Source organism: Saccoglossus kowalevskii, chromosome 20, assembly GCF_978046115.1.
Source record: "Saccoglossus kowalevskii chromosome 20, keSacKowa6.1, whole genome shotgun sequence".
Taxonomy (NCBI): Eukaryota; Metazoa; Hemichordata; class Enteropneusta; family Harrimaniidae; genus Saccoglossus; species Saccoglossus kowalevskii.
This window is the reverse complement of record NC_140660.1, coordinates 24,811,822-24,956,000: the sequence shown is the minus strand read 5'-3', so window position 1 is coordinate 24,956,000 and position 144,179 is coordinate 24,811,822. Positions and strand designations below refer to the sequence as shown.

The 144,179-nt window shown below is 37.0% G+C and overlaps 1 protein-coding gene, 1 long non-coding RNA gene and 1 pseudogene across 5 annotated transcripts; 1 reads left to right on the top strand and 2 right to left on the bottom strand.

Moving 5' to 3' along the window:
- Positions 1-42,926: 42,926 nt before the first annotated feature.
- Positions 42,927-54,241, bottom strand: LOC146730167 (uncharacterized). Its single transcript, XR_014927949.1, has 2 exons — positions 54,028-54,241; positions 42,927-43,332 (listed from the first exon to the last, which is right to left on the bottom strand). It is a non-coding gene; the product is annotated as an uncharacterized LOC146730167 (long non-coding RNA).
- Positions 54,242-61,236: 6,995 nt separating this feature from the next.
- LOC102804390 (bifunctional purine biosynthesis protein ATIC-like) lies at positions 61,237-118,506 on the top strand. Of its 3 annotated transcripts, XM_085494584.1 has the most exons (17): positions 61,237-61,284; positions 62,559-62,685; positions 64,297-64,373; positions 67,697-67,763; positions 68,021-68,109; positions 75,100-75,178; positions 75,762-75,834; positions 76,208-76,490; positions 77,886-77,993; positions 78,257-78,342; positions 78,506-78,595; positions 90,733-90,861; positions 92,005-92,171; positions 92,306-92,414; positions 94,056-94,115; positions 94,551-94,646; positions 117,234-118,506. In XM_085494584.1, the coding sequence occupies exons 1-17, from the start codon at positions 61,266-61,268 to the stop codon at positions 117,351-117,353; spliced, it is 1,779 nt and encodes a 592-aa protein (XP_085350710.1). In that variant the 5' UTR covers positions 61,237-61,265; the 3' UTR covers positions 117,354-118,506. The 3 variants fall into 3 exon arrangements, with proteins under 3 accessions (XP_085350710.1, XP_085350712.1, XP_085350711.1); XM_085494586.1 differs by lacking the exon at positions 94,551-94,646; XM_085494585.1 differs by lacking the exons at positions 94,056-94,115; positions 94,551-94,646; positions 117,234-118,506 and adding an exon at positions 93,423-93,683.
- Positions 118,507-120,517: 2,011 nt separating this feature from the next.
- LOC146730166 (fas apoptotic inhibitory molecule 1-like) lies at positions 120,518-133,049 on the bottom strand (annotated as a pseudogene). The gene is made up of 5 exons (XR_014927947.1): positions 132,684-133,049; positions 128,928-129,050; positions 127,955-128,183; positions 127,204-127,253; positions 120,518-122,931 (listed from the first exon to the last, which is right to left on the bottom strand). The product of XR_014927947.1 is annotated as a fas apoptotic inhibitory molecule 1-like (transcript).
- Positions 133,050-144,179: the final 11,130 nt, after the last annotated feature.

The window sequence follows — 144,179 nt, the reverse complement described above, 5'->3', positions numbered from 1 at the left end:
CATACAATGAAAATTCATAAAAGAATAAATATATTGTACACAAAAGTTCCATAAAAGTAGAAATTTCAAATAAAGTTTGAAAACAACATGTCCTATCTTAATGTAAGCATGGAAGTAAACTGAAGAAAACGAGGAATGACACATGGGTAATTAGTGTTTCAAATGTCACCCATAAAAATAAGAGCACATTATTTCAAACTGAATGAAGCACAAGGGTCTTCCAAAGGAAAGGTTTTATGAATTTCCATTAATGCCTTTATGAAGTTCACTGTATAATCTCATGGAAACTATTTACTTTTTTAAAGTAAATTTACCTTTGTGATCTTGTCTATCTTTGTTCCTGCAATAACAATACTTGGTTTGAATTTATATTGTGAGTCTGTCTTTGTAGATACACGGGTGTGAATTGAATTAATCCAACTGCAAATACTTTCTGAAATAAAAAATGAATACATGCTAAGATTGTGTATTTTCAAAAACAATTTGTTTTATTTTCCTTGTATTTCAGACTTGCATTTTTTAGTAGTCAAAATTAGATAAGAATTAGTAAGCAGTCAACATTGTCTAAACTTATACACTTGTTTATTACATTGTTAACAATATTGTTGAAAACTTGACAAACAATACCTCTTGATGTCTTGCCTTCCATTGTCGGTCTTCCTTCTTCATCAACACATACATCATCAAGATCTTTTGATAAATCAGTCACATAAATGTAGACCCCATTACTTGGCATAAATATCTAGAAAATAAAATAGATTCAACAGAAAATATAGTTGCAATCATGTAGGGGAATAGTTGTGATATTTAAAGTATGGTCCATTATAAGAATTATAACCTCAACAAAATCAGTATGCTGGAATTTTTGACATTGTATAATTGTAACTATTAAAATAAAATGAACAATCCAATCTAAAAACATGATCTGAATCAAGGACTTACAAAGTTTGAATAAAATATGTCCATTTTTGACTGACATTGCATGATTTTAATGAATATCTAGCTCTAAATAACACTTGGCCATCTTGAATTGAAATATGAAACAAAACATGTGCATATGTATGATATGATGTGTGTGTGCATATTTTGAATGTAATCAGCCCAAGCATGTCTAAAATATGGGTGTGAATGGTTGGACACACTGACATATTGAGGTTTAATTATAAGTCCAACAAAATAAGAAAATCACATATAACTAATAAAAACTACTTCCAGTTTGGGAAGAATCAGAGAGCTTCACAAATTTTATTGAGCATTATGCAAAGTCCAGATAAATGTGTTCAGTGGTTACAGAGAATATTTTCAAACGAGTTTTGTTATTTCAGGAAAAAACATGACAGAAAGAGTCATGTGATCAATAATGCTTTTATTCATGAAATATGCAACCCATATATCAACAAGCGATCTGACAGTCGAAATAGCATGCTGGAACAAGAATTAGTAAAGTGGTATTGTGGTTGTAATATTCATAGTCAGTCATTTAGAGAACATTGCACTTGAGTTACAGTTGCTTGCAGTTGCAATTATGAACTTTTATAGTGTTCATAAGGATAGTGCATTTCATTGGACAAACATTATTCATATGCAAATTATGACATTATATCACATTCTTGGGCATATCGGAAGATAATATAGATATTGTTAGGCAACTGTTTGTAAACATAATGACCGTCCAAATTATTATGTGTACAATTTAAGGGACCTGATATAAGCAGAATAATCATCGCATTTGCCATCAAAATACCAGTTACTTAACTCACTTGTGCTATTACATATTCAAAGTATACTTTAAAGTTGTATTATGTTTTATATTTAGTTGAAAGCCCTCTGTAAATAGAGCTTACGTTTTCGGACTAGTTGTCAAAAAAACATTTTTTACCAAAAATGGCAAAAATATTCACTAAAAATCCAAATTTGCATATTTTGAGACGAATTTAACATATCTGACAGAGGACCACCCCAAATACCATTGCTGGAAATATCAAAGCATTTGGATTTACGGTTTCGGACTAGTTGTCAAAAATAACATTTTTTACCAAAAATGACAAAAATATTCACTAAAAATCCAAATTTGCATATTTTGACACAAATTTAAGAAATCTGACAGAGGACCACCCCAAGTACCATTGCTGCAAATATGAAAGCAATTGGACTGACGGTTTAGGACTAGTTGTCAAAAATAAAATATTTTACCAAAAATGACAAAAATATTCACTAAAAATCCAAATTTGCATATTTTAAGACGGATTTAATAAATCTGACAGAGGACCACCCCACGTATCCTTGCTGCAAATATGAAAGCAATTTGACTTACAGTTTAGGACTAGTTGTCAAAAATAACATTTTTTACCCAAAATGACAAAAATATTCACTAAAAATCTAAATTTCCATATTTTGACACGAATTTAACAAATCTGACAGAGGACCACCCCAAGTACCATTGCTGGAAATATCAAAGCATTTGGACTTACGGTTTCAGACTAGTTGTCAAAAATAAAAAAAATTAACAAAAATATTCACTAAAAATCCAAATTTGCATATTTTAAGACGGATTTAACAAATCTGACAGAGGACCACCCCACGTATCCTTGCTGCAAATATGAAAGCAATTTGACTTACAGTTTAGGACTAGTTGTCAAAAATAACATTTTTTACCCAAAATGACAAAAATAATCACTAAAAATCCAAATTTCCATATTTTGACACGAATTTAACAAATCTGACAGAGGACCACCCCAAGTACCATTGCTGGAAATATCAAAGCATTTGGACTTACGGTTTCAGACTAGTTGTCAAAAATAAAAAAAATTAACAAAAATATTCACTAAAAATCCAAATTTGCATATTTTAAGACGGATTTAACAAATCTGACAGAGGACCACCCCACGTATCCTTGCTGCAAATATGAAAGCAATTTGACTTACAGTTTAGGACTAGTTGTCAAAAATAACATTTTTTACCCAAAATGACAAAAATATTCACTAAAAATAAAAATTTGCATATTTTGACACAAATTTAACAACGCGAGATGGACAACGCTGGAGAGACCCCCATACGAACAGCTCCGCTGGGTCATCTGTGATGACAGCGGAGCTAATGATAATAAAAATTGTTAATAACAACAAGCAGCCTGTCGGCTGAGAAAGCTCCGCTTTTAGCAATGCACATTTCAATTAAAGAACTGAAGACATCATTAGAAAATGAACAACCAAAACAATCAGACTTGCTGTTTTTAACAAGAAGTCAAAAATATCACATTTACCAAAAATGACAAAAATATTCATCAAAATTAGAGAATTGAAGATATCATTATGAAATGAACAAATCCAAGAGAGGTCTACCCAAGGTACATATACACCAAGTATCAAAGCATTCAGACTTGTAGTTTCCAAGAAGACAAAAAAGTAAACAAGCAGCCTATCGGCTGAGATAGCTTCGCTGTAAGCAATACACATTTCAATTAAAGCAAGAAGTCGAAAATATCACTTTTTACCAAAAATGACAAAAATATTCACCAAAATTAGAGAATTGAAGACATCATCGGGAAATGAACAAATCTGAGAGAGGTCCACATGTAGTACCTATATAAGTAATATCAAAACAATCAGACTTGCGGTTTTTAACAAGAAGTCGAATATATCACTTTTTACCGAAAATGACAAAAATATTCACCAAAATTAGAGAATTAAGATATCATTACAAAATGAGCAAATCTGAGAGAGGTCCACATGTAGTACCTATATATGTAATATCAAAGCAATTGGACTTGCGGTTTTCAACAAAAAGTCGGAAATATCATTTTTTACCAAAGATGACAAAAATATTCATGAAAATTAGAGAATTAAGATATCATTACAAAATGCACAAATCTGAGAGAGGTCCACATGTAGTACCTATACATGTAATATCAAAGCAATTGGACTTGCGGTTTTTAACAAGAAGTTGAAAATATCAATTTTTACCAAAAATTACAAAAATATTCACCAAAATTAGAGAATTAACGATATCATTACAAAATGAACAAATCTGAGAGAGGTCTACCCAAGGTACATATACACCAAGTATCAAAGCATTCCGGCTTGTAATTTTCAAAGAGAAGTCGAAAAAGTAAAACATTGACATGGACGACGGACAATCATTCATATAATAAGCTCTGCTCAAAAAAGTCTACAGAGGAGCTAAAAAGTTAACACGGACGACGGACACCGGGCGACGGAGGACAATCACTCATATGATAAGCTCTGCTTGACCAAGTCAACAGTGGAGCTACAAAATCAGAATAACTATACCCTAAAGAATGGGTTCAAAATGGACACTTGCGGTTTAACTTAAATCCAAGATATCTGCCAAACCATTCAACCAATCAACATTTCAGAATGATTCCAGAAAATCACCTTATTTAAGGGATAGCATTGAGGTGAATTTCAAGCACGTTATTTACAAGATTTGGCACACTTTTTATCAGTATATGTTCAGAGCTAAACAATATGTGGCATCTCATTATATTAGTCTGCTATCCAAGTAGGACAAGCTAACCAGTTGCCAGATTCATCTAGATGGGCAGGCAGCTGTGGTGATGTAAACACAGAACTGTTCGACTAGATATAGAAAGCCTAAACATGTCTGTGTTATTCATCTTATTAATTACGTGTAAAGAAAGTAAACAAACCTGGTTAGTCATATTATATACTTGTTGACCTGCAAGGTCATAGAAAGTGAGCTCATGGTCAGTTATACCAACATCTTCTGCTCGTTTTAATCGTTCTTCCAAACGTTGCAGCTCATCTTCTTTGGATGTTTTCTCAGGTTGTTGATGTGCGGTTTCTGCATCACTGGCCGATGGGATGTCACCAAGTTTTTCATCACTTCTTGACTCATCTGTGAGAGATAGTTCCTTTTGTCTTGCCTTCAGTTCCTCACGAACTATTTTGAAAATATATAAACCATGTTACACAAAAATATACAGTGATATCAACATTTTATCCTGCCTTTGTGTTTTTTTTTTTCCTGCAAAATAATCTTACAAATACTATTGTTTGAAAACTTTAATACAAATTCAAATTTGTGATTATTAATTGAGAAAAACATTATAATTAGTAATTATTATCAGTTTTGAGTGTAACAACCCGATGTTAGTTGATTACATTGTAAATCGTACAAATTATTTTCGATATCAAATTCAGTTTCAGTACTAACATTTTCCACCATTTTTTTTCTCAGCAAATGATGTTAGATACATGTATAATGTTGATGAACTTCTGTACAGTTGACGTTATCATTCACAGAGAAGTGATACTATGAGTATATTTGTGGAAAACTTGGTGAAGCTAATTATATTCTGAACAAAACTTCAAATCGTTCACAAATGTAACTCGAACAGTGAACTATTGTTGCATGATTTGGATACTTAGATGCTTCTTCTGATTTTAGTTAATAAAACGTAATATTATATTTATTTTATTTAATGGAAATGAAATGGGAGTGTGACTGTGGACAATGTGAGCGAAAAAAACAATTTCATGGAAACATGCATCTATGTGAATTTAGCATGCATTTGTAATGTGTATTATTCCACAAATGCAGACGAAGGGACTATGTTTGAATTGTATTTAGGGTCTCTCCTTTCAATAATGATGATTGAAACAGTCACATGAAAGGAGTTACTTTTTGACAGTGAGAAACAGGGACAATATTTATATGGTCTGGTAAAGTTTGACTTCAAAATAATTAAGTACCGGTAACGATCAGTGGCAAGCGGGTGAGTGGCATGCAGCACTTGTGGGTTTGCGCAGTTAGAAGTAATACAATTATCCAGTTAATTTTCAAAAGTGGTCGCAAAAAGCCAGTGGAAAATAAAGTGACTGAAAAGCAAAGGAATGCAGAAGGATGGGCAGAGTGAGAACTGTAGAGAGGTGACACAGTGAAAACACAATGATTAGAACTGCAGGATAGAGAAGCCAGATAATAAGCAACTCAAATTATTTACTAAGACTCTTCATACATTGAAGTGTACCCTGTGTGACCACAGACACAAATTTAAGTGATTGTCAAGGTCTTTGTCAAAAATAAAAGATGTAGAAAGATAGATACGACTAAGTATGTTGATAAAGGTAACAAATGGTTTGAATAAAAATGCATTTCTATATAAAATTAGCAATTGAGATTTACCAGTATTTGGGCAGAGGCTGAGAAATTTGTATTTTACCAATTAAGTGGTGAGAGTTTGTAATCCCATCAATTAAGTTGTAGAAATAACAAGAATTCTCGCCTGAAACTGACACTTTGTTGGATCGTGAGTTAAATAAATAATAAAAGGAAATCACCATTTATGTATGTTTGTTGAAGTAGTGCGAGTAGCACTAATCTAAAATAGTAGTAGATCTGTTATCGTTACCCTTTTCATATGCACACTACACACATGCGAAACGAGCATGGAGTAAATTTATATCGTCCTTAGTATTTTGGGGGCACATGGCATATTTTATTTTCGACTTGAAAAGACCAATCGATATATATATCTGATAAAAAATGCACATTTCTATGTTTGAATAGACTGGGACTGCTTTTTAGTTTTGTCTGATACAACTACCATACTTCCCGAGCATAAGCCCCTCCTCGAGTATAAGCCCAGCCCTCTATTTTCAAACAATTAACGAGTTAAGGGCATCCCCCAGGGTGTTTTTACCAGGCGTCGATGACATTTAATTGTTAAAATATGCATTTAAAAAGTGTATTTCATTGCATAAAAATCATGATTGGCATAGTAGTTTGCTTCCTTCTTTTACAAGAAAACTTTCATTAATTTCAGAGTGTATCACGACGAACATACAGAACATGGTTCGCACCTTTTCTATTCTGTTATTTCTACTCAGGATGAATCTTGATGTTGCAAAATTAGGCAGAGGGTTCTCCGAACCCGCCTATTCACATAGTTCATACCCACCATAGACTCCGGTCAGTCAAAATGACTATTTCGAACTGTAGGCATTAATCAGCGATTCAGCCAATGACTGAAAGATAAAATATAGGTCAGGGGAAGCCGCACGACCCCCATGGTTGGGGGGGGGGGGACCGGAGTCTATGGTGGGTATGAACTATGTGAATAGGCGGGTCAGAGAACCCTCTGCCTAAATTCACTACGTTCAATTACCCACCATAGAGTTCGCTCAGTCAAAATGACTATTTTGAACTGAGTCAGACGCCAATAGGTGGCGGACTTATCTGAGCAAACAGAAAATTATGAAAAGTCTTTCTTTCCCAGTCCCCGGACACTCTACAAATACCACTCATCACCTAGTTAAGAAAAAAAGAAAAAAAGGCCCTCCTCAATGGATTGGGTGTCTCTTAGGTAGTAGTTGATAAAGACGTTTTGCATTCTCCAGAAGCCTGCCCACAGAATATGTTCGAGGGGGGCGCCTGATGCTAGCGCTGGTGAGTTAGCAATCGCATGGACCTCGTGCGCTCGTACTTTTTGTCTCTGCAAGTTCTGTGTCGAGGAAGTTAAAGTATTATAAACCCCTTAATACAGTCACAGTAATCCACCTGACAATAGAAGTCGAGGAAGCTGGCCAATCCTGCCTGCCTGGGCCGCTACACAAAGACATGTGCTTGGCACCCTGTCTTGAATCCCTAGTACAGTTCTCGTAGCAACTCAGTGCTCAAACCGGGCAGAGAAGCAATTCCTCCTGATCCTCCGGGCCAACAATATTTGACAGCGGGGGATGACGATCGGCTGAGGATCGTGTCCTGGGATTTGGTTCTTGGCGAGAAACCTGATTCTTTTGCAAAGGCGGCACATCTGTCCGAGAAGGACAATGTCCCCAGTTCTGACCAACACCTACCTGAGGCGAGGGCCAGTAGTCAAAAACTTGAGTGGTGCTGATCGGAGAGACTCAAAGAGCGGTCTGCTTAGAGCGGACAAGACAACTGATAAATCCCAATTGGGCGGTTCCCTTGTTCGGGGTCTCGGCCTCTGATTATGGAAAGCAGTAAACAGTCTCCTAATAATAGGACAATTGACTAGATTTGACCCCAAAGTGCTCTCAATGGCGGGAGACCAGGCTGACCTGTAGCCAACGAACACTGTGTAGGACAAACCTACAAACAGGTGGACGAAGAAGTCTGGTTGGGACAGCAGGTCCGGTAGGTCCGGAAGCACTACTGGTGTTTTGACTATCATTTCCAACAGAAGTGGACACCAGGCTTTGGTTGGCCAATTGGGTGCCACCAGAGTCAATATGCAGGTGGGTTCCCGTCAAATTTTTCCAGTACCCGGTGAATTAGTGGGAAGAGAGGAAAGCTGTACGCATCTATGTGGGTCCATGGGATCGACAATGCATCCATGGCCCGTAGCATGGTCTAGCTGTCAAATTCACTACTATTTTTATTTATGGCTTCCCTGAACATTCATGGCGCCATTCACGTTTGAAAAATAGAAAATATAATGCAATGAAGCACTGTTTCTCATGTTTTTTATGAGCTTTTAGTCACCGCTGTTGATGTGCGTGAGGGCAACTTCATTTGAATAATAAACTCTGTTCGCTCCTGTTTATATACCATGTCGGTCTTTAAGTCAACTTGATCTTTTGATGTGTGGCGTCTAACCATGTTTTCTATAGAACGTAAATTTCACTAAACATCATCTCAAATATATTATCTTTACTATTGCTACGCATCAGTAGTAGCATTTATGTTTCCAGTCAGTCAATTTTGTTGCGACCGAAGAGTTTGCTTATTGTTCACGGTAGTGAACACGCCAACACATACCCTAAGTGTGCCTGTATATATATTACTGGTTATCGCCGTGGCAACATAGTTCAACAATACGAAGATAGCAAATATATATGATACGTTACAGGTTACGTATTAGCTCCGTGATTAATTCTGTTGTTACGAAATGTCTGTGTAGCTCAGATCAATATTTTATGGCAGCAGGCCTGACTGGACTGCTATACACATTGACGCTTCTGGCGATTAGTGTTATTAGCTAATAAATAAACTACAAGGGTTTCTGTAAACATATGCTATGCAAGTAATTAGCAACACCTCGAATAACTGCCCGGGGAACTGAATTGACTCCATTTTGGCGATGTTCATACATTCATACATTCATTCAATGTTCATTAGGCCATGGACCAACTGGACAACACCACACGAGTGACACGAAAATAGAACTTGAATTTAAAACTTGAAATAAAGTCAGCTCGGGTTCTTATACTTGTAATGATTCTGATGGCAGTGCAGATTTCCGGTGAAACATACTGCTGCCGGCAGACTGCATGCCACATTCTGGGTTGTTTTTTCATAAGAACTATGAATACAATGGCTCTGCGGATCAGTGTGAATTACATTTTTTTTTTGCTAAATAAATAAATGATAAAACATTTTGCATAAATAGTAATTTATTTTAAAACAATAATTATGGAATGTCTCAACATCGTTGACAATGCATAACAATGCCACTCGCACTGTGTACATTTTAGCACTAGATCCAGTGCCATGTATTGTTACCACTAGATCTAGTGCCATTTTATTACTAGATCTAGTACTATTTAGGATTAGTGCTACTCACACAAACCACTCACACTATGCCCATTTTAACGCACATACATACCTCACATCGTATCTCACAAATAACTTATTATAAGGAAGGCAAGAATTATGCTGAAATAGGCAATTTTCTAACAGTTTGTTAAAATGTATTGATAACAAATCTATTCTCACTTACCAAATGTGACAACATAATCTGCTGGTGAAAATGAAGCTTGCTACCAATTAAATACAATTTTAAACAACTGATTTCATGTTTTCATAATTTACATATTTTAAGGAACATAGCAATGCCTATATTACCAGTTGTAGAAGAGGGTCATTTTTATATAATGATTCGTGCATTGCAAATGTCTTACCTTCATGTATTAATTCCCAGGGTCCTGATTTACTAGTGCGAATCTTTACAATATCTGCCCCATCAGTTATCTTATGTTTTCTCTCAAATTTCAGACCACAGATGTGTCGTACCAAAGCTGTTTTGCCACTTCCTGCAGGACCACATGTAACATAACAACCACGACCAACTTCATTAATGAAAGTAAAAACAAAATATGACTAAATATTAACAACATATTTACATATTTGGAACATATTTATAAATGGCTTGTGGTTAAATACAATAACACTTGATCTCAGATGACATCAATGTCATTTGTCTGATATACATGTAGACCTCAATTTTCATCTAGAAACCATTTGATGATTATATATGATATATGATGGGGTGTCACACATGATACGGAATGTGCTCACACTACAATGGAATCTGTAAATCTTTCTCTAAATTGATTTGACTATTTTTTGAATTACACACGCAATAACGGTAGGATACAAGTACTGTATTTAAAGTCTTCTGACGTTTCACCACAAAATAGTGGTGTGTGGTGGCACAGTTACTTTTGGTGTTCTAACTGCAAGGAACTATGGGAAGGAGAATGATTCACGTAGTCTGTATTGATCTTTACAGGGTAGATTTTTGCCGTTAAAGTGTGGGACTTGCCTCTATAAAACATTAACATAACTAGCTAAAGACAATGGGCAAATATTTAGAGCTGAAACGTTTTACATGTTCTGGTCAGGGTCATAGTGTAGCAGTGATTCTAGTTCGACAGAGTTGCAAGTGCGACAAAGTTGGAACGCTCGCACATCATGTTAATTAATCACTGTGAATTTTTTAAAAATTAGAATAATAACCAAGATGAATGAAAAACCAGTAGTTATTTTCAACTAAAAAGCCCTATAAGATATATGTTAAAACTTTTATGGACTTGATACAGTCGTGAGTGGCAATGCAAGTCAATAATGAATAAAAGCAATCAAGTTTTTCATGAAAACATAAATATTCGGTATAAATATAGAACTAATGATATTGTCATAAAATGAACAAATCAGACATAGTTGTCCTCCCATATTAGGTAACAATTGAGCTGGGACGTGTAGTCTTCAAAAAGAGGATGAAAATGTACATTGTATTTGTTGGTGATGGACAACTACTGACATAGAATCTGTTCTTGACGGTCTTCAGTGCCCACTATGTTAGTGAGGCATGGGATGATGATCGGTTCCGGGTCACGCCCTGGGATTTGGTTCTTGGCAAGAAAGCCCATCCGGGTCTTTAAAATAATTTGCGAGTTCATAAATGAGGCACATCCATCACTGAAGGTCTGTGCTCCGATCTCTCCGCCTATCTGGCACCAGAGACAAAAGCAAAAACTGTTTTCACAGTGACTTCCTTCATGTTCACTTTTCCATAGGCTTGAAGGGGGTGTCATAACGCCGCCAGGACCAACGACAAGTCCCAGTCTGGAGGATTCATTATCCAGTTGGTGCACGACCTCTTTGAGCGGAAAGACATAAACAGTTGTAGCCTAACCGAACACTATCAGCAGATTCTGATAAAACTGTGAACAAAACTAACCGGTATCCAAGTATCATCAATATAGATTTTTCTTGAGGAAAAATTGGCTACCTCGCTAATAGAGGGACGGAGATGATCAATCTCTCTTCCATTCACTGGGGGATCTGCCACTTGGTGTTCTAAAACCAAATATGTCTCAAGAGGGTGTCCGCAGCACCTCCGAAAGTGGTTAGTGGTAAACTCGTAAACTTGCACACTAAGGGGAATCTGAGATACCCGCTGCAAGAGTGGTGAATAGGGATGTTGAAATATGAATTGCTCAACTCCAGCAATGCCAGCCAATCGCCCGAGTGAACTGACAGAAGCATCGAAATAGGTGTTTCCATCCAGAAGCGATTGAGCTCCACAAACCCGTTCAGCCGCCCGAGGTCTAGGAAAGGATGCCACTCTGAATTCTTGGGAAGGAGTAAGATGTGGGAATAGAACCCCTTTAAATGGGGTTCTCCACTAGGCGTACCACCCCTTTCTCCAAAAGGCTGGCTACTTCTTACCGGGCTGTCTAAACCTTGACCGCGTCTCTCAGAAAAAGACTCTACGCTCATCCAGGGGTCAGAAACTCTTCTGCGCCAAGCTGGTTTTTGCTGCTTGAGGCGTGATCCGACGCAAAGGAGCAGACATGGGTTCAGCACTAGAGCCCCTCGAACTCCAGCCTCCAGGGTAGGACAAAAACGGCGAGGCTGAGCCTGAGGGTGACCGGGCGTCGCTCCACCATCCAAGCCCAGGCAGCTTGTGAAGCAGGCCCCCTGGCTTCCAGAAGTGCTAGAACGTCCTACCACCAGGGCCATGTCCTTGCACCTTTTCTAACATACCGGACTTATTCTGCCCCTTAAAAGGAGACCATGAGCGCTTAGATCCTCGCTGGTTCTGGTCCTAAACGCTGGACTTATTGCTTGAGCTGTCCTGTGGTTTTGGTTTGAACTGTTGACTGAAAAAGGCAAACAGCTCTAGCCAACAAGACTGCTTGCTTCAATTGGATACGTTTATCCTGAGCAACCAACTAAACGACCACCTATCAGCTAGCTGGCCACCAAAGAGCCGGCCACATGCCCAAGGCTCCACAGGCGATCAAACTTGTCTCCTGCTGGAGTAGGGTAGGCACACTGACTCAGTACCCAACCGAAACTGTTCCTGCCAAGAGGGCAGTATGGACTTGCAAAATGTCGCACATAGCGACTCTCTGCGCAGCCAAAACTGGTCCATCTGCTGAAGATCGTGGTTCGTTGCTTACACTCAGGGGGTCAGAACTTAAAAGGTTGAGTTGACCATCTAATGCCAAGAAGACCCATTATACAAAGTTGACGGGTTTAAGTTCCACTCACAGTGACTGATTCACTTGCAGGCTCTGGTGCCGGTCAAATGACCATGCAACCTGCCTTAACAAAGACATGAGTACTGGGATCAGGGTGGGAAACCCATGAAGAAGGCTGTGGTACTGCACGAGTAACCCAAATAGCCCCGATGGGGTATCAGCTCCCCCAATGGGAGGCATGATACAGGACCGACCCAATCCAGGATCAGTCTTCTTGTCCTTGTCTCCCGAAGGGTATCAATCATCACCCTCTGATCCCCCTCTACAACCTGGGTCACACGAGGTGCTCAGAGTAGTTGGCCAACATGTGTGGTGGGAGAGGGGAGCACCGATGAAAACAAAAAAGTCCAAAGGCAACTCCCTCATCCAGGGAGGTGGGATCACCATCGGCCCGTACAAAAACAAAGTCCCACACCAAGCACTGCCCGGTTCACAAGCTGCGTCCTTAACGGTATAATGGTAAAGGTACCAACATCGTGTACCACCCTGCACAGGGGTACAAACACTGGAGCCCCCCTCACAAGTATGCACTGTCTGCATGGCCTGGTGAAGCAAAGGTAACAAAGCCTGCTCCCTTTCTCACTGATCTGAGTTGTCCCCCTGACCCTCTTAAGGACAGATCAAACGAAGGATGGGACACATATGACCCAAGTCCTGGCAGAGGGGGGACAGGCAGCAGCATGTCCTGTCCCCTCCGACCTGTACCCCACGACTGCAGGAGGGAGTTCACTTAGAAGGCCAGATTCAACATCCAGGCCTTCCAAGCCGTCTCATCACCATGGGATGAGCCCCTATCACCCTGACTAACATTGGTAAGGGAAGACAAGGTCTGTTCCTGTACTTGTGCAAGCGACTCATTGCATTGGTACCGATGAAGTCTTGGTGGATTGGACCGGTTCAGCCCCTAAGGGCTGTACCGATCCCACCTTGGTACTCAGCATCGATGTCAGCGCCCATGTATACCAAATGTCACTATCCGCTGTGATTGGCAACTACATTGGGTCCCCGACAAAAGCATTGGAACGATGCATGCCCGTCTTGTTAATTATCGCACTGTAAACAGACTACACACTGACAGAAAGTCCCACCATCGGTACTTCCAAGGTACAGTACTCATTCCGCCCAACCTCCCGCTTTTATCGCTTTTTTTCCAACCGCTTATCGCTTAATTTCCGACCGCTCGCTGCTTTCCGACCGGAAACCGACCGCTTTTTTTCCGCTCGCTCGCGTTCGCTTTTGTTCGCTCGCTCGCTCGCTTTTGTTCGCTCGCTCGCTCCTGCTATGACTGGCTTCAGAAACACCGTCCGCTTGCCAACCGACCGCTGGAGTAACAATGATCGTACATTGTATGTATAAACTTAAGTTTTTATTCGTAATAAATTTAGGTTTTAATGACGATTCAAAATACAACGCCTATTGCTTCTCTGTTTTGGAACAAAGACGCCTTCAAATCACTTGACACATTGTAACGTTTGCTACGCAAGTCGAACTGTGACCTGTATTTACATATTTACGTCCTTGTGTGTGTAGTTCAAGCAGCTATATAACTGGTCAATCGCGATATGTATTGAGTACTAGTATGTATGTGTTGTGTGTGTGTTTCTGTGTGTGATTTTGACTAAATTTATTCCGAACGGCGCTCAAAATAATTTGACACTTTGTTATTTGCGAACGCAACTCACACTATGACTCTTACTCAATTTGCACAAGTAATACGAATGCTGTAGTTCAGAAAATCTATTGCTTAACTTTTGATCGTGTCTGGGTGCGCAAAACAAAACTGCACATATAATTAACGCATAGCTGAATTTCTACAAATCAATTGGACTTAAACTACTAGTATAATGACTGTGACGATTAATCGCTTGTCTGATTACATGCGACGACGAATTATTGGATTGGCAGCAGCCGGACGAAAAATGAAAGAGATCTCGGAACAGTTAATTTGTTGAGGAAAACAAAACAAACGCAGCCAGTGATACATTTTGAAAACAAAAATACAAAATAAACGAAATCAGAGGCGCCGACCACGCGCGTTGGAAATAAATAAAACATCTGTTTTAGTATGTTGTGACAGTCTCACCAAACTCTTTTACTCGCGCAATATGATTATGTTATTTCCCAAAGCACTTATATTTAATACATTGACGAAAAACACCGCAAGAAAAATGTAAATCAGGCTTGTAATTACTAGTAACTCTACTCGAACGCAATGTTGATCACTGTAAAAGTGGATAAATTCGAACCGTCATCAAATTCAAAATTCAAGCGATCTCGTTGAATGTCAAAAATAAACTCGATGTTTAGAAAGACAAAAACAACAACATATTAGAGTGCAAAAAAGCTAGCAGCAAAGAACGAGAAGTGCATGTGGGAAAGCGATGAGTGAATTCGAGAAAAATTATGCTGATGTGAGAACAAGCCATATACCCACGGAGTACTCGCTAAAACATCGAGAAAATGTGCCATTTCAAAGAGCACCCTTACAAATATGTCTGCGATTGTGTGAACATGATAACGTGCAAACAAGGAACAGAGCTCGTGGTCCACCAAGGAAACTTAGCGATGACGCAGTTTTAGATGTATACGGCTGTTGAAAACAGAGACTCCTTCGATCTCATATAAGCAGGTTCACGTGGATGTATCATTTTCAACTTTTACCAACAACGCTATGATAATAAAGACATTGTGAAATTATTTTGTTTTTATGTAGAAAAATACAGTAATTTTACCAAGTAAAATCATATTTATTAAAATTGTTGTTCATACACGAGTTGTCGAACACACTACATAGTTTGTAATTTCATCTAGCTCCTTTCAGTCACAATTCAAGACAAATAAAAGGCACAAATATAGATAATATAGCAAATTATTTTTTTCTGTAATATTCGTGTGTAATCAGTAATTATGAAAAAAAAATATGGGTACATATGAAATAGATTTCGTTATAAATTATTCTTAATATCAATTTCTAAATTATTTTGTCAAAATCAGGGTTTTTTTTCCAGGTTTTTTCCCCCAAAACGAAAGAATTTCATAATGTCGGGAACGAGAAGTTTTTTTCTTATTATTATTTATTGGGAACGGAAAGTCTTTATCGTAGTGCTTCGCCTCGGTTGAAAATGAGCTCTTCGGGTCGCTAAAACTGTATGTCCACCTCTGTTGGGGTGAACATTTGTATTATTATACTGAATAAATCTTAGAACAGAAATGGTGGCACTCAATTATGGCAATCTTCCAGCTCATCGTTAGAAAGATTTTCGGAGGCAAATTTAATCTCGAAGGATTGCAGGAAATTGACCCTTACCGATTCATATTTATGAATTAATCGGGATTCAGGTATCATAGTGTTTGTAACAGGAAAAAAAAAAACGCTTTCGCGTGGGATTTTTCATGCAAACATTGTGAATGGTTCCCCGACACTGATTCCTTTTTAACTTTCAATTTTTCTAAGACGCGGCAAACCCTGCTCATGACCGGAGACGTCGTCGAGATGCGGGTGCGATTCCTCTTAGCAACGCGTTCTATTTATTTCCAAAGCGTGTGGTCGGCGCCTTTGATTGCGTTTATTTTGTTCTTTTATTCACGTAATCTATCACTGGCAGCGCTTGGTTTGTCGCGTCTCACAACTTAATGTCCAAGCTGACTTTGTTTTGGCTGTAAGTGAACTACGTACAGCTCATGAAAGTATTTCGCCCAGAGTTCGCAAAAAACAGAATACCCTGCAAAATTTGAATGTTTTATTTTATAACGAGACATTGGGCGCAAACATAAAAACCATAATTGTAGTTCAACAAGTTTATGTAACGTGTCAGTCCGCTTGCCAGCCGCCTAGTTAAAAAACGCGATCTCCAGTGATGTCGGCTTCGACAACTTCGGACCAGTAAGATGGGCGCTGGTCGACATTACATTTGCAAGTATTGTATTTGTTTGACAAATTGTACACTACGGTCATTCTATAACAATCGATCAGTCGTTTTTTTCACAGTCTTACTATTCCTGCAGATATTCTTCAATTGTTATAGGTGCCACGGATTTTAACATAACTACAACGTGACCCGTGTTAAACCTAGCCCTGCGTACATTGCTGTGTGTACGGGGACGCGTTCGGTTGATAGATGTCCCCACCACAGCCCTGCGAACTTCCATAGACAAAGTCCGGGACTTTGAAAAATATAACTTTTTTAATGAAATAATATGCCCAGGTACCAAAAATGATGATCGATTACCAGATATATCCAGAACTCCCAGTTCGGAGTCCAATTGTGGATGAAATCGGCTACTTTGCCCTAAAAACAAACGCATTCTCTCGCGTGAATGAAATTAAAAATGGCGGCGTTTGGTGGATAATTCCTCCGGTACCTACGCGTTTACAATGTGTCCGTCTTTACTAGTCGTTTTTTTAAAGACATTTCAGTTTCAGATAACTTTATAATGGTTGTTACGGATAACTATCGTCATTTCAACCGATTTCGGCTGGGAAACTACTTATTTTTAACTTGCGCACCAATTACGGTGCGCTCGGACTTTGTCTATGGAGGTACGCAGGGCTGTGGTGGGGACATCCATCAACCGAACGCGTCCCCGTACACACAACACTGTACGCAGGGCTATGTTAAACCCAAACCATGGGTGCATGACAACCGTCACCCGACACACGGTTACTCAACGAATACCGTACTCTACAGTAGACATTTTTCGCTCTCCACCAAAAATAGAATGGTTTTATTTCATATTAGTTGTGTCTGTGTCTGTGTCTGTGTCAGTGTCGTATTTGATTTCACATGTTTGGTTCGATCTTGTTTATGGTGGACATTATTACTACGCGTATGTTTTATTACCAATTTTATATGGCCGTGTGATCCACCGTATTTTTTTCAACGGTCGTTCTATAAATTTCTGATTGTATTTATTCTTATTTTAACATCATAAAAACAAAAATGATACACTTGTACATGAAACAGTAGGTAATGAACTGTAAATGCGGGCGGTTGCGCTGTCAGGCGAGCGAGCGAGCGAGCGAGCGATTGCGCGAGCGGATACTTCCGGATTTGCGCGGTCGAAAAAAAAGCGGAAATTGCGCGGTCGAATTGAACAAAGCGAGCGAAAAAAAAGCGATCGAAATCCGGAAGCGGGCGGGAGGTTCGGCGAAATGAGTACTGTAGCAATCAATGTCTCCACCACCTCAGAGATGAACGGCTGTGAAGGTCTTGCCTCAGTCGTCAATCCCGCTACATTGAGAGTCCAACCGCATGGCAACTCTCGATCTCATTCAGTCCGCGATTGGAGGCAAGCCTCATCTTGCTACCAAGGGAAAAGAAAGATTTTTTTTCACAAATTGAAAACGAAGACATCGTTAGCTTTGGAATTCCCCTTTTAGAGCAACGCATACCAGCTTTTTTCTCATGATCGCTTGCCCTCAGCTTCAACCCAACCTCAACCCAACCTCAAAGTGCTACCACAACCAAGAATGCCACAGATCGCAATTTCCATTGAAGAAAAATCAAGAGTCCCGTTTGCGACCATAACAAAAATGACAACACATACAATGTATGTTTTGGGTCCCAAACTGGCAGCTCTAAGTGGCAAGATAAACGTATCTCATGTATTGGCATGTAATTAAGCCTAACAAGTAATAAATGAAATTTATTATTTCCACAGACTTTCTGGTAGGTGATGTAGTAAACGTTGAAATGAAAAGCATAATTTCATACAAAAATCAAAATATTGTTTAATTTGTTGAGACCACATGTAAAAGAATCCGGCTTGTAAAACACATGTTAGCCAGCTCAAATTCAAATTTTAGACAGTTCCACTGTTTGTCATACAAGTACTAGCACCAGATGAGAAACTGAGAAACTGCAATGATCCTTGTTGTACAGTACCTGTGACAACAACTTTACTTTCTGGTTCTTCACATACAGATCTATTTTGTTGTCCTGGTTTAGTTTCAATATTTTCACTTAGGATAAGAATATTTCTCATATGACAAGGATACAAATAAAGTGCAAGAATCCAGAAAAAAATCCAGAAAAAGTTTTTATTATCATACATTAATATTAACAAATTGTTTAAAATTGAACTTTTATGTACAGAGAGAAACACATATTTATGCTTTGATTGACAGGTCTCCTCAAAGGAAAAAAAAAGGATCTGCAAAAGTTAATACAATTGTCAGAGCTGCAGCAAATAGTATACTTTTGTAATATATACAGTTCCTGCTATTTGATTTTCAAATTAAATTGTAAAAACTCAATATTCAGTTGACTTGGTTTAGTATATAGAACTTAAAAAAAACGTGAAACCAAGTAAAATTTTGCAGACAACAATCAATAACAAGCAGCCCGTCGGCTGAGATAGCTCCTCTGTTAGCAATACACATTTAAATTAAAGAAATGAAGATATTATTAGAAAATGAACAATATGTATAGTATCAAAGCAATCGGACCAAAAATGAAAAAAAAATCATTAAAATTAGAGAATTGAAAATATCATCAGGAAATGAACAAATCTGTGAGAGGTCCACATGTAGCACCTATATACAAATGTATGTAATATCAAAGCAATCGGACTTGCGGTTTTGAACAAGAAGTCGAAAATATTACTTTTTACCAAAAATGACAAAAATATTCACCAAAATTAGAGAATTGAAGACATCATTACGAAATGAACAAATCTGAGAAAGGCCCACATGTAATACCTATATATGTAATATCAAAGCAATCGGACTTGCAGTTTTGAACAAGAAGTCGAAAATATCACTTTTCACCAAAAATGACAAAAATAGTCACCAAAATTAGAGAATTGAAGACATCATCACGAACTGAAGAAATCTGAGAGAGGTCCATCGTATAACTGTGGCATGCTGACCAGGTTTAATGTATCGTATAATTCTGGCATGGTGACCAGGTGTAATAAATTGTATAATTGTGGCACAATTACAACACGCTGACCAGTGATGTTATCGTATAATTCTGGCAATGACAAGATATGAGAAATTATATAGTACTGGCTTTGCCTCCTGAGAAAATAATTCTGGATCTGCACCTGCCAAAAAAAAACAAAAAAAAACATTCATTCAAAAGTAAGCAGAGGTTGTAGCATTGCTCCCATTGACTGTTAAATTAGAAAGATGTTTGTGAACAGAATCTTGGTAGTACAAAAACACATCACTTAACTGTAAAATATTCTAGCTGGAAAAAAAATTGGCTGAAAAGACTTTATGGGTGTTTTGTATGGAATTTATTTTTTCAAGTTGATAGTAAAATATAGAACAAAAAGTATATTCCCTGGATTTTATTTTCACTGAATCATTCCTTCAGTGAAAAATCAATTCCAAGCGAAAATAAAGTATTTTACAGTAATATATTTATACCAGCCAGAATTACCTAGTATCAGTTTCCACTCCACAGAGTTGTCAAATTAATATGCACAGGATTCTGCACAAGGGTGTGCATAATGCCAGAGTACCTGTGTGTTCACTGTCATTAAAATCTGACTAGGGATATGTAGAAAATTTCACTTGAACTGAACCAAATACAAAAATTAATACATTTAATATATCGGGGTAAATACAGATAGAATTGCACAAAAAATCTAATCAGCAGAGTGATCATGTAGTAGGTGTATGTCAAATTTTCTTTGAACTGAATTGCAGTGTTCACACCAGAAAATTGTCTCAGGGTTGCAGCTAATTTGCATATTAATTTGCATAATAATCAACATATTGTAGTTGTATTTACTGTATACAGTGAAACACATTTAGATAATTAAAATGGGGTATAATGCCAAAAATATATTGTTAATTGGTTACAATTATATAAAATTCATATTTGAGTTTTGAACAAGCAGCCTGTCGGCTGAGATAGCTCTGCTGTTAGCAATGCACATTTTAATTAAAGAACAGAAAATATCATTAGAAAATGAAAAAAACAAGGCAATCAGACTTGCTATTTTCAGCAAGAATTCGAAAATATCACTTTTTACCAAAAATGACAAAAAATAATCATTAAAATTAGATAATTGAAGATATCATCACGAAATGAACAAGTCATTGTCAATGACACGTCCCCGTTCCGTTCATATTTGAGTGACATATACATTCAAAGCAGATCATGACCGAAATGCACCTGCATATGTACAACACATTGTGCTAAATCTGAACAAAATCCATCCATGCATGACTGAGATCCGGTTCTGGAATTGTGAAAATATGTGATTTTGATGCATTTTCGGCCTTAAAATGGCCATCATTCCGCTATTGTTAAGCAGATCATGAAACAAATGCACATATCTATTTGTGACATGATGTACCATGTGTGTGTGAAGTTTGAACTTGATCAATCCAGACATGTCTTGGATACGGATCCAGAACTGAATTCTTTAACAAAATGGCCGCCAGTCGGCCATTTCGAATTTGATCCGAAAAAAAAAAAAGACGTGCATCAAGGTCCTATTATGTTTAATGTATGTACCAAATTTGAACAAAATCCATCCGTGCATAACTGAGATACGGGTCCGGAATGGTGAAAATGTGCGATTTCAATGCATTTTCGGTCTTAAAGCGGCCCCCATTTGGCTATCGTTAATGAGATCATGAAACAAATGCACATACATATTTGTGACATGATGTACCTTGTGTGTGTGAAGTTTGAACTTGATCAATCCAGACATGTCTCGGATACGGATCCAGAACTGAATTCTTTAAAACAAAATGGCCGCCAGTCGGCTATTTCGAACTTGATCCGAAAAAAAAATGACGTGCATCAAGGTCCTATTATGTTTAATGTATGTACCAAATTTGAATGAAATCCGTCCATGCATAACTGAGATCCGGGTCCGGAATGGTGAAAATGTGCGATTTCAATGCATTTTCGGCCTTAAAGCGACCGCCATTTGGCTATCATTAATGAGATCATGAAACAAATGCACATACATATTTGTGACATGATGTACCTTGTGTGTGTGAAGTTTGAACTCGATCAATCCAAGCATGTCTCAGATACGGATCCAGAACTGAATTCTTTAAAACAAAATGGCCGCCAGTCGGCCATTTCGAACCCGATCCAAAAAAAAAATGACGTGCATCAAGGTCCTTTTATGTTTAATGTATGTACCAAATTTGAACAAAATCCGTCCATGCATAACTGAGATCCGGGTCCGGAATGGTGAAAATGTGCGATTTTGATGCATTTTCGGCCTTAAAATGGCCGCTATTCGGCTATCGTTAATGAGATCATGAAACAAATGCACATACATATTTGTGACATGATGTACCTTGTGTGTGTGAAGTTTGAACTTGATCAATCCAGACATGTCTCGGATACGGATCCAGAACTGAATTCTTTAAAACAAAATGGCCGCCAGTCGGCCATTTCGAACCCGATCCAAAAAAAAAATGACGTGCATCAAGGTCCTATTATGTTTAATGTATGTACCAAATTTGAACAAAATCCGTCCATGCATAACTGAGATCCGGGTCCGGAATGGTGAAATTGTGCGATTTTGATGCATTTTCGGCCTTAAAATGGCCGCTATTCGGCTATCGTTAATCGGATCATGAAAAAAATGCATGTGCATATGTCCCATATAAGGTGTGATGTATGAGTGAAGTTTGAACTTAATCGGTCCATGCATGTTCAAGATACAGGTGATCACGGACGCACGGACGCACGGACGGACGGACGCACACAGGGCAAAACATAAGTCCCCGTTTTCGGACTGCGTCCGAACGGGGACTAACAAATCTGAGAGAGGTCCACATGTAATACCTATATATGTAATGTCAAAGCAATCAGACTTACGGTTTTTAACAAGAAGTTGAAAATACCACTTTTCACCAAAAATGACAAAAATAGTCACCAAAATTAGAGAATTGAAGATATCATCACGAAATGAACAAATCTGAGAGAGGTCCACATGTAGTACCTATATATGTAATATCAAAGCAATCAGACTTGCGGTTTTTAACAAGAAGTCGAAAATATCACTTTTCACCAAAAATGACAAAAATATTTACCAAAGTTAAATAATTGAAGATATCATCACGAAATGAACAAATCTGAGAGAGGTCCACATGAAGTACCTATATTTGTAATATCAAAGCAATCAGACTTGCAGTTTTTAACAAGAAGTAAAAAATATAACTTTTTACCAAAAATGATAATAATATTCACCAAAATTGAAGAATTGAAGATATTATCATGAAATGAACAAATCCAAGAGAGGTCTACCCAAGGTACATATACACCAAGTATCAAAACATTCAGACTTGTAGTTTCCATGAAGTCGATAAAGTAAAAAGTTGACACGGACGACGGACACCGACAGACAATCACTCATATGATAAGCTCCGCTTGACAAAGTCGACAGCGGAGCTAAAAAAAAAAAATATAACTATGAAATCAACATCATTAAAATTGAGGATTACATGAATTTGACCCCCTCCCACCCTAATCTTGTTTTACTGCTCCCTTAAAGGTACATGTATACTATAAACAAGTAACCTGTAGAATGCTGTGTGGGTAATATTTTTATATTGATTTTTGTTGCATTTGCAGCAAATAGTTACCAAACAATGAGAAATCTATTGGATTGGATATATCTCTCATCTGGCATCACATGCATAGTTCAAGACTGCCTAACCGGTGCTTATACCACGATTTAGACGATCTGTGGTTACAGCTTCATGTTTTGAGTAATCTCAAGAAATTGACATTACAATAGAAAATAAAAGACTGGCACTCCCATGCAATTAATAGCAAGTGAAATTTTGAAGTCACTGATGTAGATAATGAGCAATTTCAAGTTGACATAAAGACGAGGTAGTTTATTTAATCAGTGCTGAACTAGAGGCTGAAATTATAATTACGTTTGTTGTCATATAATTTGTTTATTTCAAAATCAAATAGAATACACTGGTGAAAAGATGTTTTGGGGGTGTAGTCTATATAGTGTATATATAGTGTCATATAATTTGTCCATTTCCAACTCTCATGAATTCTCATAGAATTTCACTTAATTTATTTTCGCTGAAAAGTTAATTATAGTTCCTGTGCTGTATCAACGTAATCATATCGTCTCAAACCACGTCCTCTTTCAGCAACTGAAGTTGCCTCCAAGAAGTATTTTTTTGAGTGGGGCGGAAAAAATACTCTGGCGGGCAAGAATGCGTAATCCCAATGCAAATTTGAAATTTGAATGAAATGTAAATGCTGCCTCCAATCTAGAAAATACTATCGCAAAACGGTTGGAAATAATAAATTTAACAGCAGAATACGTCCTAGCAATAAAATTAAGTGACTTCTAAAGACTGAATTTTTTTTTTTTGCGGACTTTGTTTACGGTGCCCAGTTTTAGTTATAAACCGACGTTAGCTTCACGTTCATTTCCTACCATGGCAACAATCGAAAACATGTTGCTTGTTCTCGAGCGGAGCGGATCACCAACCAGCCTACCGGCTTGTTTCCATTGACAACCGAACTATTTTTATTTTGTAAACAGATTTTCGTCTGCTATTTTTATCCAGTTCAAATCATTCAGCGACATTTTTAGCATATAGGCGTACATCACATGGAATACTACGTTTGAGAGAATTGATGTATGTTTTTATAAACTGAGTTTTATAAACCCTGAAGGGCTCTCGGAAGATCCCCCCGCAGTAAAATTAACGATGGCTAGCAAGCAACATCACAAGCGAAGTTGTAGCGTGTAGCTCAGCAACCACCTCTGTCGACGAACGTCATCCCATCAGTGGAGTACCACAGTTGCACGACATGCTTGCCAATGCACAATTCTGTAGAGGAACTTTTAACTTCAACATAAATTTACACTACGTACTAAAAAAGTACCGTGGTATGACTGACTGCGAAATGTTCCACCATAGAAACCGTGGGTTACTAAAAAGTAAACGTGGTTCCACCGAGATCAGACGTGCCAATGACAGAGCTCCATTGTATTCAAACGAATCATGTGGTGCGCTGTTACATTCTCCTTCAAACCCGGGATTCAACCATTAGGGGAGTTTCATTAAAAAAACATCGCAAATCATGCAAATTCAACATTTTCAAACCAGTATACTAAAACAGAAATGCTCAGCGATGCAAAAGAAGGATAGATATTAATTTTCAATATACTCATCTCTGTTGATACAATCCCTCACATATTCTACTCTCAATTATTCATACGTAAAATGGAATAGCCTCTTTCCATGTTGACATTATGAGTAAAGTCACATGATAGGCTGTTAAAATTGGCTGTTAAATACTATGGTTACGGTCTGGAAAATGTGTTTAGTTAGCTCTCATTCAAGCGACAATGCAGATTTCCCAGTGGGTGTGAAACTAGTTTGACTCTGCCATTAAAAATAGGGGTGTTTTCAGCAAAAAACGAATAACCCTGGAGTGCACACAATACACAGAATTTCAGAACAAATCTTGCATTACTTACAGCAGCAGAATACCACAGAAATATCAGACAAAACATGAAAACACTATATATCGTATTTCGGCATGTACCCTCTCTATTGCAATTCCAGGAATTACCCCCCTATGTGCAACCATTTTCCACCTTGGTATCACCTACCGCCCTAAAACAAACTCTTAATACCACGCGTTTGGTAATAAGCTTCTAAACAATAGGGATTATTTCCTTGAAAGTCACCCTGTTGTAAACAGCTCCAACCTAGCTCCAGTAAAGACACGTTTTCTCGAACTTACAGGTCGATTATGTTGTGCCAAAATGGATGTATGTGACTATGAATATCACAGCAGTGATTATATATAGTATTTATGACAATAAATAGTATACGAGTTGAGATTAATTAACTGCTGTCAATCAAAGTCAAGTCACTGCTGAAACAGAATGCATCTAATCTCCAAAAACATTTACACAGTTCCTAATGCTTTTCTCATTATCACATAGTGGATTCAACCATGGATGTACTAAGAATCCATGATTCAACTAAAGCAATGAAAATCGTGTTTGCAAATTTAAAAAAGTCGGCACAGAGAGTACGAGCCAGAAATACCTTGAGTCATGTTTTAATGATATGAATACTGTGTTAAGTATTGTTTACTGTTACTGTTACTTTTTGATAAAGAGTGTATTCTGGAAATAGTGCAGCATATCCGACTTGTCTAACCAGCCTGGTGCAAATTAGGAATGCACACTAGTAAGCATTTAGCAGTTTTGCGAACAAGTGGCTGTAGTTGGTCATCGTGTTTTCGCACGCAGTGATGCATCGTCTCACATTAAGTATCTTTACTACTGCCATATATCAGTAGCAGCATTTATGTGAGTGAAAGTGTAAAAACTGTGCAGTGAATATTTTTTATTGTTGACCGTAGCGAGCTTGACAGCATCCTAAGCATACCTGCATCATGGTCATCACTGCGGCATCGTAGTTAAACGATACAAGGGTAGCAAATAGATATGATACGTCAATTCTGCATTTCAGATGAACGCTACCGTTAAAGACCTAATATAAACCGCGGTTTATATTAAAATGTATCAATTTAAAAATTGGAATCAAAAGCTCAAGTTCGGGGTGCGGTTTCTATTACGTACATATTGCAATCACTAACTTGGCGTGGTCATTTTTTGCCCACAACACATGCACAAAACAAACAATACAATATTCAGTAGTGATTACAATAAAGCACGAAAAATAAATTCGTTGAATTGTTATGAAATGCAAGTAAAATTCAACTTAGTTTCACCGTAAGCGAATGATTTCAGTCACATGTAAACGGTTGATACGATATGATATCCGCCATGTTTTTGAATGCTTACGTGACGTGTTAATTGACCGGATAGGTCAAGTCGCTATTTAACCAATCAAAATGCTGAATGGTGCTCACGTGTCTAAATTACACAGCTCATTTAAATATGTTAATGACAGTTCAGCGACCTCATGATGAACGCAACACGGAAGAGATTTACCGATAATGTAGTGCGATCTTTTGGCTTTGATTTTCATGGGAAAACGGCATGATTTTTTTTTACATCAAGAAATTATTAGTTTTCAAAAGATAAACTGAGCATTGAAGAAGAATTTAACACTTTCACGGTTATAACAGCTCATTGTCGAAAACTTACGAAACACAGACATATTCAGAAAGAATATATTGACAGAGGTTGCTGCCAGAACAAAAGCAGTTTCACTGCGTGTCTGCCATCTTATCACCGCTGAACAATAAATAGGCGTGAATATTTTAGGCACGTTGTTGGAAATAATGAATAGGATTAGGAACGATGCCGTTTTGGACCAGCTTGTTGAAACAATGAAGTCAGTCACGGTCTTGTTGAATTGGGTGTGCGGTTCAATTTTTGTTAAAAACTCTTTTACCCCGAAGCCGGGATTGGGGGTGCGGTTACTATTACGTATGCGATTTATATTAGGACTTTAACGGTATTGTTGAAAGAAACATAATTCAAAGAAATGGTCAATGCCACATCATTTTGTAACACGTTTCATATTAGCTTGTCATTACGGAATGTCTATGCAGCTCATGTCTGTGCTCTATGAAAGCATGAACGGGTTAGTACATCCATGATAGAAGCAAGTCTGACTGGCCCATTATATATGTACTTTGATGCTTTCTACTTTTGAACGCAACAGATACCAAGTTTTACACTTCCTTTCAATCTGCTAGCAAATGTCAATGAACACCAGAAATAGCAATCGTACACAATAGATTCACAGTAAAATTATTGAGTTTGATTAGTTGATTAGTGGGGTTTATTTAGTGTTGCGGGCAAGCTTTCAGAGTAGCGAAATTTGTTTTTTTATTTTTGACATTATCTATGGCATGATGAGAACGCATCTCGTAGAACGATATCTGTGGAAATCATAGACAAATGTAAAGGTGTGGAAATCAAGTAGGCAGTAATGATTTTGAGCATGGTGGTCTCTCAGAGCAACATGGCGGCACCGTCTTGATGTTCGCATCCAGTAAACGTTCAATTTACACAATACATAATCAGTTCTTACAATAATAGAAAGGCAGTTTTTCTGGCAAAGCTCTCACCAGGTTAGCAAGAGTTTCTCACGATCACCAAACCAGAGACACAAATGATAATTCGAAGTGTATAAATACCATAATAAGCACAGTTTCTTACCTTTGAAATTGACGAGACAGAAATAAGCGTTGCGCAAAAAAAGATACAATTCCGGGATACAATATCTTTACACAAAAATGACTGATTTCCATTGAGACAAGAACTGCATATGCGTTATGCAGGTTGTCGTCAAAACTCTGCTTCAACTCGGGTAATTCCGGCATGATGTCGTGAAAAGTCGGATTTTCCGGCAATTTTGCGATGTTAAAAATCAAAGAACAGCACAGTGAAACTTCGGCGAATCAAAAAAATACTTGGTGTGCATATGTAAAAATAATAATATGTATGACAGTTAGACAGACATGTGCACCAACTTTGAACTAAATTGGACCGAGTATATCAAAGTTTAGAGGAGTGAAGGATGAACAGATGGACAGACGGAACTCCATCCATAAAGCTGATCAAAATTCTCAATTCATAAGCTCATTATTTCTCCAATTAATAACAAATTACACAGGATCTGAGCTCAGGCCAGAGACCTGTCACATGCAACCTTTGATATACTAGTACCAAAACACAACAACGGTTTGATTGACCACTACTACACGTGAAATTTACTCTACATAAAAATGCACAGTCAAATATTATGTGAAGTTCTGAGAAACAATTTTATGATTTAGAAAAAATAAAAATTTACCAACTAGAGAAGGGTCTAAATATAATAAGATTTTGAGAAGGAATTTGTATATTTGGAAATTTGACCTCATTAAACATTGAATAGGGTAAATTAGTAATGACCGCACTATAAATTGTCATGCATATCTGCCATAATATAAAAATAAAACAAAAATCTCTGATTAGATAATTGGTGACATAAGACCTTATGTAATGACCGTGTCTGTGAACTTGTACAAGTTTCACTGATCAGCTGACCAACTTTGAAGGTCAGTGAAATACAAAGACAGCTGATTTTGTCATTTCTGTTTGACTGGTTTGATCTGGGTACACAGCGGCCACACGATAAATAATAAATAACTGCAACATTTCTAATCAAACAATAAGCTGTCACTGTTAGTTCCTGTCTTAGTAAATGACGATTCCGTGAATCGTCTGACAACTAATGTACTAGGTCAAGCATGTGAAATCGAAATTTGTATCACAATCTTCGGCACATATTTACTTTCACAAGAATCAAATCAAATTCCAAAATTAATGAAATTGTTTCATGCTATTTTTACCTTGATATTATGAGAACACTAATCATTCAATACAACTAAATTTTCTTTTTGAAAAATCATTATTTTCTGTGTCATGTGACCCAACAGATTTTTTTTAAACATTTTTTCTAATAAAAATGTCATATTTGAAAATGTTTATTGCTTACCGTGCCTATGCACATATTTCATACCCACCATAGATTCCATAAATTCACTATGTTCAATTACCCACCATAGGCTCCGGTCAATCAAAATGACTATTTTGAACTGTAGGCAGAGTCAGACGCCGATAGGTGGCGGGTTTCTGATTGAAACGATAAAAGGGTGTCCCAGTCCGGGATAATGCCCTCTAACTACTACCAAGTTGAGACCAGTGAAGAAACAGTGTCCTACCTAGCCAGTGCCGTCTCTGGAACAAAAGCAAAATGCTGAAACGGTGCTGGGGTTTGGTATGCCTGAGAACGCTAGCCCCAAACCCAAATTCTTGGGTAACTAGCTTTCAAAAGAAATCGAAACAGTTCTGCATGAGATCATAGATCAAATGCGAGACCTGGAAAGTTCCAAGGAGCGCTGTCGGAAGAAACCTCTCTGCAACAGATGTGCTGTCGAGACTGTTATATCGCCTTCGCGCAGGGATCCCTGAGGTTGTCCAGGCTGGGTCAGTAACCAAAGCCTGACCCGCTACAATGGGACCCCCCTAAAAAGACCCTCCTCAATGGATTGGGTATCTCTTACGTAGTGGTGGTAAAGACATTTTGCGTTCTCCAGAAGCCAGCCTTCAGCACATGCAAGAGCCAATGAGTTAGCAATCGCACAGACCTCATGTGCTCGTACTTGGTGTCTCTGTAGACCCTGTGTCAAAAAAGCCAAATGGTTAAAGCCTCCAACATGGTCGCAGTGATCCACCTGGCAATGGAAATCAGGAAGGCTGGTCTGTCCTGCTTCCATAACACCTAAACATTTGCTTGCTGCCATGCCCCAACTCCCTAGTATGGCTCTAGTAATAACTCAGCGCTCAAACCGGGCAGAGAAGCAGCTACTCATGATTTTCTGGGTTGTCAATGTTGCCAGCTGGGGGATGACAATCAGTTGTGGATCATGTAATGGAATTTGATTCTTGGCGAGGAACTCATTCGTGTCTTTAGCATGACTTGATTGTCCATAAAGGTAGCACACTCGTCTGAGAAGGACAGGGCCCCCTAGTTCAGACCAACGCCTACCGAGGTGAGGACTAGTAGGAAGACTTTTTTCCACATCAAACATTTGAGTGGTGCTGATTGGAGAGGCTTAAAGGGTGGTCTGCTTAGAGAGGACAAGACAACTGACAAGTTCCAATTGGGTGGTTCCTTCATTCAGGGTCTAGGCCTTTGATTATGGGAAGCAGTAAACAGTGTCCTATTAGTAGGACAACCTGCTAGCCTCATCCCCAGAAAACTCAATGGTGGGTGACAAGGCTGACCTATAGCCAACGATTGCTAAATAGGACAAGCCCATTTCCTCAAACAGATGGACGAAAAGTCAGCTCCCTGGCCAACAGAGGGATATGGCATGGATCAATCTCCCTTCCACTACACCAATATGATAGAAACCATGGTTTGATTCCTTCAATGACATTTTTTCCCCTCTGACATGGTGTCCGTCTTTCCTTTTTTTCGAACCTGTTCTCCTTTTTACTCCACATGGCATTGTTGTATATAATAAATAAATCTTGGGATATAAAATAGCTGATGTGTTGCGTACGAACGGCGTTTGTGAAATGTACACAGGAAACAAACCAGGTCTTCCCAAAACATGATTTGCATAATACTGTCGAGCTCCAGCAGTCAATAAACATTAATTATACAAGATTTATGCAAATCAAACTGTTAAAGTAAGACGATGGTATATGCGTTTGTTTTCAATAATTTAAACTTAGTTTATTAGGTGTTCTACTCACAATAGAGTTTTGAAATTTTCACTGAAGAGCAAGGACGTTTTCTGCTATATAAAAAGTTAAAAAAGTGAAATTTCACCTATAAATGCATTTTTCCCTGCATCGCTACCTTAAGCATGCTATTCCGCAGGGGATCAAGGTCCGCCCATCAACACCATCTGAACGTTCAGCACTCTGCCGGACTAGGAGAGTTATGCAGTCAGTGTTGCTTTGGATCCCACCATCTGGATCCCAGAAGCGACAGCACTACTGAGAGATACTGCTTCAGGATCAAAGGTGGGAGCCAAACATCAGGTCACTAGAATTGAAGTTCCCTATGTCACCACACGGCGTGGCTCATGGAGTGGTTACGAAGAACAGGCTCCGAGGGGCTGCCCGATGTTGCACTCGCTGAATCAGATATCCCTCTGATGGCCGGGCAGGTTCCGGGCCTCTGGGGGCGCCTGTGAGTCCTCGAAGGAGGAGTTGACCCGTAGTGGAGGCAGGACTCAGGGATCCGATGAGGAAGCATGGTTTGCATGCGAATATCGCTTACTAGTGTGCTTCTTCCAGCTTGCCAAAACAAGGGGTGACTGCAGTGGAGGCAACCTGCTCCCCCTGCATTTGGTCTACCCAACCTGCAAGGGACATAATTTGTCTGAACAGGTCCTCAACCAAAGCCCGAATCTTGTAGGCAAACCCGGCGCCACGCGAGGACGGATCCTATAAGGGACTCGCAACAGAACCCATAGGGGTAAAAACCTCTGGGGCACACCCTCGCCTGGCAATCGGGCAAACCGCCGCCTGTAGAAGCAGACTGTGAGGAAGCCCTCCGATCAGCAGGGGGGCCATGAAATCTCAGGAAATCCACTATTGGGTATTTTACCCGTCCACGCGGTACTCGAGGCACTAGTAGACAAGTGGGAGGACTTTCCGCTCATGCTACACTCCACTCACTCACTCACACACAGTTACATTACTGCATGCGCGACTGCTGCAAACCCGAGCGACGCAGTCAGTCTTGGTAATTTGCATGTGGCCTTGGAACGCATCTCAGAACCCCCAATTATTCTCTAGGCAAAACCCCAAGCCCTGCAGTCCAAACACAAAAGGCATTTGCTATGTAGGTCCAAGCTGGTAAATCCCGGTGGCAACTTCCGTACGATTGCCTCAAACTTTGGGGTGATAAAATGGAGGCAAGGAGCCTCTGGCGTGTTACCCTTTCTTCCTACTCATTGCTAAAAACACATTGATAAAAATGAACAAGACATGCATGAGATGAATGAACACAAAAAGGCAATGCACACGAAAAGGCGATACCGGGGTAAAAAATGAGAAAAAAACTTATCCTACCAGCCACAGCGTCGGCTGCCACACAGAAGACAGCTAGCCAGACCAAAAACCCGGACAGGACAAAATCTGGATGACTGAAACACACTGTTTTCATCGAGCCACCCACTCGGCGGAGAAAAAACAAAGTGATAAAAGAGGCAATATGGCTGCGCCTCATTACCTCAGTCACGTGGTTCGTGACATGAAGAAAAATCTTGAGGTCATGGGGCTTCCCCATGATTCATTGGCTGAATCATAGATCAATGCCTACAGTTCAAAATATTCATTTTGAATGACCGGAGTAGTGACTATACCTGTATTTTGTGGAAACAATTTATCCCATAGTTTCCTGATTTCCGTTGGGTTGTTGTAAATCTCCACATCTTCTGATAACACTCCTTCAATTCGGCTACAGGTAAACGTCTCCAAATTTGTAAGTCTTGTCAGCGATGCAGGAAGACGTTTTAATGGGTTGGCATGCACGTCCAGTACTTCTAACTTTTTCAGATCACCGACTGACTCCGGAATATATCTCAGTTTGTTGAAAGCCAACCACAGTACTCTCAATTCTGGCCATAAAGTCCCGATATTTGGAGGTAAATCTTCTATTTCATTGTCACCCAGGTTTATCTCTCTAACTTGATGACGTAATGGCTCTGTTAAAATCTCATCAGGTATTTGACTTAGACCACAGTTAAAAGCACTGTATCTCTTGTCTCCAGGATCCCACCGTGGTTTATCAGCTTCCATTGGATGTACACGTTTCAATGCCAACACTACAATAGCAACATTAATCACTGTATTGACATATTTCACCTAAAAACAGAACATAATGACATCATTAAGATCACATGATCATAGCCTGAATGCCGTCCGTCAGACAATGTCACAATCTGTCAATTCTGTCTCCGAAATACTAGTACTCTAAAAATGACGTTTACAACTTGATATCAGATGTTAAACATTCACTAATTATAAGGTAAAGTAATTCTGGTTTCATTTCAAACTTTCACTTCATTTTAACAAGCAGCCTCTCGGCTGCAATAGCTCCGCTGTTAGCAATGCACATTTCAATTAAAGAATTGAAGATATGATTAGAAAATGAACAATCAAAGCAATCAGACTTGAATTCGAAAATATCACTTTTTACCAAAAATGACAAAAAATAATTATTAAAATTAGAGAATTCAAGATATCATCACAAAATGAACAAATCTGAGAGAGGTCCACATGTAGTACCTATAAATGTAATATCAAAACAATCAGACTTGTCGTTTTTAACAAGAAGTCGAAAATATCACTTTTTACCAAAAATGACAGAAATATTCATCAAAATTAGAGAATTAAAGATATCATCACGAAATGAACAAATCTGAGAGAGGTCCACATGTAGTACCTATATATTTAATATCAAAGCAATCAGACTTGCCGTTTTTTACAAGACGTCGAAAATATCACTTTTTACCAAAAATGACAAAAATATTCATCAAAATTAGGGAATTAAAGATATCATCACGAAATAAACAAATCTGAGAGAGGTCCACATGTAGTACCTATAAATGTAACATCAAAGCAATCAGACTTGTCGTTTTTTACAAGAAGTCGAAAATATCACTTTTTACCAAAAAGACAAAAATATTCACCAAAATTAGAGAATTGAAGATATCAACATGAAATGAACAAACCTAAGAGAGGTCTACCCAAGGTACATATACACCAAGTATCAAAGCATTCAGACTTGTAGTTTTCAAGAAGAAGTCGAAAAAGTAAAACATTGACATGGACGATGGAGACGGACGACAGACGGCAACCAGGAAGAGTGATAAGCGTCACGTCACAGTCAATCAAAAAAACTGTTCACATGATAAAACATAGCGGAACTATAACCACCTTGCGCTTTAGGAACAATTGTAATCACTACACCTTTTCTTATATATTGTAATATTTAAACTTTGAAGTGTTGAGCATTTTGGATGTATGACATGCAAGATGACTTACGTTGCTAATAACCATGCAGGAGTTTGAAGCATACAGTATAAAATAGATGCTCGCTGAAGGGGGTGTTGAAGGCCAGGGGGTTGAATAATGTAGAGGTTTCAAAAAATTCAACATATTAACCAACAAGTCATTGTCAATGACACGTCCCCGTTCCTTTCATATTTGAGTGACATATACATTCAAAGCAGATCATGACCGAAATGCATTTGCATATGTACAACACATTGTACTAAATCTGAACAAAATCCATCCATGCATGACTGAGATCTGGTTCCGGAATTGTGAAAATACGTGATTTTAATGCATTTTCGGTCTTAAAATGGCCATCATTCAGCTATTGTTAAGCGGATCATGAAACAAATGCACATATCTATTTGTGACATGATGCACCATGTGTGTGTGAAGTTTGAACTTGATCAATCCAGACATGTCTTGGATACGGATCCAGAACTGAATTCTTTAAGAAAATGGCCGCCAATCGGCCATTTCGAACATGATCCGTAAAAAAAATGACGTGCATCAAGGTCCTATTATGTTTAATGTAAGTACCAAATTTGAATGAAATCCGTCCATGCATAACTGAGATCCGGGTTCGGAATGGTGAAAATGTGCGATTTCAATGCATTTTCGGCCTTAAAGCGGCCGCCATTTGGCTATCGTTAATGGGATCATGAAACAAATGCACATACATATTTGTGACATGATGTACCTTGTGTGTGTGAAGTTTGAACTTGATCAATCCAGACATGTCTCGGATACGGATCCAGAACTGAATTCTTTAAAACAAAATGGCCGCCAGTCGGCCATTTCAAACTTGATCTGGAAAAAAAATGACGTGCATCAAGGTCCTATTATGTTTAATGTATGTACCAAATTTGAATGAAATCCGTCCATGCATAACTGAGATCTGGGTCCGGAATGGTGAAAATGTGCGATTTCAATGCATTTTCGGCCTTAAAGCGACCGCCATTTGGCTATCGTTAATGGGATCATGAAACAAATGCACATACATATTTGTGACATGATGTACCTTGTGTGTGTGAAGTTTGAACTTGATCAATTCAGACATGTCTCGGATACGGATCCAGAACTGAATTCTTTAAAACAAAATGGCCGCCAGTCGGCCATTTCGAACTTGATCCGAAAAAAAAAATGACGAGCATCAAGGTCCTATTATGTTTAATGTATGTACCAAATTTGAACGAAATCCGTCCATGCATAACTGAGATCCGGGTCCGGAATGGTGAAAATGTGCGATTTTGATGCATTTTCGGCCTTAAAATGGCCGCTATTCGGCTATCGTTAATCGGATCATGAAAAAAATGCATGTGCATATGATCCATATAATGTGTGATGTATGAGTGAAGTTTGAACATAATCGGTCCATGCATGTTCGAGATACAGGTGATCACGGACGCACGGACGGACGGACGCACACAGGGCAAAACATAAGTCCCCGTTTTCGGACTCCGTCCGAACAGGGACTAACAAGGGGTGTATCATTTATGGAGATGTAGTTGTAAAGTTGATGGCTTATACTGTTGAATTTGCCCTTATGAGATTCTGGCCTGGTTCGGGAGGTGGAAGTCAATGGGAAGTGTAGGGGTAGTTGGGATTGGTAGGGGTAGATCTGTTTAAATACCGGTATGGGGCATTCCAAGATACATTTGTTCTTTCCCAGCTGCTGAAAGTAGATGGTGTGCAGGATCTGCAGGATCCCCATGTATAACCATGTCTTTTATATTTGAGCTAAACACACAAACTTTGAACTTGGCCAAGTATTTATATTAAATCAGAATATATAGTAAAATGAAAACAGTTGAATAAATATTTTTTTGACTTATTGCACTAACAAGCCAATAGTTAACGTCACGGACAGAAACTTTCACCTCCTAAACCTTACCCTTCTCATTTATGATTCGGGCAAGGTAGAAAGCCCATATAGCCGTGTATGGGAGTGAATTGGAGTACCGTATTAAACTAAGATTCAATGGCACATCCAACATTCATGGCTGTGAGAATTCAGGCAGGAAACTATCTATCAAACAAGCTATCAATGACACTTTCCATTGTAGCTAATTAAAATATAAACATTACAGGCAAATATATCAAACACATGTCATCACATACAGGTCTGCATTATTTCAAGTGCTATTACAAAGTGTATTCACTTTTTCTATAGCCAAGGGTAGTCTCCCACACTTCAGACCCATTTCCAAGTTTATATTCTCAAAGACTTGTCAACTGTACAGATATGTATGTTGTGGCACATGGTCAGAGATGCACTTTCCTCCATTACAAATTATTATTTATATATATATAAAAATTATAGTACGTAACAAATATATAACTCAGTCTCATCAATGAAATAAAGAAATGTATATATATATATTTACATTATTACTAATGCATTGCAATACAACTAATTAAATTGAAAGAAATTGCATTATAAAATATTCTGCAGTAACACTTCTCAAGGGCGTACTTTAAGGTCAGTATTATTTACGAAAATATTTGTTTCTAATTTTATAAATTAGCTTGGCAATTTCCACCCCAATTAGAAATAATGTGTACATATTTTAATAAATAAAATTAAAGATACACTAACAAAAATGAAATATTAATTATTGGTGATCCGCTCCGCTGAATTGCCCTATAGTATATAATCACTTTTGTCATTTTGTGTGCGTGTCTGTGTGTGTGATTTCCAGTGTTTTCACACATTATTTCTTCTGTGATTTTTTTTGGCTTGGGCGATTTTGCTCAAACTTGGAAGGTAGGTCACACCTTCACCCTAGTTATTAGGAAAAATCTGAAAAAATTGGCTCAGCGTTGCCATAGCAACAGCCAATCAAAGAAAGCTTCGTGCCAAATGTATCTCTTCCTACAAATTTGGAATAAAACACCTCAGACATAACTCATTCTACTCAGCTTGAGTGTGGGCACAAAGTTACTATTTGAATTTTTTATATCTTTTTTTCATTACCGAGAAATTTGACCCCAAAGTTGGGGTAACTTTTCACCAGCAACAGCTTTCAACTTCTCTGAGATTTTTTTTTGGCTCGGCTGATTTTGTTCATACTTCACAGGTAGGTTGTACCGTCACTAATTGAAAAAAATTCCTGGCGCACCACTGCCATTGCAACAGCCAATCAAAGAAAGCTTAGAAAGAACTCCCATGTGCTGAGAGTATTGTAACACATTAAATATAATTTGGAATTACTTAGCTGAAAACTAATTATGCAAATCATAAAATTAATATGAACAGATTTTAGTGTAAAACTAATGAGGTCTGCGCAATGTAACAGAAAAACTATGTACCAAGTTTAATTGAAATGTGATTAGAACCAAAAAATTATGAATTATTATGCTAATTAGGGAATTAATATGAACAAATTTTTACCCTAAACTAATTAGGTTTGTACATTGTCCTAGAGCATCTTTGTACTAAGTTTCATTGAAATGGAATAATTAGTACTTTAGATATCAGTGTGAAAGCTTAAAATTGATTAATTATGCAAATTAGGTAATTAATATGTACAGATTTTAACCCACAATTATCAAGGTCTGTCTATTGTCCTACAGCATTCATGTACAAACATTCATTGATATGTGATGATTAGTACCTGAGATATCAGTGTGAAAGTTAGAAATTGGTTAATTATGCAAATTAGGTGATTAATATGCACAAATATTTACTGAAAACTAATTGGGTATCTGCATAATTCTAGATTCATTGAAATGTGATGATTAGTACTTTAGATATCAGTAGAAAAGCTAAAAATTAATTATGCAAATTAGGTAATTAATATGCACAATTATTTAGCTTAAAACTAATCAGGTCTCTGCATAGTCCTAAAGGATCTATGTACCAAGTTTCATTGAAATGCGATGATTTGTACTTGAGATACCTGTGGAAAAGCTGAAAATGAACTAATTATGCAAATTAAATGATTAAAATGCAAAAATATTATCCGAAACAATCTCTGCATAGTCCTTGAGTATGTAAGTACCAAGTTTCATTGAAATGTAATGCTCACTACTTATATCAAAAGCTGAAAATTAGGTAATTCTATGTACTGATATTACCAAAAAAACTATCAGGTCTGTGCAGTGTCATATGACATCTATGTACCAAGCAAAGACTCCCATTATGTGTTTCGCACATGGGAGTCAAAAACTGATTTTTGAATACTTTCGCCCCAAATGTATTACCTCCTACCAGTTTTGTAATAGCAGTGTTCAAATGATTTAATGGAACAAAATTCAAAATTTGAAATTTGGAAAAACAAGTCATTGAAAATGTACAGTCCCTGTTAAATTTGTGAAAGTTCTCTTTGTGCTCGTCATATTAAAGCGAAGGGGTTGTCGCGAGCGTGTTCTTGAAAATTGAGTTCCAAGTGGCGTATACAACAGAATGTTTATTTACATCAAAACACGTGTTCCGTGTAGTAGTAATATGGCCAAAAATAAAAACAGCCGTTATTCGGCCATCTTTGATCTGATTATGAAACACACTGATATGTATGATTTATTTGCCAAATACGAATGAAAATGGTACATAAATTGTGAAAATATAGTAGTAAGGCCAAAAAGTCAGATGGCTGTCAATCGGCCATCCTTGACCAGATTTTGAAACAAATTGTCATGGACATGCATCCTAACATGTATAAAGTACATGTATGTGCCAAATTTGAATGAAAACTGACAGCGCACGTCCAAAATACTGCATAAAAAAACAAGATGCCTGCCAGTTGACCATCTTTGATCCAACTGCGAAATAAATCGTCATGGACATGTATCCTAACATGTATAATCTATGTACCAAGTTTGAATGACAACTAACAAAGCATGTCCAAAATTTTCAAAAAACAAGATGGCTGGCATTTTGAATCGAATCGCTAAACCACTGCTTGTGTATATGTCCCACATAAGGTACTAGGCACATGCAAAGAATGAACGGAATCGGTCCACAGGATTCTGAGATATGACTCTGGATGGATGCACGGACACAAAGACGCACAGATGGAGACCGAATTATAAGTCCACATTTTCAGACTTTGTCCGAACGGGGACTAATAACAACAATGTTAATTCACTTTTCTATGCAGATGATCTGGTCCTGATATCAACAACAAATAGTGGTCTGCAAAAGTCTCTAAATATTTTGAATGATTGCTGCACTAAATGGAAACTACAAATAACTTTAAACAAAACAAAAATTTTAATTTTCAATAAAAAATTATTAAAGAATATAGAGATTTTCTACTATCATGATAAAAATATTACTTGTGTCAATTCATATACATATCTGGGGGTAACAATACAGGCAAATGGTAAATTCAATGAAGCAAGGAAAAATATGTCAGACAAAGCACTCAGAGCTTCATATGCCAAAATACTTGCCAAAAGAAACTGACTGCAAAACAGCTATTCATATTTTCATGTCGTGTGTATAACCTGTCTTATTATATGGTACAGAAATTTGGGGAATGGAAATCTTAGATAACAATAAATGGGATAAAACATCAACAGAAAAAGTTCATGCAAACAACTATTGAATCTAAATAAATTTTCCACAACTATTGCATGTAAAGCAGAGTTGGGAGAATTTCCATTACTTGTAGATATTAAAATAAATCTTATTAATTACTGGTCTGGAATTAAGGATCTTCCAGAAAATAATCTAACAAAACTAGCATTTCAAGAACAGATGAAGTCAAACTTATCATGGGGAATTTCATTTCAGAAATTAAACAAATCTGTAATGCGAGACAATTTAACACAGGATTCAAAACAAAATATGAATGAGCTAAAAAAGGATTATATTGAATTCTGGAAAGAATGTCTTAAAGAAAAAACAAAGCTTAGAACATATGTAATGTTTAAATTTACTTATACTTATGAACCATATTTATCTTTACTTCTCCTCAAAGAATGTCACTTTATGTAAATTTAGAACCAGTAACCATAACCTTGCTATTAGTTGTGTTCACGTTACACAAAGTACGGGCTACGATTTAAGCTGATTTAGGCTTATCTAGCATATTTGCATTTCGGCTAGACCCAAATGCGTCCACGGACAGGGAGGGCCAGTCGTTAGCACGGGCTAAGGGGATCCATCAGTCGGTGACCTTTGGCAAGCCGCTATTTACGAACGAAAAATGGATCACAAGCGCGAGATTCTATTTCTGCTTCTGACATGTTTCGTTCTAATTTTGAAGCAACATGCACAGGAACGCTAGAGAAGACGGACCCAACTTATTTGGATGCACAGAAACAGTATACAAAGGCGTAACACAAAACAGAGTTTTATTAATGCATGTCGTTGACAGCGAACCAAATTTATTTTGTCTACGATTGGAGCTGCGATCAGTATGGAAGCGTGTACACTGAGCTCGGTTGCCATTTTGGGAATGAGAAAGTTGGATATATTTGATCACGTGCATAATGTTCACACCCAAAGGTCGCTGCAGAGGGCGCTTAGCCCTGGGCTAAGCATTCGCGCACACTTCGTTAGCCCGTGCTAAGGGTCTAGACCGCATCTTAAATTCGGATCAGATTTAACCCGTACTTAGCATTCCTTAGCCCGTGCTAAGCGTTCACGCACGTTTGCTTAGCACGGGCTAAGGAATTTGACCTCTTCGCCCGTGCTAAGAAGCTGTGCGTGAACGCAACTATTGAAACAGGTAGACACACTCAACCCAAAACTCCAATTGAAAATAGAACTTGCATATAAACTGTCCTCAAAATGAAACTGAAGATGAATTACATTTATTCATGGAATGTCATCTCTAGAACAATTATCGAGACGAAACGAAGGAAAATATTGAACTCCCTAAAGAAATAGATAATAAACAAAAAACATTTATATATCTGATGAGCAATAATAACCAAAATATAATTAAACAAGTAGGGAAGTATATTTACAGATCTTTTGAAATCAGAAATGAAAATTCCTCATAAAATCATTACTATAGGTACCGTATTTGTCTTCAGTTAAGCGCCACCTTCAATTAGGCACCAGTGCCACAAAAACTTTGTATTTTACACCTCAATTAAGCGCCAGACAAAGTTGAAATGTTGGCACGTAATGATCGTGAATTGGGCGACCGGCGGATCGACTACTGGTTACCGGTTCGTAGCGATGGACGCGATCGCGGAAGTCCCTCGCTGTTACTGTACGAATGGCTTTTATGTAAAAAAAAAATGGTTTTGTTTCTAACAATTTTTAAGAAATCGGTCTATAATCTCTTGAAACATGTCTTTTTAGTCTACTGTAGAAAATATCAGCGTGGTTTTTAATTTCGCAGTAAGTCCATAAAAACGAAATTAAAACAACGCGAAAATGTTCTGTTTCAAATCCGCTGTTGTCACAGTAAACAGTGTTAAATTATTCTTTAAATGCTCAGTTTACTTTCCAAAAATAACTAATTTCTTGATTTGAAAAAAAAATCATGCCGTTTTTCCCACCAAAATCAAAGCCAAAATATCGCAAACATCGGCGAATCACTTCCGCATTGCGTTCATACATTATTTAAATGAGCTATGGTAATTTGATCACGTTGGCATCATCCAGCATTTTGATTGGTTAATTAACGACTTGACCTATCAGGTCAAAAAACGCGTTCCAGGTCAAGTCCTAGACAGGAAGCATGGCAGACATCGAATCGCGCCGAGCGTTTACATGCGACCAGAATCATTCGCTTACGATGAAATTAAGTTGAATTTTACTTACATTTTATTTTGTGTACGTTATTATAACTACTACTGAGTAATAATCGTAACCGTGGAATGCAGCATGACCGGATTTTGCTACCGTGATTATTGACTACTAAACGTTGAATTTGTGTTTGTTTTATTTTTCTGTTGATTGTACGGCAAACTGTGAATGTTTTCTAAAGAATGATATTTTTTGTACAACTTTCTAAACTGTCTGAAAACGGGTCATTTACTCAGTATTTAAAATAAAGGCTACAGTGACTAAGCGTCAGACTGTAATGTAAAATATTGTCAATAATCTATCACCAGAATGGAGCAAAAACAATGGCTTGTAACACAATTACCGGTACTAGAACTTGAAGTGCTTGAAATAAGCGCCATTTGAAACAAAGTTGCTCAAATTTAACCACAAATAAGCGCCACCATGACATGAAAGTGTAACAAAGTGGCGCCTAATTTAAGACAAATACGGTACTTTTATTTAAGACTGATTGGCTAAACAATGTTGACCAAAGGAACAACTCCCTGGTGGACAAAGGTCAAAGGTGACTGAAATCGAGGGGCATGTTGCTCAGTGCATTTACAAAAATAGATTTGACACTTTACAAATCTCCACTTACTTTTATCTTATTATTAACTAACTCAATTTTCTTTGATTATTTATTGCTTTAGACTGATAGAAAGATTGTATTTCTAAGAAAGCAATAAAGATTATTATTATTATTATGCAGATTAATTACAGAGATTTAGTTTACCCAAAATTATTAAAGGACATTTTGTTCAAAATAGCAACGAGCATCATGGGACATTTCTAATTATTTGCCATATTATGGGTGTAAAACAGTGCCATAGTTTATTGGTCATAAGCCCCTCCCCTTTTTTTCAAAAGTTAAAATTTTTGCACAGGTTTATCGGGTACTACCTTCCATGACCAAGACGATTCTTCGGTGACGGACTTGGATAGATAATTTGTTCATATAATCAAAAATGTGTTCAGTACGTACTAAGGCGAATTAGAATTCTGGTAAACAACTACAACAACACGAAAACACAAACAACTCACACCACAGCCACAGTTAATGAGCACACCAGATAAAATCAACTTATAGTCACCACTTTGTAGAAATTACCTGAGATATGTATCCTCACTCTGGAGCAGGCAAGGTAATAAAATGTTCAAATCTTCACTCTTAGCCGTTGCAGTCTAGATGTATGGCTGGGTACTGCTGGTATTGATCAAACAAGACTGAGCTGTTTAGGACTCAAGTTTTAACTTCTTTGCTTTAGTTAATTATTAACTGAAAGCTGTAAACTAAACAATAAAAGCAGTGCATTTGTCAGTTTGACCACAGTCTGTCTATATCACCTGTCTGACAACAGCTGTTGTTTTAGGTATGCAACAGCTTATTCCCTGGGACCAATGATGAATGGTATGCTATATAATTAGTCTAGTGTCTGAGGTTGTCTGTTTCAGGCCAGCCATTATTCACATTGTCTTGTTTTCCCGATGCATTTTTACCCAATCTCACCAGTTATAAACAATTCCCAAATAGTTTTAACAATTATAAAGGGTAATTCTCATGTGAAATACTTTTTACTATCAATCTTATTTTAACAATAATTTTTACTGTAAAATCTGTATTAGAAACCAAGGCTTCTATTAAAATGGTACAATGCAACAGAGGGAATGTGGCTTCTATTAGAGCATCTACACATATGAGAAATAATGAATTTTTGGTTCTCAAATATTCAAAAAGAATGGGTGCGACTTCTATTGGGGATGCGGCTTCTAATACAGATTTTACGGTACTCATTTTTAACAAACTTAGAAAGCAACATGCATAGATACAATTAGCATTTTATCTATGTTTCCTTTTCCTGACACAAGGGTTCAATTCATTAACTTTTAATGCCACACCAGATATAAATAACATCTTCATAAATAATTATTCACATAATGTAATCATTTAAAACAAACCCTATTGATGAAATCATGTAACTTTTAATATTCATTTTTGTTTCAACATGTCATTGACTTGACACAATCTCTGTCATGTAATAAACAAAACAGAAAACAGTCATCCACTTTAAATCATTATTAGAGATACATGTGTAAAGTTTGATTAGATTTAGTTTACGATTCACAGAAATTCTAGAATAGAAACCATTTTCAGTTTTAAAATGCTAACTCGTATGTACATTAGAAACACATTTAGAACAAAAACATCTGTGTTTAAACAAAGTGATTTTAAAATATCAAAACAAGTTTTACATTGTGCAGGAGAAGTTTATAATTGTACTACAAAAACAAGATGAATTAACTTACAGAATTGTGGTAACATGTTAAGATGGTAGATCAGCATAAGATGTGGACAACACGGTGCTGGCACATACACTGTTCAGATTGAGATATGTGGCTGCAAGTGTAGGCTGTATTTTGTAAAGTGATTGTAACTAATGTTAAACTGATAACGTTGCTATATACTCTAGTTAATGATTATATGTAATCAATAATAATCAATAAACAGAGATATTCGTACAGTACAGGGCATAACTTAACTTTTAAACTGACTGACTTTGTCTTTTTATAGAAACTTACAATTATCAGACAATTAGTTCACAAGATATTAAGTAAAATGAATTAATTAAATATGCAAATGAGCTTGTTAATTAAGTTAGAACTCAATATTGCATAGTATATATCTTATATTGACAAATCAAGTTTTATCTCATTTGGACTATTAGTTCACAAGATATTAATAAGAATTGATCAGTAAAATTCATATTTGACTCACTAAATTTAACTAGAGATATGATAGAAAGGGTTTTTATGTGAAATGAATTCAATATTTTTTTTATGTTTAACAAACTGCAATGTATTTGATTTCATCTACTGTAAAATGACTAATTTTCACTGGGTTTAAATTTTGATGATTTAGCATTTCAGGCATATTCAGTGGGTTTTAAAATCACTGTTTTATCTTTTAGATAATGTGTTCTATGCTTAATTTCACATATTCAATGGGTTTTAATTTAGCACATTTTCCAGTCCAATCCTGGCGCAGTTGACTATTTCCAGTCCCGCTTTACGAAATGTGCCACCAAACCCAAAATATGAGAGGAAAACATACTCTTACACCATAATTTTACAATACTGCATGATTTAATAATATATATATTTCGACCAACATTTTTTTCAAAGTGTTTTCGTAAAAGTAGTTTTTACAACAAATATAATGACAATTGTTACATGGGATGGACCTCACCTTACAGTCATATACAGTGTCACATATACAACACAACTGTCCTCATTTGTGAAAGATCTTACAACTACTTGGGTTTCAAGATAAGTTCTGTTAGCTCAGTACTGACACATTTTAAAGAACCAGACTCCAGACCAGCATATCGCCGCAGTGGATTTAAGACAGCTGTCGGCTGAGATAGCTCCTCTGTTAGAAATGCACATTTCAATTAAAGAACTGAAGATATCATTAGAAAATGAACAATATGTATAGTATCAAAGCAATAAAACTTGTTGTTTCAACAAGAATTCAAAAATATCACTTTTTACCAAAAAATACAAAAATATTCATCAAAATTAGAGAATTAAAGATATCACCACCAAATGAACAAGTCTGAGAGGTCCACATGTAGTACCTGTATATGTAATATCAAAGCAATTGGATTTGCGTTTTTTAACAAGAAGTCGAAAATATCCCTTTTTACCAAAAATCACAAAAATAGTCATCAAAATTAGAGAATTACCATAATTACTCTATTAGTGGAGCAGCTGTCAGAGTCACATGTACTGTATTTGTACCATTACAAGTACATCTATATTTCAGATGTAGTACCATATTTACTCTATTAATGGAGCAACTGTCATAGAGACACATGTACTGTATTTGTACCATTAAGTGCATCCATGGTCTCAAGTTCTTGCATAACATACTTTATTTTAGCTGGAATTAATTTTCACTGGAAGGACTTTTTGAATATATTTTCTATGAAGTTTATTTTAATTGATTTTCGATGAGTTGAATGTAAAATATAGGAGAAAAAGGTATATTTGATGAATTACATTTTCACTGATCGTCCTTTCAGCAAAAATAAATGATTATACAATAAGTGAAACACTTTGGAACATTTTACATTAATTACCTCTGTTATAATTTCGGAAAATTACAGTGTTTCTTAATGTGTGTAAAGTTCATCCATGTAGTTGAGAAAGACAGAAATAAAGTTGCACGTAAAACTGTGCAATAAACATGATATCTAAACAGAATTTAAGGCATTATAAACATAGTTTGGTGCCAAACATTCTAAAGTTGTTAGGTGAGTTTGCAAAGTTTTTATTTGTCTTTCTCATGCTAAGCATAATTATTGTTTTTATTTGACAAGTCGGTCTTTTTGAACTGAGAATATCATATATTACAGGAGATGTCACTGTGGAAATGTCACAGTCCAACAAAATGGCGTCTGAAATGAATAATTTAAAGATACAGTATACATTTGAAATGCAATTCCTCATCCCTTGGTTATTATCACCAATTTTTCATCACCTGAGTGATATACATCCAAAGTTTTGGTTTCCTGTGCATCAAATAAATAACTTATCTAACCACTGGACTGAATTAATGATTTTATCAAAAATTTGGGCATATATCAGTCAATTTTGGCCTCAAATTTTTCTCACTCAAAAATGCAACTGCAATACAACTAGATTTTCAAGGTCACTGGTTGTTTAGATCAAATGGTTTCTTTTTTGTTTCAAGTTTGTTTTTTGTCTAGAAACATAGCAATGTTGGATTTTGGTGAATACAGAACATGTTAATTTCTGATAAAGGATTTTGATATGCCAATAAAAAAAAAATTCTTTAACATCTTGCATATAAATAGTTCTTGACTCTCCAAATTTTTACAATGGTACTATAACCCCGAATAGAATTCCTTTCTGATAACACATCATGTGTGTGTTTTATTGCATGTCACTCAGAAACCTATTTTTTGCAGTCATCTGTTCAGAGTTGCCCTCAATAAATACATGTTTCAAGGACACCATGTATGTTTCTTAGCAACCAAATTCAGCAGCAGGCTATTTGTTTGTTGCTTTTATAGTTCAGAGCAACTTAATAAGCACCTTGTTTTTCTGAAGTCATATTGTAGTGATTAATTCTATCGCATAAATCCAATAATTAATGTCTCCTTCAAAAATCTCATAAAAACTGTGAAGTTAACCAGGCTACATAGAGTCTTGCTGGTTTGTCATGATAAAATTGAACAATTATGATCTACCAGTTGTTTTTTCATATTCCAGATTGAGTCATACAAATACAAGTGTGAAAATAAAACTTGACAAAATATTACCATAGAGAGGACATGTGGTCTAAACAAGATCATACCACTTTTTTAAGAACTGATATTGCTTGATTGGGTTTGAGTGTTTGGTTCAGGGCCAGCATAAGACATGACAGTGCAGTTAGTCATCATTGTCTGGTCTAGCTGGGAACCAGAGTGTTTGGATCAGGGCTAACAGTAACATAAGACATGGTACAACATGTATGTCCATGCATAGGCCTTGTTTTTCCAGTTATCCCTCATTGTCTGGTCTTGCTTGGGACCAGACTGTTTGGTTCACGGCCGGCATAAGACATGGCAATGTCCATGCACAGGCCTTGTTTTTTCAGTTAGTCATCATTGTCTGGTCTTACTGTGAACCAGACTGTTTGGTTCAGGGCCGGCATAAGACATGGCAATGCATATACACAGGTCTTGTTTTTCCAGTTATCCAGCATTGTATGGTTTTACTGCGAACCAGACTGTTTGGTTCAGGGCCGGCATAAGACATGGCAATGCATATACACAGGCCTTGTTTTTCCAGTTATCCAGCATTGTCTGGTCTTGCTGGGGACCAGAGTGTTTGATTCAGGGTTGATGTAATACATGGTAATGCATATACACTAGCCTTGTTTTTCAAGTTATTCTTCATTGTCTGGTCTTCCTGGGGACCAGAGTGTCTGGTTCAGGGCCGACATAAGACATGGCAATGCATACACACAGGCCTTGTTTTTCCAGTTATCCCTCATTGTCTGGTCTTGCTGAGAACCAGAGTGTTTGGTTCAGAGCCAGCATAAGACATGGCAATGCATATACACAGGCTTTGTTTTTCCAGTTATCCATCATTGTCTGGTCTTGCTGAAAACCAGAGTATTTGGTTCAGAGCCAGCATAAGACATGGCAATGCATATACACAGGCTTTGTTTTTCCAGTTATCCATCATTGTCTGGTCTTGCTGAAAACCAGAGTATTTGGTTCAGGGCCTGCATAAGACATGACAATGCATATACACAGGCTTTGTTTTTTCTGTTATCCATCATTGTCTGGTCTTGATGAGAACCAGAGTGTTTGGTTCAGGGCCAGCATAAGACATGGCAATGCATATACACAGGCTTTGTTTTTTCTGTTATCCAGCATTGTCTGGTCTTGATGAGAACCAGAGTGCGCCGGTGTCGGTGACGATTACGGTGACCAGCTACACCAGAACGGACATATTTCGCATCTAACTCAACCCCATGCAACAAAAATTGATACTATGTGTTCATTATGGTCCATTCTTCCTCGACGAACATGTACATAAGTGACACTATAGTCAAAGACGAAAAAACTGCACAAGAAATTTGCCTTATTTACACGTATCCGCAATGCAAGCTGCCATACGACTTCCCCTTCTGACGTCACAAGGGGAATTTCTGTATGCAAATGAGAAGCTAATGAGGAGCCTCGTTTTAAAATATACAAAAATAAAGTTGTCGAAGACTGGGTTTAAAACACATTTTTTCACTTAAAAAAAATAATTCATGCTTAGAAACATAAAAATTAATAATATTTATGTATCAAATGATAATTTTAGGCGTGAAAATAACAGCCATTTCACAGGCACTTTAAAATCCAATAGTGTAGAAAGCATCATGGAAGAAATAATATATTGAACATTTAAATCTCCTATTTAAACAAACTAATCACTAAAAAATTAAATTACTAAATTTGAAGTAAATACCAAAATCACAATAAAATAATATACAAGTAATTAACCACAAAAAATAATCTTTGTAGATACACACATGTCATGTATGTGTATTGACTGCTAAAACAATTCCAAGTTTGAAAAATATCAAAAATTAAAAACCCAGCCAGTTCACATGTTTTACAGATAGGAAATACCGGTAGGTATATATTGTAATGACCCAAGTGACAAATATTAAATCTGTGATGAAAGTGAAATCAATATTCAAATTATTCACAAGTGAGAGAAAATTTCTCATAAGTGAAGCAGAACAATTTATAATGAAATATCACATCAAATAGAGAGAAATATGAAAGTCATCATGACCAGTGAAAATGAGGGAGTACTTTCTGTTTACGAGAGGAAAAAAATAAAATTGTCAGCTTCCTCATAATAATTTTGCCATGTTATTGATTTTTTCTAGATTTATTTTTTATCATTTTTCTGATATGTTCTGCTATTTGACTGTGTGTGAAGTATTTTGTTGATTTTGTCTCACCTTTTGATTGTCATCTCATGCTTAATTCAATAAAGATTATTATTATTAAAAATGGTAATTTATATACTTGTATACCTTGAAATGGAAAATTAATTAAATACAGACTTTCATCATTCTTAGAACAAACAAAAGGTTTATTATTTTTATAGCTTACTAAAACAATACAATGTAGTTGAAGGTTAGTTTGATTTGTCAGTATCCATTTTTAACACCTTGGTTGACATTGGCTGTTTATTCTACTGATGTAGTTCTTGAGCTAACTGATAACAGATTTTCATAATTAATTATACGATAACACCCTGCTTTAGGGTGGATTAAAGCATAGATTAAAGCATAGAGGGTCTATGATTAAAGGAATAGCTTATAAGGGTGCTTTCAACTCATGTAAATTTCATGTTCACCACACTATTTGGCACAGATCTAGAAGCAGTACCTACACACGAATTGGTGACGTCATAAAATACATGACCTTCAATCGGGGTCGTTTCCTCGGTATATACGAATTGGTATATACAAATTACAATAAAGATACTTAAGACATTACACATAAGGTAAAACAAATCACGTGACAATATAATGATAATAACGGTAATAAATCCTAGCTTAACAGTTGAACAGAACGCTCATACAGTCAGTCGGGTGACGCCGAGGGTCACGAACTGTGTTGCAAAATGGCCGTGTGGTTGAAACTGGGTCATGGCGTTACGGGTGAGGAAGACATCATTAAACACTCAAAATCACAATAAAACGGGGAACTGGTTGCATATTACGGCGTAGCCAACATGGGAAATAAAAAAACGCCCAATACAAACGACATGGGTTCGAATCACACTAGATACACACTCACCAGAACCGAAGCAATCAGAAACCAGCAATCGTTTTGGCTTTTCCGTTCAACTCATCGGAACACTGGAGTAGTTAGAAAAATGAACACCACTTAACGACCAACGTCGTGGCGTGGTACACAAGCGTGCCATCAAAATAAAACAAAATTAGCTTGAAAAGACAGTGGGTTCGAGTCCCGCTCAGAGCTACCGTAAAAACGTAAATCAAATAAACTGAAATCTCTCAAACCGTAAACAAGTAAACAAAGAACGTCGCAAAAAAATAATAAACCTTACAAAACTCCACCATACAAAACTGAATGAATAAATAATAAAATAACTAACGTCTTAAACTGGACGACGCGCAATTTGTTCAACAGTTTCCAGATTGTGACAAGAGATAAACAAGACCCAAGTCAAGGTAAGTTTTGTTAAAGTGTCGATGGCGTTCCCTATATTACGAAAACAATTCAGGCAACAGACGAATATCTTCTGTGGTGTTGTGGAATTTATACCGTGTCTGCGGAATTGTTGATTGAGGGTTCGAAGCCAGCAGTTAACATTTTGTTAGAAAGTTTCACAATTAAATCAAATATCCAATGATACCAGTATATTTATTTCATTATTTTAACAACTTGCAATGGTGGAAGTTGGTCAAACACGAGTTCTTACACCTAAATAAGTATCAAATATTTGTCGACACATTTATTCTCTCAACCTTGTAGAGGTGGAAATTAATTAAACAACAGGTATTTACTCACAAATATAATGGTCAATATTTGTCCATACATTCATTCTGTCAATTTAAGAACTTGTAATTGTTGGAATTAATCAAATGAGAGTTGTCTACACCAAAATAAGTTTCAAATACTTGTCCACACATTTATTCTCTCAATTTAACAACTTGTAATGGTGTAAAATAATTAAACGAGAGTTGTCTACACCAAAATAAGTCTAAAATATTTGTCCGCACATTTATTCTCTCAATTTAACAACTTGTAATGGTGTAAAATAATTAAACGAGAGCTATAGACACCAAAATAAGTCTAAAATATTTGTCCATACATTTATTCTCTCACGTTAACAACTTGTAATGGTGTAAAATAATTAAACGAGAGTTGTCTACACCAAAATAAGTCTAAAATATTTGTCCGCACATTTATTCTCTCAATTTAACAACTTGTAATGGTGTAAAATAATTAAACGAGAGTTGTCTACACCAAAATAAGTCTAAAATATTTGCCCGCACATTTATTCTCTCAATTTAACAACTTGTAATGGTGTAAAATAATTAAACGAGAGCTGTCTACACCAAAATAAGTCTAAAATATTTGTTCGCACATTTATTCTCTCAATTTAACAACTTGTAATGGTGTAAAATAATTAAACGAGAGCTGTAGACACCAAAATAAGTCTAAAATATTTGTCCATACATTTATTCTCTCACGTTAACAACTTGTAATGGTGTAAAATAATTAAACGAGAGTTGTCTACACCAAAATAAGTCTAAAATATTTGTCCGTACATTTATTCTCTCAATTTAACAACTTGTAATTGTGGGAATTAATCAAACGAGGGCTGTCTACACCAAAATAAGTCTAAAATATTTGTCCGCACACTTATTCTCTCAATTTAACAACTTGTAATGGTGTAAAATAATTAAACGAGAGCTGTCTACACCAAAATAAGTCTAAAATATTTGTCCATACATTTATTCTCTCAATTTAACTTGGAATTGTGTAAAATAATTAAACGAGAGCTGTCTACACCAAAATAAGTCTAAAATATTTGTCCGCACATTTATTCTTTCAATTTAACAACCTGTAATTGTGGGAATTAATCAAACGTGAGTTGTTTACATCAAACTAAGTATTTAATATTTGTTGAGACATTTATTCTCTCAATTTAACAACTTGTAATGGTGTAAAATAATTAAACGAGAGTTGTCTACACCAAAATTAATCTCAAATATTTGTCCACACATTTATTGTCACAATTTAACCACTTGTTAATAGTGGAAATTACTTAAATGCGACTTGTTTAATCAGTTGACATCAATGCAACTTACTGTAAATGGGGTAATTATTCACTGGGTTTTAATTTAGCTTATTTCGCTGACTGGAAAATGCGCTAAATTAAAACACAGTGAATATGTACAATTTAGCATAGAACACATTATCTAAATGACGAAACCGTGAATTTAAAACCCACTTAATATGCCTGAAATGGTAAATCAGTGAAAATTAAACCCAATGAAAATTAGTCATTTTACAGTACCCGCAGACAGTGCACAACAGAGTATCATTATTGAGCAATTATAAACAGGAACGTGTCTTGGCATTAGGGTTAGAGTCGGGTCAGGTATGGGCAACAGAATTATTAACAGGAACGTGTCTTGACATTAGGGTTAGGGTCGGGTCAGGTATGGGCAACGCAAATGGCAAACACCCAATTGGCAAGATGTACACTAACGGGTTATGGCATGCATATAGTTTACACAAGTAAAAACACAAAATTGGCAATTTTTTTGGACAATTGTAACTCAATAATAGAAATATGTTGTATTTCTATATATATACACACTATATAGTCTTATCAAATGCAAACACATCCAGTTAATCCATTGTGGTCTTGTGGGTCAGTTCTTTACATAGTGATCAGGAGGACCTGGGTTCAATTCCCTTGCCTGCCCATCTTTTTCTCACAAACACCATTTGGCAATAAAGCTAAATATGACAACAAATTATTTAATTTGCATGACTACCCACATAGCTCAGTTGATTTGTACTATGTCAGCAATGTGAGCGATCGCTGGTTCGAATCCAGTATGTTTAGTTAGATTTTTGAATGCTAGTGAAGACAGTGCTCCTATGAGTAGGACTTAAATCCAAACTCCTGTGTGAAGACACTCGTGGTACAGTGGACAAGACAGTGCGCTGGGAACTCAAAGATCGCAAGTTCGAATCACGGATTGGACACTCCTACAAAAGACATGAAAGACGTTAAAAACATAAACAGCGGTTTCAAAAACTCAAGTCAGGAAAACAGAACACAAGAATACTACCCCACATGGAAGCCAGTCGAAGTCGTCGAAGAACGAACACAGTCGAAGAACAAACACTGTTGACAGCTGTAGGTCACGTGCAACAACAGACACGAGGAGCATGGCTGCTCTCCAAATGGGTCCCTTCTTTTGTATTGACCCCCTAAGGATTGCTAATCCCCCTTTCTAACTCTTCCCCCAAAAATAATATATCGCCCCTTTTAAAATGTATTGAGCCACAAAATAATGAATATTCATGAGCACAGAAACTGCAACGTCATGAATAAATTAGCATAATTTTAAAAAATTTGCATAAAGTGTAGGTACTCCTTCTGGAGCTCTGCCCACTATTTTGCCGTTACACATAAATTAAATGAAATGTATGCGCCTGGACAGCCCAGCCATATTTTGCATGCACATCACATTATACCATAATTAGATAAAATAATACAGGGTCCAGACCACCAAAAAAGAATGCAAGACAAGAAAATAGAAAATCCCCCGAGTTCACGCAAGAAATGTTCGTGTGAGAACAGTTCACAAATAACTTTGGATCCCTTTCAGAATAAGTTACTCACCAAGACACCATTTCAGCCAAATAATATCCCGGGTTTATCTGGCAGTCGATCCAGCGAGGCGCCAATCACAAAGGCGTAACTTTCTGCACCACTATCTCTCAGAGTTCCGAAGTATTCCACGCAGGTTTAGATGTTCCAGACAGTTTTACTACTCCTTTAAAGACAATGAGTGTCCTCGTTGCATGTGATACATTTTGTAAACCGCCTTGACTCAATGACTATTCTTCCACTGCCGTTAGAGCATTCGTTGTTTCTCTCCTCCAATGTAACGTCTTCAGAAAGATCTCAACAAAGTGGCTTTTCACACGTTCACATGATTACGCACAATACGCCATAAATTACAAAACTATGAATTTACAAGCTTTGTTCGTGAGTGAAACAATTAATTATATAAAGTACTCATTATTAAAAATCATACAGTATTTGCATAACAGTACCACAAGAGGGCGTTATGTCATACAAACTGTACCTTTGGCTGGTTCCCGCCTCAGGTGTCATGGCGTACCAAGCCACAAGAAGCCGGTAACTAGTAACGGTTCCGGCATTCTGATTGGTACACCACTTTCTCGTTGCTTGTTCCATTTCCCTTAGTTACCTGACGTCAGCGCTTACGCTCGTGGCCGTTCAGGGGTTTCCTTTTGCTTTCGAAAGTTGGGCGAATAAAAAGAATTGTTTCTTTTGTTATAAATTTGCACAGAACATATCAAATCTGTAAATCTAAGCAGGCAGTATACATACTGTATGAGCATGGCTTTATTGTAGCATTACAGACACGTTTACGCAAAACGGAACTTGGAATGTTTTCAAATTACGTCACCCAGTCGCGTTCCTTCCGGCCGGAAAACCGGCCCAAATGGAACAATATGGCGATTACTAGTTACCTGCGTCCTACCTGCCATTCGCAAAGGACGCCGGGAACCAGCGAAACTGTACCTGTGCATATCAAAGTTGGGTTTGAAGTTACAGTTTCATTTTTGTTTTTTGTGCAGTTGCGTGAGCAAGTAATAAGCTATTTCGATTCGATTTTGAAAGTTCAGTGTTAGAATAAAAATGAACTATAATTATTTTAATATGGCTATGTATGCCTTCATGCGTGCGATAAATTAAGATCCATGAAAATACCGTTTTCATCACAATATTTCATTATATTGATTTAAATCATGGTTCACCGCCAGAGGGCGCAACGCCAGAGCAGAGCAAAACACCCTCACAAACAAAACAAAATACTCGTACACAACAGTGTCTTGGGTCCAGTAGGGGGTAGTTTATTTCTACAAACTAAGTGTTCATCCTAAATCTAAAAGCAGGTAAATGATAAGTCAAACCAGAACTAAAGACTATATCCCCCTGGAAAAACAAAATTCAAAGCAAGCTAAATTCAAATGAATAGAAAATAACAAAATAGATAAGATTAAAGCAAAAACTACGGAACTGGTAAAATCATGAAAACAATTGTGAAAAGCATAACCTTGATAAGGTACAAGCACAAATATTGCAATAAAAACATAACATGTTTCAAACATACAAGAGCAAAAAACAAGTCTAAGTAAAAAACTTGGAATCGCCAGCCCCAACCCTAGGAAAAAACAAAAATTACAAAAAAGGGGTGGGCAAGGGTGGGAAAACCGGCAGCAGCAGCAGGTGAGGTAAATTGGCAGCAAAGGCAGGCAGTGCAGGAACACTGAATTAAGAGTGTTAAAACCCATGCTTAAATAACGGCGCGAAGCGCCACCTCCGTTAATCCATAGGCAGTCGCCGAATGATTGGTCACCCCTCTCAAATATGCAAAAGTGACCTTTAAGTTAACTAGCCCTATACATGGTACTAATAGTTTATACAAAAAGGCAAATGAGACCTAAGTAAGAAACAGGTAAATATAAATATGCAAATGAGACCTTTGGGTTGAGGAGTCACCCTCAAGCTTCCCCCCTGATTTAAAACCAGTTAACAATTAACTTTGCCTTTTTTTAAATCAAAACCTATTTCTAATTGCGTTTTTTTTGTTAGCCCATTCTACCTCCATGGTTCGCCATAGAGTCCCGTGTATCAGCGTAATCTGCGTATAATTATATCAGCATATTAATTTCCTGAACACATCGTTCTGATTGATTCTGATTCATACACCGAACACACTCACTGGCTTTAGGTGTTATAGATTCATTTCTTTTTCGGTCCTGTGTTCAGCGTAACAATACTTGTGATATCCGGCCATTCTGTGTAAATAAATGACGTCATATTTTATCGACGGTAAACATGATATTCAAAACTTGGTACAGACTGCTTTACAATTTTTGTTTGCCTATTCCGATAGCATAACATATGAAAGATATGTTTATATATAAATAAGATACGATTCACGCTCTGAAAAAATATATATGTAATTAAAATTCATATCGTAATATTGACACTGTTTATCTGGCATGTATCTTCCTTGTTAGCCGGTCACGTGATCTAGCGAACAAACTATCGGGAATCATTATAAGCACTCGAGCTCAATGCAACTTTTGGATTCTGCATACGAAAGATTCAGTCTATCACAACGCATGTATTTTAGCCAATCATATACCCTCCTTATTGACCTATCACAAACATGTAATATATCCCCTTCCTGCCTAAATTTAAAAATGCACCATTCCCCTATAAATTGAGAAATTTTCCGTGTACTTGTCAGATGCTGTGTTATGTTAGTATAATAAACCTCGTTAATTCTTCAAGCCACTGTTATCTCGCCTCCGTTATCTCTATCCACTCGAATATCTTCTATATAATTCTACACACAAACATACTCTTCGGACTTTAGTTACTCTCTTCGGTTATTCTGAATGAAGTCAGGGAAACTGTGAATTCTCTATCATGGCCACGAATGGGGCTCGAATCCATGTACATTCACTTCCGATCAGCAGGCAGTTTCATTTGTTCAGAAAATGTTATTCTGCATTGCGCTACTGGACAACCGTTTATAAAATCGACATATCTTTCTGTACTGAGAGCACAATTAGTAACGTAGCAACCATGCAAACAGGAATTCGCAACTCAGCAGCAAATCATCTGGATCTCTAGATTTTCTTAGTGACCCTGTGGTAATTTAAAACAGAGAACAGGACACGGACGCATTTCCCATCATAATGTAATTTTTACAATTCATCTTGGAATGTTTCGTAAATTAAAACAAATCTCAATTTACTTCATTTACTGTTGACAAAGGACAAACTGTGTTTTGTCATGGATTTGTTTTAAGTATGTCAAGTATATCTCTGGAATTTGGGTGCCCTCGAAACCATGGATACGTAATTTAGTGTGACGAGACCACAGTCGACACTTAACATCAAACAGTCTCAGAAAAAAACGTGTTTAGTTTAGTATTAGTCATAATAGGAAATATACCGCTATACCGAATATCTTTGGTGAATTTACCATGATGCCACCGGGGTGACAACCTGACAGTCCGAAGAATACTGATTGTTCGCTGTACATCACTGACAGAAACCTCATTCACTTCACTTTAAATCGATAATATTGTCCTTATATTTTTTTGAGACTTACGTCATGTTTCGTTGAACGTCAACAACACAACAACAATATTGCCTATTTCTAGAACTCATCCACACAGTGGCGGATCCAGCAAAATGTATTGGGGGGGGGGGCAAGCTTCGCTTAAAATTACGGAGCGTAAATCACAGAGAAGCTACATGTATGCGTAATCCAGATGATATGAATCGTCATGCGTTTGGGGGGCATGGCCCCCTGCTCCCCCTGGATCCGCCACTGTATCCACACCAGATATCCATGTTTTTCACACACCTTAGATTAATCCAATAATCTTAGTTAAGAGTCCATAAGCTTTATTTTTTATGACTCAGTTTAACCATAGATCCATTGAGCTAGAAAGGGTTCTGTATTCTACGAACATATTCTACGCTCACTGAAACGTCTGACCTGGTTCAACGTAAAACTATACTCGATAATATTCCTTGTACAACTACATACTATATTTATATAATGCGGTTGTCATTGGATTGAAAATATTGCATTTTGAATTGCGAGGAAAATCCACTTGATTCACTCACTCTCCTTGCAATATGATGAAGGAAACACATAGTGGACGGTCGAATTGTCCCAAAGTCGATTCTATCCAAATTTATTCGCCATTTCACCTGATAATAAAGTGAGCAGTGAATTGTGGGTCAGTGCGGAACTGACTCTGAACACTCGCTTAAAATGACGAATGATGAGTTGAGGAATTAAAAAAAGAATGTTGTTGTTGTCGGCACTACTTTGTTAATTGGAGGTAAAGGTAGGAAAATGTCTGAGACTATTTTCTAGAAGTTATAATGTTCAGTTTTGACACAGGCAACTAATAGTTGTCTGAGGTATTGAGGTCTGAAGGAAACCAACAATGAAAACTGCTATGATATCGTATGTGACGTGCTACTGAATTGCAGTTTTGAAGAACCAAGACATTTGATCGAAATCGTACATCGTGTTCCTTTACGTACAGGTGATAATAAATATACTTACACTTTTCAACATCGATACCAGGGTCCGTCTCCAATCTCAGTGTTTGTAATAAGATACTATTTAGTTTTTTTCATCAAATATAATTTAGTTAATGTTTGTATTTAAATATTTTATTTTATTTGCTGGTATTTTAAAAATGTTAGTAAAAAAATAAACTAAATTATATTTGATAAAAAATACCCACTACTAGTAGGGTTTTTATAATAAAAAGTTTCTATAGTTATAATAGAAAACATAACAGCGGAAATTTCTGCTGGATTTAGAACGGACCACATCAACCACATTCTTATCATCAAGCGGAAGACATTAAAAATAAGGGGGATGTTGATCTAGTTTGCGGTGCATTAGAAAAACAATATATTAAAAAGTGAAAGCAGAATTTGTTACTTGTACTGAAAACCTGGATTTATTGATTTACACGATTTAGAATCTAGCAATACCGTGACGATAGCGCCCCAAGTGTCCACTTATTGAATAAAGCAAGAACAGTCGTGTAATACTGCGTTATTGTGATTTGTTAATATTCCCACAATTTTATTTCTCTTCCCGCACATCCATTCCCACCTCTGGTGTCAGAAGAGCTGTAGAGAACCAAGAACACGCTTCCAAAAAGTGTATTATTAAATCTGCATTGAAAATAAGCTTAAAGCTCACATGTACCACAGTCCCTCTATCCCAAGACTGGAAACAATGGGAGAGTGAGGTGCTTACGTTCAGTAAGGAAAATGTATGAAAATGATCCACAAGATCAAAATCACCATCAGCACTTTCCATGTTGAAATTGACAACCCCGATACCCTGGATCGAAATCTACAACGCCGGTATTTTTTCATGTTAAAATCGACAGCACTGGAATTTTTATGTAGAAATAGACAACACCGATACCCGAGATTGAAATCGACAATACCGGTAATTTTTTTATGTTGAAATGGACAACACCGATAGCCTAGATCGAAATCGACAACACCGGTATTTTTTTTACGTCGAATACTAAATCGAGTTGGTATTCGGGTGAGTTGGTTTAAGTGCCCCTACCCTGTCACAAAGTATTGAAAAAAAAGCTCATAATTCCACAGGGAGAAAAAACACATAGAATAATTCTGCCAGAAACATTATAATCTCGACCAAATCACTGTGACCGTGCAAGGAGGTAAAAAGAGAAGAAGTCACAGCCAAAAAAATCCTTCTAAAATGTGTTTATTGATTACGTACAGTACCCCCTAGGCAAGCTACAACGAATCCCTCAAATGCGAGATGCTCAAATTCAGTGATCGCATGTAGGAATGGAAATCATCGCATTTAGGATAAAAATGGTCGCATATAGGAATCGAAATCATCGCACTTAGGGATAAAAATGGTCGCATGTAGGAATCGAAATCATCGCACTTAGGGATAAAAATGGTCGCATGTAGGAATCGAAATCATTGCACTTAGACCCGGGGATAAAAATGGTCGCATGTAGGAATGGAAATCATCGCATTTAGGATAAAAATTGTCGCATGTAGGAATGGAAATCATCGCATTTAGGATAAAAATGGTCGCATATAGGAATCGAAATCATCGCACTTAGGGATAAAAATGGTCCCATGTAGGAATCGATATTACAAAATATAATAATATAGGACGTTAATTTTAGCATGGATACCGCGCCATATTATGGACGTTAATTTTAGCATGGATACCGCGCCATATTATGGACGTTAATTTTAGCATGGATACCGCGCCATATTATGGACGTTAATTTTGGCATGGATACCGCGCCATATTATGGACGTTAATTTTGGCATGGATACCGCGCCATATTATGGACGTTAATTTTGGCATGGATACCGCGCCAAATTATGGACGTTAATTTTGGCATGGATACCGCGCCATATTATGGACGTTAATTTTGGCATGGATACCGCGCCATATTATGGACGTTAATTTTAGCATGGATACCGCGCCATATTATGGACGTTAATTTTGGCATGGATACCGCGCCATATTATGGACGTTAATTTTGGCATGGATACCGCGCCATATTATGGACGTTAATTTTGGCATGGATACTGCGCCAAATTATGGGCGTTAATTTTGGCATGGATACCGCGCCATATTATGGACGTTAATTTTGGCATGGATACCGCGCCATAATATGGACGTTAATTTTGGCATGGATACCGCGCCATATTATGGACGTTAATTTTGGCATGGATACCGCGCCATATTATGGACATTAATTCTGACATGGATACCGCGCCATATTATGGACGTTAATTTTGACATGGATACCGCGCCATATTATGGACGTTAATTCTAGCATGAATACCGCGCCATATTATGGACGTTAATTTTGGCACGGATACCGCGCCATATTATGGACGTTAATTTTGGCATGGATACCGCGCCATATTATGGACGTTAATTTTGGCATGGATACCGCGCCATATTATGGTCGTTAATTTCGGCATGGATACCGCGCCATAGGAAGTGTTGGAGGAATTTGGTATTTACAATGTTTTCACATATGATTAACAACATTTTCATTCGTTGTTCATTATGTTGTTGTCATGGAAATTGCTATTTGTTTATTTTCTCCCTCCGAAATTTATTTATTAACAAAAATCCCAGCCCACACAGGTTTTAAAACCCGGTAAATGGAGAACCCCTCACATCTCATGACCTCAGGCATGACCTCAATTCACCCACGTGTTTCCGGTCAATCACCAGACGAGAAAATGGCGGCGGTTGAAATGGGTGAGTTTTGTATTGGCCGTGTTTCTCACGTCTATTTCGTATCGTTTCTAATTCCTTCGAGGCTACACGACTTTTAAATGTAAAATGGATCGTTGAAATGTGTTTTCACATGGCGATTTTTTTGGTGGCGTGTTCGCCGCAAATGCCATGTGTGTTGTGTTTTCAGAATCGTGGATTGCCAAAGTAACCGTGGCTGTATGTCAAGCGTCACCGTCGCTATTGTCTAGTATTGGGATATCAGCCAGAGAATGAATGAATAATACAAGACATTGTTGTTGAATAGTACGATGTAGAATGGGGTGCATATTTCTATGAATTTCCAAAATTGTGAATATCTACTGGTACGTGTATTGAAACAGTAGCTTTTAGCAGCGTGCATAGAATTACCTGTGGACTGTGACTAGTTTAGTGTATATCAGGATTCCCATCACGTTGTAGAGTAGACATTGATTACATTCAGTCATCGACTGCCCAATCAAACACTGTCATGGATTGAAAGTATTTGTAATCATACTGGTAAATATTTAAAATAAATTTTAACAATGTTCCAATTTTAAACCATTACAAAACCAATCCCTTTCACTAATTCCTAATTTTTACTTTATTAGATGATCATCTATACGTGTTCCAAAAGCCAAAAAAATTGTATTTATTGTATTTTATGCTGGATTGTTAAAATCTGACTTTGATTCATTCCTAGTGATTGACCATGGTAGACACACCTCTACACATGTGGTATTAATAGAGTAAAAACAGTATTGTATGTTGTAATAATAATCTTTATTGTTGTCATATCCTCTATGGGACTTTGATTATAAATTACAATAAAGTATAGCAATGAAAAAATTAAATGAAATTAAAAAGAGTAGAAAACAAAGTTATTAATATAATATAATAAATTAAAGTAAATGTTTTTATTGATATTGAGGCAGCTGGTAGTACTTTTTTCAAGTTGTTCTCTCAGATTTTAAAACAATCACGTATGTACTTAGCAATTTGAGAAACCAATTTTGTACTACCATTGTTTAGTATTGCAACTATTTTTAATTTGTCAAAAAGTTTTTGAGAAGCTCATTTCGTTCCTTTTTATAAAGACCGCTTTTAAGAAGGAAGTGCTCTTCATTTTCTATTTGCTGTTGGAGGGGGGTGTCATTATTGTTTAACTAGATCATTACATTATGAGGTACATGTACTGTTGCCATGGACACCTCTGCACATTTCTACTAATCAATATCGTGTTATAATAATATGACACAAATACTTTCTATTTATAGCTTTACTGAGTGTGTCTGACAAGACAGGATTGGTGTCGTTTGCTGAGAAGCTGCACAACCTGGGACTAAAGTTGATTGGATCCGGTGGTACAGCGAAAGCCATCAGAGATGCTGGTATTCCAATCAGGTGATGTCTTATTTTTTGACAAAATAATATCTTGTCACATTCTAAAATACTGACAGTGTTCTCCACAATCCAAAATAGCTGGTAGGTGGTCTAATTAGCATAAATTAGCATATTGATTTGCATATCATTTACATACAACATTCTAGCATTTATGTCAGGAACTGCAATGCACACTAAATTATTTACTATTCTTTTTTTAATTTAATTAAAACATGTTACAATCTTTTGAAATACAAACAGATTTGTCATTATCAATATATACGAAATGCAAAAAGTTTGAAATCAGTGATTTATACATTTTCAAATTATTCTGCGTTCATGAAATGCAATTCGAGTAACGAAGAGCAAGTACAAAACATAATTGAGTTATAATGTAGAAAATATACGAGGTGATTTGTCCCCAAAGCCAAAACGGATGATTTTTCGAAACAAAACCCATAACATTTTTAATTGTATCATCAGTATGATACGATACGATACGGTAAGGTACGATAGATTTTCGCATGTACGGTCACAATACGTTGCGTTTTCACATGTTGTTTTGGAATTCAAGAAAAAATGCTAGCTATCGGCAAAATAAAAGAATCTGCGATGTTCTCGAAAGATTCGACATAAAAAATCGTTAAATTGAAAAAAGTATGTGGAATAGATAACTAAAATATGCATTAAATTACAAATACTCGTGGTAAACTAATCCGGCAGCCATGTTTGATGTTTTTTACCGCTTTTCGAATTCAGTACACCCAGAATGCGCTGTTCCCCTATGCAACTTGGATACCAAATTGTTACAGCGCCAACAGCGGTGGGTGGCCGACGGTTGCTGAATGGGGTAGGTCAAAAGGTCATCAGTTTGAATGAAAAATCGAATGAACATTGTAAATATGCCTAGAATTTAAATTTTTGTTCGAGTTTACATGCAGTCTGCTAGTATATTTGTTTATTTCCGTGTATATACATTTCGTTCGTATTTACTTCCTTCTTTCATGATCGGAAGACGATTATTATAAATACAGCTGTAAATTGAAACCACTGTAGTTGCGTATTTATTGTGAGCAATAAGTGGCAACAGTGTCGGGTGACAATGAATTCAGGTGATTGACACATTGTCATGAATACACTTGATAACTGCTTGCAGACTTCCAGTGATCAGTGTTTATGTTTGGACTCTTGAAACAATAGCAAAATAAAGGGTTGGGCAACTACTCTTTTGTTTAGGCTTGGGAAGAACAATGCAAGCTTTTTACAAATAATTTCAGCTGGATGTACGTTGGTGGACGAGTGATGAGAGTAACGAGGCGGCTGTAAAAATTGAAACCCCTTGTGGAGAACACTGACTGACATGCATTATAAGTTGAGACTTTAGGGAATTTAGTTTTAACTTTCACAATCAACAGAACAAAAATTGTAATGAGAATCTCATAAAAAAATGTTTACAGCGGATGCGAGATATTAAATACCCCAAACTTCCGCACCTGGTAGACAATCAATGAGTGACTTCGCAACATCCCCAGACACTTTCCTAGATACTCTAATGACTGTTGTACACGCAATAAAGTTACATACCCGCTCAATAATAATAATTTTTCATTTTATTTCTTGTTCTTGTATTAGTGATGTGTCTGATGTAACTGGTGCACCTGAAATGTTGGGAGGTAGAGTTAAGACGTTGCATCCAGCTGTACATGGAGGTGTGACAGTAAATGATAATTTCATTAGATTTTGTGATAACGGAAAACAGCAGCTGTTGTTGTGATGTCTGTGTGTTGTACTCAAATGTCAGGTGATTATGGGGTAAACCACATCACCAATATTAAATATGTTATGTCACATTAGAACACTTTCCTGTGTTTACATTGGACACAGAAATGTATACATGTAAACCACATCACCAATATTAAATATGTTATGTCACATTAGAACACTTTCCTGTGTTTACATTGGACACAGAAATGTATACATGTAAACCACATCACCAATATTAAATATGTTATGTCACATTAGAACACTTTGCTGTGTTTACATTGGACACAGAAATGTATACATGTAAACCACATCACCAATATTAAATATGTTATGTCACATTAGAACACTTTCCTGTGTTTACATTGAACACAGAAATGTATACATGTAACTCGTAATAAAACCATAATCCTGTCACTGATCACAAATGTTCATACATAGAAAAACAATTTTCATCAGCATTTTTTGCTATCATCTTTAGCTCCGCTGTCGACTTTGTTGAGCTGGAGCTTATCATATGAGTGATTGTCCCTTGTCTTCCGTGTCAATGTTTTACTTTTTCGACTTCTTCTTGAAAACTACATGCCTGAATGCTTTGATACTTGGTGTATATGTACCTTGGGTAGACCTCTCTCATATTTGTTCATTTCATGTTGATATCTTCAATTCTCTAATTTTGGTGAATATTTTTGGTAAAAGTAATATTTTCGACTTCTTGTTAAAAACTGTAAGTCCGATTGCTTTGATATTACATATATAGGTACTACATGTGGACCTCTTTCAGATTTGTTCATTTCGTGATGATATCTTCAATTCTCTAATTTTGGTGAATATTTTTGTAATTTTTGGTAAAAAGTGATATTTTCGACTTCTTGTTAAAAACCAATAGTTCAATTGCTTTGATATTACATATATAGATACTACATGTAGACCTTTCTCAGATTTGTTCATTTCGTGATGATATCTTTGATTCTTTAATTTTGGTGAATATTTTTGTCACTTTTGGTAAAAAGTGATATTTTCGACTTCTTGTTAAGAACTGTATGTCCGATTGCTTTGATATTACATATATAGGTACTACATGTGGACCTCTCTCAGATTTGTTCATTTTGTGATGATATCTTCAATTCTCTAATTTTGGTGAATATTTTCGTAATTTTTGGTAAAAAGTTATATTTTATTTTTATATTTTATAAAAACCAAAAGTTCAATTGCTTTGATATTACATATATAGATACTACATGTACATATTGTTCATTTTCTAATGATGTCTTCAGTTCTTTAATTGAAATGTGCATTGCTAACAGCGGAGCTATCTCAGCCGATAGGCTGCTTGTTTAGTAAATTACATTTATTAGTACAAACAAAAAAATCATTCTGCAAGGTATGGACTGGAGCAGTACTGACTCGCAACGACCTCTGCTGTGTGTTGGTCGATAAATGTGCTTTGTTGTATTCAAATAACCTCATTAATATTCATAGTTTAAATTTTGATGGCATAACACATGTAGAAATCAGAGAACACTATTGGCTTTAGTTAACATGGAATGTAAAATTTCTCATTATTTATGTTCTGTTCTTAGATTATTATTAGTCCCCGTTCGGACGAAGTCCGAAAACAGGGGACTTATAATTCGGTCTCCGTCCGTCCGTGTGTCCGTGCGTCCGTCCGGAGTCATATCTCAGAATCTTTTGGACCGATTCCGTTCATTCTTTGCATGTGCCTCGTACTTTATGTGGGACATATGCACATGCAGTGGTTTAGCGATTCGATTCAAAATGGCCGACTGGTAGCCATCTTTTTTTTTGAAAATGTTGTATTTTGGACATGCTTTGTCAGTTGTCATTCAAACTTGGTACATAGATTATACATGTTAGGATACATGTCCATGATGATTTATTTAACAATCGGATCAAAGATGGCCGACTGGCAGCCATCTTGTTTTTTGAAAATGTCGTATTTTGGACATGCTTTGTCAGTTTTCATTCAAATTTAGTACATAGATCATACATGTTAGGATACATGTCCCCGACCATCCGTGAGTTCCTGAGTCTGTCCATCCGACCGTCCGTGTGTCCGTCTGTCCGTGCGTCAGTCTATCCAACGTCATATTTCAGAATCCTGTGGACCGATTCCATTCATTCTTTGCATGTGCCTAGTACCTTATGTGGGACATATGCACATGCAGTGGTTTAGCGATTCGATTCAAAATGGCCGACTGGCAGCCATCTTGTTTTTTGAAAATGTTATATTTTGGACATGCTTTGTCAGTTGTCATTCAAACTTGGTACATAGATTATACATGTTAGGATACATGTTCATGACGATTTATTTTGCAATTGGATCAAAGATGGTCGACTGGCAGGCATCTTGTTTTTGTTTTTTTATGCGGTATCTTGGACGTGCTCTGTCAGTTTTCATTCAAATTTGGCACATACATGTACTTTATACAGGTTAGGATGCATGTCCATGACAATTTGTTTCAAGTTCCTGAGTCTGTCCATCCGACCGTCCGTGTGTCCGTCTGTCCGTGCGTCAGTCTATCCAACGTCATATTTCAGAATCCTGTGGACCGATTCCATTCATTCTTTGCATGTGCCTAGTACCTTATGTGGGACATATGCACATGCAGTGGTTTAGCGATTCGATTCAAAATGGCCGACTGGCAGCCATCTTGTTTTTTGAAAATGTTATATTTTGGACATGCTTTGTCAGTTGTCATTCAAACTTGGTACATAGATTATACATGTTAGGATACATGTTCATGACGATTTATTTTGCAATTGGATCAAAGATGGTCGACTGGCAGGCATCTTGTTTTTGTTTTTTTATGCGGTATCTTGGACGTGCTCTGTCAGTTTTCATTCAAATTTGGCACATACATGTACTTTATACAGGTTAGGATGCATGTCCATGACAATTTGTTTCAAAATCTTGTCAAGGATGGCAGATTGACAGCCATCTGACTTTTTGGCCTTACTACTATATTTCCACAATTTATGTATCATTTTCATTCGTATTTGGCACATACATCATACATATCAGTGTGTTTCATAATCAGATCAAAGATGGCTGAATAATGGCAGTTTTTATTTTGGCCATATTACTATGACACAAAACACGTGTTTTGATGTAAATAAACAATCTGTTGTATACGCCACTTGGAACTCAAGTTTTAAGGACACGCTCTCCGCTTTAATATGACGAGCACAAAGAGAACTTAACGGGGACTGTGTCATTTTCAATGACTTGTGTGTTATGTTTTTGCAGGCATTTTGGCACGTAATTCAGAAAGTGACCGTGCTGACATGGAAAAACAAGATTTTAAATACATCAAGTAAGTTATGACAGAATACCAAACGCTTATACAAAAATGCATCTCATTGGTCCGTCAATCCTTCATACCTACCAGCTAACCAATTACAGAACACCTTTCTATTTGCTCTCATTGCTCATTCAATCCTTCATACCTACCAGCTAACCAATTACAGAACACCTTTTTATTTGCTCTCATTCACAATTTGATTTGAGCGTTGACTGTTAAATATTATAAATATCTATTTGTCTCATTACCATTATGCTGTTTACCTGTAGGTTGATTGCTTGTAATTTGTATCCATTTGTAAACACTGTATCAAAAGAAAGTGTGACTGTAGCAGAAGCTGTGGAACAAATTGATATTGGTAAGTAAAGAAGTGATGGTAGTTTAGCTAATATGACTCGGTATACAAGGCAATGTAAATGTATATAAATATGGGTATATAAATGGCATGTGTGGGTATACCTCACATGGGTGGGTATACTAGGCAATGTAAATGTATATAAACATGGGTATATAAATGGCATGTGTGGGTATACTTCACATGGGTGGGTATACTAGGCAATGTAAATGTATATAAATATGGGTATATAAATGGCATGTGTGGGTATACTTCACACGGGTGGATATATTAGGCAATGTAAATGTATATAAATATGGGTATATGGCATGTGTGGGTATACTTCACATGGGTGGGTATACTAGGCAATGTAAATGTATATAAATATGGGTATATAAATGGCATGTGTGGGTATACCTCACATGGGTGGGTATACTAGGCAATATAAATGTATATAAATATGGGTATATAAATGGCATGTGTGGGTATACCTCACATGGGTGGGTATACTAGGCAATGTAAATGTATATACATATGGGTATATAAATGGCATGTGTGGGTATACCTCACATGGGTGGGTATACTAGGCAATGTAAATGTATATACATATGGGTATATAAATGGCATGTGTGGGTATACTTCACATGGGTGGGTATACTAGGCAATGTAAATGTATATAAATATGGGTATATAAATGGCATGTGTGGGTATACCTCACATGGGTGGGTATACTAGGCAATATAAATGTATATAAATATGGGTATATAAATGGCATGTGTGGGTATACTTCACATGGGTAGGTATACTAGGCAGTGTAAATGTATATAAATATGGGTATATAAATGGCATGTGTGGGTATACTTCACATGGGTGGGTATACTAGGCAATGTAAATGTATATAAATATGGGTATATAAATGGCATGTGTGGGTATACTTCACATGGGTAGGTATACTAGGCAATGTAAATGTATATAAATATGGGTATATAAATGGCATGTGTGGGTATACTTCAGTGTTCTCCCCAGGATGTAAACAGCGTGGCGGTCTCGCCACTGTGCTTCGATTTGCCACCACACCGGTCTGACACCGCCACGGTGATTAGCAAGACCGCCACAGTGCTTTTTTTTTCATTGGGGGATCTCGTCACGCTGGTCGGCCTGATCGGCACTCAAAATTAGCGACCACCATGGAAATGCTTCCGACTATTGTCATATTGTTATTATACTTACGTATCGACCGACACGCATCCTGCCAGTCGTGGATAATAACTTGTAAACAATAGACATAGTCCCGCGATGTGGTAGCGGCTTTGAACAATACAAGTCAATTTTGTAAAATTAGCACCTTTTTGTTTGTAGGTAAATACTTTCTGACGATAGACGCAGTCTTTAGATTGAAAGCTAAAATTCATTCAAAATCAATTCCACCTCGATGTAACATGGGAAAAGCGGAATTCACGATCAGTTTACGCTACTCAAGAAAGAAAAAAACCGTAAACGTGTTTATTGCGTGATTGGGTAAAATACATTTGAACTGTTATCATCGTGAATTATGTAAAAACTCTTCTTTCAAGACTTTTTTTACCTTTTAAAAATTTCTAATCACCTCTTTCGAAAACCATCATGCAGTTTTCATCTGAAATTCATACCAACACATCGTGCTACGACATCGCTTTACTTCCGCAATGTAATTGTTATGATCACGATCATTCGGAAAACTTCGGGTTCTACCGGCATTACCATGCGGCATTCTGATTGGTAAATGGCGTATTTGACCCACCGGGTCAAAGGACACATGGCGGTCAACTAATGCGTCATAACTATCATGGCGGTCTGTGTTTTTCACCGAAGTGATCGAGTGATCAAAAATAATTTCTCCCGTTAAAACTAGATCAAATTTTACGTTTTTTTCATATAAAAAAAAAAGTATTTAATTTTTGCATGGCATCATGACCGAGTAAGAGGAATTATTGGTATAACCAGTGTATAACATCGCGAAGTAAGTTATGTCACGTTGTAAATTTGATCGTTTGGAAGTGTTATTTGTTCGTTCATTTACTTTAAATGTAAACGTTAGAAGCTGATGGTCGGAATAATAACCAACAATCCGCCAAATAACTACATGGTCGATTTTTTGAAGGAGAATTTTGTATTAAATAAGATCATGAAAGTGGTGAACATAATCCTGGCTCAAACGTTTCAAATGAGTTTCATTTAACCTTTTACAATTTATTTGTTTCTTCTTAGTCTGCAGCATTTGCATTTTGAGAATATTTCATTTTTAAATTAAACTCTTCTAAATTGTGAAACGTAATATTTTGACTCCAAAAAACAATTAATTAATATTTAATATTACAAAAGTACCCAAAATAAGTGTTTATAACACTGTGTGAAGCAAATAATTATCTGCCACTTTGTTTTTTAAATATATGTTGTTTATTGTGTGGGTGTAAATGTGCTTTGGCCAATTTCTATTATTATGTAAATGATATGCAAATTATATGCAAATTAGGCCGCCACAGTGGTTTAAATTCTGGGGAGAACACTGCCATGGCATGAGGGGTGCCTCTGTTCCTTTGTTTAAAAAATCTCTGGGCAGTAGTTGGTATACTAGGTGGTAGTTGGTATACAAGTCATAGGTGGGTATATTAGGCAATTGGTTGATGTAACATTGGTGCAATAGTTGGGTATATACAAGTCATGGTGGCAATAGATGGGTATACTAGGCATAGATGGGTATACTAGGCATTCCTTACCTGGATAGGTACATGTACACTAGGCAATATTTGGGAATTTACATGTCATCGTGGCAATAGGTTGGTATACTAGGCATAGATGGGTATACTAGGCATACCTTACCTGGGTAGGTACATGTACACCAGGCAATATTTGGGAATATACATGTCATGATGGCAATAGGTGGGTATGCTAGGCATAGATGGGTATACTAGGCATACCTTACTTGGGTAGGTACATGTACACTAGGCAATATATGGGAATATACAAGTCATGGTGGCAATAGATGGGTATACTAGGCATTCCTTACCTGGATAGGTACATGTACACTAGGCAATATTTGGGAATATACATGTCATGGTGGCAATAGATGGGTATACTAGGCATAGATGGGTATACTAGGCATACCTTACCTGGGTAGGTACATGTACACTAGGCAATATTTGGGAATATACATGTCATGGTGGCAATAGGTGGGTATACTAGGCATAGATGGGTATACTAGGCATACCTTACCTGGGTAGGTACATGTACACTAGGCAATATATGGGAATATACAAGTCATGGTGGCAATAGATGGGTATACTAGGCATACCTTACCTGGGTAGGTACATGTACACTAGGCAATATATGGGAATATACATGTCATGGTGGCAATAGGTGGGTATACTAGGCATAGATGGGTATACTAGGCATACCTTACCTGGGTAGGTACATGTACACTAGGCAATATATGGGAATATACAAGTCATGGTGGCAATAAATGGGTATACTAGGCATACCTTACCTGGGTAGGTACATGTACACTAGGCAATATATGGGAAAATACATGTCATGGTGGCAATAGGTGGGTATACTAGGCATAGATGGGTATACTAGGCATACCTTACCTGGGTAGGTACATGTACACTAGGCAATATTTGGGAATTTACATGTCATGGTGGCAATAGGTGGGTATACTAGGCATAGATGGGTATACTAGGCATACCTTACCTGGGTAGGTACATGTACACTAGGCAATATATGGGAATATACAAGTCATGGTGGCAATAGATGGGTATACTAGGCATACCTTACCTGGGTAGGTACATGTACACTAGGCAATATTTGGGAATTTACATGTCATGGTGGCAATAGGTGGGTATACTAGGCATAGATGGGTATACTAGGCATTCCTTACCTGGATAGGTACATGTACACTAGGCAATATATGGGAATATACATGTCATGGTGGCAATAGGTGGGTATACTAGGCATAGATGGGTATACTAGGCATACCTTACTTGGGTAGGTACATGTACACTAGGCAATATATGGGAATATACAAGTCATGGTGGCAATAGGTGGGTATACTAGGCATAGATGGGTATACTAGGCATACCTTACCTGGGTAGGTACATGTACACTAGGCAATATTTGGGAATTTACATGCCATGGTGGCAATAGGTGGGTATACTAGGCATAGATGGGTATACTGGGCATACCTTACCTGGGTAGGTACATGTACACCAGGCAATATTTGGGAATATACATGTCATGATGGCAATAGGTGGGTATGCTAGGCATACCTTACTTGAGTAGGTACATGTACACTAGGCAATATATGGTAATATACAAGTCATGGTGGCAATAGATGGGTATACTAGGCATAGATGGGTATACTAGGCATACCTTAACTGGGTAGGTTCATGAACACTAGGCAATATTTGGGTATATACAAGTCATTGTGGCAATAGGTGGGTATACTAGGCATACCTTACCTGGGTAGGTTCATGAACACTAGGCAATATTTGGGTATATACAAGTCATTGTGGCAATAGGTGGGTATACTAGGAATAGATGGGTATACTAGGCATACCTTACTTGGGTAGGTACATGTACACTAGGCAATATTTGGGAATATACATGTCATGGTGGCAATAGGTGGGTATACTAGGCATAGATGGGTATACTAGGCATACCTTACCTGGGTAGGTACATGTACACTAGGCAATATATGGTAATATACATGTCATGGTGGCAATAGGTGGGTATACTATGCATAGATGGGTATACTAGGCATACCTTACCTGGGCAGGTACATGTACACTAGGCAATATATGGTAATATACATGTCATGGTGGCAATAGGTGGGTATACTAGGCATAGATGGGTATACTAGGCATACCTTACCTGGGTAGGTACATGTACACTAGGCAATATTTGGGAATTTACATGTCATGGTGGCAATAGGTGGGTATACTAGGCATAGATGGGTATACTGGGCATACCTTACCTGGGTAGGTACATGTACACCAGGCAATATTTGGGAATATACATGTCATGATGGCAATAGGTGGGTATGCTAGGCATACCTTACTTGAGTAGGTACATGTACACTAGGCAATATATGGTAATATACAAGTCATGGTGGCAATAGATGGGTATACTAGGCATAGATGGGTATACTAGGCATACCTTAACTGGGTAGGTTCATGAACACTAGGCAATATTTGGGTATATACAAGTCATTGTGGCAATAGGTGGGTATACTAGGCATACCTTACCTGGGTAGGTACATGTACACAAGGCAATATATGGGAATATACATGTCATGGTGGCAATAGGTGGGTATACTAGGCATTGATGGGTATACTAGGCATATCTTACCTGGGTAGGTACATGTACACTAGGCAATATGAGATTATACATGTCATGGTGGCAATAGGTGGGTATACTAGGCATAGATGGGTATACTAGGCATACCTTACCTGGGTAGGTACATGTACACTAGGCAATATATGGTAATATACATGTCATGGTGGCAATAGGTGGGTATACTATGCATAGATGGGTATACTAGGCATACCTTACCTGGGTAGGTACATGTACACTAGGCAATATATGGTAATATACATGTCATGGTGGCAATAGGTGGGTATACTAGGCATAGATGGGTATACTAGGCATACCTTACCTGGGTAGGTACATGTACACTAGGCAATATATGGTAATATACATGTCATGGTGGCAATAGGTGGGTATACTATGCATAGATGGGTATACTAGGCATACCTTACCTGGGTAGGTACATGTACACTAGGCAATATATGGTAATATACATGTCATGGTGGCAATAGGTGGGTATACTAGGCATACCTTACTTAGGTAGGTACATTTACACGAGGCAATATATGGGAATATACATGTCATGGTGGCAATAGATGGGTATACTAGGCATACCTTACTTGGGTAGGTACATGTACACTAGGCAATATATGGTAATATACATGTCATGGTGGCAATAGGTGGGTATACTAAGCATAGATGGGTATACTAGGCATACCTTACTTGGGTAGGTACATGTACACTAGGCAATATATGGGAATATACATGTCATGGTGGCAATAGGTGGGTCTACTAGGCATAAATGGGTATACTAGGCATACCTTACTTAGGTAGGTACATGTACACTAGGCAATATATGGGAATATACATGTCATACAATTCATAGTTAGGCTGTACAATTCATAGTTAGATATACCTTACTTTTGTTGGCAACTTGTGGATATATACTACCTTGATGAGTGTGTTAGTCAATGCATGGGTGAAGATGGGTGGGTGTAATTGAAATGGGTGGATATACTTGAAATGGGCAAGTGTACTTGAAATGGTTGGGTATACTTGAAATGGGTAGGTGTACTTGAAATGGGCGGGTGTACATGAAATGGGCGGGTGTACATGAAATGGACGGGTGTACATGAAATGGACGGGTGTACATGAAATGGACGGGTGTACATGAAATGGACGGGTGTACATGAAATGGACGGGTGTACATGAAATGGACGGGTGTACTTGGGATGGGCGGGTGTACTTGGGATGGGCGGGTGTACTTGGGATGGGCGGGTGTACTTGGGATGGGCGGGTGTACTTGGGATGGGCGGGTGTACTTGGGATGGGCGGGTGTACTTGGGATGGGCGGGTGTACTTGGGATGGGCGGGTGTACTTGGGATGGGCGGGTGTACTTGGGATGGGCGGGTGTACTTGAAATGAGCGAGTGTACTTGAAATTGATGGGTGTGCTTGAAATGGGCAGGTGTGCTTGAAATGGGCGGGTGTGCTTGAAATGGGCGGGTGTGCTTGAAATGGGCGGGTGTACTTGAAATGGGCGGGTGTACTTGAAATGGGCGGGTGTACTTGAAATGGGCGGGTGTACTTGAAATGGGCAAGTGTACTTGAAATGGGTGGGTAAAGGTCACCTGTATCGTCTTTCTGTAATATTTGTAATGTTTATTGTAGGTGGAGTTACATTACTCAGAGCTGCAGCCAAGAATCATGGCAGAGTGACAGTAGTATGTGATCCAAATGACTACAACAGGTAATAATACACACTATAAAATAAATAGATGCAAAAATAAAATTGCAAAAATGACATGAATAAAAAGACAGGCTGCTGTTTATTTGAAAGAAAAGTACCAGCAGACAACATTTCAACAACAATTCAAAAAATGGCGGCCATGTACAGAACAGCTTTATTTGCATAATCTATAAATAGCGTTGTTACCAAGCAACATAGAGGGCGATATTGTTGAATCCACTTGCATAGTGAAATACATACATAGGCATTTGTAAAGAATCAAAAAGCTAAGACTACCGACAAGAAACAAAATAAAGAAAAAAGAACAAAATTAATTTTCGCCATTGTTGCTAAAAGGAGGATGAATCAATGAAAATAAAATCCAGCAAGAACGTTCTTTTCGATATTTTACAATCATTACATCATAGAACAGTGAAAATAAATTGTAAACAAAATAGCCAAAATCTATTTCAACAAAAATAAGGTATTTTACATTATGCCAAATACCAGGAGGAATTTTTACTGATGTGCCATACGACCTTAGACCTATAAAACATGACTTGTATTAATAAGTTTATTTATTCTGATTAAACATTTTTTCTAGAATTGCAGATGAAATGTCAAGTTCAGAAACTCATGACACAACAGCAGATACAAGGAAAATGCTTGCTGTCAAGGTTGGTATCAACTCAGTCAATAATATGGGATATGTATGTATGATGGCAATAAAGTGGTTGTGTTCACTGACAGATACCGTAGATTGTTCCCATCACAATAATTTCAGTGACCAGAGTTCAATCATCTGATATGTTGTAGTTTTTGATGTAAACTGTGATAGAATGTCACATGAAATAATCTTAAAGGACGCTGGTCGCTGTGCTACGCATGCACTAAATATGGGTCTCAGATGAACAAAGATGGTGACTTTGACTGTTACATAGACCAATGACTACAAACTGAGATGTTACAAAACTTTAACTAAGTAATGCCATTTTAATTTTTATTGTAAGTGCATTTATTCTTTTACTGCATTCTATCATTCATTTCTAGGCATTCAACCACACAGCAGAGTATGATGGCGCTATTTCAAATTATTTTCGAAAGGAATACAGTCAGGGTGTGTCTCAGTTACCGCTACGATATGGAATGAATCCTCATCAAAAGCCAGCACAGTTATACACTACACTACCACAACTACCGGTCAAAGTCCTCAATGGTTCTCCTGGATTTATTAATCTGTGTGACGCTTTCAATTCATGGCAGTTAGTACGAGAGCTGAAGACTGCCCTGAACCTACCAGCTGCTGCATCTTTTAAACATGTCAGCCCAGCAGGTGAGTACTTGAATTGAAGACCGCCCTCAACCTACTGGCGCTGCATCATTCAGTGCCACATCATTGATATTGGATCACTTGGTGTCGCATCAACTGGTGTCGCATCAACTGGTGTCGCATCAACTGGTGTCGCATCAACTGGTGTCACATCAACTGGTGTCTCATCAACTGGTGTCTCATCAACTGGTGTCGCATCAACTGGTGTCTCATCAACTGGTGTCTCATCAACTGGTGTCGCATCAACTGGTGTCGCATCAACTGGTGTCACATCAACTGGTGTCTCATCAACTGGTGTCTCATCAACTGGTGTAGTATCAACTGGTGTCGCATCAACTGGTGTCGCATCAACTGGTGTCTCATCAACTGGTGTCACATCAACTGGTGTCGCATCAACTGGTGTCTCATCAACTGGTGTAGTATCAACTGGTGTCGCATCAACTGGTGTCGCATCAACTGGTGTCTCATCAACTGGTGTCGCATCAACTGGTGTCGCATCAACTGGTGTCGCATCAACTGGTGTCGCATCAACTGGTGTCGCATCAACTGGTGTCGCATCAACTGGTGTCACATCAACTGGTGTCACATCAACTGGTGTCTCATCAACTGGTGTCGCATCAACTGGTGTCGCATCAACTGGTGTCGCATCAACTGGTGTCGCATCAACTGGTGTCGCATCAACTGGTGTCACATCAACTGGTGTCACATCAACTGGTGTCTCATCACTTGGTGTCGCATCAACTGGTGTCCCATCAACTGGTGTCGCATCAACTGGTGTCTCATCAACTGGTGTAGTATCAACTGGTGTCTCATCAACTGGTGTCGCATCAACTGGTGTCGCATCAACTGGTGTCACATCAACTGGTGTCTCATCAACTGGTGTCGCATCAACTGGTGTCTCATCAACTGGTGTAGTATCAACTGGTGTCGCATCAACTGGTGTCGCATCAACTGGTGTCTCATCAACTGGTGTCGCATCAACTGGTGTCGCATCAACTGGTGTCGCATCAACTGGTGTCGCATCAACTGGTGTCGCATCAACTGGTGTCGCATCAACTGGTGTCACATCAACTGGTGTCACATCAACTGGTGTCTCATCAACTGGTGTCGCATCAACTGGTGTCGCATCAACTGGTGTCCCATCAACTGGTGTCTCATCAACTGGTGTCTCATCAACTGGTGTCGCATCAACTGGTGTCGCATCAACTGGTGTTGCATCATATGGTGCTACATTGCATGGTGACTTATCACGTTTGCAGCATCACTTGGTGTCACATCATTCGATATTGAATCACTTGGTGTCGCATCACTAGGTGCCTCATGCAATAAAAGAATTAAAGCCATTGCTTCAATACTACATGATTGTAATTCATCATATCTTTGCTGTACTTTTGATAGGTGCTGCCGTGGGTGTTGATCTAAATGAAGACCAGGCCAAACTATGTATGGTAGATGACATGTTACCACAACTAACACCATTAGCTTCTGCATATGCTAGGGCTAGAGGTAAACATACAATTCTTTATTTATACTGACCATTACAACTCTACTGGTGATATCTGAAATCAGCTTGACAAAATCATGTGGATTTATGTGAAGATGGTTTAAGAAATAGCTCCACCACATGTCAACTACAGAAATGAATTGTAGTTTTCTATGAATTGCAGAAGCTAGGAATCAACCTCCAATTTACGGGAACCAGCTGATGACGTTATAACTCAGAAATTATAGATACCCATTTATATTTATTTAAAAAAATCTATTTTTAGGAGCTGATCGTATGTCATCATTTGGTGATTTTGTTGCATTGTCTGACCAATGTGATGTCCCTACTGCCAAGATTATATCCAGAGAGGTAAGGTGATTGGTTACTTAGATATGTATCGGGTGATATGATTGGTTACTCATCTATGTATCGGGCGAGATGATTGGTGTGTTCAAGGAGCAAGTCTGTCATTACATATTATGTGCACACAATATTGGCAATACTACTACGGTTTCATTATATTTGTATACAGGTATCTGATGGCGTCATTGCACCTGGATATGATGATGAAGCATTACAAATACTATCAAAGAAGAAAGGTGGTAACTATTGTGTACTCAAGGTAGGTTGGCTATAGCTATCCAGTGATACATACTTTAGGTACGTTGGCTATAGCTATCGAGTGATACATACTTTAGGTAGGTTGGCTATAGCTATCCAGTGATACATACTTTAGGTATGTTAGCTATAGCTATCCAGTGATACAAATTTTAGATAGGTTGGCTATAGCTATCCAGTGATACATATTTTAGATAGGTTGGCTATAGCTATCCAGCGATACATACTTTAGATAGGTTGGCTATAGCTATCCAGTGATACATACTTTAGGTAGGTTGGCTATAGCTATCCAGTGATACATACTTTAGGTAGGTTGGCTATAGCTATCCAGTGATACATACTTTAGGTATGTTGGCTATAGCTATCCAGTGATACATACTTTAGGTATGTTGGCTATAGCTATCCAGTATTACATACTTTAGGTAGGTTGGCTATAGCTATCCAGTGATACATACTTTAGGTAGGTTGGCTATAGCTATCCAGTGATACATACTTTAGGTAGGCTGGCTATAGCTATCCAGTGATACATACTTTAGGTATGTTGGCTATAGCTATCCAGTGATACATACTTTAGGTATGTTGGCTATAGCTATCCAGTGATACATACTTTAGGTAGGTTGGCTATAGCTATCCAGTGATACATACTTTAGGTAGGCTGGCTATAGCTATCCAGTGATACATACTTTAGGTAGGCTGGCTATAGCTATCCAGTGATACATACTTTAGGTATGTTGGCTATAGCTATCCAGTGATACATACTTTAGGTATGTTGGCTATAGCTATCCAGTGATACATACTTTAGGTAGGTTGGCTATAGCTATCCAGTGATACATACTTTAGGTAGGTTGGCTATAGCTATCCAATGATACATACTTTAGGTATGTTGGCTATAGCTATCCAGTGATACATACTTTAGATAGGTTGGCTATAGCTATCCAGTGATACATACTTTAGGTATGTTGGCTATAGCTATCCAGTAATACATACTTTAGGTATGTTGGCTATAGCTATCCAGTGATACATTAGGTAGGTTGGCTATAGCTATCCAGTGATACATACTTTAGATAGGTTGGCTATAGCTATCCAGTGATACATACTTTAGGTAGATTGGCTATAGCTATCCAGTGATACATACTTTAGGTATGTTGGCTATAGCTATCCAGTAATACATACTTTAGGTATGTTGGCTATAGCTATCCAGTGATACATTAGGTAGGTTGGCTATAGCTATCCAGTGATACATACTTTAGATAGGTTGGCTATAGCTATCCAGTGATACATACTTTAGGTAGGTTGGCTATAGCTATCCAGTGATACATACTTTAGGTAGGTTGGCTATAGCTATCCAGTGATACATACTTTAGGTAGGTTGGCTATAGCTATCCAGTGATACATACTTTAGGTAGGTTGGCTATAGCTATCCAGTGATACATACTTTAGGTAGGTTGGCTATAGCTATCCAGTGATACATACTTTAGGTATGTTGGCTATAGCTATCCAGTGATACATACTTTAGGTAGGTTGGCTATAGCTATCCAGTGATACATACTTTAGGTATGTTGTCTATAGCTATCCAGTGATACATACTTTAGGTAGGTTGGCTATAGCTATCCAGTGATACATACTTTAAGTAGGTTGGCTATAGCTATCCAGTGATACATACTTTAGGTATGTTGGCTATAGCTATCCAGTGATACATACTTTAGGTAGGTTGGCTATAGCTATCCAGTGTTCTCCCCAGGATGTAAACAGCGTGGCGGTCCCGCCACAGTGCTTCGATTTGCCGCCACACCGGTCTGACACCGCCACGGTGATTAGCAAGACCGCCACAGTGCTTTTTTCATTGGGGATCTCGTCACGCTGGTCGGCCCGACCGGCACTCAAAATTAGCGACCACCACGGAAACGCGTCCGACTATTGTCATATTGTTATTATACTTACGTACCGACCGACAAGCATCCTGCCAGCCGTGGATAATAATTTGTAAACAATAGACATAGTCGTGCGATGTGGTATCGGCTTTAAACAATACAAGTCAATTTTGTAAAATTAGCACCTCTTTGTAAGTAAATATTGTCTGACAATAGATGCAGTCTTTAGATTGATTGCTAAAATTCATTCAAAATCAATTCCACCCCGATGTAACATGGGCAAAGCGGAGTTCACGATCAGTTTACGCTACTCAAGAAAAAAAACGTGTTTATTGCGTGATTGGGTGAAATACATTTGAACTGTTATCATCGTGAATCATGTAAAAAATCTTCTTTCAAGACTTCTTTTACCTTTCAAAAATTGCTAATCACCTTTTTCGAAAACCATCATGCAGTTTTCATCTGAAATTCATACCAACACATCGTGCTACGACATCGCTTTACTTCCGCAATGTAATTTTTTATGATCACGATCATTCGGAAAACTTCGGGTTCTACCGGCATTACCATGCGGCATTCTGATTGGTTAATGGCGTTTTTGACCCACCGGGTCAAAGGACACATGCGGTCAACTAACGCGTCACAGCTATCATGGCGGTGATCGAGTGATCAAAAATAATTTCTCTCGATAAAACTAGTTCAAATTTTACGTTTTTTTCATATAAAAAAAGAAGTATTTAATTTTTGCATGGCATCATGACTGAGTAAGAGAAATTATTGGTATAACCGGTGTATAACATCGCGAAGTAAGTTATGTCACGTCGTAACTTTGATGATTGTTTGGAAGTGTTATTTCTTCGTTCATTTACTGTAAATGTAAACGTTGTAGAAGCTGATGGTCGGAATAATAACCAGCAATCCGCCAAATAATTATGTGGTCATGAAAGTCTTGAACATAATCCTGGCTGAAACGTTTCAGTTGAGTTTCATTTAACCTTTTACAATTTATTTGTTTCTTTTTAGTCTGCAGCATTTGCATATCGAGAATGTTTAATTTTTAAATTCAAACTCTTCTAAGTTGTGAAAAAAAAAAAATTTGCACTGTGACGGAGCTCATTAATATTACAAAAATGCCCAAAATAAAAGTGTTTTATAACACTGTGTAAAGCAAATAAATATCTGCCACTTTGTTTTTGAAAATATATGTTGTTTATTGTGTGGGTGTAAATGTGCTTTGGTCAATTTCTATTATTATGTAAATGATATGCAAATTAGGCCGCCACAGTGGTTTAAATTCCTAGGGAGAACACTGCTATCCAATGATACATACTTTAGGTATGTTGGCTATAGCTATCCAGTGATACATACTTTAGGTATGTTGGCTATAGCTATCCAGTGATACATACTTTAGGCAGGTTGCCTATAGCTATCCAGTGATACATACTTTAGATATGTTGGCTATAGCTATCCAGTGATACATACTTTTAGGTATGTTGGCTATAGGTATCCAGTGATACATACTTTAGGTATGTTGGCTATAGCTATCCAGTGATACATACTTTAGGTATGTTGGCTATAGCTATCCAGTGATACATACTTTAGGTATGTTGGCTATAGCTATCCAGTGATACATACTTTAGGTATGTTGGCTATAGCTATCCAGTGATACATACTTTAGGTAGGTTGGCTATAGCTATCCAGTGATACATACTTTAGGTATGTTGGCTATAGCTATCCAGTGATACATACTTTAGGTAGGTTGGCTATAGCTATCCAGTGATACATACTTTAGGTAGGTTGGCTATAGCTATCCAGTGATACATACTTTTAGGTATGTTGGCTATAGCTATCCAGTGATACATACTTTAGGTAGGTTGGCTATAGCTATCCAGTGATACATACTTTAGGTATGTTGGCTATAGCTATCCAGTGATACATACTTTAGGTAGGTTGGCTATAGCTATCCAGTGATACATACTTTAGGTAGGTTGGCTATAGCTATCCAGTGATACATACTTTAGGTAGGTTGGCTATAGCTATCCAGTGATACATACTTTAGGTAGGTTGGCTATAGCTATCCAGTGATACATACTTTAGGTATGTTGGCTATAGCTATCCAGTGATACATACTTTAGGTAGGTTGGCTATAGCTATCCAGTGATACATACTTTAGGTAGGTTGGCTATAGCTATCCAGTGATACATACTTTAGGTAGGTTGGCTATAGCTATCCAGTGATACATACTTTAGGTAGGTTGGCTATAGCTATCCAGTGATACATACTTTAGGTATGTTGGCTATAGCTATCCAGTGATACATACTTTAGGTAGGTTGGCTATAGCTATCCAGTGATACATACTTTAGGTATGTTGGCTATAGCTATCCAGTGATACATACTTTAGGTATGTTGGCTATAGCTATCCAGTGATACATACTTTAGGTATGTTGGCTATAGCTATCCAGTGATACATACTTTAGGTATGTTGGCTATAGCTATCCAGTGATACATACTTTAGGTATGTTGGCTATAGCTATCCAGTGATACATACTTTAGTTATGTTGGCTATAGCTATCCAGTGATACATACTTTAGGTATGTTGGCTATAGCTATCCAGTGATACATACTTTAGGTATGTTGGCTATAGCTATCCAGTGATACATACTTTAGGTATGTTGGTTATAGCTATCCAGTGATACATACTGTAGGTAGGTTGGCTATAGCTACCCAGTGATACATACTTTAGGTATGTTGGCTATAGCTATCCAGTGATACATACTTTAGGTAGGTTGGCTATAGCTATCCAGTGATACATACTTTAGGTATGTTGGCTATAGCTATCCAGTGATACATACTTTAGGTATGTTGGCTATAGCTATCCAGTGATACATACTTTAGGTATGTTGGCTATAGCTATCCAGTGATACATATTTTAGGTAGGTTGGCTATAGCTATCCAGTGATACATACTTTAGGTAGGTTGGCTATAGCTATCCAGTGATACATACTTTAGGTATGTTGGCTATAGCTATCCAGTGATACATACTTTAGGTATGTTGGCTATAGCTATCCAGTGATACATACTTTAGGTATGTTGGCTATAGCTATCCAGTGATACATACTTTAGGTAGGTTGGCTATAGCTATCCAGTGATACATATTTTAGGTAGGTTGGCTATAGCTATCCAGTGATACATACTTTAGGTAGGTTGGCTATAGCTATCCAGTGATACATACTTTAGGTATGTTGGCTATAGCTACCCAGTGATACATACTTTAGGTAGGTTGGCTATAGCTACCCAGTGATACATACTGTAGGTAGGTTGGCTATAGCTACCCAGTGATACATACTTTAGGTATGTTGGCTATAGCTATCCAGTGATACATACTTTAGGTATGTTGGCTATAGCTATCCAGTGATACATACTTTAGGTATGTTGGCTATAGCTATCCAGTGATACATACTGTAGGTAGGTTGGCTATAGCTATCCAGTGATACATGCTTTAGGTATGTTGGCTATAGCTATCCAGTGATACATACTTTAGGTAGGTTGGCTATAGCTATCCAGTGATACATGCTTTAGGTATGTTGGCTATAGCTATCCAGTGATACATACTTTAGGTAGGTTGGCTATAGCTATCCAGTGATACATACTTTAGGTATGTTGGCTATAGCTATCCAGTGATACATACTTTAGGTAGGTTGGCTATAGCTATCCAGTGATACATACTTTAGGTATGTTGGCTATAGCTATCCAGTGATACATACTTTAGATAGGTTGGCTATAGCTATCCAGTGATACATACTTTAGGTATGTTGGCTATAGCTATCCAGTAATACATACTTTAGGTAGGTTGGCTATAGCTATCCAGTGATACATACTTTAGGTAGGTTGGCTATAGCTATCCAGTGATACATACTTTAGGTAGGTTGTCTATAGCTATCCAGTGATACATACTTTAGGTAGGCTGGCTATAGCTATCCAGTGATACATACTTTAGGTAGGTTGGCTATAGCTATCCAGTGATACATACTTTAGGTAGGTTGGCTATAGCTATCCAGTGATACATACTTTAGATAGGTTGGCTATAGCTATCCAGTGATACATACTTTAGGTAGGTTGGCTATAGCTATCCAGTGATACATACTTTAGGTAGGTTGGCTATAGCTATCCAGTGATACATACTTTAGGTAGGTTGGCTATAGCTATCCAGTGATACATACTTTAGATAGGTTGACTATAGCTATCCAGTGATACATATTTTAGATAGGTTGGCTATAGCTATCCAGTGATACATACTGTAGGTAGGTTGGCTATAGCTATCCAGTGATACATACTTTAGGTAGGTTGGCTATAGCTATCTAGTGATACATACTTTAGGTAGGTTGGCTATAGCTATCCAGTGATACATACTTTAGGTAGGTTGGCTATAGCTATCCAGTGATACATACTTTAGGTATGTTGGCTATAGCTATACAGTGATACATACTTTAGGTATGTTGGCTATAGCTATCCAGTGATACATACTTTAGGTAGGTTGGCTATAGCTATCCAGTGATACATACTTTAGATAGGTTGGCTATAGCTATCCAGTGATACATACTTTAGGTATGTTGGCTATAGCTATCCAGTGATACATACTTTAGGTAGGTTGGCTATAGCTATCCAGTGATACATACTTTAGATAGGTTGGCTATAGCTATCCAGTGATACATACTTTAGGTATGTTGGCTATAGCTATCCAGTGATACATACTTTAGGTAGGTTGGCTATAGCTATCCAGTGATACATACTTTAGATAGGTTGGCTATAGCTATCCAGTGATACATACTTTAGGTATGTTGGCTATAGCTACCCAGTGATACATACTTTAGGTAGGTTGGCTATAGCTATCCAGTGATACATACTTTAGATAGGTTGGCTATAGCTATCCAGTGATACATACTTTAGGTATGTTGGCTATAGCTATCCAGTGATACATACTTTAGGTAGGTTGGCTATAGCTATCCAGTGATACATACTTTAGGTAGGTTGGCTATAGCTATCCAGTGATACATACTTTAGGTAGGTTGGCTATAGCTATCCAGTGATACATACATTAGGTAGGTTGGCTATAGCTACCCAGTGATACATACTTTAGGTAGGTTGGCTATAGCTATCCAGTGATACATACTTTAGGTATGTTGGCTATAGCTATCCAGTGATACATACTGTAGGTAGGTTGGCTATAGCTATCCAGTGATACATACTTTAGGTAGGTTGGCTATAGCTATCCAGTGATACATACTTTAGATTGGTTGGCTATAGGTATCCAGTGATACATACTTTAGGTATGTTGGCTATAGCTATCCAGTGATACATACTTTAGATAGGTTGGCTATAGCTATCCAGTGATACATACTTTAGGTATGTTGGCTATAGCTATCCAGTGATACATACTTTAGGTAGGTTGGCTATAGCTATCCAGTGATACATACTTTAGGTAGGTTGGCTATAGCTATCCAGTGATACATACATTAGGTAGGTTGGCTATAGCTATCCAGTGATACATACTTTAGGTAGGTTGGCTATAGCTATCCAGTGATACATACTTTAGGTAGGTTGGCTATAGCTATCCAGTGATACATACTTTAGATAGGTTGGCTATAGCTATCCAGTGATACATACTTTAGGTATGTTGGCTATAGCTATCCAGTGATACATACTTTAGGTAGGTTGGCTATAGCTATCCAGTGATACATACTTTAGATAGGTTGGCTATAGCTATCCAGTGATACATACTTTAGGTATGTTGGCTATAGCTACCCAGTGATACATACTTTAGGTAGGTTGGCTATAGCTATCCAGTGATACATACTTTAGATAGGTTGGCTATAGCTATCCAGTGATACATACTTTAGGTATGTTGGCTATAGCTATCCAGTGATACATACTTTAGGTAGGTTGGCTATAGCTATCCAGTGATACATACTTTAGGTAGGTTGGCTATAGCTATCCAGTGATACATACTTTAGGTAGGTTGGCTATAGCTATCCAGTGATACATACATTAGGTAGGTTGGCTATAGCTACCCAGTGATACATACTTTAGGTATGTTGGCTATAGCTATCCAGTGATACATACTTTAGGTATGTTGGCTATAGCTATCCAGTGATACATACTTTAGGTATGTTGGCTATAGCTATCCAGTGATACATATTTTAGGTAGGTTGGCTATAGCTATCCAGTGATACATACTTTAGGTAGGTTGGCTATAGCTATCCAGTGATACATACTTTAGGTATGTTGGCTATAGCTACCCAGTGATACATACTTTAGGTATGTTGGCTATAGCTATCCAGTGATACATACTTTAGGTATGTTGGCTATAGCTATCCAGTGATACATACTTTAGGTATGTTGGCTATAGCTATCCAGTGATACATACTTTAGGTAGGTTGGCTATAGCTATCCAGTGATACATATTTTAGGTAGGTTGGCTATAGCTATCCAGTGATACATACTTTAGGTAGGTTGGCTATAGCTATCCAGTGATACATACTTTAGGTATGTTGGCTATAGCTACCCAGTGATACATACTTTAGGTAGGTTGGCTATAGCTATCCAGTGATACATACTTTAGGTAGGTTGGCTATAGCTACCCAGTGATACATACTTTAGGTATGTTGGCTATAGCTATCCAGTGATACATACTTTAGGTATGTTGGCTATAGCTATCCAGTGATACATACTTTAGGTATGTTGGCTATAGCTATCCAGTGATACATACTGTAGGTAGGTTGGCTATAGCTATCCAGTGATACATGCTTTAGGTATGTTGGCTATAGCTATCCAGTGATACATACTTTAGGTAGGTTGGCTATAGCTATCCAGTGATACATGCTTTAGGTATGTTGGCTATAGCTATCCAGTGATACATACTTTAGGTAGGTTGGCTATAGCTATCCAGTGATACATACTTTAGGTATGTTGGCTATAGCTATCCAGTGATACATACTTTAGGTAGGTTGGCTATAGCTATCCAGTGATACATACTTTAGGTATGTTGGCTATAGCTATCCAGTGATACATACTTTAGATAGGTTGGCTATAGCTATCCAGTGATACATACTTTAGGTATGTTGGCTATAGCTATCCAGTAATACATACTTTAGGTAGGTTGGCTATAGCTATCCAGTGATACATACTTTAGGTAGGTTGGCTATAGCTATCCAGTGATACATACTTTAGGTAGGTTGTCTATAGCTATCCAGTGATACATACTTTAGGTAGGCTGGCTATAGCTATCCAGTGATACATACTTTAGGTAGGTTGGCTATAGCTATCCAGTGATACATACTTTAGGTAGGTTGGCTATAGCTATCCAGTGATACATACTTTAGATAGGTTGGCTATAGCTATCCAGTGATACATACTTTAGGTAGGTTGGCTATAGCTATCCAGTGATACATACTTTAGGTAGGTTGGCTATAGCTATCCAGTGATACATACTTTAGGTAGGTTGGGTATAGCTATCCAGTGATACATACTTTAGATAGGTTGACTATAGCTATCCAGTGATACATATTTTAGATAGGTTGGCTATAGCTATCCAGTGATACATACTGTAGGTAGGTTGGCTATAGCTATCCAGTGATACATACTTTAGGTAGGTTGGCTATAGCTATCTAGTGATACATACTTTAGGTAGGTTGGCTATAGCTATCCAGTGATACATACTTTAGGTAGGTTGGCTATAGCTATCCAGTGATACATACTTTAGGTATGTTGGCTATAGCTATACAGTGATACATACTTTAGGTATGTTGGCTATAGCTATCCAGTGATACATACTTTAGGTAGGTTGGCTATAGCTATCCAGTGATACATACTTTAGATAGGTTGGCTATAGCTATCCAGTGATACATACTTTAGGTATGTTGGCTATAGCTATCCAGTGATACATACTTTAGGTAGGTTGGCTATAGCTATCCAGTGATACATACTTTAGATAGGTTGGCTATAGCTATCCAGTGATACATACTTTAGGTATGTTGGCTATAGCTATCCAGTGATACATACTTTAGGTAGGTTGGCTATAGCTATCCAGTGATACATACTTTAGATAGGTTGGCTATAGCTATCCAGTGATACATACTTTAGGTATGTTGGCTATAGCTACCCAGTGATACATACTTTAGGTAGGTTGGCTATAGCTATCCAGTGATACATACTTTAGATAGGTTGGCTATAGCTATCCAGTGATACATACTTTAGGTATGTTGGCTATAGCTATCCAGTGATACATACTTTAGGTAGGTTGGCTATAGCTATCCAGTGATACATACTTTAGATAGGTTGGCTATAGCTATCCAGTGATACATACTTTAGGTATGTTGGCTATAGCTACCCAGTGATACATACTTTAGGTAGGTTGGCTATAGCTATCCAGTGATACATACTTTAGATAGGTTGGCTATAGCTATCCAGTGATACATACTTTAGGTATGTTGGCTATAGCTATCCAGTGATACATACTTTAGGTAGGTTGGCTATAGCTATCCAGTGATACATACTTTAGGTAGGTTGGCTATAGCTATCCAGTGATACATACTTTAGGTAGGTTGGCTATAGCTATCCAGTGATACATACATTAGGTAGGTTGGCTATAGCTACCCAGTGATACATACTTTAGGTAGGTTGGCTATAGCTATCCAGTGATACATACTTTAGGTATGTTGGCTATAGCTATCCAGTGATACATACTGTAGGTACGTTGGCTATAGCTATCCAGTGATACATACTTTAGGTAGGTTGGCTATAGCTATCCAGTGATACATACTTTAGATTGGTTGGCTATAGCTATCCAGTGATACATACTTTAGGTATGTTGGCTATAGCTATCCAGTGATACATACTTTAGATAGGTTGGCTATAGCTATCCAGTGATACATACTTTAGGTATGTTGGCTATAGCTATCCAGTGATACATACTTTAGGTAGGTTGGCTATAGCTATCCAGTGATACATACTTTAGGTAGGTTGGCTATAGCTATCCAGTGATACATACATTAGGTAGGTTGGCTATAGCTACCCAGTGATACATACTTTAGGTAGGTTGGCTATAGCTATCCAGTGATACATACTTTAGGTATGTTGGCTATAGCTATCCAGTGATACATACTGTAGGTAGGTTGGCTATAGCTATCCAGTGATACATACTTTAGGTAGGTTGGCTATAGCTATCCAGTGATACATACTTTAGATAGGTTGGCTATAGCTATCCAGTGATACATACTTTAGGTATGTTGGCTATAGCTATCCAGTGATACATACTTTAGGTATGTTGGCTATAGCTACCCAGTGATACATACTTTAGGTAGGTTGGCTATAGCTATCCAGTGATACATACTTTAGGTATGTTGGCTATAGCTATCCAGTGATACATACTTTAGGTAGGTTGGCTATAGCTATCCAGTGATGCATACTTTAGGTATGTTGGCTATAGCTATCCAGTGATACATACTTTAGGTATGTTGGCTATAGCTATCCAGTGATACATACTTTAGGTAGGTTGGCTATAGCTATCCAGTGATGCATACTTTAGGTATGTTGGCTATAGCTATCCAGTGATACATACTTTAGGTAGGTTGGCTATAGCTATCCAGTGATACATACTGTAGGTAGGTTGGCTATAGCTACCCAGTGATACATACTTTAGGTAGGTTGGCTATAGCTATCCAGTGATACATACTTTAGGTAGGTTGGCTATAGCTATCCAGTGATACATACTTTAGATAGGTTGGCTATAGCTATCCAGTGATACATACTTTAGGTAGGTTGGCTATAGCTATCCAGTGATACATACTTTAGGTATGTTGGCTATAGCTATCCAGTGATACATACTTTAGGTATGTTGGCTATAGCTATCCAGTGATACATACTTTAGGTATGTTGTCTATAGCTATCCAGTGATACATACTTTAGGTATGTTGGCTATAGCTATCCAGTGATACATACTTTAGGTAGGTTGGCTATAGCTATCCAGTGATACATACTTTAGGTAGGTTGGCTATAGCTATCCAGTGATACATACTTTAGGTAGGTTGGCTATAGCTATCCAGTGATACATACTTTAGGTAGGTTGGCTATAGCTATCCAGTGATACATACATTAGGTAGGTTGGCTATAGCTATCCAGTGATACATACTTTAGGTAGGTTGGCTATAGCTATCCAGTGATACATACTTTAGGTAGGTTGGTTATGTGCAGATTTGATTTTGTGTAATTATAGATGGATCCTGATTACAACCCAGTAACCATGGAAACTAGAACATTGTTTGGATTACAAATGGAACAGAAAAGAAATGATGCTATTATTGATAAAAATATGTTCACAAATATTGTGAGCAAGAACAAAGATGTAAGTATAGATGTGTACCTTCTAACAAAACTGATTTTGTAGAAATCTTAAATTAAAAAAGAATAAATTCAGTTGGGTCAGCTTGTTGACTGCATGGTAACAAAGTACTGTGAAAAAATGAATGGCTGTTAGTGACTTCTGAAGGCAAAAACTAAAATGTTATGTGTTCCCTGCTTTGCTATGATTTTTACACTTATTTTGTTCATAAAATGTAAATTTCATTTTACCAAATTTGTTTTTTGATTCAGTGACATGTTAGCACGTCATCAGAAAAAATCCTTCTGCATCAATGACTTGTCATATCAGATAAGAGGATGTACTGATGAAAATATTGTGAAATCTAAACAACACAGTATGATTATTGAATGTCTGCTGTGTTCTCACATGAAGTGTTGACATCACTTGACCTTTGTTAGCGGAGCTCATCATATGCGTGATTGTCCGTCGTCGTCCGTGTCAACTTTTTACTTATTTGACTTCTTCTTGAAAACTACACTTCTTATTGCTTAGATACTTGGTGTATCTGTACCTTGGGCAGGCCCCTCTTAGATTTGTTCATTTTGTGATGATATCTTTAATTCTCAAATTTTGATGAATATTTTTGTCATTTTTGGTAAAAAGTGATATTTTCGTCTTGTTAAAACCCACAAGTCAGATTTCTTTGATACTACAATGTGTACATACCTTTGATGAACCTCTCAGATTTGCTCATTTTCATGTCTTCAGTTCTTTAATTGAAATGTGCATTGCTAACAGCGGAGCTCTCTCAGCCACGAGGCTGCTTGTTTGTCCTGTGTTTATGGTTGATTTCACACATAACAGGTACCGTAAAAACTCAATCAATTCGGCCATGTAAAAATAAATATTTTTGGGGGTGGGCCAAATGATTGAATAAATGTAGAAAATATGTTTCCGAAGTGGTCGATTTGTTTGAATAATTTTTCAACGTTTTAAAACTGGGTTCGAAGTGTGTATCACAGGTAACTGAAAAATAGGTGGCCGAACTATTTGAGTGGCCGAATTGATTGAGCTTTTACGGTAACCTCAGAGAAAAATAGTCTATTGGAATCAATTTTGAGTCTGTCCTGCGATGTGATAGTTGATACGATTGCTGTAATTCATTTTTATCATATTTTTTTCAAGCTTCCTGAGGCAGCTGTACGTGATCTGATAGTTGCTAGTATTGCATTGAAGTATACACAGTCAAACTCAGTATGTTATGCTAGAGATGGTCAAGTTATTGGTATGGGTGCTGGACAACAGTCACGTATCCATTGTACTAGACTAGCTGGTGATAAAGCTAATAACTGGTAATTTAACTTTAACTATCAACTACCTACTGTAAAAAAACTTTCTATATTTTGTTGCTAGTTGGTTACGTCAACATCCCAAAATACTTGGAATGCATTGACTTGAAGAAAGTTTTTCTATATTCTGTTGCTAGGTGGTTACGTCAACATCCCAAAGTACTTGGAATGCATTTTAAGAAAGGAGTAAAGAGAGCTGAGAAATCTAATGCAATTGACAATTATGTAAATGGAACAGTTGGACAGGTGAGACTGGATTCTATTGAGTGCTCCTGTGTGGCTGGCTGGCTATTATTGTGCATTATTGTCAGACCCATGTACTTTAAATTGACTTGATCAAATATAAACCACACTGTAATGTAATTTAGAAATTAACATAAATATAATTGTTACACTCCAGACTGTGCAAACAAATATGATTTAAATAAACAATAAGCTTTATCGTCGTACTTCCTTGATTCGGTATAATTCTGTTGTCTGGACTTGAGAACAGTTGCGACCATAGAGGGCGCTGTAATCCTAATGATAATAATTAAAAAAATATAACATGCAAGGACACATCAAATACATTGACCAAAAGCCCCGAGAAGTCAGGACGTGTTGTTTATTCGTTATTTGACACTGTCATCAATGAGCACATAGTAAATCACACAATGTCATAATAATTCCTATAGCAGCTGATATGTCTCAGATATTCAATGCTATTCGTCTCTATAGCAACAGTCAAATGGAGTATATATCCACTGAACAATATAGGAACAATGGAGAACATAAAATGAAATAGTTCAGGACTAGTTCCGTCACTAACAACTCGTAATAACGTGGACACACAGTAAAACTGACTTCACCTAGTTTGCTTAGTTACCGTATCCAAGGTCACTCAGTGTCACTGACCTCTACAGGACTAAATGATCTACTGCATAAAAATACAACACAGTTCAACAGTATTCATGTAAATCGTATAAAAGCAAAATACTGAATAAATCTGAGTAAAACATATCACTGAAAGGATGACTATATATCGGTATACTTGGTCAATCGAACGCAAATACTCCAATTATAACGGCGCGGGGAATTGTCCATTTTGTGGAATTCAAAAATAGCCAACAACTAAATTGCAATACAATTCCTGATGCAACGTTATAAATCCATACTCATGCTAAACTCATCCAATGTGATAGTGTAACACAGGGGGAAAATCATATGATATAATATACTAAATAACCCACGCTCGTCGGTTGCGATTGTTTACAGTTATCGTTGAATTCAAACTACATGGAGCGGGAACACACGATGGTTAGCAGTTCGTCTCGGCAAATGTCGGTGAAACTTGAAGCTGGGCGACAATTTCCATGGAAGGGGGTAGAAAGTTCATCAGCGACTCTCATCTCCGGGTGTGCTTCAGCTGTTCAATCAGGTTTCTTGCAGTTGCTCTGGTGTTCGGCACTTCCTGCAATACGGTCTTGTACTGATTTGATAGTTAATTCAGGCAGAAATTGAAATGTTTCTTGAACGCCCGGGTAAGAAAGTTTCTACCAATGGCGGTCTCGTGGCATCCAACTGCGTGCGCGCAGTACAAAGTCTCAACAATTTGAATTCCTGCGGTTTATCGTGATGACGCGTTAGGTACAACTATGTGATTATGAAATATGAAATAAAATACACAATCATCCAAACCTCGCATACGTATCGAGTGACCTAGTAAACTCTGTACTAAAACCCTGTAAACATGGGACAAAATACAATGTTCCAGGATAAAACAAAAGAAACAAATCTCCTAATCTGTAAAATATTAGCTAATTAAATTTGGCGTGAAAACAAGGTGTGACATAATTAAAACTTCTTGTTATGATTTCTGTGAATATTTTAATAATTATTTTTTTGTAGGACATGGAGACATCTGCATGGGAGAGTATGCTAGAGAAACCACCTGAACAGTTAACACAGGTACTAACTGCATTTACGCCACTCTTGGTCATGTGACACAATGTCCTGGTTGAGTGTCACTCTATACTTTGTCTCTTTGTTAATTTTCTGTGTCAAGCACTTCTGAACTTTAGTGATTGACCAATTGTCAAGGTTTGGAATTTTAGAAGTAAATGAGAGTTCTTTGGCAATAATTGGAAAGTTGGCCAAGCAAGGTTTGAACCATGACTTTTGGTATTGGTTGGAATGGTGATACAAATAACGAAAATGTTTGAAATTACATGTACTTTGATTCCCATGCATGTTACCTTCATTTTACTCTAGGAGAGTTCACTCATCTTCTTCAGAATACATTGTAGTTATTTACATATTCTGAATTCATTGTTTGTATTGAATACAGTATTTTGAAATCAGTTTTCAAATTTATCAATAATTGCTTTGTTATTCTTTCTGCAGTCTGAGCGTGAGCAGTGGTTATCAAAACTGAAAGGTGTAGCACTAAGTTCTGATGCATTCTTTCCATTCCGTGATAATATTGACAGAGCGTATCAGGTGAGTCTTTGATATGTCTACCAATACTGTGCAGAAAATGTTTGGAAATGTGCCGAAAATTTTTTTTTTTCGAGGGTTAGACCAATTCATATCAGCTTAGACAGGTTGCTAGTTTATATAGGGTTAGACTGGTTTAGACAGGTTGCTAGTTTATACAGAGGTAGACCGGTTTAGACAGATTGAAAGTTTATACAGGGTTAGATCAGTTGCTAGTGTATACAGGGTTAGACTGGTTTAGACAGTTTGAAAGTTTATACAGGGTTAGATCAGTTGCTAGTGTATACAGGGTTAGACTGGTTTAGACAGATTGAAAGTTTATACAGGTTTAGATCAGTTGCTAGTGTATACAGGGTTAGACTGGTTTAGACAGTTTGAAAGTTTATACAGGGTTAGATCAGTTGCTAGTGTATACAGGGGTAGACCGGTTTAGACAGATTGAAAGTTTATACAGGTTTAGATCAGTTGCTAGTGTATACAGGGTTAGACTGGTTTAGACAGTTTGAAAGTTTATACAGGGTTAGATCAGTTGCTAGTGTATATAGGGTTAGACTGGTTTAGACAGGTTGCTAGTTTATACAGAGGTAGACCGGTTTAGACAGATTGAAAGTTTATACAGGGTTAGATCAGTTGCTAGTGTATACAGGGTTAGACTGGTTTAGACAGTTTGAAAGTTTATACAGGGTTAGATCAGTTGCTAGTGTATACAGGGTTAGACTGGTTTAGACAGATTGAAAGTTTATACAGGTTTAGATCAGTTGCTAGTGTATACAGGGTTAGACTGGTTTAGACAGTTTGAAAGTTTATACAGGGTTAGATCAGTTGCTAGTGTATACAGGGGTAGACCGGTTTAGACAGATTGAAAGTTTATACAGGTTTAGATCAGTTGCTAGTGTATACAGGGTTAGACTGGTTTAGACAGTTTGAAAGTTTATACAGGGTTAGATCAGTTGCTAGTGTATACAGGGTTAGACTGGTTTAGACAGATTGAAAGTTTATACAGGTTTAGATCAGTTGCTAGTGTATACAGGGTTAGACTGGTTTAGACAGTTTGAAAGTTTATACAGGGTTAGATCAGTTGCTAGTGTATATAGGGTTAGACCGGTTTAGACAGGTTGAAAGTTTATACAGGGTTAGATCAGTTGCTAGTGTATACAGGGTTAGACTGGTTTAGACAGTTTGAAAGTTTATACAGGGTTAGATCAGTTGCTAGTGTATACAGGGTTAGACTGGTTTAGACAGATTGAAAGTTTATACAGGTTTAGATCAGTTGCTAGTGTATACAGGGTTAGACTGGTTTAGACAGTTTGAAAGTTTATACAGGGTTAGATCAGTTGCTAGTGTATACAGGGGTAGACCGGTTTAGACAGATTGAAAGTTTATACAGGGTTAGATCAGTTGCTAGTGTATACAGGGTTAGACTGGTTTAGACAGTTTGAAAGTTTATACAGGGTTAGATCAGTTGCTAGTGTATACAGGGTTAGACTGGTTTAGACAGTTTGAAAGTTTATACAGGGTTAGATCAGTTGCTACTGTATACAGGGTTAGACTGGTTTAGACAGATTGAAAGTTTATACAGGGTTAGATCAGTTGCTAGTGTATACAGGGTTAGACTGGTTTAGACAGATTGAAAGTTTATACAGGGTTAGAACGGTTGCTAGTGTATACATGGGTTAGACTGGTTTAGACAGATTGAAAGTTTATACAGGGTTAGAATGGTTGCTAGTGTATACAGGGTTAAACTGGTTTAGACAGTTTGAAAGTTTATACAGGGTTAGATCAGTTGCTAGTGTATACAGGGTTAGACTGGTTTAGACAGTTTGAAAGTTTATACAGGGTTAGATCAGTTGCTAGTGTATACAGGGTTAGACTGGTTTAGACAGTTTGAAAGTTTATACAGGGTTAGATCAGTTGCTAGTGTATACAGGGTTAGACTGGTTTAGACAGATTGAAAGTTTATACAGGTTTAGATCAGTTGCTAGTGTATACAGGGTTAGACTGGTTTAGACAGTTTGAAAGTTTATACAGGGTTAGAACGGTTGCTAGTGTATACAGGGTTAGACTGGTTTAGACAGATTGAAAGTTTATACAGGGTTAGATCAGTTGCTAGTGTATACAGGGTTAGACTGGTTTAGACAGTTTGAAAGTTTATACAGGGTTAGATCAGTTGCTAGTGTATACAGGGTTAGACTGGTTTAGACAGTTTGAAAGTTTATACAGGGTTAGATCAGTTGCTACTGTATACAGGGTTAGACTGGTTTAGACAGTTTGAAAGTTTATACAGGGTTAGATCAGTTGCTAGTGTATACAGGGTTAGACTGGTTTAGACAGTTTGAAAGTTTATACAGGGTTAGATCAGTTGCTAGTGTATACAGGGTTAGACTGGTTTAGACAGTTTGAAAGTTTATACAGGGTTAGATCAGTTGCTAGTGTATACAGGGTTAGACTGGTTTAGACAGTTTGAAAGTTTATACAGGGTTAGATCAGTTGCTACTGTATACAGGGTTAGACTGGTTTAGACAGATTGAAAGTTTATACAGGGTTAGATCAGTTGCTAGTGTATACAGGGGTAGACCGGTTTAGACAGATTGAAAGTTTATACAGGGTTAGATCAGTTGCTAGTGTATACAGGGTTAGACTGGTTTAGACAGTTTGAAAGTTTATACAGGGTTAGATCAGTTGCTAGTGTATACAGGGTTAGACTGGTTTAGACAGTTTGAAAGTTTATACAGGGTTAGATCAGTTGCTACTGTATACAGGGTTAGACTGGTTTAGACAGATTGAAAGTTTATACAGGGTTAGATCAGTTGCTAGTGTATACAGGGTTAGACTGGTTTAGACAGATTGAAAGTTTATACAGGGTTAGAACGGTTGCTAGTGTATACATGGGTTAGACTGGTTTAGACAGATTGAAAGTTTATACAGGGTTAGAATGGTTGCTAGTGTATACAGGGTTAAACTGGTTTAGACAGTTTGAAAGTTTATACAGGGTTAGATCAGTTGCTAGTGTATACAGGGTTAGACTGGTTTAGACAGTTTGAAAGTTTATACAGGGTTAGATCAGTTGCTAGTGTATACAGGGTTAGACTGGTTTAGACAGTTTGAAAGTTTATACAGGGTTAGATCAGTTGCTAGTGTATACAGGGTTAGACTGGTTTAGACAGTTTGAAAGTTTATACAGGGTTAGATCAGTTGCTAGTGTATACAGGGTTAGACTGGTTTAGACAGATTGAAAGTTTATACAGGGTTAGAACGGTTGCTAGTGTATACAGGGTTAGACTGGTTTAGACAGATTGAAAGTTTATACAGGGTTAGATCAGTTGCTAGTGTATACAGGGTTAGACTGGTTTAGACAGTTTGAAAGTTTATACAGGGTTAGATCAGTTGCTAGTGTATACAGGGTTAGACTGGTTTAGACAGTTTGAAAGTTTATACAGGGTTAGATCAGTTGCTACTGTATACAGGGTTAGACTGGTTTAGACAGTTTGAAAGTTTATACAGGGTTAGATCAGTTGCTAGTGTATACAGGGTTAGACTGGTTTAGACAGTTTGAAAGTTTATACAGGGTTAGATCAGTTGCTAGTGTATACAGGGTTAGACTGGTTTAGACAGTTTGAAAGTTTATACAGGGTTAGATCAGTTGCTAGTGTATACAGGGTTAGACTGGTTTAGACAGTTTGAAAGTTTATACAGGGTTAGATCAGTTGCTACTGTATACAGGGTTAGACTGGTTTAGACAGATTGAAAGTTTATACAGGGTTAGATCAGTTGCTAGTGTATACAGGGTTAGACTGGTTTAGACAGATTGAAAGTTTATACAGGGTTAGATCAGTTGCTAGTGTATACAGGGTTAGACTGGTTTAGACAGATTGAAAGTTTATACAGGGTTAGAACGGTTGCTAGTGTATACATGGGTTAGACTGGTTTAGACAGATTGAAAGTTTATACAGGGTTAGATCAGTTGCTACTGTATACAGGGTTAGACTGGTTTAGACAGATTGAAAGTTTATACAGGGTTAGATCAGTTGCTAGTGTATACAGGGTTAGACTGGTTTAGACAGATTGAAAGTTTATACAGGGTTAGAACGGTTGCTAGTGTATACATGGGTTAGACTGGTTTAGACAGATTGAAAGTTTATACAGGGTTAGAATGGTTGCTAGTGTATACAGGGTTAGACTGGTTTATACAGATTGAAAGTTTATACAGGGTTAGAATGGTTGCTACTGTATACAGGGTTAGACTGGTTTGGACAGATTGAAAGTTTATACTGGTTTAGACAGTTTAAAAGTTTATACAGGGTTAGAATGGTTGCTAGTGTATACAGGGTTAGACTGGTTTAGACAGATTGAAAGTTAAACAGGGTTAGACTGGTTGCTAGTGTATACAGGGTTAGACTGGTTGCTAGTGTATACAGGGTTAGACTGGTTTAGACAGTTTGAAAGTTTATACAGGGTTAGATCAGTTGCTAGTGTATACAGGGTTAGACTGGTTTAGACAGTTTGAAAGTTTATACAGGGTTAGATCAGTTGCTACTGTATACAGGGTTAGACTGGTTTAGACAGATTGAAAGTTTATACAGGGTTAGATCAGTTGCTAGTGTATACAGGGTTAGACTGGTTTAGACAGATTGAAAGTTTATACAGGGTTAGAACGGTTGCTAGTGTATACATGGGTTAGACTGGTTTAGACAGATTGAAAGTTTATACAGGGTTAGAATGGTTGCTAGTGTATACAGGGTTAGACTGGTTTATACAGATTGAAAGTTTATACAGGGTTAGAATGGTTGCTACTGTATACAGGGTTAGACTGGTTTGGACAGATTGAAAGTTTATACAGGGTTAGAATGGTTGCTAGTGTATACAGGGTTAGACTGGTTTAGACAGATTGAAAGTTAAACAGGGTTAGATCAGTTGCTAGTGTATACAGGGTTAGACGGGTTTAGACAGATTGAAAGTTAAACAGGGTTAGAATGGTTGCTAGTGTATACAGGGTTAGACTGGTTGCTAGTGTATACAGGGTTAGAATGGTTGCTAGTGTATACAGAGTTAGACTGGTTTAGACAGATTGAAAGTTTATACAGGGTCAGACTGGTTGCTAGTGTATACAGGGTTAGACTGGTTTGGACAGATTGAAAGTTTATACAGGGTTAGAACAGTTGCTAGTTTATACAGGGTTAGACTGGTTGCTAGTGTATACAGGGTCAGACTGGTTGCTAGTCTATACAGGGTTAGACTGGTTTAGACAGATTGAAAGTTTATACAGGGTTAGAATGGTTACTAGTGTATACAGGGTTAGACTGGTTTAGACAGATTGAAAGTTTATACAGGGTTAGATCAGTTGCTAGTGTATACAGGGTTAGACTGGTTTAGACAGATTGAAAGTTTATACAGGGTTAGATCAGTTGCTACTGTATACAGGGTTAGACTGGTTTAGACAGATTGAAAGTTTATACAGGGTTAGAATGGTTGCTGGTGTATACAGGGTTAGACTGGTTTGGACAGATTGAAAGTTTCTACAGGGTTAGAACAGTTGCTAGTTTATACAGGGTTAGATTAGTTGCTAGTGTATATAGGGTTAGACTGGTTTAGACAGTTTGCTAGTTTATTCGAGGTTAGACTGGTTTAAACAGGTTGTCAGTTTGCCAGTTTATACAGGGTTAGACTGGTTTAGACAGATTGAAAGTTTATACAGGGTTAGACTGGTTTAGACAGATTGAAAGTTTATACAGGGTTAGAATGGTTGCTAGTGTATACAGGGTTAGACTGGTTTAGACAGATTGAAAGTTTATACAGGGTTAGAATGGTTGCTAGTGTATACAGGGTTAGACTGGTTTAGACAGATTGAAAGTTTATACAGGGTTAGAATGGTTGCTAGTGTATACAGAGTTAGACTGGTTTAGACAGATTGAAAGTTAAACAGGGTTAGATCAGTTGCTAGTGTATACAGGGTTAGACGGGTTTAGACAGATTGAAAGTTAAACAGGGTTAGAATGGTTGCTAGTGTATACAGGGTTAGACTGGTTGCTAGTGTATACAGGGTTAGAATGGTTGCTAGTGTATACAGAGTTAGACTGGTTTAGACAGATTGAAAGTTTATACAGGGTTAGAACTGTTGCTAGTGTATACAGGGTTGGACTGGTTGCTAGTGTATACAGGGTTGGACTGGTTTAGACAGATTGAAAGTTTATACAGGGTTAGAATGGTTGCTAGTGTATACAGGGTTAGACTGGTTGCTAGTGTATACAGGGTTAGACGGGTTTAGACAGATTGAAAGTTATACAGGGTTAGACTGGTTGCTAGTGTATACAGGGTTAGACTGGTTGCTAGTGTATACAGGGTTAGAATGGTTGCTAGTGTATATAGAGTTAGACTGGTTTAGACAGATTGAAAGTTAAACAGGGTTGGAACTGTTGCTAGTGTATACAGGGTTAGACTGGTTGCTAGTGTATACAGGGTTAGACTGGTTGCTAGTGTATACAGGGTTAGACTGGTTGCTAGTGTATACAGGGTTAGAGTGGTTTAGACAGATTGAAAGTTTATACAGGGTTAGAACGGCTGCTAGTGTATACAGGGTTAGGCTGGTTTAGACAGATTGAAAGTTTATACAGGGTTAGAACTGTTGCTAGTGTATACAGGGTTAGACTGGTTGCTAGTGTATACAGGGTTAGACTGGTTTAGACAGATTGAAAGTTTATACAGGGTTAGAATGGTTGCTAGTGTATACAGGGTTAGACTGGTTTAGACAGATTGAAAGTTTATACTGGGTTAGAATGGTTGCTAGTGTATACAGGATTAGACTGGTTTAGACAGATTGAAAGTTTATACAGGGTTCGAACTGTTGCTAATGTATACAGGGTTAGACTGGTTTAGACAGATTGAAAGTTTATACAGGGTTAGATCAGTTGCTAGTTTATACAGGGTTAGACTGGTTTAGACAGATTGAAAGTTTATACAGGGTTAGATCAGTTGCTAATGTATACAGGGTTAGACTGGTTGCTAGTGTATACAGGGTTAGACTGGTTTAGACAGATTGAAAGTTTATACAGGGTTAGAATGGTTGCTAGTTTATACAGGGTTAGACTGGTTTAGACAGATTGAAAGTTTATACAGGGTTAGAATGGTTGCTAGTGTTATACAGGGTTAGACTGGTTTAGACAGATTGAAAGTTTATACAGGGTTAGAATGGTTGCTAGTTTATACAGGGTTAGACTGGTTTAGACAGATTGAAAATTTATACAGGGTTAGAATGGTTGCTAGTGTATACAGGGTTAGACTGGTTTAGACAGATTGAAAGTTTATACAGGGTTAGAATGGTTGCTAGTTTATACAGGGTTAGACTGTTTAGACAGATTGAAAGTTTATACAGGGTTAGAATGGTTGCTGGTATATACAGGGTTAGACTGGTTTAGACAGATTGAAAGTTTATACAGGGTTAGATTAGTTGCTAGTGTATACAGGGTTAGACTGGTTGCTAGTGTATACAGGGTTAGAGTGGTTTAGACAGATTGAAAGTTTATACAGGGTTAGAATGGTTGCTAGTGTATACAGGGTTAGACTGGTTTAGACAGATTGAAAGTTTATACAGGATTAGAATGGTTGCTAGTGTATACAGGGTTGGACTGGTTTAGACAGATTGAAAGTTTATACAGGGTTAGAATGGTTGCTAGTGTATACAGGGTTAGACTGGTTTAGACAGATTGAAAGTTTATACAGGGTTAGAACGTTGCTAGTGTATACAGGGTTAGACTGGTTGCTAGTGTATACAGGGTTAGACTGATTGCTAGTGTATACAGGGTTAGACTGGTTGCTAGTGTATACAGGGTTAGAGTGGTTTAGACAGATTGAAAGTTTATACAGGGTTAGAACGGCTGCTAGTGTATACAGGGTTAGGCTGGTTTAGACAAGATTGAAAGTTTATACAGGGTTAGAACTGTTGCTAATGTATACAGGGTTAGACTGGTTGCTAGTGTATACAGGGTTAGACTGGTTTAGACAGATTGAAAGTTTATACAGGGTTAGAATGGTTGCTAGTTTATACAGGGTTAGACTGGTTTAGACAGATTGAAAGTTTATACTGGGTTAGAATGGTTGCTAGTGTATACAGGATTAGACTGGTTTAGACAGATTGAAAGTTTATACAGGGTTCGAACTGTTGCTAATGTATACAGGGTTAGACTGGTTTAGACAGATTGAAAGTTTATACAGGGTTAGAATGGTTGCTAGTGTATACAGGGTTAGACTGGTTTAGACAGATTGAAAGTTTATACAGGGTTAGATCAGTTGCTAGTTTATACAGGGTTAGACTGGTTTAGACAGATTAAAAGTTCATGCAGGGTTAGAATGGTTGCTAGTGTATACAGGGTTAGACTGGTTTAGACAGATTGAAAGTTTATACAGGGTTAGAATGGTTGCTAGTGTATACAGGGTTAGACTGGTTTAGACAGATTGAAAGTTAAACAGGGTTAGATCAGTTGCTAGTGTATACAGGGTTAGACGGGTTTAGACAGATTGAAAGTTAAACAGGGTTAGAATGGTTGCTAGTGTATACAGGGTTAGACTGGTTGCTAGTGTATACAGGGTTAGAATGGTTGCTAGTGTATACAGAGTTAGACTGGTTTAGACAGATTGAAAGTTTATACAGGGTCAGACTGGTTGCTAGTGTATACAGGGTTAGACTGGTTTGGACAGATTGAAAGTTTATACAGGGTTAGAACAGTTGCTAGTTTATACAGGGTTAGACTGGTTGCTAGTGTATACAGGGTCAGACTGGTTGCTAGTCTATACAGGGTTAGACTGGTTTAGACAGATTGAAAGTTTATACAGGGTTAGAATGGTTACTAGTGTATACAGGGTTAGACTGGTTTAGACAGATTGAAAGTTTATACAGGGTTAGATCAGTTGCTAGTGTATACAGGGTTAGACTGGTTTAGACAGATTGAAAGTTTATACAGGGTTAGATCAGTTGCTACTGTATACAGGGTTAGACTGGTTTAGACAGATTGAAAGTTTATACAGGGTTAGAATGGTTGCTGGTGTATACAGGGTTAGACTGGTTTGGACAGATTGAAAGTTTCTACAGGGTTAGAACAGTTGCTAGTTTATACAGGGTTAGATTAGTTGCTAGTGTATATAGGGTTAGACTGGTTTAGACAGTTTGCTAGTTTATTCGAGGTTAGACTGGTTTAAACAGGTTGTCAGTTTGCCAGTTTATACAGGGTTAGACTGGTTTAGACAGATTGAAAGTTTATACAGGGTTAGACTGGTTTAGACAGATTGAAAGTTTATACAGGGTTAGAATGGTTGCTAGTGTATACAGGGTTAGACTGGTTTAGACAGATTGAAAGTTTATACAGGGTTAGAATGGTTGCTAGTGTATACAGGGTTAGACTGGTTTAGACAGATTGAAAGTTTATACAGGGTTAGAATGGTTGCTAGTGTATACAGAGTTAGACTGGTTTAGACAGATTGAAAGTTAAACAGGGTTAGATCAGTTGCTAGTGTATACAGGGTTAGACGGGTTTAGACAGATTGAAAGTTAAACAGGGTTAGAATGGTTGCTAGTGTATACAGGGTTAGACTGGTTGCTAGTGTATACAGGGTTAGAATGGTTGCTAGTGTATACAGAGTTAGACTGGTTTAGACAGATTGAAAGTTTATACAGGGTTAGAACTGTTGCTAGTGTATACAGGGTTGGACTGGTTGCTAGTGTATACAGGGTTGGACTGGTTTAGACAGATTGAAAGTTTATACAGGGTTAGAATGGTTGCTAGTGTATACAGGGTTAGACTGGTTGCTAGTGTATACAGGGTTAGACGGGTTTAGACAGATTGAAAGTTATACAGGGTTAGACTGGTTGCTAGTGTATACAGGGTTAGACTGGTTGCTAGTGTATACAGGGTTAGAATGGTTGCTAGTGTATACAGAGTTAGACTGGTTTAGACAGATTGAAAGTTAAACAGGGTTGGAACTGTTGCTAGTGTATACAGGGTTAGACTGGTTGCTAGTGTATACAGGGTTAGACTGGTTGCTAGTGTATACAGGGTTAGACTGGTTGCTAGTGTATACAGGGTTAGAGTGGTTTAGACAGATTGAAAGTTTATACAGGGTTAGAACGGCTGCTAGTGTATACAGGGTTAGGCTGGTTTAGACAGATTGAAAGTTTATACAGGGTTAGAACTGTTGCTAGTGTATACAGGGTTAGACTGGTTGCTAGTGTATACAGGGTTAGACTGGTTTAGACAGATTGAAAGTTTATACAGGGTTAGAATGGTTGCTAGTGTATACAGGGTTAGACTGGTTTAGACAGATTGAAAGTTTATACTGGGTTAGAATGGTTGCTAGTGTATACAGGATTAGACTGGTTTAGACAGATTGAAAGTTTATACAGGGTTCGAACTGTTGCTAATGTATACAGGGTTAGACTGGTTTAGACAGATTGAAAGTTTATACAGGGTTAGATCAGTTGCTAGTTTATACAGGGTTAGACTGGTTTAGACAGATTGAAAGTTTATACAGGGTTAGATCAGTTGCTAATGTATACAGGGTTAGACTGGTTGCTAGTGTATACAGGGTTAGACTGGTTTAGACAGATTGAAAATTTATACAGGGTTAGAATGGTTGCTAGTTTATACAGGGTTAGACTGGTTTAGACAGATTGAAAGTTTATACAGGGTTAGAATGGTTGCTAGTGTTATACAGGGTTAGACTGGTTTAGACAGATTGAAAGTTTATACAGGGTTAGAATGGTTGCTAGTTTATACAGGGTTAGACTGGTTTAGACAGATTGAAAATTTATACAGGGTTAGAATGGTTGCTAGTGTATACAGGGTTAGACTGGTTTAGACAGATTGAAAGTTTATACAGGGTTAGAATGGTTGCTAGTTTATACAGGGTTAGACTGTTTAGACAGATTGAAAGTTTATACAGGGTTAGAATGGTTGCTGGTATATACAGGGTTAGACTGGTTTAGACAGATTGAAAGTTTATACAGGGTTAGATCAGTTGCTAGTGTATACAGGGTTAGACTGGTTGCTAGTGTATACAGGGTTAGAGTGGTTTAGACAGATTGAAAGTTTATACAGGGTTAGAATGGTTGCTAGTGTATACAGGGTTAGACTGGTTTAGACAGATTGAAAGTTTATACAGGATTAGAATGGTTGCTAGTGTATACAGGGTTGGACTGGTTTAGACAGATTGAAAGTTTATACAGGGTTAGAATGGTTGCTAGTGTATACAGGGTTAGACTGGTTTAGACAGATTGAAAGTTTATACAGGGTTAGAACGTTGCTAGTGTATACAGGGTTAGACTGGTTGCTAGTGTATACAGGGTTAGACTGATTGCTAGTGTATACAGGGTTAGACTGGTTGCTAGTGTATACAGGGTTAGAGTGGTTTAGACAGATTGAAAGTTTATACAGGGTTAGAACGGCTGCTAGTGTATACAGGGTTAGGCTGGTTTAGACAAGATTGAAAGTTTATACAGGGTTAGAACTGTTGCTAATGTATACAGGGTTAGACTGGTTGCTAGTGTATACAGGGTTAGACTGGTTTAGACAGATTGAAAGTTTATACAGGGTTAGAATGGTTGCTAGTGTATACAGGGTTAGACTGGTTTAGACAGATTGAAAGTTTATACAGGGTTAGAATGGTTGCTAGTTTATACAGGGTTAGACTGGTTTAGACAGATTGAAAGTTTATACTGGGTTAGAATGGTTGCTAGTGTATACAGGATTAGACTGGTTTAGACAGATTGAAAGTTTATACAGGGTTCGAACTGTTGCTAATGTATACAGGGTTAGACTGGTTTAGACAGATTGAAAGTTTATACAGGGTTAGAATGGTTGCTAGTGTATACAGGGTTAGACTGGTTTAGACAGATTGAAAGTTTATACAGGGTTAGATCAGTTGCTAGTTTATACAGGGTTAGACTGGTTTAGACAGATTAAAAGTTCATGCAGGGTTAGAATGGTTGCTAGTGTATACAGGGTTAGACTGGTTTAGACAGATTGAAAGTTTATACAGGGTTAGAATGGTTGCTAGTGTATACAGGGTTAGACTGGTTTAGACAGATTGAAAGTTAAACAGGGTTAGATCAGTTGCTAGTGTATACAGGGTTAGACGGGTTTAGACAGATTGAAAGTTAAACAGGGTTAGAATGGTTGCTAGTGTATACAGGGTTAGACTGGTTGCTAGTGTATACAGGGTTAGAATGGTTGCTAGTGTATACAGAGTTAGACTGGTTTAGACAGATTGAAAGTTTATACAGGGTCAGACTGGTTGCTAGTGTATACAGGGTTAGACTGGTTTGGACAGATTGAAAGTTTATACAGGGTTAGAACAGTTGCTAGTTTATACAGGGTTAGACTGGTTGCTAGTGTATACAGGGTCAGACTGGTTGCTAGTCTATACAGGGTTAGACTGGTTTAGACAGATTGAAAGTTTATACAGGGTTAGAATGGTTACTAGTGTATACAGGGTTAGACTGGTTTAGACAGATTGAAAGTTTATACAGGGTTAGATCAGTTGCTAGTGTATACAGGGTTAGACTGGTTTAGACAGATTGAAAGTTTATACAGGGTTAGATCAGTTGCTACTGTATACAGGGTTAGACTGGTTTAGACAGATTGAAAGTTTATACAGGGTTAGAATGGTTGCTGGTGTATACAGGGTTAGACTGGTTTGGACAGATTGAAAGTTTCTACAGGGTTAGAACAGTTGCTAGTTTATACAGGGTTAGATTAGTTGCTAGTGTATATAGGGTTAGACTGGTTTAGACAGTTTGCTAGTTTATTCGAGGTTAGACTGGTTTAAACAGGTTGTCAGTTTGCCAGTTTATACAGGGTTAGACTGGTTTAGACAGATTGAAAGTTTATACAGGGTTAGACTGGTTTAGACAGATTGAAAGTTTATACAGGGTTAGAATGGTTGCTAGTGTATACAGGGTTAGACTGGTTTAGACAGATTGAAAGTTTATACAGGGTTAGAATGGTTGCTAGTGTATACAGGGTTAGACTGGTTTAGACAGATTGAAAGTTTATACAGGGTTAGAATGGTTGCTAGTGTATACAGAGTTAGACTGGTTTAGACAGATTGAAAGTTAAACAGGGTTAGATCAGTTGCTAGTGTATACAGGGTTAGACGGGTTTAGACAGATTGAAAGTTAAACAGGGTTAGAATGGTTGCTAGTGTATACAGGGTTAGACTGGTTGCTAGTGTATACAGGGTTAGAATGGTTGCTAGTGTATACAGAGTTAGACTGGTTTAGACAGATTGAAAGTTTATACAGGGTTAGAACTGTTGCTAGTGTATACAGGGTTGGACTGGTTGCTAGTGTATACAGGGTTGGACTGGTTTAGACAGATTGAAAGTTTATACAGGGTTAGAATGGTTGCTAGTGTATACAGGGTTAGACTGGTTGCTAGTGTATACAGGGTTAGACGGGTTTAGACAGATTGAAAGTTATACAGGGTTAGACTGGTTGCTAGTGTATACAGGGTTAGACTGGTTGCTAGTGTATACAGGGTTAGAATGGTTGCTAGTGTATACAGAGTTAGACTGGTTTAGACAGATTGAAAGTTAAACAGGGTTGGAACTGTTGCTAGTGTATACAGGGTTAGACTGGTTGCTAGTGTATACAGGGTTAGACTGGTTGCTAGTGTATACAGGGTTAGACTGGTTGCTAGTGTATACAGGGTTAGAGTGGTTTAGACAGATTGAAAGTTTATACAGGGTTAGAACGGCTGCTAGTGTATACAGGGTTAGGCTGGTTTAGACAGATTGAAAGTTTATACAGGGTTAGAACTGTTGCTAGTGTATACAGGGTTAGACTGGTTGCTAGTGTATACAGGGTTAGACTGGTTTAGACAGATTGAAAGTTTATACAGGGTTAGAATGGTTGCTAGTGTATACAGGGTTAGACTGGTTTAGACAGATTGAAAGTTTATACTGGGTTAGAATGGTTGCTAGTGTATACAGGATTAGACTGGTTTAGACAGATTGAAAGTTTATACAGGGTTCGAACTGTTGCTAATGTATACAGGGTTAGACTGGTTTAGACAGATTGAAAGTTTATACAGGGTTAGATCAGTTGCTAGTTTATACAGGGTTAGACTGGTTTAGACAGATTGAAAGTTTATACAGGGTTAGATCAGTTGCTAATGTATACAGGGTTAGACTGGTTGCTAGTGTATACAGGGTTAGACTGGTTTAGACAGATTGAAAGTTTATACAGGGTTAGAATGGTTGCTAGTTTATACAGGGTTAGACTGGTTTAGACAGATTGAAAGTTTATACAGGGTTAGAATGGTTGCTAGTGTTATACAGGGTTAGACTGGTTTAGACAGATTGAAAGTTTATACAGGGTTAGAATGGTTGCTAGTTTATACAGGGTTAGACTGGTTTAGACAGATTGAAAATTTATACAGGGTTAGAATGGTTGCTAGTGTATACAGGGTTAGACTGGTTTAGACAGATTGAAAGTTTATACAGGGTTAGAATGGTTGCTAGTTTATACAGGGTTAGACTGTTTAGACAGATTGAAAGTTTATACAGGGTTAGAATGGTTGCTGGTATATACAGGGTTAGACTGGTTTAGACAGATTGAAAGTTTATACAGGGTTAGATCAGTTGCTAGTGTATACAGGGTTAGACTGGTTGCTAGTGTATACAGGGTTAGAGTGGTTTAGACAGATTGAAAGTTTATACAGGGTTAGAATGGTTGCTAGTGTATACAGGGTTAGACTGGTTTAGACAGATTGAAAGTTTATACAGGATTAGAATGGTTGCTAGTGTATACAGGGTTGGACTGGTTTAGACAGATTGAAAGTTTTTTTTTTTTTTTTTTTTTTTTTTTTTTTTTTTTTTTTTTTTTAAATTATGTTTTTTTTTTTTTTTTTTCATTTTAACTATCTTTTATTCCATACAATAGAAATTCTTTACAGCACAATGTCAACATACAACAAATGTCACAGCTAGTATAACCCATACAAAATAGACACTGAATACCCATTAACAATTGAAGTCTCCCCACTTGTCCAGGAAAATGGACATTGTATGTCTTCTATTTGAAATTTCTAACTCTATCTTCTGCGTGTAACGTATGTCAGATTTTATGAGATTAAGGCATGGTAGTTCCTTTTTTAATTTACACGTATAGATATTTCTTTTAACAATTATAATTATATGGTTTAGTAGAGGGGAGAAGTCCTTGTCTCCTAATATAATCTGTTTTGCTGACAATGTTCTTGGGCATCCTAGTTTTGTTCCCCATATATTAAAAATTGATGTCCAGACGACTTTAATAGACTCGCATTCGACAAAAAGATGCACTAGGTTCTCGGTGGTACCATGACAAAATGAGCATAAATCTGACGATACTAATGGTGAATTCATATGGAATAACATTTCATTTGTGTACATGATATTGTGGTTTAATTTCCACTGAAACTCCCGTAGTTTGCTGCATAGAGTTACCAAAAAAGGCATGGAATAATAAAATTCCCAATCCTTGTTATCCAGATTACACAAAGTATTAAGAAAGAGTTGACTTTTGGGTGTTGTAAAAACATGGGAGGTGAACAGCTTACGTAATTGCTTTTGGGTGGTATTTTCAAGTATAATTATTTGTTCACCGGTGACTAGACTAATAGGAGGCTCTGGACGTACACAAATTGCACGACTATTCCTCCAGTCTAATGGCAGTGCAGAGATAATGCCATACCACTGAAGTAGCTGAACATAATTGAGCCCTAGTGCCTGGAAATTAGCCCAATTTTTAATTTTACCATTTGTGTCAAATATATCTGCAATATAAATTATTCCTGCATTAAAAAACGCTCTGTAAAAGATACTTTTATTTTGAATGAGGATATTTTTGTTATTCCATATGATTTCATATTCATGCGAGATGTTTTTATTAGGCCGAACTTCACTCCACTGTTTTAGTAAAGTGTAATAGAATAATGGGAGTTTAACATTGAGTAAGTCAACAGAAAAATTACATTTAAAAATGAAATCTCCTCCCACATATTCCAGGTAATTGGTAAAAAATAATTTCCAAGGGTGAAATTTAGGAGATAGGTATCGTTTTACCCACCCAACATTAATGGCTTTTTGCATTGTATGTATATCAATCATACCCAAACCTCCTTGGCCTATGTCTCCTATCAGTGTGCTGCGTGCTACTCTATCGTGTCCTTGCCATATGAATGTATATATTTTAGTATTTATGAGTTTAATATCCCGTTGTAGAATTGGAATATGGTTGAAAATAAATAGTAATTTTGGAATAACAAAAGTTTTAATAATCTGAATTTTGCCAATAATTGTCAAACTACGTCTAGACCAGCATTGCAACACACTATTTAAGCACTTTATTGGTATATTTATGTTCATTTCATATGCTGCTCTAGCATCATAGGAAAAGAAGACACCCACAATTTTGATAGGAGACATAGGCCATTTCACCCCGAACGGTCTGTCTTGACGGAAGCGCCATCTGCCCAACCAAATACCTTCAGTTTTGTCATAATTGACCTTTAACCCTGAAACCAGTGCAAATTTGTTAAAAAGAGAGAGAAGATTTTCGCCCGATTTTACATCTGCGACAAAGCAGGTAAGATCGTCGGCATAGGCTGAGCTTTTAATTTGTTGTCCACCAATAGATATCCCTTTAATCCCGTCGCTGTGTTTCTGATTAAGTAACAAAAGCTCCAGAGACAAAATAAACAGTATTGGGGATAGGGGGTCTCCTTGTCTAACCCCCCTAGAAAGGCCGAAAAATCCAGTTGATTCACCCCTGTTCATTACACAGCTCACCGGGTCAGTATAAAAGCATTGCACCCAACGTAGGACGGAAGGACCAAAATTAAATATTTCTAGACATTGGAACATATAATTCCACTCTAGGCTGTCAAAGGCCTTTTGAAAATCGACAGCAAGAAGTATGCCAGTGTCGTTATTATCTTTCGTGTAGTTCATCACACCCTCAATTACACGAACACATTCCCCAATTGATCTATTTTTAATAAATGCGGTTTGTGATTCCCCAATTAACTTGTCTAATACTTTTTCTAATCTTTTGGCAAGGATTCTAGCAGCAATTTTGTAGTCAGTGTTAAGCAGGGTAATTGGTCTCCAGTTAGACAGATACCTCTTATCTTTGTCCTTTTTCTCAATGAGGGTAATAACTCCTTGACGTTGACTACTGGACATGTAACCAAGTTCTGTGGCCGAATTTAGAGAGTTAATTACATAAGAACCAACCCACTGCCAAAATGTCAAATAGAACTCGACCGTTAGGCCATCATTTCCAGGGGTTTTATTTTTATTCATACTTTTAAGGGCATTGAATGCCTCCTGCAACGTAAGAGGCCCCTCACAAAATTCCTTGTCATTGTTCCTGAGTCTGGGAATGTCATTGAGCTGGGAAAGAAGATGAGTCATTTCGTAGTCTCTGGGGTGGCTTTGTGTAGTGTAAAGACTGGAAAAGAAATTACGAATCTGGGTTTGAATAGCATGGTGGTCTGTTGTTAAATTTCCTGACGTATCAAATAGTTGGGTAATCTGGGACTTTTTTGCATTGTGCTTTTCCAAACTTAAAAAATATTTTGTGTTCTTTTCCCCTAGTTCATACCAATCTACACGTGCGCGTATGAGGGCCCCCCTAGCCAAATATTCGTACTCCAAATCTAAATCTCTACGAACGTTTGCAATTTCAACTTTTAAATTCTCACAGTCATTCAGACTAAGTTCTATATCAAGAGATTCCAGCTTGGCTTCAAGTAAATTCCTCGACTCTCGTCGTTTTCTTGCCATGCGTTTCCCAAATAAAATAGAATTAATTTTTATTTTAAATTTCATAAACTCCCATAGGCCTTGGGGATTGTTTGGGTTATTATATTCCTTCTCCCAGTTTTGTAAATTATTTTTAATCAATTCAATATATTCATTATTTATTAGATAGCTGTTGTTCAATTTCCAATATGAATTCCCCAATCTCCCCCCTTGGTCTCCGATATAAATAGTAACAGCAGAGTGATCAGATAATGCATTGGGCACAATATCACATTTTGATATCGACGTTTGCAACGAATTACTGACAAGAAAATAGTCAAGACGACTCTGAATTAATGTCGGACGTAATCGTCTCCACGTATAACGTCTCCTAGTTGGGTTTCTAATTCTCCAGATATCTGTTAAATCAAATTGTGTCATGATATTTTCCATGGCTTTTATAGAACTTTCCCAGACCACTGGATTACCCCCTGACCTATCAAGTTTATTATATAGAGTTAGGTTATGGTCCCCTCCCCAAATAATTTCCAGTTCCAGGTTTGATTGAAAATCTTCTAGAAAAGTAGAAAGTTCATGGAGAAATATGTGGTGTTCGGCTTTAGAGGTTGGGGCATACGTATTGATAAAAAGATAAGATGTGTTTGCTATATTGATTGAGACTATGACTAATCTTCCGTCCTTGTCAATTTTTACATGGTTAATTTGATAGTCCGAGACACTAATGATAGTTAATGTCCCCTTGCTAGCAGAGCTTCCATGAGAAAATATATAGTGGCCTGGTAAGAGGTTTTGCCAGCTAAGTTCATCTTTTGGGGTAGAATGACACTCTTGAAGCATAATGACATTATATTTACCATCGTTTAGCCATTGGAAAACCTTCTCTCTCTTTTTGGCGTCAGCAAGTCCCCGGACATTCAGGGAAATTATATTTATGTTGGTAGATATTTATCCTTTATGTAGAAAACTATATATGGGTAACGGTATGCTGCATTGTAAGACTGGAGGGAAGATAGCTCTGAAAAACCAACAAACAAAAAATTAAAGTACAAGTATAAATTGTGCCAAGTTGCTACAACGCCATTGGACACACACAGAGCACAATAAACAATAAATACAAACAAACAAAAACTAAAGATAAATAAAGCCATCAAGGTGCTGTTTTTGAGGTAACTATCTACCCAGCAAATTATACAATATTACATTTAATTAAACATATGCCACTTACTTATTAAATATTCAGTTTGAAATGGCTAAATAAATTAATAACTGAATAATTAAACCACACTGTCAATCAATTAACGGACAATCAGTCAGTCAATCGATCGATCAATCACGCAATTGACAATCAACCAAATACGGACTTCGTATACGGAATTCTAATCACGTTGGCTGTTTGCTATTGTTACATAATGTAACATGTGACATTCAAATTCAAATCATGTTGGATAAGAGGACATTATGTAACAAGAATCTAAACCCATTTATAATAGTTGCAATGATTAATTCATTACATCCATCATTTAATTCGTTACCTTCAGTTCTGAATTCGAATTACAAATTGCTTTTGTTTTGTTTCTTAATTGTTTGAAAGGAAAGCAGAATAAGGTGAATTTTACCGTAAAATCTAACTGAAAATATGTTCTAAACCGAATGAAATAACATTTTGGCTTGGTTAGAATTTAATTTAGCACATAACCAACATGCAGGTGAGCACCGCTCTTAGTTGTTGAATATGGTTGGTATGCGGTAAACGGAGGTATTAATTGAGTGGTAAAAATTTTAACCAAAACATAACCAACCGGTCAAGTTAAGTAAATAAATAAATGTTGCATAAAGAAGCAAATTGTTTTAGAATAAACATCTAAAAAACAGTGTATATTATGTGCCTGGTTTGACATATTCTTTGTCATTTATGTACAACTTGCCGTTATGAAAACGGACACGTTTACCATCCTTATAAGCTCTATTCATTACGTCACGGTAACTTCGTTTAATGTTATAGTCTGCTGGACAAAGATCCACTTGCACAAATATACTGGTGTTTTTTAACACTTCTCGGCGCATAGATAAAATTTTCCGGCGCTGCAATCGTAGTGGAAACTTGACGATGATATGTCTAGGTGAAGTACGAGAAGAATCTCTGCTCTTTGACACAACAGGTGTGCGATGGGCATTGTCTATCACAATGTCAGGAATACTAAATTTGTCTTTAATAAGTGATCTAATAACATTCTCACAATCTTCGCCGCTTTGTTCCGGTATACCACCAAACCGCAAGTTATAATTACGAGAGTAACGCTCCAGGTTGAGTTGGGCATTACCATTTGATGTAATTTTCTCGTTTGCCACTGATAATTCTCTATGCAGTTGACCTACATGTTTTTCTAGCTCGGCAAGCCTGGACTTTACATTAGTTACTTCTTTGTCAATAAAAGTCGTCCCATTTTCTAACTCGTCTACCCTTTTTTCTACTGACACAACACGTGCCGTGATAGCTTTCTGTTCCGCTAGAATGCTGTTTACTGTTTCGGAAACACCATCTACTGTACTCACCAAATCTTTTAGACATTCCTTTATCAGCATTTTCATTGAACTCACAGACAGACATTGACTCACATTACCGAGTTCCGAAGCATCGTCACCAGTGGCGTCGCCATCTTGAAAATATTTCGAGGTCTGCTGGTCACCGGCTGCAGGTGAATGAATTTTCGATTTTGAACGAAGTTCCAATGGCATAATGATGTCGTAAATTCACAAATCGTTGAGAGTGGCTATAATTGACCAAATACAAGTTGTACTGAGCTGTTATCGCTACTGTAGTGGCATAAAACAGAAATTCTCTGCTGAGCGATGTTACCACTGACTTCACTCCACACTCATGACGTCATTTATACAGGGTTAGAATGGTTGCTAGTGTATACAGGGTTAGACTGGTTTAGACAGATTGAAAGTTTATACAGGGTTAGAATGGTTGCTAGTTTATACAGGGTTAGACTGTTTAGACAGATTGAAAGTTTATACAGGGTTAGAATGGTTGCTGGTATATACAGGGTTAGACTGGTTTAGACAGATTGAAAGTTTATACAGGGTTAGATCAGTTGCTAGTGTATACAGGGTTAGACTGGTTGCTAGTGTATACAGGGTTAGAGTGGTTTAGACAGATTGAAAGTTTATACAGGGTTAGAATGGTTGCTAGTGTATACAGGGTTAGACTGGTTTAGACAGATTGAAAGTTTATACAGGGTTAGAACGTTGCTAGTGTATACAGGGTTAGACTGGTTGCTAGTGTATACAGGGTTAGACTGATTGCTAGTGTATACAGGGTTAGACTGGTTGCTAGTGTATACAGGGTTAGAGTGGTTTAGACAGATTGAAAGTTTATACAGGGTTAGAACGGCTGCTAGTGTATACAGGGTTAGGCTGGTTTAGACAAGATTGAAAGTTTATACAGGGTTAGAACTGTTGCTAATGTATACAGGGTTAGACTGGTTGCTAGTGTATACAGGGTTAGACTGGTTTAGACAGATTGAAAGTTTATACAGGGTTAGAATGGTTGCTAGTGTATACAGGGTTAGACTGGTTTAGACAGATTGAAAGTTTATACAGGGTTAGAATGGTTGCTAGTTTATACAGGGTTAGACTGGTTTAGACAGATTGAAAGTTTATACTGGGTTAGAATGGTTGCTAGTGTATACAGGATTAGACTGGTTTAGACAGATTGAAAGTTTATACAGGGTTCGAACTGTTGCTAATGTATACAGGGTTAGACTGGTTTAGACAGATTGAAAGTTTATACAGGGTTAGAATGGTTGCTAGTGTATACAGGGTTAGACTGGTTTAGACAGATTGAAAGTTTATACAGGGTTAGATCAGTTGCTAGTTTATACAGGGTTAGACTGGTTTAGACAGATTAAAAGTTCATGCAGGGTTAGAATGGTTGCTAGTGTATACAGGGTTAGACTGGTTTAGACAGATTGAAAGTTTATACAGGGTTAGAATGGTTGCTAGTGTATACAGGGTTAGACTGGTTTAGACAGATTGAAAGTGTATACAGGGTTAGAATGGTTGCTAGTGTATACAGGGTTAGACTGGTTTAGACAGATTGAAAGTTTATACAGGGTTAGAACGTTGCTAGTTTATACAGAGTTAGACTGGTTTAGACAATTTGAAAGTTTATACTGGGTTAGAATGGTTGCTAGTGTATACAGGGTTAGACTGGTTTAGACAGATTGAAAGTAAAACAGGGTTAGAACTGTTGTTAGTGTATACAGGGTTAGACGGGTTTAGACAGATTGAAAGTTTATACAGGGTTAGATCAGTTGCTAGTGTATACAGGGTTAGACTGGTTGCTAGTGTATACAGGGTTAGACTGGTTTAGACAGATTGAAAGTTTATACAGGGTTAAACCGAGACAGGCTGCTAATTTATATGGGGTTAGACAGGTTGCTAGTTCATACAAGGTTAGACTGGTTTAAACAGGTTGCTAGTTTATTCAGTTTTAGACTGGTTCAGACAGGTTACCAGTTAATAAATGTTAAACCGGTTTTGACTGGTTGCTAGTTTATACAGGGCTATACCGGTTTAAAGTCATTGCCAGTTTATACATGGTTAGACTGGTTTAGACATTGCCATTTTATTTTACAGGGTGAGACTGGTTTAGACAGGATTATACCAATTTCTAGTTTGTACAGGGTTATATTGGTTTACACAGGGCTACACTAGTTGAGGCAAATTTCAAACAAAATTAGACTGGTCTAGAACTCGTTTAACTGAGTGGAATTTTTTTTATATTTTCAGAGTGGTGTTCAATACATTGCTTCACCATCGGGATCAACTCAAGACCAGGTTATAACTGAAGCATGTGACGACCATTCCATTGCATTAGTATTCACAAATACCAGACTATTCCATCACTAGATATGACATCATGTGATGTTATACAACACTGGATGGAGATAAATGTATGCAACTGAATGAAATAGACCCTGTGAATCCAACAACTACTGTAGAATACTTCATTTCGCTGGGAATTAATTTTCACTATTTTTGCTGAAAGACTGGTTCAGTGAAAATAAAATCCAGCAAATATACTGTTGTTCCTATATTTTACATTCAACTCATCAAAAATCAGGGAAAGTAAATTCCACACAAAACACCCAACAAGCTTATTCAGCAAAAATTAGTTCCTGCTAAAATAAAGTATTTTACAGTAAGATACAACAAAACCATGATACACGGATCTACAAGTGACAACTTTTGTTAACAAATGTTGATCTATATATCACGCGATGGTTCAAGTTTACTGCCTTCAACAATCTGCAACATTTTTGTTGCAAGGAATAGAATGAGTCAACAATTTGATTAAAGTATGTCAACATTGCAGATAAACATTAGTTGTCAACAAAATCTGATCTGTAGATCTCGCGATGGTTCAAGTTTACTGCCTTCAACAATCTGAAACATTTTTGCTGCAAGGAATAGAATAAGTCAACAATTTGATTAAAGTATGTCAACATTGCAGATAAACATTTGTCAACAAAATCTGACCATAACATTTGTAATCACTTCTGTAACGTGGAATGTATTAACGCTGCTTTCCAAACTAGAGCTATATGATGCACATGTTGTCAATTTATTTTTATTTGGACTTGAATCACAATCCTTGATCAGAAAAATGTTATCAGTTAGATTTTTAGTATATTTCTTCTTAGTCTATCATTGTGTCACTATGGCAACATATGTATACAGAAGAATGTATTCAATTTAAAGGCACAATAATAAACAATGAGATCTCACTGCATTTCAACCTTGTATGAAAAAAAGTTGCATGCCCTTATTTTCATCCACCCTTGAATCACATTATACATTGTATTTTGCGAGTCTTGTATCTGAGGCTGTCCTGACTATTGTTTCAATGCAAAGCTATGACGAGTAAAATACAGTAGTAATAGATGCTGAGGATGATAATTTAGTAAACTTTAATTGCTTAATGTCACTGCCAACCTGCTTCTGTTATTTACCTTTGTTGTTAAATTTTGATCTGAATTCTCATTAAATACTAAAAAGCACAGACTGCTGTATGGTTGTTATCATTACCCACAATGCATCACTGATGATACTTGTAACTTGGCCTAGTTTTCATTACACAACTATACTCACCCATGTGCAATGAATCCTGTTTCAAGGTACATGTTGTATATGTGACTATTTGAAGTGAAGTTTTGATCTGGATGTGATATGATGTGCACTGGATAACAACTTTATCCCTTGGAATATTCTTCAGTAACTAATTAATACTTTATCGTGTCTTTTTTTTAAACATGTAACACCAAGGTCGCCATATAAAGACACCTGAGATGACATTCTTACACGTGGGGGACAATACGTTGCGATTTTTATGGAATATAACGAAAATTAGTATGCAAAATTATCTGTTACACAACCAGCACCAATCACCACAGTAGAACGACTTGTAATAAACTCAGGATTTATTTACCTAACGGAAATCCGGAGACTTAAAATACAATATTAAAATTATAACAGAACCTGCAGTATGCAGGGATGAGAATTTCCGTGGATCTGCGAAATTCTACACCCCAGGGATTGATTTTCTAAAACATCTAAATCCGAAGAGAAAATGTTAGGGGGGTAAGAATACAAATCTTGTTCATTCAAAATTGACTATCGGCAAGTGTGAGGTCCAGGGAAAGGCGCAGTGTCTGTATTGTAACGATTTGATTAATTATGGTTCTCTGACCCCAGCTACTTTACTTTCAGCTGAAAATTAAAATTCTCATCTCTGAATATGCCCTTGATATACATCGATAAATTCTTGGCAGTGTGATCTTATTGTCCAAGTATGACGTAATTATCTGCCATTTTGTCATCCTAGTTTGTGGCCTGATGTTATTGCGAGTATCCACTGATGTAAGGAGGCCCTCAAGTTGTAAAATTGGGTCAGATTTTTGTTTTTTTTGTTTTCAAACTCGTGAAAACTAAGGGTATCGTAAATAGTCGAGGTATATGGGAATCAATCAAACGCATGCTAGATATTAAACACAAAAATCAAAGTGTTTCTTTCAGTCTTTTGTATTTAAATACAGATCAACCCGAGGTTCAAAGTCACCACTATCCCCTCAGGGACCCTGGGGATCAAACAACGGTCCGGAATCATTATTCTTTAGAGGAAAATTTTTTTTAACTGCTTAAAATGGTGGGTTTTTAATATTTGGGCCTAATACGCGACCCAATATTTCATATTTTTCGATCGATCGGTCGCTGAGGGCAACAAAACAATTTGGTTTTTTTTACCTAATCAAGGAACATATATCATGTGTACTTGAAAACCACAAATCTTGTATTTGTAAGTGTGTAATCACTTTTTAGAGTCTGCCTTACTAAAACTAAATTATGAAATGTTGGTTTAGAAAGCAGTGTGATGATTGGTTGCTGTTCCTCCAAAAGGTTTTCCATACAAGCTATGTCCACAGGCAGCAATAAACAAATAACCGTATACAAAAATCTAATTGGTGCTTTCATACTGAGATAATTTGCATTAAACAAGCAGCCTGTTGGCTGAGATAGCTCCACTGTTAGCAATGCACATTGCAATTAAAGAAGAGAAGATATCATTAGAAAATGAATATGTATAGTATCAAAGCAATCAGACTTGCTGTTTTCAACAAGAATTCAAAAATATCACTTTTCACCAAAAATTACAAAAATATTCATCAAAATTAGATAATTGAAGATATCACCACGAAATGAACAAATCTGAGAGAGGTCCACATGTAGTACCTATATATGTAATATCAAAGCAATTGGACTTGTGGTTTTTTAACAAGAAGTCAAAAATATCACTTTTTACCATAAATGACAAAAATATTCACCAAAATTAGAGAATTGAAGATATCATGAAATGGACAAATCTAAGAGGTCTACCCAAGGTACATATAGACCGAGTATCAAAGTCGAAAAAGTAAAACATTGACACGAACGCCGACAGACAATCACTCATATGATAAGGTCCACTCGACAAAGTCGACAGCGGAGCTAAAAAGATGAACTCAAATACAATGTAATCAATGGCAACCTGTGTTTATTTAAAAAATAATATATTTTACACAGCCACAATTAATTAGAAAACTATATTCACTGCAATCAGTATAGAAACAAACATATACAAAGTAACAATCTCACTCAATGCTACCATATATGGTATTGCAGAATTAATCTGAATTGACCAATCAACACTAAGTAGATTAATCTAATTTGAATATCCAAGAAACATAAAAATTAAATACCAAATAAGTCATGCTTATTTAAATATGCAATACCAAATATGTTGATGCTAAATGGACAGCTTTAAAAACAAATCTTCTCAAATAAAATATCACCAAGTACATGTAACTTGTGAAATTAGGAAAAATAAAACTGAGATACTACTACTGCAAAGGGGTTAATTATTCACTGGGTTTTAATTTAGCTTATTTCGCGGAGTGGAAAATGCGCTAAATTAAGACCCAGTGATTATGTAAAATTGGGCATAGAACACATTATCTAAATGACAAAACCGTGAATTTAAAACCCACTGAATATGCCTGAAATGGTAAATCAGTGAAATTTAAACCCAGTGAAAATTAGTCATTTTACAGTATTATTTTCAAGATGGGCATATGCATACTAATTTGTTATCTTTGGGGGATGGAAGGAAACCCGCCCTCAACCCACATCAAATTTATACATTTATTATTTAAGATGCAAATTTTTGTTTCTATTTGACGATGCAAACATTTTGCAGGTTTATTAATTTCTCAAATGAGGGCGCTGTCTACTAGCGAAATAAGTGAAAAAAAAAATAGAACTCGCACTTTTCTGGTGATGCACGTACAGATCAGCAATTGCTATGACAACGTTTTAGTAAACAGAACACATGCATGTATATTTAATAACTGCAACAAACAACATCATAATTTTATCTTTGGGTGAGAATTACTGATTTTTGTCAACAAGTTACTGCATACTTGAAACAAACAAATGCACACGCCTATAAAAGCCCTAATAAAAGTAAAGCAGTTTGAAAGTAAATGGTATTTGTGATAGGACATGTCATCTTTAAATCTGTACAGAAGAGAACCATTCAATGGGCTTGTGAGCAGTTCTCTGATGACAAACATTTGGTAAATTACAAGTGAATAACTAGACTATGATTGACAATCAATTGGCTCAACAAAATTATTGAATTTATGATACCCCCTCCCAAAAAAAAAAAAAAAAAAAAAAATCAGCTTGGGTTTGATGTAACATGCACACAGCAAACCCGTTGTACATATTATTCCACTACATTACAATGGATCTTATCGAAAGAAATTACACTTTTACAATGTGAAGAATAATTTATAGATACAGATAATAAATAATTTCATTTCATAATTTTAATTGAATGTTGTGTGGACTAGCTATAATAACCAAAGTGATTGAATTGGCACAAATTGATGCTATTATACCATAATTAAATAAAGCTTAAAAAAGAATGAATTCTTTAAGAAATCACATTACCATTGTATAACAACAAATGAGATATTCAGAGCTGGACATGTGTTCATTCTATTATTCCTAAATTGGTCTACACGAGTCATGCAAGTTGTGCTATTAACAGTTCATTTAAATGTAACATGGCTGGAATATGACCTAACAAAAATGGCAATTTTAGTTTTCAGACTAGATGAAAAAAAATCTTGTGTAACAGACCTGTTCATACCTTCCAGATAACATTTTTAGATTTTATTTAAAAGAATTTGTTCATTGCCCCAAGGTTTTCACAAGAAAAATCAGATAATTTTTTGGTGTGGCCTTGCTAGCCCCCCCCCCCATACACACCAGGGTTTTAGCAACTCTCTTAACATATGTTTTGCTAATCATCACCAGATGCACAGTTGCCATGACAATGTGGCAAGTCATGAAGATGAAGATGAAGATGAATTCACATTTCACACTGCTAAGGGGTAAACCATTAGAAACTCTAAGAGGGAGGAAACTGCAATTTGTTTTTCCACAATGTGGGATATTCTTTCTTAAAGATTTAGGTTTTTTTATTTTTTTATTGATCCTGGCAGGATTTTTCCATATGCAAATTATTCCAATTCTCCCCCAAAATTCTAATGGTCAACCCCTTAACAACTTTTGGTTATAACCTATTTAAATATGCAAGTCACAAAATGCCAGGATGTTGGAGGTTAAAGGTCATGCATCTCATCCATTCAGGTATAAGGATATGTATTATAATCAACAGGAAATAGAATTCTTGGACTAGACTATGATGTAAATAGGGGTGGTCAGCCTGATTCTTCCCTTGTTTCATCTATTTCGTTGCCATCTACAAAGAGTGCGTGTACGATCCCATCACGTCTTTTACCACTACTAACCGCTTTTATATATAACACGCGTGATCACGTACTTCGAAATGAGTTTCTGTTCCGTCGTCCACAAATTCACCCTAAAAATAAAGAAATGAGAGATTAATTATCCTTTGTTTCATGAATAATATGAGCTGTGAACCTGTAATGTCACTCATATCAACCTATGATGTCACTCGTATCAATAACAGGCAGACAGGTGGCTGGCTAAAATGACAGGCAGACAGGTGGCTGGCCATAATGACAGCAGGCAGTTGGCTGGCTAAAATAACAGGCAGACAGGTGGCTGGCTAAAATGACAGACAGACAGGTGGCTGGCTAAAATGATAGGTAGACAGATGGCTGGCTAAAATGACAGGTGGATGGCTAAAATGATAGGCAGACAGGTGGATGGCTAAAATGATAGGCAGACAGGTGGCTGGCTAAAATGACAGGTAGACAGGTGGTTGGCTAAAATGACAGGCAAACAGGTGGCTGGCTAAAATGACAGGTAGACAGGTGGCTGGCTAAAATGACAGGCAGACAGGTGAATGGCTAAAATGATAGGCAGACAGGTGGCTGGCTAAAATGACAGGCAGACAGGTGACAGGCTGGCTAAAATGACAGGCAGACAGGTTGGCTAAAAATTTTTAAAACTTTTAAAAGCAAAAAACAAAATATAATTATCTATTTTCACTGATTCAAGTTTTCATTGAAAGTAAATCAAAGTGAGTATTTTCATGGAGGTATATGTTTATACCTCCATGGTATTTTACAGTATTAGTGTAATTAATTTGACCTTTGACCTTAATTGTCTAAATAGATCACATGATCACTCAAATTAATATATCAAATCAAATTAATCAGCTAATGGGATACACATAATTATATCTTAATATTTATTAAATCTTTATGGAATGTAAATGGTTTCCATAGTTACAATTATAATGGCTTTCATTAATATAATAGAAATTTGTGACCAATGAATGAATTCAAACAATAAAAAGACCTTGTATATGCTGCAGAATATTTAGCTTAATAATTTTTAGAACTGACACATATGTAAATTGTTTGTAATAATCTGCCTAAACATATCTCATATCAATAACATAGGCAAATACTACAAAGAATAATTTGAACTTATTGATTACAATAATACTGACTGAATTATATTATTATGTGATATTAGTACGTTGAAGCAGACGGTCACCTGTGCACATGCAGGAATTGAGGCCCAATCGACGGAAACAACACACGGTAAAAAGGCTCGTGACACACTATGGCCATCTGACGCATGCGCAGGTGACGACTCCCCGCTTTAAAAATTAAAATTGTTGTGCTGCTTCTGGTTATTTTCATTTCATTTCACCTGACTGTCAAAACTGCAAAATAGTTTGTTTTGTTTTTAATTCTTTGTTAATGGTCTAAGTTGTAGAGTTTATTATTAAACAAGTCATTGAAAATGACACAGTCCCCGTTAAGTTCTCTTTGTGCTCGCCATATTAAAGCGGAGGGGTTGTCGCGAGTGTGTCCTTGAAACTCGAGTTCCAAATGCCGTATACAACAGATTGTTTATTTACATCAAAACACATGTTCCATGTAGTAGTAATATGGCCAAAATAAAAACAGCCATTATTCGGCCATCTTTGAACTGATTATGAAACACACTGATATGTATGATGTATGTGCCAAATATGAGTGAAAATGGTACATAAATTGTGGAAATATAGTAGTAAGGCCAAAAAGTCAGATGACTGTCAATCTGCCATCCTTGACCAGATTTTGAAACAAATTGTCATGGACATGCATCCTAACATGTATAAAGTACATGTATGTGCCAAATTTGAATGAAAACTGACAGAGCACATCCAAGATACCGCATAAAAAAACAAAAACAAGATTCCTGCCAGTCGAACATCTTTGATCGAATTGCGAAATAAATCGTCATAGACATGTATCCTAACATGTATAATCTATGTACCAAGTTTGAATGACAACTGACAAAGCATGTCCAAAATACAACATTTTCAAACAACTAGATGGCTGCCAGTCTGCCATTTTGAATCGAATCGCTAAACCACTGCATGTGCATATGTCCCACATAAGGTACTAGGCACATGCAAAGAATGAACGGAATCGGTCCACAGGATTCTGAAATATGACGTTGGACAGACTGACGCACGGACACACGAACGGTCGGACAGACTCAGAAACTCACGGATGGTCGGGGACATGTATCCTAATATGTATGATCTATGTACTAAATTTGAATGAAAACTGACAAAGCATGTCCAAAATACGACATTTTCAAAAAACAAGATGGCTGCCAGTCGGCCATCTTTGATCCAATTGTGAAATAAATCATCATGGACATGTATCCTAACATGTATAATCTATGTACCAAGTTTGAATGAAAACTGACAAAGCATGTCCAAAATACAACATTTTCAAAAAACAAGATGGCTGCCAGTCGGCCATTTTGAATCGAATCGCTAAACCACTGCATGTGCATATGTCCCACATAAAGTACTAGGGACATGCAAAGAATGAACAGAATCGATCCAAGGGATTCTGAGATATGACTCCGGACGGACGGACGGATGCACGGACGCACAGACGCACAGACGGACGGAGACGGAATTATAAGTCCCCGTTTTCGGACTTTGTCCGAACGGGGACTAATAAAAAATACCATTATATGTTTGTATAGTATAGTATATTTTATTTGACACATAATAATGCATGGAAAATACATCATTTATGGCCAATTATGTATGTTTTTTGTATTTCTTTGTATTTATGTTCCTTACCATACAAGTAGTGTAATAAAGTTATTATTATTATACTTCCCCGGTCATAGGCACAGGGGCTTCAACATAAAAATCATGGAAATAAAAGCCCCATACCCAAGGACCATCCAAGAATAGATGAAGAATCTTTTTTTTAACATTGTAACTATGTTAACCTCTCTAAAATTATCCAAATGACAATTTTTACCAACCGTGTGAGGAAATTAAGGGGATGTTGCATGATTGTGAAAAGAATAAAATTGCAAAATGAGTTAAATTGAGTTATTGATTTCTAAACAAAACAAAACAACCAAAAAGAATCCATTTTTTCCACAAACTCACTTTAACATTAACATTTAGTATTCCTAGAAATGCACGTTTGTTTGGTAATTTGGTAAATTACACCACAGTAATATTTACTTGTGTCATAAAACACTAGGTATACTTGCAGCTGTCTGTAGTGTACATAAATTACACCACAGTTATATTTACTGGTGTCATAAAACACTAGGTATACTTACAGCTGTCTGTAGTGTACATAAATTACACCACAGTTATATTTACTAGTGTCATAAAAACACTAGGTATACTTACAGCTGTCTGTAGTGTACATAAATTACACCACAGTTATATTTACTAGTGTCATAAAAACACTAGGTATACTTACAGCTGTCTGTAGTGTACATAAATTACACCACAGTTATATTTACTGGTGTCATAAAACACTATGTATACTTACAGCTGTCTGTAGTGTACATAAATTACACCACAGTTATATTTACTAGTGTCATAAAAACACTAGGTATACTTACAGCTGTCTGTAGTGTACATAAATTACACCACAGTTATATTTACTAGTGTCATAAAAACACTAGGTATACTTACAGCTGTCTGTAGTGTACATAAATTACACCACAGTTATATTCACTGGTGTCATAAAACACTATGTATACTTACAGCTGTCTGTAGTGTACATAAATTACACCACAGTTATATTTACTTGTGTCATAAAACACTAGGTATACTTACAGCTGTCTGTAGTGTATATAAATTACACTACAGTTATATTTACTGGTGTCATAAAAACACGAGGTATACTTACAGCTGTTTGTAATGTATGTGAATTACAGTTTGTAGTGTATGTGAATTACACTACAGTTATATTTACTGGTGTCATAAAAACACTAGGTATACTTACAGCTGTCTGTAGTGTACATAAATTACACCACAGTTATATTTACTAGTGTCATAAAAACACTAGGTATACTTACAGCTGTCTGTAGTGTACATAAATTACACCAAAGTTATATTCACTGGTGTCATAAAACACTATGTATACTTACAGCTGTCTGTAGTGTACATAAATTACACCACAGTTATATTTACTTGTGTCATAAAACACTAGGTATACTTACAGCTGTCTGTAGTGTATATAAATTACACTACAGTTATATTTACTGGTGTCATAAAAACACGAGGTATACTTACAGCTGTTTGTAATGTATGTGAATTACAGTTTGTAGTGTATGTGAATTACACTACAGTTATATTTACTGGTGTCATAAAAACACTAGGTATACTTACAGCTGTCTGTAGTGTTTCACCATTACACCATACATCCATTGTGTCTTTTTCTAGAAGTACAAAAAACACATGTTTTAAAATACTACAATGTAATAAAGTATATTGGTAATTTAATGGATTTGTAATTATGAAAATAAGGAGGAAAAAACATCAACTGATCTAAGGATGTTTTACCTACATGTGCACTGGAGTACTGTAAGTTGTAAATTTTCACTCTTAGAATTTTTTTACAGGATTCGTGAAATCAAAATTTCATAAAAGTCACTGACACTGACAGAAGTTTTCACTGCTAAATGATTTTTTACTGACTTCTGACATTCACGACAATTTTCCTTGTGAATTTAAAGCAGTTTAGAGTACAACAATGTTGCGAAGATCGTTTCTAATACCCCTCCCCCCATCAACACAATTAAATCAAATTTATCCATAATTTTATTTACTGTGGAATACTTTATTTTCGCTGGAATAAATTTTCGCTGAAAAGGCTTTTGGGGCGTTTTGTATGGAATTTATTTAATGTGAAATATAGGAAAAAAAGTATATTCGCTGGATTTTATTTTCACAGAATCATCCCTTCAGCGAAAATAGCGGAAATAAAGTATTCTACAGTATTTTTTAGACAGATGACTAAAGATCAAAACACAACTGATGTTGAGAATGACCTTCATACAAGCGTTGTTTTTTTACTAGATGGTACGAATTATAGAACAGAAGAAAAACAAAAAAAAATAAAATCTGAGTATCTCATTACCTAATACAATCCTTGTGTCTATGCCGTCTAATAGTAATGACCACGTCTTCGCCGTCTTTGATCTTTGTTCTGTAAATTTGTTAAGACTTTTACCTTTGACCTCTAATGTGTATTCGTATGCAAATCCACTGACAGCATCAATGTTAATCGCAGCCTTGACTTTTGCTTTACCAATGTTAAAAATCTCACGACCCACTAGCTTAAACATCCAGTTTTTCCTGATTATTTCCTGTGAACAACATTGCATCATGGGAAGTCAGCAAACGACATGAATCACAGTATATTAAACCAAACTGATGACTTTCAATATTGCATTGCATCATGGGAAGTCAGCACACAACAAGAATCACAGTATATTAACCTTTTCGCCACCAGACTTCTCTTGCCCAAAAATTTATGCATTTTTTTCTTATATTCTTCAATATTTCTGGAAATGAGCCCTATTTTTTGAGCCAACAGACAAAATTTTAGTAAATTTTCAGTTTTCACTCAACAAATTTTGCTATTTTTGTCCCAATCTTCTGAAGGAAAGTGCAATGGTAAAGTAGTTGGTTGATATGGTTGCATTGCATCATGGGAAATCAACAGGAGTAAAGTGGTAATCAAAATGCAGCAAGTTTAATATGCTACAGTGACCTTGCAATGAGATATATGTGTGTACAGCTATGCATAAAAGGTGGACAGGGATACTTTAATTCAACTAATTCAAATAAACAAACAAACAAACAAACAAACAAACAAACAAACAAACAAACAATAAATTAATAAATAAATAAATAATAAATTAATAAATAAATAAATAATAATAAATAAATAAATAAATAATAATAAATAAATAAATAAATAAATAAATAAATAAATAAATAAATAAATAAATAAATAATTAATAAATAAATAAATAATAATGAATAAATAAATAAATAAATAAATTTATTTTTAATCTTTGTCATGAACTGATGTGATATTACAATACCTTGCCATCTACGTGTATAACTCGTTTTCCTGACGTGGTGCTGTGTTCAAATTCGACTTTATGTACGCCATCACTTAACGCCACGTCCCATATAGCTACAATGTCATTCATCATCTAGCACACCTGTTGTGAAACAATAAATAATTATTAGTATAAATAAACAGTCTGTAGTCATTGGCGACAGCAGAGTTCAAAATTAGTAGTAGGCCTTCAGGTACACAGACCAGTGTTTGCCACAAATATCAAAAGATTGATGGCCTACAGAGCATGCAGGCTGAATAAGTTGCTGGCCCTGCTTAAATGTTGTTTAAAAACAAAATATTTGAACATAAAATAAATAAGGAAAAATGCATGCTGAGGTAATGACCCACAGGGAAATTTGTCGCCAAAAATGTTTGTCATATTTAATAGTTTTAGCTTTTATCATTTTAAACAGTCATCAAAAAAATTCAGAAGGAGGGTTCCTGAGCCAGCATGCTCTTGAACTTGTCAGCCCTACTGTAAAGTTCTAAACCTTGGGCCCAGAGGTCTGCCTTAGTTTCCAAAAGTGGCAGGGTTCCTGAGCCAGCATGCTCTTGAACTTGTCAGCCCTACTGTAAAGTTCTAGGTCTTGGGCCCAGAGGTCTGCCTTAGTTTCCAAAACTGACACAGACTAACAACTGACCTAGGGCTAACATTTTTTTAAATTTAGAAACCCAACTTGACTACTAAAAATTTACAAAATAATGACACTGTATTTTTACCAGTTCTCCCACTGTGACACTTACAGTACAGTCCAAGTGTGACATTTAGCCCACTTAGCTTGCTTTTAAAAATGATATTTAGCTTGCTTTTAAAAATGATATTTAGCTCACTTAGCTTGCTTTTAAAACTGACATTTAGCTCACTTAACTTGCTTTCAAAAATGACATTTAGCTCACTTAACTTGCTTTCAAAAATGACATTTAGCTCACTTAACTTGCTTTCAAAAATGACATTTAGCTCACTTAACTTGCTTTTAAAAATGACACTTAGCTCACTTAACTTGCTTTCAAAAATGACATTTAGCTCACTTAACTTGCTCTCAAAAATGACATTTAGCTCACTTAACTTGCTTTCAAAAATGACATTTAGCTCACTTAACTTGCTTTCAAAAATGACATTTAGCTCACTTAACTTGCTTTTAAAAATGACACTTAGCTCACTTAACTTGCTTTCAAAAATGACATTTAGCTCACTTAACTTGCTTTCAAAAATGACATTTAGCTCACTTAACTTGCTTTCAAAAATGACATTTAGCTCACTTAACTTGCTTTCAAAAATGACATTTAGCTCACTTAACTTGCTTTCAAAAATGACATTTAGCTCACTTAACTTGCTTTCAAAAATGACATTTATAATTGAGGCTTGGTAAACGAACTACATGCCTAAATATGTCTCCTTATTGTAAATTTGGTAAATACTACAAAGAATAAGTTACAGTTAATCATTACAACGATTCACACTTCAAAAATTTAAAGTTTTTTATGGAAAGGCAAAGCCAGCATAGAGCCAGTTTGGAAGTTAGCTGTTTAGTAGTACTGTATTTATTTGTGTTTACACAAGTTTGCAAGCCTTCATATACCTCCCAAACCTGATAACCAATAAAACCAGAAGATTACTGACTTTAAAAACTGGTAGATCAGCAGGCTTCTAATATGTGTTGTTAACGCGTGGTGGTCGTAGCACAGCGCGTGTTCGAATTCCATGTAAATAAACAATGTATTTTACACGCGTTGTATACGTTGCTATGAGTCTCATATCGAACAGGACATGGCATGACGACTGCCGCCCTTTAATTTTTAACCCTGAACAATATTCTATGAGGGGTATAGTGATATACAATGACAATTTAATTTGAAGTCACATGACCTGCATACAAAATAAGATAACCTTTATTATAGTTGAATAGAAAAGAGCAGAAAAATGTAAATAATGCAACAAAACAGAGTTTTTTATGTTATGGCATGGAAGTAAAGTTAGCTGTTTATTTGTACTGTATTTATTGTTTGCAAATTAAATTGTCATTGTATATCACTATCCCCCTCATAGAATATTGTTCAGGGTTAAAAATTGAAGGGCGACAGTCGTCGTGCCATGTCCTGTTCGATATTCAAATTCATGTGCATTATTATTCTAAATCCTTGCATCCTGGATACATACAGTACAATCTAGGCATTACGTAACTTCTAAATTAGACATCAGCAGGCTTTGCCTTTTCATAGAAACCTAGCATAATTAATTTCAACTTATTTTTGTGGTATTTTGTTATGTTTATATGTATTTGCCAATGTTACTACCTAATACATGCATGAAAAATAGGCAGTTTAGTTACCCTTATATATAAAAATTGTTGTCACTCAGTGAACCTGTGGAAGAACCTAGATGTAACGGTCATATTCATATTAATAGTTTATTCACAAGATTTGTCAATCATTACACAGTAATAAATATTAAATCTGTGATGAAATTGAAATCAATATTCAAATTATTCACAAGTGAGAGAAAATTTCTCATAAGTGAAGCAGAACAATTTATAATGAAATATCACATCAAATAGAGAGAAATATGAAAGTCATCATGACCAGTGAAAATGAGGGAGTACTTTCTGTTTACGAGAGGAAAAAAATAAAATTGTCAGCTTCCTCATAATAATTTTGCCATGTTATTTATTTTTTCTAGATTTATTTTTTATCATTTTTCTGATATGTTCTGCTATTTGACTGTGTGTGAAGTATTTTGTTGATTTTGTCTCGTCTTTTGATTGTCATCTCATGCTTAATTCAATAAAGATTATTATTATTAAAAATGGTAATTTATATACTTGTATACCTTGAAATGGAAAATTAATTAAATTCAGACTTTCATCATTCTTAGAACAAACAAAAGGTTTATTATTTTTATAGCTTACTAAAACAATACAATGTAGTTGAAGGTTAGTTTGATTTGTCAGTACTTAATCCATTTTTAACACCTTGGTTGACATTGGCTGTTTATTCTACTGATGTAGTTCTTGAGCTAACTGATAACAGATTTTCATAATTAATTATAAGATAACACCCTGGTTTAGGGTGGATTAAAGGAATAGCTTATAAGGGTGCTTTCAACTCATGTAAATTTCATGTTCACCACACTATTTTGCAGTTACACATAAATTAGTAAATGAAATGTATTCGCCTGGACAGAGGTAAGACAGCCCAGCCATATTGCAGGCACATCACATTATACCATAATTAGATAAAATAATACTGTGTTCAGAAAGTGTTGACACCCGTAATACCGATATACAACAAACATACAGTTACTGTCGGAGTGTTATTTTTTCCTATTTTATACACGAAGTTAAATTTCCCTAAATACCATCTATAGGCTATTACTCAAAAATCACAGTGTTGACGTTAATCCAAGGGGTACCTCATCATTGAAAACTGGATCAAGAATGTCGTCAATGACTTTATAATAATAACAGCTGTCGTCTGCACATCGTGCAATTACTGTCAACTTGTACACAGTTGATGATTTTTGTTTAAAAATTAGTATTTATTGATTTTCAGCCCCCAAGTGACTGTGAACTTGTACTTATTTGTGTGGACTTTACTAAAAAAGAATATTTACTGCCACCAAAGAAGAATGCAAGACAAGAAAATAGAAAGTCCCCCGAGTTCACGCAATAAATGTTCACGTGAGAACAGTTTACAAATAACTTGGGGTCCGTCCTTTTCAGAATAAGTTACTCACCAAGACACCATTTCAGTTGAATAATATCCCGGGTTTATCTGGCAGTCGATCCAGCGAGGCGCCAATCACAAAGGCGTAACTTTCTGCACCACTATCTCTCAGAGTTCCAAAGTATTGCACGCAGGTTTAGATGTTCCAGACAGTTTTATTACTCCATTAAAGACAATGAGTGTCCTCGTTGCATGTGATACATTTTGTAAACCGCCTTGACTCAATGACTATTCTTCCACTGCTGTTAGAGCATTCGTTGTTTCTCTCCTCCAATGTAACGTCTTCAGAAAGATCTCAACAAAGTGGCTCTTCACACGTTCAAATGATAACGCACAATACGCCATAAATTACAAAACTATGAATTTACAAGCTTTGTTCATGACTGAAACAATTAATTACATAAAGAACTCATTATTAAAAATCATGCAGTATTTGCATAACAGTACCACAAGGGGGCGTTATGTCACACAAACTGTACCTGTGCATATCGAAGTTGGGTTTGAAGTTACAGTTTCATTTTTGTTTTTTGTGCAGTTGTGTGAGCAAGTAATAAGCTATTTCGATTCATTTTTGAAAGTTCAGTGTTAGAATAAAAATGAACTATAATTATTTTAATATGGCTATGTATGCATTCATGCGTGCGATAAACTAAGATCCATAAAATACAGTTTTCATCACAATATTTCATTATATTGATTTTTTTTAAAATCAAAACCTATTTCTAATTGCGTTTTTTGTTCGCCCATTCTCCCTCCATGGTTCGCCATAGAGTCACGTGTATTAACGTAATCTGCGTATAATTATATCAGCATTTTAATTTCCTGAACACATCGTTCTGATTGATTCTGATTCATACACCCACAGTCCCTCTATCATAGATAGACTAATAGAGGGACTGTGGAGTGACATATACATTCAAAGCAGATCATGACCGAAATCTCAGACCACTTTCAGTGGTCTGATCCGAAATGCACCTGCATATGTAACAACACATTGTACTAAATCTGAACAAAATCCATCCATGCATGACTGAGATCCGGTTCCGGAATTGTGAAAATACGTGATTTTGATGCATTTTCGGCCTTAAAATGGCCATCATTCAGCTATTGTTAAGCGGATCATGAAACAAATGCACATATCTATTTGTGACATGATATACCATGTGTGTGTAAAGTTTGAACTTGATCAATCCAGACATGTCTCGGATAAGGATCCAGAACTGAATTCTTGAAAACAAAATGGCCGCCAGTCGGCCATTTCGAACTTGACCCGAAAAAAAATGACGTGCATAACGGTTCTATTATGTTTAATGTATGTACCAAATTTGAACAAAATCCGTCCATGCATAACTGAGATCCGGTTCCGGAATGGTGAAAATGTGCGATTTCAATGCATTTTCGGCCTTAAAACGGCCGCCATTTGGCTATCGTTAATGAGATCACGAAACAAATGTACATACATATTTGTGACAAGATGTACCTTGTGTGTGTGAAGTTTGATCTCGATAAATCCAGGCATGTCTCAGATACGAATCCAGAACTGAATTCTTTAAAACAAAATGGCCGCCAGTCGGCCATTTCAAACCCGATCCAAAAAAAATGACGTGCATCACGGTCCTATTATGGTTAATGTATGTATCAAATTTGAACAAAATCCGTCCATGCATAACTGAGATCCGGGTCCGGAATGGTGAAAATGTGCGATTTTGATGCATTTTCGGCCTTAAAATGCATGTGCGTATGTCCCATATAATGTGTGATGTATGAGTGAAGTTTGAACTTAATCGGTCCATACATGTTCGAGATACAGGTGATCACGGACGCACGGACGCACACAGGGCAATACATAAGGGGGATGTTGATCTAGTTTGCAGTGCATTAGAAAAACAATATATTAAAAAGTGAAAGCAGAATTTGTTACTTGTACTGAAAACCTGGATTTATTGATTTACACGATTTAGAATCTAGCAATACCGTGATGATGGGGGTTGTGTGAATAAAACCATGGATACAAAATAATAAAAGATATTAACAAGAAAATTACTTATTACAAACATATTTTGAAAGAGAAAAAACATTACGAAAAATTTTATGGTGGCCTAATGAATATTCATAACATGGTTCTGGGTGTCATGACATCAGCACAGGGCAAACAATCAACGAGGAACGATTAACTTAGAAAGTCTATTGACGGTTGTAGAAGCCGAAAATGTGTTTACAGTTATGCCAAACTAAAAAAATCCAGGTGCGTTCTGGCTTTACCACAGAATTTTATAAAGCATTTTAGGGCCGGTTTAGCATCGGGGTTCAACGACGTTTACGTGGCTGTAGAAATAAAATAATAATAGTAGCGGTAATGTATAATGACGTGTATAGTGCCCCGCCCCTACTCTACAACACGTATGTTTATGGGAGATCGTGAAGTTATGCGGTACAAACATTTTACTATTAATTGGAATTATAGATTCCGTAAACGGGTGAACATTTTAAACACTAGAGTTGAGGGTTTTCTTTTGTTTTTTTTCCCAATTGCAGCTTGGGCTTGAAAAAAAAGGAACTCTCTTACGTCATACCTTTCATAAGCAGTTAAATATGCGATCTGCCAAAACCGAAACAGAATACCGTACAGCGCTGATCGATATTCTTATTTTCATTTACCGGTACATCAGTTTGAGTGTCTAGCGCCCCCAAGTGTCCACTTATTGAATAAAGCATGAACAGTCGTATAATACTGCATTATTGTGATTTGTTATTATTGCCATTATTTTATTTCTTTTCCCGCACCAAGAACCAAGAACACGCTCCCAAAGGAGTGTATTATTAAATCTGCATTGAAAATAAGCTTACAGCTCACATGTACCACAGTCCCTCTATCCCAAGTCTGAAAACAATGGGAGTGTGAGGTGCTTACGTTCAGTAAAGAAATTGTATGAAAATGATCCACAAGATGAAAATCACCATCAGCACTTTCCATGTTGAAATTGACAACCCCGATACCTTGGATCGAAATCTACAACGCCGGTATTGTTTCATGTTAAAATCGACAGCACTGGAATTTTTAAGTTGAAATAGACAACACCGGTACCCGAGATTGAAATCGACAACACCGGTAATTTTTTTTATGTTGAAATGGACAACACCGATACCCTAGATCGAAATCGACAACACCGGTATTTTTTTTTACGTCGAATACTAAATCGAGTTGGTATTCGGGTGAGTTGGTTTAGGTGCCCCTACCCTGTCACAAAATATTGAAAAAAAAAGCTCATAATTTCACAGGGAGAAAAAACACATAGAATAATTCGGCCAAAAACATTATAATCTCGACCAAATCACTGTGACCGTGCATGGAGGTAAAAAGAGAAGGAATCACAGCCAAAATAATCTTCCTGAAATGTGTTTACTGATTACGTACAGTACCTCCTCGGCAAGCTACAACGAGTCCCTCAAATGCAAGATGCTCAAATTCAGTGATCGCATGTAGGAATGGAAATGGTCGCATGTTGGAATGAAAATCATCGCATTTAGGATAAAAATGGTCGAATATAGGAATCGAAATCATCACACTTAGGGATAAAAATGGTAGGAATCGATATTACAAAATGTAATAATATAGGACGTTAATTTTGACATGGATACCGCGCCATATTATGGACGTTAATTTTGGCATGGATACCGCGCCATATTATGGACGTTAATTTTGGCATGGATACCGCGCCATATTATGGACGTTAATTTTGACATAGATACCGCGCCATATTATGGACGTTAATTTTGGCATGGATACCGCGCCATATTATTGACGTTAATTTTGGCATGGATACCGCGCCATATTATGGAGGTTAATTTTGGCATGGATAGCGCGCCATATTATGGAGGTTAATTTTGGCATGGTTACCGCGCCATATTATGGACGTTAATGTTGGCAAGGATACCGCGCCTTATTACGGACGCTAATTTTGGCATGGATACCGCGCCATATTATGGACGTTAATTTTGACATGGATACCGCGCCATATTATGGACGTTAATTTTGGCATGGATACCGCGCCATATTATGGACGTTAATTTTGGCATGGATACCGCGCCATATTATGGACGTTAATTTTGGCATGGATACCGCGCCATATTATGGACGTTAATTTTGGCATGGATACCGCGCCATATTATGGACGTTGATTTTGGCATGGATACCGCGCCATATTATGAACGTTAATTTTGGCATGGATACCGCGCCATATTATGGACGTTAATTTTGGCATGGGTACCGCGCCATATTATGGACGTTAATTTAGGTATGGATACCGCGCCATATCATGGACGTTAATTTTGGCATGGATACCGCACCATATCATGGACGTTAATTTTGGCATGGATACCGCGCCATATTATGGACGTTAATTTTGGCATGGATACCGCGCCATATTATGGACGTTAATTTTGGCATGGATACCGCGCCATATTATGGACGTTAATTTTGGCATGGATACCGCGCCATATTATGGACGTTAATTTTGTCATGGATACCGCGCCATAGGAAAGGTTGGAGGAATTTGGTATTTACAATATTTTCACATATGCTTAACAACATTTTCTGAATTTTCATTCGTTGTTCATTATGTTGTTGTTGTTTTAAAATGGAGAACCTCTTACACCAGTGACCTCATGACCTCAGGCATGACCTCAATTCACCCACGTGTTTCCGGTCAGTCACCAGACGAGAAAATGGCGGCGGTTGAAATGGGTGAGTTTTATATTGGCCGTGTTTCTCACGTTTGTCACTTTATTTCGTATCGTTTCTAATTCCTTCGAGGCTACACGACTTGGCACAGATCTAGAAGCAGTACCTACACACGAATTGGTGACGTCATAAAATACATGACCTTCAATCGGGGTCGTTTCCTCGGTATATACGAATTGGTATATACAAATTACAATAAAGATACTTAAGACATTACACATAAGGTAAAACAAATCACGTGACAATATAATGATAATAACGGTAATAAATCCTAGCTTAACAGTTGAACAGAACGCTCATATAGTCAGTCGGGTGACGCCGAGGGTCACGAACTGTGTTGCAAAATGGCCGTGTGGTTGAAACTGGGTCATGACGTGACGGGTGAGGAAGACATCATTAAACACTCAAAATCACAATAAAACGGGGAAGTGGTTGCATATTACGGCGTAGCCAACATGGGGAATAAAAAAACGCCCAATACAAATGACATGGGTTCGAATCACACTAGATACACACTCACCAGAACCGAAGCAATCAGAAACCAGCAATCGTTTTGGCTTTTCCGTTCAACTCATCGGAACACTGGAGTAGTTAGAAAAATGAACACCACTTAACGACCAACGTCGTGGCGTGGTACACAAGCGTGCCATCAAAATAAAACAAAATTAGCTTGAAAAGACAGTGGGTTCGAGTCCCGCTCAGAGCTACCGTAAAAACGTAAATCAAATGAACTGAAATCTCTCAAACCGTAAACAAGTAAACAAAGAACGTCGCAAAAAAATAATAAACCTCACAAAACTCCACCATACAAAACTGAATGAATAAATAATAAAATAACTAACGTCTTAAACTGGACGACGCGCAATTTGTTCAACAGTTTCCAGATTGTGACAAGAGATAAACAAGACCCAAGTCAAGGTAAGTTTTGTTAAAGTGTCGATGGCGTCCCCTATATTACGAAAACAATTCAGGCAACAGACGAATATCTTCTGTGGTGTTGTTGAATTTATACTGTGTCTGCGGAATTGTTGATTGAGGGTTCGAAGCCAGCAGTTAACATTTTGTTAGAAAGTTTCACAATTATATCCAATGATACCAGTATATTTATTTCATTATTTTAACAACTTGCAATGGTGGAAGTTGGTCGAACACGAGTTCTTACACCTAAATAAGTATCAAATATTTGTCGACACATTTATTCTCTCAACCTTGTAGAGGTGGAAATTAATTAAACAACAGGTATTTACTCACAAATATAATGGTCAATATTTGTCCATACATTCATTCTGTCAATTTAAGAACTTGTAATTGTTGGAATTAATCAAATGAGAGTTGTCTACACCAAAATAAGTTTCAAATACTTGTCCACACATTTATTCTCTCAATTTAACAACTTGTAATTTGTGGAAGTAAATTAAATGCGACTTTTCTACACCAAAATAAGTCTAAAATATTTGTCCACACATTTAGTCTCTCAATTTAACAACTTGTAATTGTGGGAATTAATCAAACGAGAGCTGTCTACACCAAAATAAGTCTAAAATATTTGTCCGCACACTTATTCTCTCAATTTAACAACTTGTAATGGTGTAAAATAATTAAACGAGAGCTGTCTACACCAAAATAAGTCTAAAATATTTGTCCATACATTTATTCTCTCAATTTAACAACTTGTAATGGTGTAAAATAATTAAACGAGAGATGTCTACATAAAAATAAGTCTAAAATATTTGTCCGCACATTTATTCTTTCAATTTAACAACCTGTAATTGTGGGAATTAATCAAACGTGAGTTGTTTACATCAAACTAAGTATTAAATATTTGTTGAGACATTTATTCTCTCAATTTAACAACTTGTAATGGTGTAAAATAATTAAACGAGAGTTGTCTACACCAAAATTAATCTCAAATATTTGTCCACACATTTATTGTCACAATTTAACCACTTGTTAATAGTGGAAATTACTTAAACGCGACTTGTTTAATCAGTTGACATCAATGCAACTTACCCGCAGACAGTGCACAACAGAGTATCATTATTGAGCAATTATAAACAGGAACGTGTCTTGACATTAGGGTTAGGGTTGGGTCAGGTATGGGCAACGGAATTATTAACAGGAACGTGTCTTGGCATTAGGGTTAGGGTCGGGTCAGGTATGGGCAACGCAAATGGCAAACCAATAACAATAATTGTAACTCAAGAATAGAAATATGTTGTATTTCTATATATATACACACTATATAGTCTTATCAAATGCAAACACATCCAGTCAATCAATTGTGGTCCAGCTGTCTACACAGTGACCAGGGGGACCCGGGTTCAATTCCCATGCCTGCCCAACTTTTTCTCGCAAACACAATTTGGCAATAAAACTAAATACTAGTATGACAACAAATTATTCAATTTGCATGACTACCCACATAGCTCAGTTGATTTGTACTATGTCAGCAATGTGAGCGATCGCTGGTTCGAATCCAGTATGTTTAGTTAGATTTTTGAATGCTAGTGAAGACAGTGCTCCTATGAATAGGACTTAAATCCTATTTCTTGTGTGAAGACACTCGTGGTACAGTGGACAAGACAGTGCGCTGGGAACTCAAGATCGCAAGTTCGAATCACGGATTGGACCCTCCTAAAAAAGACATGAAAGACGTTAAAAACATAAACAGCGGATTCAAAAACTCAAGTCAAGAAAAACAGAACACAAGAATACTACCCCACATGGAAGTCAGTCGAAGTCGTCGAATAACGAACACAGTTGACAGCTGTAGGTCACGTGCAACAACAGACACGAGAAGCATGGTCGCTTTCCAAATGAGTCCCTTCTTTTGTATTGACCCCCTAAGGATTACTAATCCCCCTTTCTAACTCTTTCCCCAAAAATAATATATCGCCCCTTTTAAAATGTATTGACCCACAAATTAATGAATATTCATGAGCACAGAAACTGCTACGTCATGAATAAATTAGCATAATTTATAAAAAATTGCATAAAGTGCAGGTACTCCTTCTAGAGCCCTGCCCTGTTTCTGTGGAGTACATGCCAATGACAACATCAAGGGACCAGCAACTATAGAAGAGCGAACCGCACCAAAGTGGGTCACGGAACGTGCACACTTTACGCACGTACTCCACTGCAAAACGAGTACACACAGCACCACACAAGTACATATACACCTTACGCACCTGCAAAAGTTCTAACTGGGCCATGGGTACGATGGAAACCGACAAAATGGTAAGACAACAAGTGTGCACTTTTACACAGAGACGCCATTTTAAAACTAGAGGATTATGGGAGTTGTCGCAGAATGACATTTGGCCTTAGATTGACCTCAAGTTCGCACTGCAAAAGTATAAATTGCTTGGCTTTGTTTTTCACACGGATATTCACGAGGCTAAAGGTTCATTAATTTGTGAAAGAAACAATAAATTCAATTGTTTAATATTCACCGGGTCTTAGGGTATGACTATGTAATTATCAGCTCAGCGAAGACACAAGTCGTGTCATAGAATTGTAAATCCTCATTTGGTTCATATTACACAATAGTGTATCCCCGTGTATTTATGCGCTGTGTAAAAGTATGACCCGTTTTGGGTTATATTTGCTTAAACAATGAGTTTATTTTCGGCCACTGACTGGTGAACGGAATCTGTTCAACTTTTAAATCAGACTCATTCTACATAATAGATGACCGTCGTTTTTTTTCTCGGTTGTCTATGAACCCGGAACCGGAAATCGAAATGGGCCTTTTTGTACTGGAAGAAACAAAAACGAAAATGACTTTTACATTATCCGTTTTACAAAACACACGTGTTATAGTGCGTGGTTTTAAAACACACAGTCTACGCACGTACAGTGTTTATGATTATTAAAATTAGAAACAAACGCAATTTTTTTTTTCCAAATTGATAAGATTAATACAAAAAAGGGGATTTTTCAATCTTTCAATTTATCTCCCCAGCAAACCCGACAGTCAAACTCCGGGTGAATCTTTCTCCCATTATACATGACGTTTAGAATTCCGAGGAATTTCTTCGCAAATATGGCTTCCTATTGATGTTGTCACCTGGAATGAGTTGTTATTATTATTTTTTGTTTGTTTTAAATGTTTGTGCGCATTTGGATTTTTTTGAAAAGCCATGTTTTAGCATGCTCCAATTCGAGTCTCCCCGGGAGTGCCACGTTCATAGGGCTTACAGCACGTGTGGAAAAAGGTGTTAATCCATAGACTGGACTCAGGTCTGAGGACTGGAAAAAGGATTATTCGTTATTTTTCATTCAATTGAAATGTGTTTCAGTCTTTTTCAGATACATGTATTCTGCAGTCTTGTGAAACAATGTAAACATTTTACGTAAAGTTCGGTACAAAACCAGTTTGGTTGATTTATCTTTTCAAATAACAGAAGAACCCGCGATAAGGAGATGTTCACGCGCGAAAACCACAATGCATTTAATTTTATTGAATGTACGGAAACGTAAAAACAAAATTATTGCGTTATATTGTTGAAAAACATGAAGAGTTTTGTTTTCATTTCTATCGCAGTGGATGCCATCAAGTAGGAATAAAAAACTCGGGGGTGGGCGTAAGTTTCGGCCATCATTTTCAATTGCCACCCGGATGTTTTAGTTACGCAATTCGGCCACGCACATGTATTACATCTTATCGATTGAGAGTCGTTCGCGGGTATGAGAACGGATATTCAGATTTCCTGATTTTAAGACTTAGTTTTTATGTTGTTGTTTACAAAACTCTCATTAAACATATGGTAATAGAATTACTTTGCGCATACAAATGAATAAAAAAAATAAAAAAAAAAACGGGCGACGTTAGAGTCAATTAACATTTCTTAATTTCTGATAATATCAGTCGGTGACATAAGGTGTTATTATAAGATGGGAAATTCTGATTTTCACGAATAATTAGAAGATTCCGAGGGAGTACAATTTGTTTTCAATGAAATAGTTCCAAAAAATGCATTTTTTCACAATTTTCTCTAAAACCATGATTTGTATCGGGTAAACACTCTGAAAGAATATGTCGTGTGTTCAAATTTATAATTTTTGAAACACAATATTGTTATCAAATTTCAACCCTATTTAATATGCCGTTACATGTTAAGCCTATTTATGTTTGTTCGTACTTTGTGAAAACGGCGTAATTATCATTATTTAGTTTTAATTCGTACGTTGTAAATACGGCGTTTATGTTTGTTAACAACTTGTATGTTGCAAGTAGGTAAATTGTATGTTTATATTTATAACTCTCATGTTCTAAGTACGGCGTTTTTATGTTTATTTACTATGTTAATAATTCGTGCGTTGCGAGGACGTAGTTATAGTTTAGTTCTAACCACAGACTAGTCTAAGTTCTAACCCACACGTTGCAAGTACGGCACAATTATGTTTATTTAATACCTTGTACGTTACAGTCACTACACGTATTTATATTTATTTACTTATAAGTCGAGTTATTAATGAAGAAATATAATTAAGTCGTACTTGCGTTTTTGACGTAATCACACAAAATATCACTAGCACTTGAAACCCTCCAAATGTCTTGTTTTATAGAACTTTTTTACAATAACATGTACAGTGATGTAACACATAGCACAATGCTGTTTCGTGTTACCATGGAAATATAACTTCATTATCGTACATAAACTAATTATTAATGTCAAATGTCATTGTGACTGGTCTCGTACATTTTTTTTTAACTTTTCAGGTGAATTCTTTCTTCCCAGTGGTCATTTAGCTGGCGAACATGCGTGATAAACTAGTATTTCTGTCCAAATTATGTGTATTAAACATGACAGATGTATTCCCACATTGTATTACATTCAGAACACCTACTGATTAGTATGATCACCATGGGAAATGATAATAAATCAGTTGTTATGGCAACACATATGGAAATATTAGAGCACCGATGCACTAATGTTCTGTTCAATGACGTCAACAATTTTTTTGGCTTGTTCAGTTGAAGGTCGTGCAGATATGAACCAAATGAATACAACTTTGCAAGAATTTCAAACCAGTTAGTTATAATGATTGACTTTCTATAAATAAAATGGTAGATATAATGTCACACATCACGTAATACTAAAACCTACAAGTTGTTTACAGAGGATTTTTCTCGATTTCTGTGAAGCCAACAATGCAATTCTGTGCTGCCATCAGTTGTATGAGAAACTCAGGAAGTCAACAGTCGGGGCATATGTACTCGTCTCATAACACTAATTCTTTTACATCGCATTTACAGATTTGTGACTTTTAACACTTGTTGCCTGAATGTTAGTTTTAACACAACATGTCTGTTTGGTCAAGAGGTCCAGCATCAATGTCGCTAATCTAACAGAAATCATTGTCAGTTTCCACTACACTGTGGGATGGGTCACATTCTTTCTACTACATTGTATTATGACAATGTCTGATGCGACACACAAGTTATTTATTCACCCTTGAATGTACCCCATTGATGGTATTTTCGGACGAGACACTCAACAACCACTTATTTTTGCAGTCATTATTATTTTTGTTGTCTTCTGTGAGAAATGTCCTGTGAATTAGACTAAATGCCGCCTTATCGTAAGACTTCCTTTAGGTGAAATTCAGAATGGTTGTGGGTCCCACTTATGAAAAAGCTACTCAAGACTAGCACGGTTACCATAGCAATGTACAGAACTGTGCATTTCCATCTTATTTAATAAGATGCCAATTCACTGACTCACTGGAGATTCATATTACAGATTAAATTATATTATT

Coding starts and splice junctions, on each gene's coding strand:
- LOC102804390 (XM_085494584.1), top strand. Junction 75,835..76,207: donor GGAAAATGCTTGCTGTCAAG/GTTGGTATCAAC, acceptor ATTCATTTCTAG/GCATTCAACCACACAGCAGA. Junction 94,116..94,550: donor CACCTGAACAGTTAACACAG/GTACTAACTGCA, acceptor TTCTTTCTGCAG/TCTGAGCGTGAGCAGTGGTT.